At 63.1% G+C, this 129,543-nt stretch overlaps 11 protein-coding genes across 12 annotated transcripts; all 11 read right to left on the reverse strand.

The window, feature by feature from the left end:
• Positions 1-4,384: 4,384 nt before the first annotated feature.
• On the reverse strand, positions 4,385-13,820 carry LOC138066803 (T-cell activation Rho GTPase-activating protein-like). Its single transcript, XM_068939189.1, has 12 exons — positions 13,679-13,820; positions 9,824-10,000; positions 9,393-9,434; positions 8,864-8,948; positions 8,713-8,760; positions 8,374-8,440; positions 8,089-8,261; positions 7,572-7,733; positions 6,962-7,071; positions 6,328-6,523; positions 6,027-6,144; positions 4,385-5,609 (listed from the first exon to the last, which is right to left on the reverse strand). The coding sequence occupies exons 3-12, from the start codon at positions 9,398-9,400 to the stop codon at positions 4,981-4,983; spliced, it is 1,596 nt and encodes a 531-aa protein (XP_068795290.1). The 5' UTR covers positions 9,401-9,434; positions 9,824-10,000; positions 13,679-13,820; the 3' UTR covers positions 4,385-4,980.
• Positions 13,821-14,248: 428 nt separating this feature from the next.
• On the reverse strand, positions 14,249-19,292 carry LOC138066802 (T-cell activation Rho GTPase-activating protein-like). Its single transcript, XM_068939188.1, has 10 exons — positions 19,257-19,292; positions 18,728-18,812; positions 18,577-18,624; positions 18,238-18,304; positions 17,953-18,125; positions 17,436-17,597; positions 16,826-16,935; positions 16,192-16,387; positions 15,891-16,008; positions 14,249-15,473 (listed from the first exon to the last, which is right to left on the reverse strand). The coding sequence occupies exons 1-10, from the start codon at positions 19,262-19,264 to the stop codon at positions 14,845-14,847; spliced, it is 1,596 nt and encodes a 531-aa protein (XP_068795289.1). The 5' UTR covers positions 19,265-19,292; the 3' UTR covers positions 14,249-14,844.
• Positions 19,293-23,490: 4,198 nt separating this feature from the next.
• LOC138066804 (T-cell activation Rho GTPase-activating protein-like) lies at positions 23,491-26,818 on the reverse strand. The gene is made up of 4 exons (XM_068939190.1): positions 26,708-26,818; positions 26,074-26,269; positions 25,773-25,890; positions 23,491-25,355 (listed from the first exon to the last, which is right to left on the reverse strand). The coding sequence occupies exons 1-4, from the start codon at positions 26,758-26,760 to the stop codon at positions 24,709-24,711; spliced, it is 1,014 nt and encodes a 337-aa protein (XP_068795291.1). The 5' UTR covers positions 26,761-26,818; the 3' UTR covers positions 23,491-24,708.
• A 7,293-nt stretch (positions 26,819-34,111) lies between these two features.
• LOC138066805 (T-cell activation Rho GTPase-activating protein-like) lies at positions 34,112-42,119 on the reverse strand. Its single transcript, XM_068939191.1, has 11 exons — positions 40,821-42,119; positions 39,449-39,625; positions 39,021-39,062; positions 38,492-38,576; positions 38,341-38,388; positions 38,002-38,068; positions 37,717-37,889; positions 37,200-37,361; positions 36,590-36,699; positions 35,956-36,151; positions 34,112-35,237 (listed from the first exon to the last, which is right to left on the reverse strand). Exons 1-11 carry the CDS (start codon positions 40,829-40,831, stop codon positions 34,842-34,844), a joined length of 1,467 nt encoding a protein of 488 aa, XP_068795292.1. The 5' UTR covers positions 40,832-42,119; the 3' UTR covers positions 34,112-34,841.
• Positions 42,120-44,370: 2,251 nt separating this feature from the next.
• Positions 44,371-52,349, reverse strand: LOC138066806 (T-cell activation Rho GTPase-activating protein-like). 2 transcript variants are annotated; one of them, XM_068939193.1, is made up of 12 exons: positions 50,667-52,349; positions 49,295-49,471; positions 48,864-48,905; positions 48,335-48,419; positions 48,184-48,231; positions 47,845-47,911; positions 47,560-47,732; positions 47,043-47,204; positions 46,433-46,542; positions 45,799-45,994; positions 45,498-45,615; positions 44,371-45,080 (listed from the first exon to the last, which is right to left on the reverse strand). In XM_068939193.1, exons 1-12 carry the CDS (start codon positions 50,675-50,677, stop codon positions 44,470-44,472), a joined length of 1,800 nt encoding a protein of 599 aa, XP_068795294.1. In that variant the 5' UTR covers positions 50,678-52,349; the 3' UTR covers positions 44,371-44,469. The 2 variants fall into 2 exon arrangements, with proteins under 2 accessions (XP_068795294.1, XP_068795295.1); XM_068939194.1 differs by lacking the exon at positions 45,498-45,615 and having other exon boundaries at positions 44,518-45,080; positions 50,667-51,173.
• An 11,727-nt stretch (positions 52,350-64,076) lies between these two features.
• Positions 64,077-73,022, reverse strand: LOC138066807 (T-cell activation Rho GTPase-activating protein-like). Its single transcript, XM_068939195.1, has 12 exons — positions 72,881-73,022; positions 69,026-69,202; positions 68,595-68,636; positions 68,066-68,150; positions 67,915-67,962; positions 67,576-67,642; positions 67,291-67,463; positions 66,774-66,935; positions 66,164-66,273; positions 65,530-65,725; positions 65,229-65,346; positions 64,077-64,811 (listed from the first exon to the last, which is right to left on the reverse strand). The coding sequence occupies exons 3-12, from the start codon at positions 68,600-68,602 to the stop codon at positions 64,189-64,191; spliced, it is 1,590 nt and encodes a 529-aa protein (XP_068795296.1). The 5' UTR covers positions 68,603-68,636; positions 69,026-69,202; positions 72,881-73,022; the 3' UTR covers positions 64,077-64,188.
• Positions 73,023-83,776: 10,754 nt separating this feature from the next.
• LOC138066808 (rho GTPase-activating protein 35-like) lies at positions 83,777-86,032 on the reverse strand. Its single transcript, XM_068939196.1, has 3 exons — positions 85,922-86,032; positions 85,288-85,483; positions 83,777-84,569 (listed from the first exon to the last, which is right to left on the reverse strand). The coding sequence occupies exons 1-3, from the start codon at positions 85,972-85,974 to the stop codon at positions 84,174-84,176; spliced, it is 645 nt and encodes a 214-aa protein (XP_068795297.1). The 5' UTR covers positions 85,975-86,032; the 3' UTR covers positions 83,777-84,173.
• Positions 86,033-93,550: 7,518 nt separating this feature from the next.
• Positions 93,551-95,914, reverse strand: LOC138066809 (rho GTPase-activating protein 35-like). Its single transcript, XM_068939197.1, has 3 exons — positions 95,804-95,914; positions 95,170-95,365; positions 93,551-94,451 (listed from the first exon to the last, which is right to left on the reverse strand). The coding sequence occupies exons 1-3, from the start codon at positions 95,854-95,856 to the stop codon at positions 94,056-94,058; spliced, it is 645 nt and encodes a 214-aa protein (XP_068795298.1). The 5' UTR covers positions 95,857-95,914; the 3' UTR covers positions 93,551-94,055.
• Positions 95,915-103,485: 7,571 nt separating this feature from the next.
• LOC138066810 (T-cell activation Rho GTPase-activating protein-like) lies at positions 103,486-112,672 on the reverse strand. Its single transcript, XM_068939198.1, has 11 exons — positions 109,932-112,672; positions 108,560-108,736; positions 108,129-108,170; positions 107,600-107,684; positions 107,449-107,496; positions 107,110-107,176; positions 106,825-106,997; positions 106,308-106,469; positions 105,698-105,807; positions 105,064-105,259; positions 103,486-104,345 (listed from the first exon to the last, which is right to left on the reverse strand). The coding sequence occupies exons 1-11, from the start codon at positions 109,940-109,942 to the stop codon at positions 103,950-103,952; spliced, it is 1,467 nt and encodes a 488-aa protein (XP_068795299.1). The 5' UTR covers positions 109,943-112,672; the 3' UTR covers positions 103,486-103,949.
• A 2,250-nt stretch (positions 112,673-114,922) lies between these two features.
• On the reverse strand, positions 114,923-115,706 carry LOC138066811 (T-cell activation Rho GTPase-activating protein-like). Its single transcript, XM_068939199.1, has 2 exons — positions 115,596-115,706; positions 114,923-115,157 (listed from the first exon to the last, which is right to left on the reverse strand). Exons 1-2 carry the CDS (start codon positions 115,646-115,648, stop codon positions 114,953-114,955), a joined length of 258 nt encoding a protein of 85 aa, XP_068795300.1. The 5' UTR covers positions 115,649-115,706; the 3' UTR covers positions 114,923-114,952.
• Positions 115,707-122,884: 7,178 nt separating this feature from the next.
• Positions 122,885-125,624, reverse strand: LOC138066812 (rho GTPase-activating protein 35-like). Its single transcript, XM_068939200.1, has 3 exons — positions 125,514-125,624; positions 124,880-125,075; positions 122,885-124,161 (listed from the first exon to the last, which is right to left on the reverse strand). Exons 1-3 carry the CDS (start codon positions 125,564-125,566, stop codon positions 123,766-123,768), a joined length of 645 nt encoding a protein of 214 aa, XP_068795301.1. The 5' UTR covers positions 125,567-125,624; the 3' UTR covers positions 122,885-123,765.
• Between the last annotated feature and the right edge of the window lie 3,919 nt (positions 125,625-129,543).

Raw genomic sequence — 129,543 nt, forward strand, 5'->3', positions numbered from 1 at the left:
GAGGGCATTGGTGCACTTCAGGCCATGCCCGTCCTCTTCCTCCTCTTCGTGCCCGCCCGCCGCCTCGTCCTTCCCGCACAGCAGCCAGAGCTGGCCGAGAGGCACGCGGTGCTTGAGCAGGAAGGTGGAGCCGCACCTGCGGAGGGAGAGCAGGGAGCGGCGTGGAGGTTGTGTGGTGGGGCAGCGGCAGCAGTGGCCAGCAGAGCAGAGGCAGTGCCCGGGGGCAGAGGGTGGGGGCGGGGGAAGGACGGCTGGGGCTGCTCTCCTTACTTGAAGGTGGCGATGGCCAGGGTGTCGGGGAAGAGGAGGAGGTGCCTGTCCCTGGTGCGCCGGTGCCGGGTCACCTGGACACGGTCGCTGAGGAGGAGCTGGGGGCTCCTGCGCGACACGAAGGCGCCGAGCGGCGCCGGGGGCCGGGAGGCTCCCCTGGCCTCGAGCCCGGGGCCGGCGCCAGGAGCCGCGCGGCCAGGGGCCTCGGGCCGTGCCTGCGTGCCGGCAGCGGGGCCGGCAGCGCCCCGGGCACCGCAGCAGTTCGCCTGTCCCATGGCGCCGTGGCCGGGTCAGCAGCTGCGGTGCGTCCGTGCCCCGCGCCGGGCAGCGCCAGGCGCCGGTCAGGCCTGCGCAAAGCACGGAGCGGTGTCCGCGTGCCGAGTAGTGCCGCTGGGCTGGGAGCCTGCGTCTCCCTGCTGCCCCGCACCGGCACAGCACCGCACTGGGGCCGGGCGGGCGCCGGTGGCCGTGGCCACCCGGGTGCCACCGCGGCACATTGTGATGCACGACGGCACATTGTGATGCGCCGGCCGGGCCGTGGGGCAGGGCCGGGGCGTGGGCCGGGGGCTGCAGGTCTCCCTGGCGGAGGAGACGGGCTCGGTGCTGGAGCAGCTCCCGGCTTCAGCAGCCGGCTCTGTGTCCGTGAAAAGCCCCCATGCACAGGCGGCTTGCCCACCCGGCTGCAGCATGCCCTGTTGTTGCTGGGACAGGAGGACTCCCGCTTTGGAGGGGCCAAGCAAGGGGGCCTGTGCCCGCTAGAGAAGCAGGGCCCAGGCGGTGCCCCAAATCCCAACTTTCACACTTCCTCGGCCCTCTGTCAGTGGGGTGGTCCGCCCGAGACTGGAGACCCCCAGGCCAGGTGCCAAAATGTGGCATCACCATGACAAGTGGGAATGTTGGCTCCAAGCACAGCCAGAGAAGACTTGAGGGCAGGATTCAGTTGCCCAGACACCAGGACCAGCATCTGTTTGAGATGCCTTGGGAAATCCCTTGCGGCGGGTGCCCTGGCATACCCAGAAGCCTGTAGGCCCGGGCTTTCAGGCACCTGAATCCCCCCTCACCTCGTGTGCATCGCACCAGTCTGCCGAGAGTCTCAACAGCACTCCACAGGACATTAGGCAGGCTCATGGAAATGCTTGCATACGGATCACAGCATCACAGAATGGCCAAGGCTGGAAGGGACCTCTGGAGATCATCTAGTGCAACCGCCCTGCTCAAGCAGGGTCCTCTAGAGCACATTGCCCAGGATCGCGTCCAGACGGGTTTTGACTCTCTCCGGGGCAGGAGACTCCGCCACCTCTCTGGGCAACCTGTTCCAGCGCTCAGTCACCCTCACAGGAAAGAAGGAGGACATTTTCCTCATGTTCAGGCGGAACTGCCTGTGGCTCAGTTTGTGCCCGTTGCCTCTTGTTCTGTTGCTGGGCACCACCGAGAAGAGCCTGGCCCCATCCTCTCGACACCCTCCCTTCACATACTTGTACGCACTGATGAGATCGCCTCTCGGTCTTCTCTTCTCCAGGCTAAACAGGCCCAGCTCTCCCCGCCTTTCTTCATAGCAGAGGTGCTCCAGAGTCTGAAACGGAAGTCGCCATGCGTGCAGGCTGCACCGGAGCGCCAGTCCAAAAGCCTGTGGGCATGCCTGCAGGGGTGGTCTTTCTCTCAGCCGTCACTGATGCTTGGCTCCAGAGGGGAGGCGCCTCCAAAGTGCTTTTGCTGCACGGGGCTCTCCTCAACCAAGCGGCTGAGACGGGTGTGGCACACCAAGAGGTTGCACCTCGCTGGTGCGCAAGGGTGCAGGAGGAAGCGTCGCATGGGATAGGGCGCGAGAGGGAAGAGGGCTGCAGGAAAGCTGATTGATAGGCAAGGATCACCTCCTCCACGCTCCACGCGTGCCCAACCTGGGAGCCTTCCACGAGGGAAGGGCTGGCTGGACAGAGGAGGGGAGAGCAGTGGATGTTGTCTGCCTTGAGGTCAGTAAGGCTTTCCACGCTGCCTGCCCTCACATGCCCTCCGAGGCAAGCTGAGGAAGTAGGGGCGAGATGAGCAGGCAGTGAGGCGGACTGAGAAGTGGCTGAACGGCAGAGCTGCGAGGGTTGTGATGAGTGGTGCAAAGCCTAGGTGGAGGCCAGTAACACAAGGTGCAGGCCAAGGGTCAGTGCGGGCTCTGGTCCCGTTCCTCTTCTTCCTCAGTGGCCCGGGTGATGGGGCAGAAAGCACCCTCAGCAAGCTGGCTGCTAAACCAGGGGGGATGGAAAACAGGGAGGAGTGGCTGACGCACCAGAGGGCTGTGCTGCCATTGAGAGGGCCTTTGACGGACTGGAGAGACGGGCTAAGAGGAACCTCCTGAAGCTCAACAAGGGGAAAGGCCAAGTGCTGCACCTAGGCAGAAAGAAGTCCATGCACCAGTACAGGCTAGAGGCCAACGTGCTGGAAAGCAGCTCTTGGGGGAAAGCCCTGGGCGTCCTGGTGCACAAGTTGCCCGTGAGCCTGCACTGCACCCTTGTGGCCAAGGCGGCCAGCGGCCTGCTGGGCTGTGGTTAGGAGGAGCCTTGGCAGCAGGTGGAGGGAGGCGGTCCTGCACAGCTGGAGTGCTGTGGCTGGTGCTGGGCTGCCCCGGCCAAGGGAGATGTGGAGCTCCTGGAGTGAGTCCAGCGATGGGCTACGAAGATGCTGAAGGGCCTGCAGCATCTCTCCCAGGAGGACAGGCTGCGAGCTGAGGCTGTCTCTTGGCGGCCATGCGGGCCGCAAGGACAAAACGCTTGTGGTTTTGGCAAAAGAGAGCTGGAAGCCAGGTGACGGCAGAGCTGCAGATTGCCAAGAGCGGCCAATGCCTTTTGCAACTGGCAGCGGGACCTTCTCCTTCAGCTTGCTTGGGAGGAGAGTGCCCCTGCTCACAGGGGCCGACGGAGGGGGCCTCTTCTCTAGTTGCAGCCTGCTGCCGGGATGCTGCTTCTGCCAGTCGCGGCTCCGGTCAGGCCACGTCACCTCCTGCCCCTTTCCCCCGTGTCCTGGGAAGAGCTGCACCCGGGAAACATCCCGCCTGCCATGCCTGCGTGCTGCCTTGCTCGGAAGCCCCTGCTGGAGCAGCATCGGCTCCCTGCGGCTTCTCTCTGCCCCTGACTGCAAACTGCTGCCCTCTGGCGGTGTCCCTTGACTCCCGGACAGAGAGGCACTTCCCCCCAAAATCTCGCCTGCCGTCTCCGACAACGGCACTAGCAGGGCTACCGCTGCTCAGTCACTTGCCCTCCTGCTGCGTCCGTATGCCAGGGCATTCAAAGAGCCCTGCCGGACCCAGAGACGCGGGCACAAGTCCGTGGGCTATGTGCAGCGGCCGAGCGCTTGAAAGAGAGACAAGGAGCAGACTCAAGAGAGTCCTGCGCAAAAGTGCTTTGTTGCAGTGAAGGTGCACGGGCGTCAGTCAGAAGCCCCCCGGCTCCTGCCCCACGGCTCCCCTGGGCCCCCAGCGGGGAGTTAAGCGCTCCCCAAAGACAAGTTCCAACAGGCCAAAGCACACTGCACGTGCCGCCGGGGTTGCCGCTCTTACCGTGTGGCAGGGGTGCTGCCAAGGGGGTTTTTCCCTTTCCTTTTTCTTCTTTCCTTGAGTTCCTTCCCGTTTTTGTCTTTCCTTTTTTTAACCTCGTCTTTTCTTCCCCACACTTTTCTCTCTGCTTCCTCATCTGCTCCGGTCTAATCTACCCCATCTTAACGCTCCCTCTCTGATCTCCCTGTTTCTTTGCACCCCGGTTTTCTCCTCTGCTTTTCTCCCCATTCCTTTCTCCCCGTTTTGCTCCTCTTTTCTCCCCTTTTCTTTCTCCCTCCCTTTTTTCTCCCCCTTTCCTTCTCCCTGCGGCTTCTCCTCCCCATTTGTTCTCCGCCTTTTTCTCTTCCCTCTTTTTCCTCCCATTTTTCACCCCTTCCATTCTCTCCCTTCTTCCTCCCCGCCTTTTCTTCCCTCTTTCCTTTCCTCCCCCTTCCCCCCTTTTTCCTCCCCCATTCTTCTCCCTTCTTTTCCCTCCCCCTTTCCCTATCCCGCTTTTCCCCTGTTCTTCTCCCCCTTTATCTCCCTTTTTCCCCCTTCGACTTTTTCCCCCCATTTTCCCTCACCTTTCTGCTCCCTCTTTTTCCCCCCTTTTTGCTTCCCCCATTTTCTCTCCCCCTTTTTCTCTCCCCTTCTTTTCGCCTGCTTTCTTTTCTCCCTGCTTTTCCCTTCCCCTTTTACTCCTCCTTTCTTCTCCCATGTCTCTCCCGCTTTTTTTCTCCCTTCTTCTCCCTTCCCCTTTTCTCTTCCCTCTTTTCTTATCTCCCCTTTTCCAAACCCCTTTGCTCCCCCCTTTCTTCTCCCCCTTTTTGCTCTCCCCCTTCCTTTCTCCCACTTTCCTACCTCCCCCCTTTCTTCTCCCTCTTTTTGCTTCCCCTGCCTTCCCCTTCTTTCCTCCCCCTTTATGCTCCCTTCTTTCACCCTGTACCCCTCTTCTTCTCCCCTTTTTTCTCTTTCCCCTTCTTCTCTCCCTCCTTTTTCTTCCCTCTTTACTTCTCTCCCCGTTTTCTCCCTCTTTTTGCTTACACCCCTTTTTCTCCACCTTTTTTTCTCCTCACTCTTTTCTCCACCAGGCTTTCTCCCCCTTCTTTCTCTTTATTTCCTCTTCACCTCTTTTCTTACACCTTTTTCTTCCCCCTTTATTTTCTCTTCAGCTCTTTTCTCTCCATTTCTTATCCTTCTCTTTCTCTTTCTCTTTCTCTTTCTCTTTCTCTTTCTCTTTCTCTTTCTCTTTCTCTTTCTTTCTCTCTCCTTCTTCTCCTTCTCCTTCTCCTTCTTCTTGACCTTCTTCTTGACCTTCTCCTTCTCCTTCTCCTTCTCCTTCTCCTTCTCCTTCTCCTGCTCTTTCTCGTGGTCCTTGTGGCCCGCCAGCAGGAAGTGGGAATGGCAGCAGGTCCCAGCAGTGTTATGGAAAGGCCCTGGGGAGCAGGACAGCAGCTCTCCGGGGAGCACCTGCCGGGCACTGCGGGTGCAGAGGCAGCTGAGACCGGGGCAGGCAAGGGGGCAGGCGGTTGCTCCAGGGCCTCCTTCGCCAAGCTCGGCTCTTGCTGCTCAACCGCAACATTGTCCGCAGTGCTGGCGTGTTCCTGGTGCCTTCTGCCTCCCGAGCGGTCGGGGGAGGACAGGGCTGGCTCCGAGCGCCTCCTGGGCATTGTGCTGAGCTGCTTTTCCAGAGGAGGCAGTGGAGGGGCAGAGGCACACGTGCCATCTCTGGGGCTTCTCCCTCGGGGCTGCTGCAGCTCAGCGGCTGGGGGGCCGCAGGCAGCTTCTGCAGCGTCCTGCTGAGCGGCCCCTGGGTGCGCTGTGGGGAGAAAGAGCTTGTTAGCTAGTTTTCCTGGCTTCTGAAGGGGAGCAAGGAGACTTTCCCGGTGGGAGCACGCAGCCCAGGCGCATGGCAAGCTGCAGCCTGAGCACCTCTAGAAGTGAGGAGCAGGTCAGGAGACGCAAGCACCCCTGGGGGCCATGACCTGCACGGGGAGAGCGCAGGTCCAGTGCATAGTGAGCAGTGCTGTGAAGAGCAGAGGTTTAACAACTGGGACACCTTTTGTGGAGTGAGGATTGTCCTGAAGTGGCAGGAAGTGCTGCAGGAGCAGAGCCCTGCCATAGGGTCTTGCACCCTCTGCACCTCTCTGCATTGCCACAGACATCTTCCGATCTCCAGCTAAAGCACTGGGACCAGCAGCCCTGGGTGGTGCCAATCCTCCGTGCCTCGTCCTACCTGCGGAGCTGCCCGTGTGCTCGGGTGCCTCCGCAGCCGAGGGGCTGCAAGGCAAGGCCACGTCGTCCCCAAAGATAGCTGTGCAGTTCTCGATGAGAAACTCCACCAGCACCATCACCTGCACAGTGAAAAGCAGGGATGTCAGGGCAAGGGGCTGAGAACCTGCTCAGCAGTCTTTCCTGCTCCTCAGTGCCGTTTCTGCGCCAAAAGCTGTAGCTCTGGGGCTGCGGCTCCATTAAGAGATGTGCCTGTCGCGTGGCGCAGAGCCCAGCTGAGGGGCTGGCTGGTGAGTTCAGCATACCCTGTCGTAGATCTCTCTCTGCACTTCCAGCGGGAGTGTGCTGTCCGTGCCCGGGCTCAGCATGCTGGGCCCCACCCAGATGGCCAGGTTGCTGGCGCCCATCCTGCTGGTGCCTGCGTTCTGGCTGATGCGGTGGAGCACCGCGAGCAAGGGCTTGAGCAGCAGCACATTTGCCCTGGGCAGTTGGTCAGCCACCCTGAGCAAACACAAAGAAAAGGCGCCGTGAATTCAGGGGGCAGCGGCTGCTGCCGCTTCTGGGAGCAAGGCTCAAGGCAACTGCCACAAGTGGCGCCTCCTCCCACGAGAGGAACGCCGGTGCTCTCTCTCGCCTTTCCACGTGTGCTGTCGAGAAAGGCCCGACAGCACGTGCTTAAGTACGAGACCTTGAATGAGAACATCTGGACTGGGAGGTGGGCGCTTCATCAGTAGATGGACAGTGGGAATAAAGGCGAGGTGGTCGGGAGACGTCGTGGGAGGCTTTGCAAAGGCCCGTGAAAGCCTGTGGCTGTGTTGTGTGGTATCGGCACGAGCAAGCGGATAGAAGTGTCGGGCTCTGCCACAGACTGCCCGTTTCCAGAGAAGGCCCCAGCCTCTGCCACCCGCTCCAGAACGGTGGGACTGGCTACACACTTACTCCCTCAGGCCTTCAATCTTCTCCTCCCTGCTTGGCTTCTCCAGAGCCAGCATCCAGCTGTCGTAGAGGGCCGCCGAGAGGAGCGTGCAGGGGATATTTCGCAGGAAGTCCTGCAAGGCCGAGATACGGAGATGAGGCTTGGACACCACGCCTGAGGCCAGACGGAGCGTCCACGGGCACTTGGGCTCCCCAGGAGGCAGGCTGCTTGGAGCTACCCGCTCTCAAAGGAGCTCCTGGCCGCTGACAGAGCGAGCAGTGGGCTGCGCGAGGACCGCCCCGCTTGGGCACGCTCGTGGGAGTGCAAGAAGAGGCCCTAGTGCCTATGAGCCTCTAGTGCACCCAGAAACCTCAGTCTTCCTCCCTCAGGAGGCTGCTGGGGAGCAGGAGGAGGACGAGGAGGAGGAGGTGACTTTTCCCAGGGCAGGCACAAGCAGGAGAACGGGCAAGCAGGTGGCAAACACAGAGGCCAAGCTTTCCTCCGCCTGAAAGCCCGTCGTTTGGCTTCCCCGGGGTTTCAGCCTGGAGTGCCCCCTGGGCCCAGCTAGGCGCTCGAGTGGGCCCCTGCAGGTGGGCAACGTACTCTCCGTGCTGCCAGTCGGCAGAAATTCACCTTCAAGATTCCTGCCAAGAGGTGCACGGGTTGGCTTGCCAAGTCAACGGCCCCTCCTTTGTTCAGCTCCTCCCTCAAGTCCCTGCGGGCCTTCTCACTGGCACCTTTCCGGAATATGCCCTCCGTGGCAGGCCCTTCCCTGTACAATATGGCCAGCAGCTCCTGCAGGAGAAAGCAGACGGGGCTGGCAGAAGAGCTCATCGGGTGCAGAAAGGCCGTTTAGCAGGGAAGCACTTGCTCAGGGAGAGAAGCGAGTTTGTGCCTGGGCGGCGCATGCTGCTTTGCCTTGGTTCGGATCTAGTTCTCGCTGCAGGTACATGGCGCTGGGCGTAGCCGGGCTGTGCCCCAAGCCAGCCTCTCGAGCACGCTTCTGTAGTCGGGGGACTACAGAAACCCCTGGCTGTTCCTGCTGCTGCAAGCTTCCCTCCTTTGCAGGCCTTCTGCAGCCCAGGAGCTGGGGGTGCCGCCTGGCGGGACAAGCCGGCAGGCGGATCGCTGCGTGGCCAGGCTGCCTTACCTGGACTGGCTGGGGCAGGGTCCCCTGCTCTCCACAAAGGGTAGCCAGAGGCTGGCCAAAGAGAGGCGTCCCGAGGCCAGAGTCCGGCTGCCCGGGGCCGTCCCCGTTGGCCGAGGCTCGTCTCCGAGCAAACGGCCATGGCAGGAACCTCTTCCTTGTCTTAGTCCCCTCTGCTGCAAGCAAGAGGAAAGCAGAAGTGGAGAGGGAGCGGAGGGGCTGCAGCTTTTCAGCTGCTGTCGAGCGCTGGGTGAGGAGGCAGCTCCTCAGCTTCCCTTTGCAACTCACCAGTGGAGTGGCCAAGTCCCTCTTCAGCAGCCGATGGGGCCAAGACGGGGCTCTGCTTGGTGCCAGCCTGCAAGAAAGAAAGGCAGGCGTTCAGGTTACGGAGGCGCCCGGCAGCAGCCAGGGCCGCCAGCCAGGTGCTTCAGCCCCGCAGAAAAGCGCGAGCGGCTGCAGGGAAAACCCGAGGTCGTGGGACGCCGGCGGAGGAGATGCTTGCGTGCGGGAACGGCCTGGCCTCTCTGCCCGACGTGGGTGCTTGGGGCCGGCCGCCTTCCCTCCCGAAACTCGCATGCCTCCCGGCAGCCCGCAGCCGGGGCCGCGGGACAGGGAGCCCCTGCTCACCTCCGCCGAAACCAAGGCCTCGACGGTCCGGGCGGTCAGCGACCCCGACTAGGCAAGAGAGCAAAGAGGCAGCGTGAGCAGGCGGTGGCGCGGGCTCTTGCCCGCAGCCCCGTGGCGCTCGGGGCGCAGCGCAGCCCCCCGGGACACTTACGGCGCCCTGGAAGCTGACGGCCGTGACGAGGAGCCAAAGGGAGGCGAGTCGGGTGACGCGGGTCTCCGGGGCTCCTGGGCTCGGCCTGGGCACAGGGCAGGGGCAAAGGCCGAGCTCCGTCACAGCCAGCCCCTCTGCTGGCTGCCCGGGCCCCGGCCCCGCGCGCCCACGCCACCCTGGCGCAGGAGCCCTTCCCGCGGCGCTGGCTGGCAGCACCGCTCGGCAGCGGCCGCGGCCCCGGCCCTGCGGCCTCCGCGCCTCTTGCGTGGGCAAACGGGCAGCGGCAGCTCGCGGTGCCCCTGCCCGCCGGCAAGGAGCCGCCGGGCCAGCTGCAGGCCGCTGCTCTTGCTTTGCGGGCACAAGGCGAAGGCCCTGCTGCTGCCGCTCTGCCCGGCAGCTGCCCCGCGCAGGGGGGTCCCTTTCCCCCACCTCCCCGGCTGCTTTGCTGGGGGCAGCTGCCCCGGCACCTCTGCACCGCCCGCAGCCTTGCCGCCGCCGCAGGCGGGCTGAATTGCCCGCCAGGGCTCACCTGAGCATCGTGCTCAGCCACAGCTCCTTGGCCTCCCGCGACCTGCAGCCAAAAGGAGAAACAGCCTCAGAGCCCGCTCCTCCTCCTCCTCCTCCTGCTCCTCCTGCTCCTCCTGCTCCTCCTCGGGAGAGGCCCAGGTGCCCGGACAGCTCTCGCCCGCTTGGCACTGCTGCACAGCGCCATGCACCCAAGCCCCCGGTCGGTGTCCCCCCGCAGTGTCCCTGGGGGGAGCAGAGGTGCAGGGGGGAGGTGGGGGCGGGGGCGAGGCTTGTGCACGCCTGGAGGTGCCTGTGACTGCGTCAGAAACCCCCGCAGGACCCCTACTGTCTCTCGCCCCAGCCGGAGCTGAGCCCCAGCAAGGCCAGAGAGGACTGCAGGCGAGCACGGTGCCCTGCACCCCCCACAGCCCTGCACGTGCCGCCAAGACTCACCGGAAAGTGACCACGCAGCCGTCGTTGGGCCAGACGAGGACGAGGGCATTGGTGCATTTCAGGCCATGCCCGTCCTCTTCCTCCTCTTCGCGCCCGCCCGCCGCCTCGTCCTTCCCGCACAGCAGCCAGAGCTGGCCGAGAGGCACGCGGTGCTTGAGCAGGAAGGTGGAGCCGCACCTGCGGAGGGAGAGCAGGGAGCGGCGTGGAGGTTGTGTGGTGGGGCAGCGGCAGCAGTGGCCAGCAGGGCAGAGGCAGTGCCCGGGGGCAGAGGGTGGGGGCGGGGGAAGGACGGCTGGGGCTGCTCTCCTTACTTGAAGGTGGCGATGGCCAGGGTGTCGGGGAAGAGGAGGAGGTGCCTGTCCCTGGTGCGCCGGTGCCGGGTCACCTGGACACGGTCGCTGAGGAGGAGCTGGGGGCTCCTGCGCGACACGAAGGCGCCGAGCGGCGCCGGGGGCCGGGAGGCTCCCCTGGCCTCGAGCCCGGGGCCGGCGCCAGGAGCCGCGCGGCCAGGGGCCTCGGGCCGTGCCTGCGTGCCGGCAGCGGGGCCGGCAGCGCCCCGGGCACCGCAGCAGTTCGCCTGTCCCATGGCGCCGTGGCCGGGTCAGCAGCTGCGGTGCGTCCGTGCCCCGCGCCGGGCAGCGCCAGGCGCCGGTCAGGCCTGCGCAAAGCACGGAGCGGTGTCCGCGTGCCGAGTAGTGCCGCTGGGCTGGGAGCCTGCGTCTCCCTGCTGCCCCGCACCGGCACAGCACCGCACTGGGGCCGGGCGGGCGCCGGTGGCCGTGGCCACCCGGGTGCCACCGCGGCACATTGTGATGCACGACGGCACATTGTGATGCGCCGGCCGGGCCGTGGGGCAGGGCCGGGGCGTGGGCCGGGGGCTGCAGGTCTCCCTGGCGGAGGAGACGGGCTCGGTGCTGGAGCAGCTCCCGGCTTCAGCAGCCGGCTCTGTGTCCGTGAAAAGCCCCCACGCACAGGCGGCTTGCCCACCCGGCTGCAGCATGCCCTGTTGTTGCTGGGACAGGAGGACTCCCGCTTTGGAGGGGCCAAGCAAGGGGGCCTGTGCCCGCTAGAGAAGCAGGGCCCAGGCGGTGCCCCAAATCCCAACTTTCACACTTCCTCGGCCCTCTGTCAGTGGGGTGGTCCGCCCGAGACTGGAGACCCCCAGGCCAGGTGCCAAAATGTGGCATCACCATGACAAGTGGGAATGTTGGCTCCAAGCACAGCCAGAGAAGACTTGAGGGCAGGATTCAGTTGCCCAGACACCAGGACCAGCATCTGTTTGAGATGCCTTGGGAAATCCCTTGCGGCGGGTGCCCTGGCATACCCAGAAGCCTGTAGGCCCGGGCTTTCAGGCACCTGAATCCCCCCTCACCTCGTGTGCATCGCACCAGTCTGCCGAGAGTCTCAACAGCACTCCACAGGACATTAGGCAGGCTCATGGAAATGCTTGCATACGGATCACAGCATCACAGAATGGCCAAGGCTGGAAGGGACCTCTGGAGATCATCTAGTGCAACCGCCCTGCTCAAGCAGGGTCCTCTAGAGCATATTGCCCAGGATCGCGTCCAGACGGGTTTTGACTCTCTCCGGGGCAGGAGACTCCGCCACCTCTCTGGGCAACCTGTTCCAGCGCTCAGTCACCCTCACAGGAAAGAAGGAGGACATTTTCCTCATGTTCAGGCGGAACTGCCTGTGGCTCAGTTTGTGCCCGTTGCCTCTTGTCCTGTTGCTGGGCACCACCGAGAAGAGCCTGGCCCCATCCTCTCGACACCCTCCCTTCACATACTTGTACGCACTGATGAGATCGCCTCTCGGTCTTCTCTTCTCCAGGCTAAACAGGCCCAGCTCTCCCCGCCTTTCTTCATAGCAGAGGTGCTCCAGAGTCTGAAACGGAAGTCGCCATGCGTGCAGGCTGCACCGGAGCGCCAGTCCAAAGGCCTGTGGGCATGCCTGCAGGGGTGGTCTTTCTCTCAGCCGTCACTGATGCTTGGCTCCAGAGGGGAGGCGCCTCCAAAGTGCTTTTGCTGCACGGGGCTCTCCTCAACCAAGCGGCTGAGACGGGTGTGGCACACCAAGAGGTTGCACCTCGCTGGTGCGCAAGGGTGCAGGAGGAAGCGTCGCATGGGATAGGGCGCGAGAGGGAAGAGGGCTGCAGGAAAGCTGATTGATAGGCAAGGATCACCTCCTCCACGCTCCACGCGTGCCCAACCTGGGAGCCTTCCACGAGGGAAGGGCTGGCTGGACAGAGGAGGGGAGAGCAGTGGATGTTGTCTGCCTTGAGGTCAGTAAGGCTTTCCACGCTGCCTGCCCTCACATGCCCTCCGAGGCAAGCTGAGGAAGTAGGGGCGAGATGAGCAGGCAGTGAGGGGGACTGAGAAGTGGCTGAACGGCAGAGCTGCAAGGGTTGTGATGAGTGGTGCAAAGCCTAGGTGGAGGCCAGTAACACAAGGTGCAGGCCAAGGGTCAGTGCGGGCTCTGGTCCCGTTCCTCTTCTTCCTCAGTGGCCCGGGTGATGGGGCAGAAAGCACCCTCAGCAAGCTGGCTGCTAAACCAGGGGGGATGGAAAACAGGGAGGAGTGGCTGACGCACCAGAGGGCTGTGCTGCCATTGAGAGGGCCTTTGACGGACTGGAGAGACGGGCTAAGAGGAACCTCCTGAAGCTCAACAAGGGGAAAGGCCAAGTGCTGCACCTAGGCAGAAAGAAGTCCATGCACCAGTACAGGCTAGAGGCCAACGTGCTGGAAAGCAGCTCTTGGGGGAAAGCCCTGGGCGTCCTGGTGCACAAGTTGCCCGTGAGCCTGCACTGCACCCTTGTGGCCAAGGCGGCCAGCGGCCTGCTGGGCTGTGGTTAGGAGGAGCCTTGGCAGCAGGTGGAGGGAGGCGGTCCTGCACAGCTGGAGTGCTGTGGCTGGTGCTGGGCTGCCCCGGCCAAGGGAGATGTGGAGCTCCTGGAGTGAGTCCAGCGATGGGCTACGAAGATGCTGAAGGGCCTGCAGCATCTCTCCCAGGAGGACAGGCTGCGAGCTGAGGCTGTCTCTTGGCGGCCATGCGGGCCGCAAGGACAAAACGCTTGTGGTTTTGGCAAAAGAGAGCTGGAAGCCAGGTGACGGCAGAGCTGCAGATTGCCAAGAGCGGCCAATGCCTTTTGCAACTGGCAGCGGGACCTTCTCCTTCAGCTTGCTTGGGAGGAGAGTGCCCCTGCTCACAGGGGCCGACGGAGGGGGCCTCTTCTCTAGTTGCAGCCTGCTGCCGGGATGCTGCTTCTGCCAGTCGCGGCTCCGGTCAGGCCACGTCACCTCCTGCCCCTTTCCCCCGTGTCCTGGGAAGAGCTGCACCCGGGAAACATCCCGCCTGCCATGCCTGCGTGCTGCCTTGCTCGGAAGCCCCTGCTGGAGCAGCATCGGCTCCCTGCGGCTTCTCTCTGCCCCTGACTGCAAACTGCTGCCCTCTGGCGGTGTCCCTTGACTCCCGGACAGAGAGGCACTTCCCCCCAAAATCTCGCCTGCCGTCTCCGACAACGGCACTAGCAGGGCTACCGCTGCTCAGTCACTTGCCCTCCTGCTGCGTCCGTATGCCAGGGCATTCAAAGAGCCCTGCCGGACCCAGAGACGCGGGCACAAGTCCGTGGGCTATGTGCAGCGGCCGAGCGCTTGAAAGAGAGACAAGGAGCAGACTCAAGAGAGTCCTGCGCAAAAGTGCTTTGTTGCAGTGAAGGTGCACGGGCGTCAGTCAGAAGCCCCCCGGCTCCTGCCCCACGGCTCCCCTGGGCCCCCAGCGGGGAGTTAAGCGCTCCCCAAAGACAAGTTCCAACAGGCCAAAGCACACTGCACGTGCCGCCGGGGTTGCCGCTCTTACCGTGTGGCAGGGGTGCTGCCAAGGGGGTTTTTCCCTTTCCTTTTTCTTCTTTCCTTGAGTTCCTTCCCGTTTTTGTCTTTCCTTTTTTTAACCTCGTCTTTTCTTCCCCACACTTTTCTCTCTGCTTCCTCATCTGCTCCGGTCTAATCTACCCCATCTTAACGCTCCCTCTCTGATCTCCCTGTTTCTTTGCACCCCGGTTTTCTCCTCTGCTTTTCTCCCCATTCCTTTCTCCCCGTTTTGCTCCTCTTTTCTCCCCTTTTCTTTCTCCCTCCCTTTTTTCTCCCCCTTTCCTTCTCCCTGCGGCTTCTCCTCCCCATTTGTTCTCCGCCTTTTTCTCTTCCCTCTTTTTCCTCCCATTTTTCACCCCTTCCATTCTCTCCCTTCTTCCTCCCCGCCTTTTCTTCCCTCTTTCCTTTCCTCCCCCTTCCCCCCTTTTTCCTCCCCCATTCTTCTCCCTTCTTTTCCCTCCCCCTTTCCCTATCCCGCTTTTCCCCTGTTCTTCTCCCCCTTTATCTCCCTTTTTCCCCCTTCGACTTTTTCCCCCCATTTTCCCTCACCTTTCTGCTCCCTCTTTTTCCCCCCTTTTTGCTTCCCCCATTTTCTCTCCCCCTTTTTCTCTCCCCTTCTTTTCGCCTGCTTTCTTTTCTCCCTGCTTTTCCCTTCCCCTTTTACTCCTCCTTTCTTCTCCCATGTCTCTCCCGCTTTTTTTCTCCCTTCTTCTCCCTTCCCCTTTTCTCTTCCCTCTTTTCTTATCTCCCCTTTTCCAAACCCCTTTGCTCCCCCCTTTCTTCTCCCCCTTTTTGCTCTCCCCCTTCCTTTCTCCCACTTTCCTACCTCCCCCCTTTCTTCTCCCTCTTTTTGCTTCCCCTGCCTTCCCCTTCTTTCCTCCCCCTTTATGCTCCCTTCTTTCACCCTGTACCCCTCTTCTTCTCCCCTTTTTTCTCTTTCCCCTTCTTCTCTCCCTCCTTTTTCTTCCCTCTTTACTTCTCTCCCCGTTTTCTCCCTCTTTTTGCTTACACCCCTTTTTCTCCACCTTTTTTTCTCCTCACTCTTTTCTCCACCAGGCTTTCTCCCCCTTCTTTCTCTTTATTTCCTCTTCACCTCTTTTCTTACACCTTTTTCTTCCCCCTTTATTTTCTCTTCAGCTCTTTTCTCTCCATTTCTTATCCTTCTCTTTCTCTTTCTCTTTCTCTTTCTCTTTCTCTTTCTCTTTCTCTTTCTCTTTCTCTTTCTTTCTCTCTCCTTCTTCTCCTTCTCCTTCTCCTTCTTCTTGACCTTCTTCTTGACCTTCTCCTTCTCCTTCTCCTTCTCCTTCTCCTTCTCCTTCTCCTGCTCTTTCTCGTGGTCCTTGTGGCCCGCCAGCAGGAAGTGGGAATGGCAGCAGGTCCCAGCAGTGTTATGGAAAGGCCCTGGGGAGCAGGACAGCAGCTCTCCGGGGAGCACCTGCCGGGCACTGCGGGTGCAGAGGCAGCTGAGACCGGGGCAGGCAAGGGGGCAGGCGGTTGCTCCAGGGCCTCCTTCGCCAAGCTCGGCTCTTGCTGCTCAACCGCAACATTGTCCGCAGTGCTGGCGTGTTCCTGGTGCCTTCTGCCTCCCGAGCGGTCGGGGGAGGACAGGGCTGGCTCCGAGCGCCTCCTGGGCATTGTGCTGAGCTGCTTTTCCAGAGGAGGCAGTGGAGGGGCAGAGGCACACGTGCCATCTCTGGGGCTTCTCCCTCGGGGCTGCTGCAGCTCAGCGGCTGGGGGGCCGCAGGCAGCTTCTGCAGCGTCCTGCTGAGCGGCCCCTGGGTGCGCTGTGGGGAGAAAGAGCTTGTTAGCTAGTTTTCCTGGCTTCTGAAGGGGAGCAAGGAGACTTTCCCGGTGGGAGCACGCAGCCCAGGCGCATGGCAAGCTGCAGCCTGAGCACCTCTAGAAGTGAGGAGCAGGTCAGGAGACGCAAGCACCCCTGGGGGCCATGACCTGCACGGGGAGAGCGCAGGTCCAGTGCATAGTGAGCAGTGCTGTGAAGAGCAGAGGTTTAACAACTGGGACACCTTTTGTGGAGTGAGGATTGTCCTGAAGTGGCAGGAAGTGCTGCAGGAGCAGAGCCCTGCCATAGGGTCTTGCACCCTCTGCACCTCTCTGCATTGCCACAGACATCTTCCGATCTCCAGCTAAAGCACTGGGACCAGCAGCCCTGGGTGGTGCCAATCCTCCGTGCCTCGTCCTACCTGCGGAGCTGCCCGTGTGCTCGGGTGCCTCCGCAGCCGAGGGGCTGCAAGGCAAGGCCACGTCGTCCCCAAAGATAGCTGTGCAGTTCTCGATGAGAAACTCCACCAGCACCATCACCTGCACAGTGAAAAGCAGGGATGTCAGGGCAAGGGGCTGAGAACCTGCTCAGCAGTCTTTCCTGCTCCTCAGTGCCGTTTCTGCGCCAAAAGCTGTAGCTCTGGGGCTGCGGCTCCATTAAGAGATGTGCCTGTCGCGTGGCGCAGAGCCCAGCTGAGGGGCTGGCTGGTGAGTTCAGCATACCCTGTCGTAGATCTCTCTCTGCACTTCCAGCGGGAGTGTGCTGTCCGTGCCCGGGCTCAGCATGCTGGGCCCCACCCAGATGGCCAGGTTGCTGGCGCCCATCCTGCTGGTGCCTGCGTTCTGGCTGATGCGGTGGAGCACCGCGAGCAAGGGCTTGAGCAGCAGCACATTTGCCCTGGGCAGTTGGTCAGCCACCCTGAGCAAACACAAAGAAAAGGCGCCGTGAATTCAGGGGGCAGCGGCTGCTGCCGCTTCTGGGAGCAAGGCTCAAGGCAACTGCCACAAGTGGCGCCTCCTCCCACGAGAGGAACGCCGGTGCTCTCTCTCGCCTTTCCACGTGTGCTGTCGAGAAAGGCCCGACAGCACGTGCTTAAGTACGAGACCTTGAATGAGAACATCTGGACTGGGAGGTGGGCGCTTCATCAGTAGATGGACAGTGGGAATAAAGGCGAGGTGGTCGGGAGACGTCGTGGGAGGCTTTGCAAAGGCCCGTGAAAGCCTGTGGCTGTGTTGTGTGGTATCGGCACGAGCAAGCGGATAGAAGTGTCGGGCTCTGCCACAGACTGCCCGTTTCCAGAGAAGGCCCCAGCCTCTGCCACCCGCTCCAGAACGGTGGGACTGGCTACACACTTACTCCCTCAGGCCTTCAATCTTCTCCTCCCTGCTTGGCTTCTCCAGAGCCAGCATCCAGCTGTCGTAGAGGGCCGCCGAGAGGAGCGTGCAGGGGATATTTCGCAGGAAGTCCTGCAAGGCCGAGATACGGAGATGAGGCTTGGACACCACGCCTGAGGCCAGACGGAGCGTCCACGGGCACTTGGGCTCCCCAGGAGGCAGGCTGCTTGGAGCTACCCGCTCTCAAAGGAGCTCCTGGCCGCTGACAGAGCGAGCAGTGGGCTGCGCGAGGACCGCCCCGCTTGGGCACGCTCGTGGGAGTGCAAGAAGAGGCCCTAGTGCCTATGAGCCTCTAGTGCACCCAGAAACCTCAGTCTTCCTCCCTCAGGAGGCTGCTGGGGAGCAGGAGGAGGACGAGGAGGAGGAGGTGACTTTTCCCAGGGCAGGCACAAGCAGGAGAACGGGCAAGCAGGTGGCAAACACAGAGGCCAAGCTTTCCTCCGCCTGAAAGCCCGTCGTTTGGCTTCCCCGGGGTTTCAGCCTGGAGTGCCCCCTGGGCCCAGCTAGGCGCTCGAGTGGGCCCCTGCAGGTGGGCAACGTACTCTCCGTGCTGCCAGTCGGCAGAAATTCACCTTCAAGATTCCTGCCAAGAGGTGCACGGGTTGGCTTGCCAAGTCAACGGCCCCTCCTTTGTTCAGCTCCTCCCTCAAGTCCCTGCGGGCCTTCTCACTGGCACCTTTCCGGAATATGCCCTCCGTGGCAGGCCCTTCCCTGTACAATATGGCCAGCAGCTCCTGCAGGAGAAAGCAGACGGGGCTGGCAGAAGAGCTCATCGGGTGCAGAAAGGCCGTTTAGCAGGGAAGCACTTGCTCAGGGAGAGAAGCGAGTTTGTGCCTGGGCGGCGCATGCTGCTTTGCCTTGGTTCGGATCTAGTTCTCGCTGCAGGTACATGGCGCTGGGCGTAGCCGGGCTGTGCCCCAAGCCAGCCTCTCGAGCACGCTTCTGTAGTCGGGGGACTACAGAAACCCCTGGCTGTTCCTGCTGCTGCAAGCTTCCCTCCTTTGCAGGCCTTCTGCAGCCCAGGAGCTGGGGGTGCCGCCTGGCGGGACAAGCCGGCAGGCGGATCGCTGCGTGGCCAGGCTGCCTTACCTGGACTGGCTGGGGCAGGGTCCCCTGCTCTCCACAAAGGGTAGCCAGAGGCTGGCCAAAGAGAGGCGTCCCGAGGCCAGAGTCCGGCTGCCCGGGGCCGTCCCCGTTGGCCGAGGCTCGTCTCCGAGCAAACGGCCATGGCAGGAACCTCTTCCTTGTCTTAGTCCCCTCTGCTGCAAGCAAGAGGAAAGCAGAAGTGGAGAGGGAGCGGAGGGGCTGCAGCTTTTCAGCTGCTGTCGAGCGCTGGGTGAGGAGGCAGCTCCTCAGCTTCCCTTTGCAACTCACCAGTGGAGTGGCCAAGTCCCTCTTCAGCAGCCGATGGGGCCAAGACGGGGCTCTGCTTGGTGCCAGCCTGCAAGAAAGAAAGGCAGGCGTTCAGGTTACGGAGGCGCCCGGCAGCAGCCAGGGCCGCCAGCCAGGTGCTTCAGCCCCGCAGAAAAGCGCGAGCGGCTGCAGGGAAAACCCGAGGTCGTGGGACGCCGGCGGAGGAGATGCTTGCGTGCGGGAACGGCCTGGCCTCTCTGCCCGACGTGGGTGCTTGGGGCCGGCCGCCTTCCCTCCCGAAACTCGCATGCCTCCCGGCAGCCCGCAGCCGGGGCCGCGGGACAGGGAGCCCCTGCTCACCTCCGCCGAAACCAAGGCCTCGACGGTCCGGGCGGTCAGCGACCCCGACTAGGCAAGAGAGCAAAGAGGCAGCGTGAGCAGGCGGTGGCGCGGGCTCTTGCCCGCAGCCCCGTGGCGCTCGGGGCGCAGCGCAGCCCCCCGGGACACTTACGGCGCCCTGGAAGCTGACGGCCGTGACGAGGAGCCAAAGGGAGGCGAGTCGGGTGACGCGGGTCTCCGGGGCTCCTGGGCTCGGCCTGGGCACAGGGCAGGGGCAAAGGCCGAGCTCCGTCACAGCCAGCCCCTCTGCTGGCTGCCCGGGCCCCGGCCCCGCGCGCCCGCGCCACCCTGGCGCAGGAGCCCTTCCCGCGGCGCTGGCTGGCAGCACCGCTCGGCAGCGGCCGCGGCCCCGGCCCTGCGGCCTCCGCGCCTCTTGCGTGGGCAAACGGGCAGCGGCAGCTCGCGGTGCCCCTGCCCGCCGGCAAGGAGCCGCCGGGCCAGCTGCAGGCCGCTGCTCTTGCTTTGCGGGCACAAGGCGAAGGCCCTGCTGCTGCCGCTCTGCCCGGCAGCTGCCCCGCGCAGGGGGGTCCCTTTCCCCCACCTCCCCGGCTGCTTTGCTGGGGGCAGCTGCCCCGGCACCTCTGCACCGCCCGCAGCCTTGCCGCCGCCGCAGGCGGGCTGAATTGCCCGCCAGGGCTCACCTGAGCATCGTGCTCAGCCACAGCTCCTTGGCCTCCCGCGACCTGCAGCCAAAAGGAGAAACAGCCTCAGAGCCCGCTCCTCCTCCTCCTCCTCCTGCTCCTCCTGCTCCTCCTGCTCCTCCTCGGGAGAGGCCCAGGTGCCCGGACAGCTCTCGCCCGCTTGGCACTGCTGCACAGCGCCATGCACCCAAGCCCCCGGTCGGTGTCCCCCCGCAGTGTCCCTGGGGGGAGCAGAGGTGCAGGGGGGAGGTGGGGGCGGGGGCGAGGCTTGTGCACGCCTGGAGGTGCCTGTGACTGCGTCAGAAACCCCCGCAGGACCCCTACTGTCTCTCGCCCCAGCCGGAGCTGAGCCCCAGCAAGGCCAGAGAGGACTGCAGGCGAGCACGGTGCCCTGCACCCCCCACAGCCCTGCACGTGCCGCCAAGACTCACCGGAAAGTGACCACGCAGCCGTCGTTGGGCCAGACGAGGACGAGGGCATTGGTGCACTTCAGGCCATGCCCGTCCTCTTCCTCCTCTTCGCGCCCGCCCGCCGCCTCGTCCTTCCCGCACAGCAGCCAGAGCTGGCCGAGAGGCACGCGGTGCTTGAGCAGGAAGGTGGAGCCGCACCTGCGGAGGGAGAGCAGGGAGCGGCGTGGAGGTTGTGTGGTGGGGCAGCGGCAGCAGTGGCCAGCAGGGCAGAGGCAGTGCCCGGGGGCAGAGGGTGGGGGCGGGGGAAGGACGGCTGGGGCTGCTCTCCTTACTTGAAGGTGGCGATGGCCAGGGTGTCGGGGAAGAGGAGGAGGTGCCTGTCCCTGGTGCGCCGGTGCCGGGTCACCTGGACACGGTCGCTGAGGAGGAGCTGGGGGCTCCTGCGCGACACGAAGGCGCCGAGCGGCGCCGGGGGCCGGGAGGCTCCCCTGGCCTCGAGCCCGGGGCCGGCGCCAGGAGCCGCGCGGCCAGGGGCCTCGGGCCGTGCCTGCGTGCCGGCAGCGGGGCCGGCAGCGCCCCGGGCACCGCAGCAGTTCGCCTGTCCCATGGCGCCGTGGCCGGGTCAGCAGCTGCGGTGCGTCCGTGCCCCGCGCCGGGCAGCGCCAGGCGCCGGTCAGGCCTGCGCAAAGCACGGAGCGGTGTCGGCGTGCCGAGTAGTGCCGCTGGGCTGGGAGCCTGCGTCTCCCTGCTGCCCCGCACCGGCACAGCACCGCACTGGGGCCGGGCGGGCGCCGGTGGCCGTGGCCACCCGGGTGCCACCGCGGCACATTGTGATGCACGACGGCACATTGTGATGCGCCGGCCGGGCCGTGGGGCAGGGCCGGGGCGTGGGCCGGGGGCTGCAGGTCTCCCTGGCGGAGGAGACGGGCTCGGTGCTGGAGCAGCTCCCGGCTTCAGCAGCCGGCTCTGTGTCCGTGAAAAGCCCCCACGCACAGGCGGCTTGCCCACCCGGCTGCAGCATGCCCTGTTGTTGCTGGGACAGGAGGACTCCCGCTTTGGAGGGGCCAAGCAAGGGGGCCTGTGCCCGCTAGAGAAGCAGGGCCCAGGCGGTGCCCCAAATCCCAACTTTCACACTTCCTCGGCCCTCTGTCAGTGGGGTGGTCCGCCCGAGACTGGAGACCCCCAGGCCAGGTGCCAAAATGTGGCATCACCATGACAAGTGGGAATGTTGGCTCCAAGCACAGCCAGAGAAGACTTGAGGGCAGGATTCAGTTGCCCAGACACCAGGACCAGCATCTGTTTGAGATGCCTTGGGAAATCCCTTGCGGCGGGTGCCCTGGCATACCCAGAAGCCTGTAGGCCCGGGCTTTCAGGCACCTGAATCCCCCCTCACCTCGTGTGCATCGCACCAGTCTGCCGAGAGTCTCAACAGCACTCCACAGGACATTAGGCAGGCTCATGGAAATGCTTGCATACGGATCACAGCATCACAGAATGGCCAAGGCTGGAAGGGACCTCTGGAGATCATCTAGTGCAACCGCCCTGCTCAAGCAGGGTCCTCTAGAGCATATTGCCCAGGATCGCGTCCAGACGGGTTTTGACTCTCTCCGGGGCAGGAGACTCCGCCACCTCTCTGGGCAACCTGTTCCAGCGCTCAGTCACCCTCACAGGAAAGAAGGAGGACATTTTCCTCATGTTCAGGCGGAACTGCCTGTGGCTCAGTTTGTGCCCGTTGCCTCTTGTCCTGTTGCTGGGCACCACCGAGAAGAGCCTGGCCCCATCCTCTCGACACCCTCCCTTCACATACTTGTACGCACTGATGAGATCGCCTCTCGGTCTTCTCTTCTCCAGGCTAAACAGGCCCAGCTCTCCCCGCCTTTCTTCATAGCAGAGGTGCTCCAGAGTCTGAAACGGAAGTCGCCATGCGTGCAGGCTGCACCGGAGCGCCAGTCCAAAGGCCTGTGGGCATGCCTGCAGGGGTGGTCTTTCTCTCAGCCGTCACTGATGCTTGGCTCCAGAGGGGAGGCGCCTCCAAAGTGCTTTTGCTGCACGGGGCTCTCCTCAACCAAGCGGCTGAGACGGGTGTGGCACACCAAGAGGTTGCACCTCGCTGGTGCGCAAGGGTGCAGGAGGAAGCGTCGCATGGGATAGGGCGCGAGAGGGAAGAGGGCTGCAGGAAAGCTGATTGATAGGCAAGGATCACCTCCTCCACGCTCCACGCGTGCCCAACCTGGGAGCCTTCCACGAGGGAAGGGCTGGCTGGACAGAGGAGGGGAGAGCAGTGGATGTTGTCTGCCTTGAGGTCAGTAAGGCTTTCCACGCTGCCTGCCCTCACATGCCCTCCAAGGCAAGCTGAGGAAGTAGGGGCGAGATGAGCAGGCAGTGAGGCGGACTGAGAAGTGGCTGAACGGCAGAGCTGCGAGGGTTGTGATGAGTGGTGCAAAGCCTAGGTGGAGGCCAGTAACACAAGGTGCAGGCCAAGGGTCAGTGCGGGCTCTGGTCCCGTTCCTCTTCTTCCTCAGTGGCCCGGGTGATGGGGCAGAAAGCACCCTCAGCAAGCTGGCTGCTAAACCAGGGGGGATGGAAAACAGGGAGGAGTGGCTGACGCACCAGAGGGCTGTGCTGCCATTGAGAGGGCCTTTGACGGACTGGAGAGACGGGCTAAGAGGAACCTCCTGAAGCTCAACAAGGGGAAAGGCCAAGTGCTGCACCTAGGCAGAAAGAAGTCCATGCACCAGTACAGGCTAGAGGCCAACGTGCTGGAAAGCAGCTCTTGGGGGAAAGCCCTGGGCGTCCTGGTGCACAAGTTGCCCGTGAGCCTGCACTGCACCCTTGTGGCCAAGGCGGCCAGCGGCCTGCTGGGCTGTGGTTAGGAGGAGCCTTGGCAGCAGGTGGAGGGAGGCGGTCCTGCACAGCTGGAGTGCTGTGGCTGGTGCTGGGCTGCCCCGGCCAAGGGAGATGTGGAGCTCCTGGAGTGAGTCCAGCGATGGGCTACGAAGATGCTGAAGGGCCTGCAGCATCTCTCCCAGGAGGACAGGCTGCGAGCTGAGGCTGTCTCTTGGCGGCCATGCGGGCCGCAAGGACAAAACGCTTGTGGTTTTGGCAAAAGAGAGCTGGAAGCCAGGTGACGGCAGAGCTGCAGATTGCCAAGAGCGGCCAATGCCTTTTGCAACTGGCAGCGGGACCTTCTCCTTCAGCTTGCTTGGGAGGAGAGTGCCCCTGCTCACAGGGGCCGACGGAGGGGGCCTCTTCTCTAGTTGCAGCCTGCTGCCGGGATGCTGCTTCTGCCAGTCGCGGCTCCGGTCAGGCCACGTCACCTCCTGCCCCTTTCCCCCGTGTCCTGGGAAGAGCTGCACCCGGGAAACATCCCGCCTGCCATGCCTGCGTGCTGCCTTGCTCGGAAGCCCCTGCTGGAGCAGCATCGGCTCCCTGCGGCTTCTCTCTGCCCCTGACTGCAAACTGCTGCCCTCTGGCGGTGTCCCTTGACTCCCGGACAGAGAGGCACTTCCCCCCATAATCTCGCCTGCCGTCTCCGACAACGGCACTAGCAGGGCTACCGCTGCTCAGTCACTTGCCCTCCTGCTGCGTCCGTATGCCAGGGCATTCAAAGAGCCCTGCCGGACCCAGAGACGCGGGCACAAGTCCGTGGGCTATGTGCAGCGGCCGAGCGCTTGAAAGAGAGACAAGGAGCAGACTCAAGAGAGTCCTGCGCAAAAGTGCTTTGTTGCAGTGAAGGTGCACGGGCGTCAGTCAGAAGCCCCCCGGCTCCTGCCCCACGGCTCCCCTGGGCCCCCAGCGGGGAGTTAAGCGCTCCCCAAAGACAAGTTCCGACAGGCCAAAGCACACTGCACGTGCCGCCGGGGTTGCCGCTCTTACCGTGTGGCAGGGGTGCTGCCAAGGGGGTTTTTCCCTTTCCTTTTTCTTCTTTCCTTGAGTTCCTTCCCGTTTTTGTCTTTCCTTTTTTTAACCTCGTCTTTTCTTCCCCACACTTTTCTCTCTGCTTCCTCATCTGCTCCGGTCTAATCTACCCCATCTTAACGCTCCCTCTCTGATCTCCCTGTTTCTTTGCACCCCGGTTTTCTCCTCTGCTTTTCTCCCCATTCCTTTCTCCCCGTTTTGCTCCTCTTTTCTCCCCTTTTCTTTCTCCCTCCCTTTTTTCTCCCCCTTTCCTTCTCCCTGCGGCTTCTCCTCCCCATTTGTTCTCCGCCTTTTTCTCTTCCCTCTTTTTCCTCCCATTTTTCACCCCTTCCATTCTCTCCCTTCTTCCTCCCCGCCTTTTCTTCCCTCTTTCCTTTCCTCCCCCTTCCCCCCTTTTTCCTCCCCCATTCTTCTCCCTTCTTTTCCCTCCCCCTTTCCCTATCCCGCTTTTCCCCTGTTCTTCTCCCCCTTTATCTCCCTTTTTCCCCCTTCGACTTTTTCCCCCCATTTTCCCTCACCTTTCTGCTCCCTCTTTTTCCCCCCTTTTTGCTTCCCCCATTTTCTCTCCCCCTTTTTCTCTCCCCTTCTTTTCGCCTGCTTTCTTTTCTCCCTGCTTTTCCCTTCCCCTTTTACTCCTCCTTTCTTCTCCCATGTCTCTCCCGCTTTTTTTCTCCCTTCTTCTCCCTTCCCCTTTTCTCTTCCCTCTTTTCTTATCTCCCCTTTTCCAAACCCCTTTGCTCCCCCCTTTCTTCTCCCCCTTTTTGCTCTCCCCCTTCCTTTCTCCCACTTTCCTACCTCCCCCCTTTCTTCTCCCTCTTTTTGCTTCCCCTGCCTTCCCCTTCTTTCCTCCCCCTTTATGCTCCCTTCTTTCACCCTGTACCCCTCTTCTTCTCCCCTTTTTTCTCTTTCCCCTTCTTCTCTCCCTCCTTTTTCTTCCCTCTTTACTTCTCTCCCCGTTTTCTCCCTCTTTTTGCTTACACCCCTTTTTCTCCACCTTTTTTTCTCCTCACTCTTTTCTCCACCAGGCTTTCTCCCCCTTCTTTCTCTTTATTTCCTCTTCACCTCTTTTCTTACACCTTTTTCTTCCCCCTTTATTTTCTCTTCAGCTCTTTTCTCTCCATTTCTTATCCTTCTCTTTCTCTTTCTCTTTCTCTTTCTCTTTCTCTTTCTCTTTCTCTTTCTCTTTCTCTTTCTCTTTCTCTTTCTCTTTCTCTTTCTTTCTCTCTCCTTCTTCTCCTTCTCCTTCTCCTTCTTCTTGACCTTCTTCTTGACCTTCTCCTTCTCCTTCTCCTTCTCCTTCTCCTTCTCCTGCTCTTTCTCGTGGTCCTTGTGGCCCGCCAGCAGGAAGTGGGAATGGCAGCAGGTCCCAGCAGTGTTATGGAAAGGCCCTGGGGAGCAGGACAGCAGCTCTCCGGGGAGCACCTGCCGGGCACTGCGGGTGCAGAGGCAGCTGAGACCGGGGCAGGCAAGGGGGCAGGCGGTTGCTCCAGGGCCTCCTTCGCCAAGCTCGGCTCTTGCTGCTCAACCGCAACATTGTCCGCAGTGCTGGCGTGTTCCTGGTGCCTTCTGCCTCCCGAGCGGTCGGGGGAGGACAGGGCTGGCTCCGAGCGCCTCCTGGGCATTGTGCTGAGCTGCTTTTCCAGAGGAGGCAGTGGAGGGGCAGAGGCACACGTGCCATCTCTGGGGCTTCTCCCTCGGGGCTGCTGCAGCTCAGCGGCTGGGGGGCCGCAGGCAGCTTCTGCAGCGTCCTGCTGAGCGGCCCCTAGGTGCGCTGTGGGGAGAAAGAGCTTGTTAGCTAGTTTTCCTGGCTTCTGAAGGGGAGCAAGGAGACTTTCCCGGTGGGAGCACGCAGCCCAGGCGCATGGCAAGCTGCAGCCTGAGCACCTCTAGAAGTGAGGAGCAGGTCAGGAGACGCAAGCACCCCTGGGGGCCATGACCTGCACGGGGAGAGCGCAGGTCCAGTGCATAGTGAGCAGTGCTGTGAAGAGCAGAGGTTTAACAACTGGGACACCTTTTGTGGAGTGAGGATTGTCCTGAAGTGGCAGGAAGTGCTGCAGGAGCAGAGCCCTGCCATAGGGTCTTGCACCCTCTGCACCTCTCTGCATTGCCACAGACATCTTCCGATCTCCAGCTAAAGCACTGGGACCAGCAGCCCTGGGTGGTGCCAATCCTCCGTGCCTCGTCCTACCTGCGGAGCTGCCCGTGTGCTCGGGTGCCTCCGCAGCCGAGGGGCTGCAAGGCAAGGCCACGTCGTCCCCAAAGATAGCTGTGCAGTTCTCGATGAGAAACTCCACCAGCACCATCACCTGCACAGTGAAAAGCAGGGATGTCAGGGCAAGGGGCTGAGAACCTGCTCAGCAGTCTTTCCTGCTCCTCAGTGCCGTTTCTGCGCCAAAAGCTGTAGCTCTGGGGCTGCGGCTCCATTAAGAGATGTGCCTGTCGCGTGGCGCAGAGCCCAGCTGAGGGGCTGGCTGGTGAGTTCAGCATACCCTGTCGTAGATCTCTCTCTGCACTTCCAGCGGGAGTGTGCTGTCCGTGCCCGGGCTCAGCATGCTGGGCCCCACCCAGATGGCCAGGTTGCTGGCGCCCATCCTGCTGGTGCCTGCGTTCTGGCTGATGCGGTGGAGCACCGCGAGCAAGGGCTTGAGCAGCAGCACATTTGCCCTGGGCAGTTGGTCAGCCACCCTGAGCAAACACAAAGAAAAGGCGCCGTGAATTCAGGGGGCAGCGGCTGCTGCCGCTTCTGGGAGCAAGGCTCAAGGCAACTGCCACAAGTGGCGCCTCCTCCCACGAGAGGAACGCCGGTGCTCTCTCTCGCCTTTCCACGTGTGCTGTCGAGAAAGGCCCGACAGCACGTGCTTAAGTACGAGACCTTGAATGAGAACATCTGGACTGGGAGGTGGGCGCTTCATCAGTAGATGGACAGTGGGAATAAAGGCGAGGTGGTCGGGAGACGTCGTGGGAGGCTTTGCAAAGGCCCGTGAAAGCCTGTGGCTGTGTTGTGTGGTATCGGCACGAGCAAGCGGATAGAAGTGTCGGGCTCTGCCACAGACTGCCCGTTTCCAGAGAAGGCCCCAGCCTCTGCCACCCGCTCCAGAACGGTGGGACTGGCTACACACTTACTCCCTCAGGCCTTCAATCTTCTCCTCCCTGCTTGGCTTCTCCAGAGCCAGCATCCAGCTGTCGTAGAGGGCCGCCGAGAGGAGCGTGCAGGGGATATTTCGCAGGAAGTCCTGCAAGGCCGAGATACGGAGATGAGGCTTGGACACCACGCCTGAGGCCAGACGGAGCGTCCACGGGCACTTGGGCTCCCCAGGAGGCAGGCTGCTTGGAGCTACCCGCTCTCAAAGGAGCTCCTGGCCGCTGACAGAGCGAGCAGTGGGCTGCGCGAGGACCGCCCCGCTTGGGCACGCTCGTGGGAGTGCAAGAAGAGGCCCTAGTGCCTATGAGCCTCTAGTGCACCCAGAAACCTCAGTCTTCCTCCCTCAGGAGGCTGCTGGGGAGCAGGAGGAGGACGAGGAGGAGGAGGTGACTTTTCCCAGGGCAGGCACAAGCAGGAGAACGGGCAAGCAGGTGGCAAACACAGAGGCCAAGCTTTCCTCCGCCTGAAAGCCCGTCGTTTGGCTTCCCCGGGGTTTCAGCCTGGAGTGCCCCCTGGGCCCAGCTAGGCGCTCGAGTGGGCCCCTGCAGGTGGGCAACGTACTCTCCGTGCTGCCAGTCGGCAGAAATTCACCTTCAAGATTCCTGCCAAGAGGTGCACGGGTTGGCTTGCCAAGTCAACGGCCCCTCCTTTGTTCAGCTCCTCCCTCAAGTCCCTGCGGGCCTTCTCACTGGCACCTTTCCGGAATATGCCCTCCGTGGCAGGCCCTTCCCTGTACAATATGGCCAGCAGCTCCTGCAGGAGAAAGCAGACGGGGCTGGCAGAAGAGCTCATCGGGTGCAGAAAGGCCGTTTAGCAGGGAAGCACTTGCTCAGGGAGAGAAGCGAGTTTGTGCCTGGGCGGCGCATGCTGCTTTGCCTTGGTTCGGATCTAGTTCTCGCTGCAGGTACATGGCGCTGGGCGTAGCCGGGCTGTGCCCCAAGCCAGCCTCTCGAGCACGCTTCTGTAGTCGGGGGACTACAGAAACCCCTGGCTGTTCCTGCTGCTGCAAGCTTCCCTCCTTTGCAGGCCTTCTGCAGCCCAGGAGCTGGGGGTGCCGCCTGGCGGGACAAGCCGGCAGGCGGATCGCTGCGTGGCCAGGCTGCCTTACCTGGACTGGCTGGGGCAGGGTCCCCTGCTCTCCACAAAGGGTAGCCAGAGGCTGGCCAAAGAGAGGCGTCCCGAGGCCAGAGTCCGGCTGCCCGGGGCCGTCCCCGTTGGCCGAGGCTCGTCTCCGAGCAAACGGCCATGGCAGGAACCTCTTCCTTGTCTTAGTCCCCTCTGCTGCAAGCAAGAGGAAAGCAGAAGTGGAGAGGGAGCGGAGGGGCTGCAGCTTTTCAGCTGCTGTCGAGCGCTGGGTGAGGAGGCAGCTCCTCAGCTTCCCTTTGCAACTCACCAGTGGAGTGGCCAAGTCCCTCTTCAGCAGCCGATGGGGCCAAGACGGGGCTCTGCTTGGTGCCAGCCTGCAAGAAAGAAAGGCAGGCGTTCAGGTTACGGAGGCACCCGGCAGCAGCCAGGGCCGCCAGCCAGGTGCTTCAGCCCCGCAGAAAAGCGCGAGCGGCTGCAGGGAAAACCCGAGGTCGTGGGACGCCGGCGGAGGAGATGCTTGCGTGCGGGAACGGCCTGGCCTCTCTGCCCGACGTGGGTGCTTGGGGCCGGCCGCCTTCCCTCCCGAAACTCGCATGCCTCCCGGCAGCCCGCAGCCGGGGCCGCGGGACAGGGAGCCCCTGCTCACCTCCGCCGAAACCAAGGCCTCGACGGTCCGGGCGGTCAGCGACCCCGACTAGGCAAGAGAGCAAAGAGGCAGCGTGAGCAGGCGGTGGCGCGGGCTCTTGCCCGCAGCCCCGTGGCGCTCGGGGCGCAGCGCAGCCCCCCGGGACACTTACGGCGCCCTGGAAGCTGACGGCCGTGACGAGGAGCCAAAGGGAGGCGAGTCGGGTGACGCGGGTCTCCGGGGCTCCTGGGCTCGGCCTGGGCACAGGGCAGGGGCAAAGGCCGAGCTCCGTCACAGCCAGCCCCTCTGCTGGCTGCCCGGGCCCCGGCCCCGCGCGCCCGCGCCACCCTGGCGCAGGAGCCCTTCCCGCGGCGCTGGCTGGCAGCACCGCTCGGCAGCGGCCGCGGCCCCGGCCCTGCGGCCTCCGCGCCTCTTGCGTGGGCAAACGGGCAGCGGCAGCTCGCGGTGCCCCTGCCCGCCGGCAAGGAGCCGCCGGGCCAGCTGCAGGCCGCTGCTCTTGCTTTGCGGGCACAAGGCGAAGGCCCTGCTGCTGCCGCTCTGCCCGGCAGCTGCCCCGCGCAGGGGGGTCCCTTTCCCCCACCTCCCCGGCTGCTTTGCTGGGGGCAGCTGCCCCGGCACCTCTGCACCGCCCGCAGCCTTGCCGCCGCCGCAGGCGGGCTGAATTGCCCGCCAGGGCTCACCTGAGCATCGTGCTCAGCCACAGCTCCTTGGCCTCCCGCGACCTGCAGCCAAAAGGAGAAACAGCCTCAGAGCCCGCTCCTCCTCCTCCTCCTCCTGCTCCTCCTGCTCCTCCTGCTCCTCCTCGGGAGAGGCCCAGGTGCCCGGACAGCTCTCGCCCGCTTGGCACTGCTGCACAGCGCCATGCACCCAAGCCCCCGGTCGGTGTCCCCCCGCAGTGTCCCTGGGGGGAGCAGAGGTGCAGGGGGGAGGTGGGGGCGGGGGCGAGGCTTGTGCACGCCTGGAGGTGCCTGTGACTGCGTCAGAAACCCCCGCAGGACCCCTACTGTCTCTCGCCCCAGCCGGAGCTGAGCCCCAGCAAGGCCAGAGAGGACTGCAGGCGAGCACGGTGCCCTGCACCCCCCACAGCCCTGCACGTGCCGCCAAGACTCACCGGAAAGTGACCACGCAGCCGTCGTTGGGCCAGACGAGGACGAGGGCATTGGTGCACTTCAGGCCATGCCCGTCCTCTTCCTCCTCTTCGCGCCCGCCCGCCGCCTCGTCCTTCCCGCACAGCAGCCAGAGCTGGCCGAGAGGCACGCGGTGCTTGAGCAGGAAGGTGGAGCCGCACCTGCGGAGGGAGAGCAGGGAGCGGCGTGGAGGTTGTGTGGTGGGGCAGCGGCAGCAGTGGCCAGCAGGGCAGAGGCAGTGCCCGGGGGCAGAGGGTGGGGGCGGGGGAAGGACGGCTGGGGCTGCTCTCCTTACTTGAAGGTGGCGATGGCCAGGGTGTCGGGGAAGAGGAGGAGGTGCCTGTCCCTGGTGCGCCGGTGCCGGGTCACCTGGACACGGTCGCTGAGGAGGAGCTGGGGGCTCCTGCGCGACACGAAGGCGCCGAGCGGCGCCGGGGGCCGGGAGGCTCCCCTGGCCTCGAGCCCGGGGCCGGCGCCAGGAGCCGCGCGGCCAGGGGCCTCGGGCCGTGCCTGCGTGCCGGCAGCGGGGCCGGCAGCGCCCCGGGCACCGCAGCAGTTCGCCTGTCCCATGGCGCCGTGGCCGGGTCAGCAGCTGCGGTGCGTCCGTGCCCCGCGCCGGGCAGCGCCAGGCGCCGGTCAGGCCTGCGCAAAGCACGGAGCGGTGTCGGCGTGCCGAGTAGTGCCGCTGGGCTGGGAGCCTGCGTCTCCCTGCTGCCCCGCACCGGCACAGCACCGCACTGGGGCCGGGCGGGCGCCGGTGGCCGTGGCCACCCGGGTGCCACCGCGGCACATTGTGATGCACGACGGCACATTGTGATGCGCCGGCCGGGCCGTGGGGCAGGGCCGGGGCGTGGGCCGGGGGCTGCAGGTCTCCCTGGCGGAGGAGACGGGCTCGGTGCTGGAGCAGCTCCCGGCTTCAGCAGCCGGCTCTGTGTCCGTGAAAAGCCCCCACGCACAGGCGGCTTGCCCACCCGGCTGCAGCATGCCCTGTTGTTGCTGGGACAGGAGGACTCCCGCTTTGGAGGGGCCAAGCAAGGGGGCCTGTGCCCGCTAGAGAAGCAGGGCCCAGGCGGTGCCCCAAATCCCAACTTTCACACTTCCTCGGCCCTCTGTCAGTGGGGTGGTCCGCCCGAGACTGGAGACCCCCAGGCCAGGTGCCAAAATGTGGCATCACCATGACAAGTGGGAATGTTGGCTCCAAGCACAGCCAGAGAAGACTTGAGGGCAGGATTCAGTTGCCCAGACACCAGGACCAGCATCTGTTTGAGATGCCTTGGGAAATCCCTTGCGGCGGGTGCCCTGGCATACCCAGAAGCCTGTAGGCCCGGGCTTTCAGGCACCTGAATCCCCCCTCACCTCGTGTGCATCGCACCAGTCTGCCGAGAGTCTCAACAGCACTCCACAGGACATTAGGCAGGCTCATGGAAATGCTTGCATACGGATCACAGCATCACAGAATGGCCAAGGCTGGAAGGGACCTCTGGAGATCATCTAGTGCAACCGCCCTGCTCAAGCAGGGTCCTCTAGAGCATATTGCCCAGGATCGCGTCCAGACGGGTTTTGACTCTCTCCGGGGCAGGAGACTCCGCCACCTCTCTGGGCAACCTGTTCCAGCGCTCAGTCACCCTCACAGGAAAGAAGGAGGACATTTTCCTCATGTTCAGGCGGAACTGCCTGTGGCTCAGTTTGTGCCCGTTGCCTCTTGTCCTGTTGCTGGGCACCACCGAGAAGAGCCTGGCCCCATCCTCTCGACACCCTCCCTTCACATACTTGTACGCACTGATGAGATCGCCTCTCGGTCTTCTCTTCTCCAGGCTAAACAGGCCCAGCTCTCCCCGCCTTTCTTCATAGCAGAGGTGCTCCAGAGTCTGAAACGGAAGTCGCCATGCGTGCAGGCTGCACCGGAGCGCCAGTCCAAAGGCCTGTGGGCATGCCTGCAGGGGTGGTCTTTCTCTCAGCCGTCACTGATGCTTGGCTCCAGAGGGGAGGCGCCTCCAAAGTGCTTTTGCTGCACGGGGCTCTCCTCAACCAAGCGGCTGAGACGGGTGTGGCACACCAAGAGGTTGCACCTCGCTGGTGCGCAAGGGTGCAGGAGGAAGCGTCGCATGGGATAGGGCGCGAGAGGGAAGAGGGCTGCAGGAAAGCTGATTGATAGGCAAGGATCACCTCCTCCACGCTCCACGCGTGCCCAACCTGGGAGCCTTCCACGAGGGAAGGGCTGGCTGGACAGAGGAGGGGAGAGCAGTGGATGTTGTCTGCCTTGAGGTCAGTAAGGCTTTCCACGCTGCCTGCCCTCACATGCCCTCCGAGGCAAGCTGAGGAAGTAGGGGCGAGATGAGCAGGCAGTGAGGCGGACTGAGAAGTGGCTGAACGGCAGAGCTGCGAGGGTTGTGATGAGTGGTGCAAAGCCTAGGTGGAGGCCAGTAACACAAGGTGCAGGCCAAGGGTCAGTGCGGGCTCTGGTCCCGTTCCTCTTCTTCCTCAGTGGCCCGGGTGATGGGGCAGAAAGCACCCTCAGCAAGCTGGCTGCTAAACCAGGGGGGATGGAAAACAGGGAGGAGTGGCTGACGCACCAGAGGGCTGTGCTGCCATTGAGAGGGCCTTTGACGGACTGGAGAGACGGGCTAAGAGGAACCTCCTGAAGCTCAACAAGGGGAAAGGCCAAGTGCTGCACCTAGGCAGAAAGAAGTCCATGCACCAGTACAGGCTAGAGGCCAACGTGCTGGAAAGCAGCTCTTGGGGGAAAGCCCTGGGCGTCCTGGTGCACAAGTTGCCCGTGAGCCTGCACTGCACCCTTGTGGCCAAGGCGGCCAGCGGCCTGCTGGGCTGTGGTTAGGAGGAGCCTTGGCAGCAGGTGGAGGGAGGCGGTCCTGCACAGCTGGAGTGCTGTGGCTGGTGCTGGGCTGCCCCGGCCAAGGGAGATGTGGAGCTCCTGGAGTGAGTCCAGCGATGGGCTACGAAGATGCTGAAGGGCCTGCAGCATCTCTCCCAGGAGGACAGGCTGCGAGCTGAGGCTGTCTCTTGGCGGCCATGCGGGCCGCAAGGACAAAACGCTTGTGGTTTTGGCAAAAGAGAGCTGGAAGCCAGGTGACGGCAGAGCTGCAGATTGCCAAGAGCGGCCAATGCCTTTTGCAACTGGCAGCGGGACCTTCTCCTTCAGCTTGCTTGGGAGGAGAGTGCCCCTGCTCACAGGGGCCGACGGAGGGGGCCTCTTCTCTAGTTGCAGCCTGCTGCCGGGATGCTGCTTCTGCCAGTCGCGGCTCCGGTCAGGCCACGTCACCTCCTGCCCCTTTCCCCCGTGTCCTGGGAAGAGCTGCACCCGGGAAACATCCCGCCTGCCATGCCTGCGTGCTGCCTTGCTCGGAAGCCCCTGCTGGAGCAGCATCGGCTCCCTGCGGCTTCTCTCTGCCCCTGACTGCAAACTGCTGCCCTCTGGCGGTGTCCCTTGACTCCCGGACAGAGAGGCACTTCCCCCCAAAATCTCGCCTGCCGTCTCCGACAACGGCACTAGCAGGGCTACCGCTGCTCAGTCACTTGCCCTCCTGCTGCGTCCGTATGCCAGGGCATTCAAAGAGCCCTGCCGGACCCAGAGACGCGGGCACAAGTCCGTGGGCTATGTGCAGCGGCTGAGCGCTTGAAAGAGAGACAAGGAGCAGACTCAAGAGAGTCCTGCGCAAAAGTGCTTTGTTGCAGTGAAGGTGCACGGGCGTCAGTCAGAAGCCCCCCGGCTCCTGCCCCACGGCTCCCCTGGGCCCCCAGCGGGGAGTTAAGCGCTCCCCAAAGACAAGTTCCGACAGGCCAAAGCACACTGCACGTGCCGCCGGGGTTGCCGCTCTTACCGTGTGGCAGGGGTGCTGCCAAGGGGGTTTTTCCCTTTCCTTTTTCTTCTTTCCTTGAGTTCCTTCCCGTTTTTGTCTTTCCTTTTTTTAACCTCGTCTTTTCTTCCCCACACTTTTCTCTCTGCTTCCTCATCTGCTCCGGTCTAATCTACCCCATCTTAACGCTCCCTCTCTGATCTCCCTGTTTCTTTGCACCCCGGTTTTCTCCTCTGCTTTTCTCCCCATTCCTTTCTACCCGTTTTGCTCCTCTTTTCTCCCCTTTTCTTTCTCCCTCCCTTTTTTCTCCCCCTTTCCTTCTCCCTGCGGCTTCTCCTCCCCATTTGTTCTCCGCCTTTTTCTCTTCCCTCTTTTTCCTCCCATTTTTCACCCCTTCCATTCTCTCCCTTCTTCCTCCCCGCCTTTTCTTCCCTCTTTCCTTTCCTCCCCCTTCCCCCCTTTTTCCTCCCCCATTCTTCTCCCTTCTTTTCCCTCCCCCTTTCCCTATCCCGCTTTTCCCCTGTTCTTCTCCCCCTTTATCTCCCTTTTTCCCCCTTCGACTTTTTCCCCCCATTTTCCCTCACCTTTCTGCTCCCTCTTTTTCCCCCCTTTTTGCTTCCCCCATTTTCTCTCCCCCTTTTTCTCTCCCCTTCTTTTCGCCTGCTTTCTTTTCTCCCTGCTTTTCCCTTCCCCTTTTACTCCTCCTTTCTTCTCCCATGTCTCTCCCGCTTTTTTTCTCCCTTCTTCTCCCTTCCCCTTTTCTCTTCCCTCTTTTCTTATCTCCCCTTTTCCAAACCCCTTTGCTCCCCCCTTTCTTCTCCCCCTTTTTGCTCTCCCCCTTCCTTTCTCCCACTTTCCTACCTCCCCCCTTTCTTCTCCCTCTTTTTGCTTCCCCTGCCTTCCCCTTCTTTCCTCCCCCTTTATGCTCCCTTCTTTCACCCTGTACCCCTCTTCTTCTCCCCTTTTTTCTCTTTCCCCTTCTTCTCTCCCTCCTTTTTCTTCCCTCTTTACTTCTCTCCCCGTTTTCTCCCTCTTTTTGCTTACACCCCTTTTTCTCCACCTTTTTTTCTCCTCACTCTTTTCTCCACCAGGCTTTCTCCCCCTTCTTTCTCTTTATTTCCTCTTCACCTCTTTTCTTACACCTTTTTCTTCCCCCTTTATTTTCTCTTCAGCTCTTTTCTCTCCATTTCTTATCCTTCTCTTTCTCTTTCTCTTTCTCTTTCTCTTTCTCTTTCTCTTTCTCTTTCTCTTTCTCTTTCTCTTTCTCTTTCTTTCTCTCTCCTTCTTCTCCTTCTCCTTCTCCTTCTTCTTGACCTTCTTCTTGACCTTCTCCTTCTCCTTCTCCTTCTCCTTCTCCTTCTCCTTCTCCTTCTCCTGCTCTTTCTCGTGGTCCTTGTGGCCCGCCAGCAGGAAGTGGGAATGGCAGCAGGTCCCAGCAGTGTTATGGAAAGGCCCTGGGGAGCAGGACAGCAGCTCTCCGGGGAGCACCTGCCGGGCACTGCGGGTGCAGAGGCAGCTGAGACCGGGGCAGGCAAGGGGGCAGGCGGTTGCTCCAGGGCCTCCTTCGCCAAGCTCGGCTCTTGCTGCTCAACCGCAACATTGTCCGCAGTGCTGGCGTGTTCCTGGTGCCTTCTGCCTCCCGAGCGGTCGGGGGAGGACAGGGCTGGCTCCGAGCGCCTCCTGGGCATTGTGCTGAGCTGCTTTTCCAGAGGAGGCAGTGGAGGGGCAGAGGCACACGTGCCATCTCTGGGGCTTCTCCCTCGGGGCTGCTGCAGCTCAGCGGCTGGGGGGCCGCAGGCAGCTTCTGCAGCGTCCTGCTGAGCGGCCCCTGGGTGCGCTGTGGGGAGAAAGAGCTTGTTAGCTAGTTTTCCTGGCTTCTGAAGGGGAGCAAGGAGACTTTCCCGGTGGGAGCACGCAGCCCAGGCGCATGGCAAGCTGCAGCCTGAGCACCTCTAGAAGTGAGGAGCAGGTCAGGAGACGCAAGCACCCCTGGGGGCCATGACCTGCACGGGGAGAGCGCAGGTCCAGTGCATAGTGAGCAGTGCTGTGAAGAGCAGAGGTTTAACAACTGGGACACCTTTTGTGGAGTGAGGATTGTCCTGAAGTGGCAGGAAGTGCTGCAGGAGCAGAGCCCTGCCATAGGGTCTTGCACCCTCTGCACCTCTCTGCATTGCCACAGACATCTTCCGATCTCCAGCTAAAGCACTGGGACCAGCAGCCCTGGGTGGTGCCAATCCTCCGTGCCTCGTCCTACCTGCAGAGCTGCCCGTGTGCTCGGGTGCCTCCGCAGCCGAGGGGCTGCAAGGCAAGGCCACGTCGTCCCCAAAGATAGCTGTGCAGTTCTCGATGAGAAACTCCACCAGCACCATCACCTGCACAGTGAAAAGCAGGGATGTCAGGGCAAGGGGCTGAGAACCTGCTCAGCAGTCTTTCCTGCTCCTCAGTGCCGTTTCTGCGCCAAAAGCTGTAGCTCTGGGGCTGCGGCTCCATTAAGAGATGTGCCTGTCGCGTGGCGCAGAGCCCAGCTGAGGGGCTGGCTGGTGAGTTCAGCATACCCTGTCGTAGATCTCTCTCTGCACTTCCAGCGGGAGTGTGCTGTCCGTGCCCGGGCTCAGCATGCTGGGCCCCACCCAGATGGCCAGGTTGCTGGCGCCCATCCTGCTGGTGCCTGCGTTCTGGCTGATGCGGTGGAGCACCGCGAGCAAGGGCTTGAGCAGCAGCACATTTGCCCTGGGCAGTTGGTCAGCCACCCTGAGCAAACACAAAGAAAAGGCGCCGTGAATTCAGGGGGCAGCGGCTGCTGCCGCTTCTGGGAGCAAGGCTCAAGGCAACTGCCACAAGTGGCGCCTCCTCCCACGAGAGGAACGCCGGTGCTCTCTCTCGCCTTTCCACGTGTGCTGTCGAGAAAGGCCCAACAGCACGTGCTTAAGTACGAGACCTTGAATGAGAACATCTGGACTGGGAGGTGGGCGCTTCATCAGTAGATGGACAGTGGGAATAAAGGCGAGGTGGTCGGGAGACGTCGTGGGAGGCTTTGCAAAGGCCCGTGAAAGCCTGTGGCTGTGTTGTGTGGTATCGGCACGAGCAAGCGGATAGAAGTGTCGGGCTCTGCCACAGACTGCCCGTTTCCAGAGAAGGCCCCAGCCTCTGCCACCCGCTCCAGAACGGTGGGACTGGCTACACACTTACTCCCTCAGGCCTTCAATCTTCTCCTCCCTGCTTGGCTTCTCCAGAGCCAGCATCCAGCTGTCGTAGAGGGCCGCCGAGAGGAGCGTGCAGGGGATATTTCGCAGGAAGTCCTGCAAGGCCGAGATACGGAGATGAGGCTTGGACACCACGCCTGAGGCCAGACGGAGCGTCCACGGGCACTTGGGCTCCCCAGGAGGCAGGCTGCTTGGAGCTACCCGCTCTCAAAGGAGCTCCTGGCCGCTGACAGAGCGAGCAGTGGGCTGCGCGAGGACCGCCCCGCTTGGGCACGCTCGTGGGAGTGCAAGAAGAGGCCCTAGTGCCTATGAGCCTCTAGTGCACCCAGAAACCTCAGTCTTCCTCCCTCAGGAGGCTGCTGGGGAGCAGGAGGAGGACGAGGAGGAGGAGGTGACTTTTCCCAGGGCAGGCACAAGCAGGAGAACGGGCAAGCAGGTGGCAAACACAGAGGCCAAGCTTTCCTCCGCCTGAAAGCCCGTCGTTTGGCTTCCCCGGGGTTTCAGCCTGGAGTGCCCCCTGGGCCCAGCTAGGCGCTCGAGTGGGCCCCTGCAGGTGGGCAACGTACTCTCCGTGCTGCCAGTCGGCAGAAATTCACCTTCAAGATTCCTGCCAAGAGGTGCACGGGTTGGCTTGCCAAGTCAACGGCCCCTCCTTTGTTCAGCTCCTCCCTCAAGTCCCTGCGGGCCTTCTCACTGGCACCTTTCCGGAATATGCCCTCCGTGGCAGGCCCTTCCCTGTACAATATGGCCAGCAGCTCCTGCAGGAGAAAGCAGACGGGGCTGGCAGAAGAGCTCATCGGGTGCAGAAAGGCCGTTTAGCAGGGAAGCACTTGCTCAGGGAGAGAAGCGAGTTTGTGCCTGGGCGGCGCATGCTGCTTTGCCTTGGTTCGGATCTAGTTCTCGCTGCAGGTACATGGCGCTGGGCGTAGCCGGGCTGTGCCCCAAGCCAGCCTCTCGAGCACGCTTCTGTAGTCGGGGGACTACAGAAACCCCTGGCTGTTCCTGCTGCTGCAAGCTTCCCTCCTTTGCAGGCCTTCTGCAGCCCAGGAGCTGGGGGTGCCGCCTGGCGGGACAAGCCGGCAGGCGGATCGCTGCGTGGCCAGGCTGCCTTACCTGGACTGGCTGGGGCAGGGTCCCCTGCTCTCCACAAAGGGTAGCCAGAGGCTGGCCAAAGAGAGGCGTCCCGAGGCCAGAGTCCGGCTGCCCGGGGCCGTCCCCGTTGGCCGAGGCTCGTCTCCGAGCAAACGGCCATGGCAGGAACCTCTTCCTTGTCTTAGTCCCCTCTGCTGCAAGCAAGAGGAAAGCAGAAGTGGAGAGGGAGCGGAGGGGCTGCAGCTTTTCAGCTGCTGTCGAGCGCTGGGTGAGGAGGCAGCTCCTCAGCTTCCCTTTGCAACTCACCAGTGGAGTGGCCAAGTCCCTCTTCAGCAGCCGATGGGGCCAAGACGGGGCTCTGCTTGGTGCCAGCCTGCAAGAAAGAAAGGCAGGCGTTCAGGTTACGGAGGCACCCGGCAGCAGCCAGGGCCGCCAGCCAGGTGCTTCAGCCCCGCAGAAAAGCGCGAGCGGCTGCAGGGAAAACCCGAGGTCGTGGGACGCCGGCGGAGGAGATGCTTGCGTGCGGGAACGGCCTGGCCTCTCTGCCCGACGTGGGTGCTTGGGGCCGGCCGCCTTCCCTCCCGAAACTCGCATGCCTCCCGGCAGCCCGCAGCCGGGGCCGCGGGACAGGGAGCCCCTGCTCACCTCCGCCGAAACCAAGGCCTCGACGGTCCGGGCGGTCAGCGACCCCGACTAGGCAAGAGAGCAAAGAGGCAGCGTGAGCAGGCGGTGGCGCGGGCTCTTGCCCGCAGCCCCGTGGCGCTCGGGGCGCAGCGCAGCCCCCCGGGACACTTACGGCGCCCTGGAAGCTGACGGCCGTGACGAGGAGCCAAAGGGAGGCGAGTCGGGTGACGCGGGTCTCCGGGGCTCCTGGGCTCGGCCTGGGCACAGGGCAGGGGCAAAGGCCGAGCTCCGTCACAGCCAGCCCCTCTGCTGGCTGCCCGGGCCCCGGCCCCGCGCGCCCGCGCCACCCTGGCGCAGGAGCCCTTCCCGCGGCGCTGGCTGGCAGCACCGCTCGGCAGCGGCCGCGGCCCCGGCCCTGCGGCCTCCGCGCCTCTTGCGTGGGCAAACGGGCAGCGGCAGCTCGCGGTGCCCCTGCCCGCCGGCAAGGAGCCGCCGGGCCAGCTGCAGGCCGCTGCTCTTGCTTTGCGGGCACAAGGCGAAGGCCCTGCTGCTGCCGCTCTGCCCGGCAGCTGCCCCGCGCAGGGGGGTCCCTTTCCCCCACCTCCCCGGCTGCTTTGCTGGGGGCAGCTGCCCCGGCACCTCTGCACCGCCCGCAGCCTTGCCGCCGCCGCAGGCGGGCTGAATTGCCCGCCAGGGCTCACCTGAGCATCGTGCTCAGCCACAGCTCCTTGGCCTCCCGCGACCTGCAGCCAAAAGGAGAAACAGCCTCAGAGCCCGCTCCTCCTCCTCCTCCTCCTGCTCCTCCTCCTCCTGCTCCTCCTCGGGAGAGGCCCAGGTGCCCGGACAGCTCTCGCCCGCTTGGCACTGCTGCACAGCGCCATGCACCCAAGCCCCCGGTCGGTGTCCCCCCGCAGTGTCCCTGGGGGGAGCAGAGGTGCAGGGGGGAGGTGGGGGCGGGGGCGAGGCTTGTGCACGCCTGGAGGTGCCTGTGACTGCGTCAGAAACCCCCGCAGGACCCCTACTGTCTCTCGCCCCAGCCGGAGCTGAGCCCCAGCAAGGCCAGAGAGGACTGCAGGCGAGCACGGTGCCCTGCACCCCCCACAGCCCTGCACGTGCCGCCAAGACTCACCGGAAAGTGACCACGCAGCCGTCGTTGGGCCAGACGAGGACGAGGGCATTGGTGCACTTCAGGCCATGCCCGTCCTCTTCCTCCTCTTCGCGCCCGCCCGCCGCCTCGTCCTTCCCGCACAGCAGCCAGAGCTGGCCGAGAGGCACGCGGTGCTTGAGCAGGAAGGTGGAGCCGCACCTGCGGAGGGAGAGCAGGGAGCGGCGTGGAGGTTGTGTGGTGGGGCAGCGGCAGCAGTGGCCAGCAGGGCAGAGGCAGTGCCCGGGGGCAGAGGGTGGGGGCGGGGGAAGGACGGCTGGGGCTGCTCTCCTTACTTGAAGGTGGCGATGGCCAGGGTGTCGGGGAAGAGGAGGAGGTGCCTGTCCCTGGTGCGCCGGTGCCGGGTCACCTGGACACGGTCGCTGAGGAGGAGCTGGGGGCTCCTGCGCGACACGAAGGCGCCGAGCGGCGCCGGGGGCCGGGAGGCTCCCCTGGCCTCGAGCCCGGGGCCGGCGCCAGGAGCCGCGCGGCCAGGGGCCTCGGGCCGTGCCTGTGTGCCGGCAGCGGGGCCGGCAGCGCCCCGGGCACCGCAGCAGTTCGCCTGTCCCATGGCGCCGTGGCCGGGTCAGCAGCTGCGGTGCGTCCGTGCCCCGCGCCGGGCAGCGCCAGGCGCCGGTCAGGCCTGCGCAAAGCACGGAGCGGTGTCCGCGTGCCGAGTAGTGCCGCTGGGCTGGGAGCCTGCGTCTCCCTGCTGCCCCGCACCGGCACAGCACCGCACTGGGGCCGGGCGGGCGCCGGTGGCCGTGGCCACCCGGGTGCCACCGCGGCACATTGTGATGCACGACGGCACATTGTGATGCGCCGGCCGGGCCGTGGGGCAGGGCCGGGGCGTGGGCCGGGGGCTGCAGGTCTCCCTGGCGGAGGAGACGGGCTCGGTGCTGGAGCAGCTCCCGGCTTCAGCAGCCGGCTCTGTGTCCGTGAAAAGCCCCCATGCACAGGCGGCTTGCCCACCCGGCTGCAGCATGCCCTGTTGTTGCTGGGACAGGAGGACTCCCGCTTTGGAGGGGCCAAGCAAGGGGGCCTGTGCCCGCTAGAGAAGCAGGGCCCAGGCGGTGCCCCAAATCCCAACTTTCACACTTCCTCGGCCCTCTGTCAGTGGGGTGGTCCGCCCGAGACTGGAGACCCCCAGGCCAGGTGCCAAAATGTGGCATCACCATGACAAGTGGGAATGTTGGCTCCAAGCACAGCCAGAGAAGACTTGAGGGCAGGATTCAGTTGCCCAGACACCAGGACCAGCATCTGTTTGAGATGCCTTGGGAAATCCCTTGCGGCGGATGCCCTGGCATACCCAGAAGCCTGTAGGCCCGGGCTTTCAGGCACCTGAATCCCCCCTCACCTCGTGTGCATCGCACCAGTCTGCCGAGAGTCTCAACAGCACTCCACAGGACATTAGGCAGGCTCATGGAAATGCTTGCATACGGATCACAGCATCACAGAATGGCCAAGGCTGGAAGGGACCTCTGGAGATCATCTAGTGCAACCTCCCTGCTCAAGCAGGGTCCTCTAGAGCATATTGCCCAGGATCGCGTCCAGACGGGTTTTGACTCTCTCCGGGGCAGGAGACTCCGCCACCTCTCTGGGCAACCTGTTCCAGCGCTCAGTCACCCTCACAGGAAAGAAGGAGGACATTTTCCTCATGTTCAGGCGGAACTGCCTGTGGCTCAGTTTGTGCCCGTTGCCTCTTGTCCTGTTGCTGGGCACCACCGAGAAGAGCCTGGCCCCATCCTCTCGACACCCTCCCTTCACATACTTGTACGCACTGATGAGATCGCCTCTCGGTCTTCTCTTCTCCAGGCTAAACAGGCCCAGCTCTCCCCGCCTTTCTTCATAGCAGAGGTGCTCCAGAGTCTGAAACGGAAGTCGCCATGCGTGCAGGCTGCACCGGAGCGCCAGTCCAAAGGCCTGTGGGCATGCCTGCAGGGGTGGTCTTTCTCTCAGCCGTCACTGATGCTTGGCTCCAGAGGGGAGGCGCCTCCAAAGTGCTTTTGCTGCACGGGGCTCTCCTCAACCAAGCGGCTGAGACGGGTGTGGCACACCAAGAGGTTGCACCTCGCTGGTGCGCAAGGGTGCAGGAGGAAGCGTCGCATGGGATAGGGCGCGAGAGGGAAGAGGGCTGCAGGAAAGCTGATTGATAGGCAAGGATCACCTCCTCCACGCTCCACGCGTGCCCAACCTGGGAGCCTTCCACGAGGGAAGGGCTGGCTGGACAGAGGAGGGGAGAGCAGTGGATGTTGTCTGCCTTGAGGTCAGTAAGGCTTTCCACGCTGCCTGCCCTCACATGCCCTCCGAGGCAAGCTGAGGAAGTAGGGGCGAGATGAGCAGGCAGTGAGGGGGACTGAGAAGTGGCTGAACGGCAGAGCTGCGAGGGTTGTGATGAGTGGTGCAAAGCCTAGGTGGAGGCCAGTAACACAAGGTGCAGGCCAAGGGTCAGTGCGGGCTCTGGTCCCGTTCCTCTTCTTCCTCAGTGGCCCGGGTGATGGGGCAGAAAGCACCCTCAGCAAGCTGGCTGCTAAACCAGGGGGGATGGAAAACAGGGAGGAGTGGCTGACGCACCAGAGGGCTGTGCTGCCATTGAGAGGGCCTTTGACGGACTGGAGAGACGGGCTAAGAGGAACCTCCTGAAGCTCAACAAGGGGAAAGGCCAAGTGCTGCACCTAGGCAGAAAGAAGTCCATGCACCAGTACAGGCTAGAGGCCAACGTGCTGGAAAGCAGCTCTTGGGGGAAAGCCCTGGGCGTCCTGGTGCACAAGTTGCCCGTGAGCCTGCACTGCACCCTTGTGGCCAAGGCGGCCAGCGGCCTGCTGGGCTGTGGTTAGGAGAAGCCTTGGCAGCAGGTGGAGGGAGGCGGTCCTGCACAGCTGGAGTGCTGTGGCTGGTGCTGGGCTGCCCCGGCCAAGGGAGATGTGGAGCTCCTGGAGTGAGTCCAGCGATGGGCTACGAAGATGCTGAAGGGCCTGCAGCATCTCTCCCAGGAGGACAGGCTGCGAGCTGAGGCTGTCTCTTGGCGGCCATGCGGGCCGCAAGGACAAAACGCTTGTGGTTTTGGCAAAAGAGAGCTGGAAGCCAGGTGACGGCAGAGCTGCAGATTGCCAAGAGCGGCCAATGCCTTTTGCAACTGGCAGCGGGACCTTCTCCTTCAGCTTGCTTGGGAGGAGAGTGCCCCTGCTCACAGGGGCCGACGGAGGGGGCCTCTTCTCTAGTTGCAGCCTGCTGCCGGGATGCTGCTTCTGCCAGTCGCGGCTCCGGTCAGGCCACGTCACCTCCTGCCCCTTTCCCCCGTGTCCTGGGAAGAGCTGCACCCGGGAAACATCCCGCCTGCCATGCCTGCGTGCTGCCTTGCTCGGAAGCCCCTGCTGGAGCAGCATCGGCTCCCTGCGGCTTCTCTCTGCCCCTGACTGCAAACTGCTGCCCTCTGGCGGTGTCCCTTGACTCCCGGACAGAGAGGCACTTCCCCCCAAAATCTCGCCTGCCGTCTCCGACAACGGCACTAGCAGGGCTACCGCTGCTCAGTCACTTGCCCTCCTGCTGCGTCCGTATGCCAGGGCATTCAAAGAGCCCTGCCGGACCCAGAGACGCGGGCACAAGTCCGTGGGCTATGTGCAGCGGCCGAGCGCTTGAAAGAGAGACAAGGAGCAGACTCAAGAGAGTCCTGCGCAAAAGTGCTTTGTTGCAGTGAAGGTGCACGGGCGTCAGTCAGAAGCCCCCCGGCTCCTGCCCCACGGCTCCCCTGGGCCCCCAGCGGGGAGTTAAGCGCTCCCCAAAGACAAGTTCCGACAGGCCAAAGCACACTGCACGTGCCGCCGGGGTTGCCGCTCTTACCGTGTGGCAGGGGTGCTGCCAAGGGGGTTTTTCCCTTTCCTTTTTCTTCTTTCCTTGAGTTCCTTCCCGTTTTTGTCTTTCCTTTTTTTAACCTCGTCTTTTCTTCCCCACACTTTTCTCTCTGCTTCCTCATCTGCTCCGGTCTAATCTACCCCATCTTAACGCTCCCTCTCTGATCTCCCTGTTTCTTTGCACCCCGGTTTTCTCCTCTGCTTTTCTCCCCATTCCTTTCTACCCGTTTTGCTCCTCTTTTCTCCCCTTTTCTTTCTCCCTCCCTTTTTTCTCCCCCTTTCCTTCTCCCTGCGGCTTCTCCTCCCCATTTGTTCTCCGCCTTTTTCTCTTCCCTCTTTTTCCTCCCATTTTTCACCCCTTCCATTCTCTCCCTTCTTCCTCCCCGCCTTTTCTTCCCTCTTTCCTTTCCTCCCCCTTCCCCCCTTTTTCCTCCCCCATTCTTCTCCCTTCTTTTCCCTCCCCCTTTCCCTATCCCGCTTTTCCCCTGTTCTTCTCCCCCTTTATCTCCCTTTTTCCCCCTTCGACTTTTTCCCCCCATTTTCCCTCACCTTTCTGCTCCCTCTTTTTCCCCCCTTTTTGCTTCCCCCATTTTCTCTCCCCCTTTTTCTCTCCCCTTCTTTTCGCCTGCTTTCTTTTCTCCCTGCTTTTCCCTTCCCCTTTTACTCCTCCTTTCTTCTCCCATGTCTCTCCCGCTTTTTTTCTCCCTTCTTCTCCCTTCCCCTTTTCTCTTCCCTCTTTTCTTATCTCCCCTTTTCCAAACCCCTTTGCTCCCCCCTTTCTTCTCCCCCTTTTTGCTCTCCCCCTTCCTTTCTCCCACTTTCCTACCTCCCCCCTTTCTTCTCCCTCTTTTTGCTTCCCCTGCCTTCCCCTTCTTTCCTCCCCCTTTATGCTCCCTTCTTTCACCCTGTACCCCTCTTCTTCTCCCCTTTTTTCTCTTTCCCCTTCTTCTCTCCCTCCTTTTTCTTCCCTCTTTACTTCTCTCCCCGTTTTCTCCCTCTTTTTGCTTACACCCCTTTTTCTCCACCTTTTTTTCTCCTCACTCTTTTCTCCACCAGGCTTTCTCCCCCTTCTTTCTCTTTATTTCCTCTTCACCTCTTTTCTTACACCTTTTTCTTCCCCCTTTATTTTCTCTTCAGCTCTTTTCTCTCCATTTCTTATCCTTCTCTTTCTCTTTCTCTTTCTCTTTCTCTTTCTCTTTCTTTCTCTCTCCTTCTTCTCCTTCTCCTTCTCCTTCTTCTTGACCTTCTTCTTGACCTTCTCCTTCTCCTTCTCCTTCTCCTTCTCCTTCTCCTTCTCCTTCTCCTGCTCTTTCTCGTGGTCCTTGTGGCCCGCCAGCAGGAAGTGGGAATGGCAGCAGGTCCCAGCAGTGTTATGGAAAGGCCCTGGGGAGCAGGACAGCAGCTCTCCGGGGAGCACCTGCCGGGCACTGCGGGTGCAGAGGCAGCTGAGACCGGGGCAGGCAAGGGGGCAGGCGGTTGCTCCAGGGCCTCCTTCGCCAAGCTCGGCTCTTGCTGCTCAACCGCAACATTGTCCGCAGTGCTGGCGTGTTCCTGGTGCCTTCTGCCTCCCGAGCGGTCGGGGGAGGACAGGGCTGGCTCCGAGCGCCTCCTGGGCATTGTGCTGAGCTGCTTTTCCAGAGGAGGCAGTGGAGGGGCAGAGGCACACGTGCCATCTCTGGGGCTTCTCCCTCGGGGCTGCTGCAGCTCAGCGGCTGGGGGGCCGCAGGCAGCTTCTGCAGCGTCCTGCTGAGCGGCCCCTGGGTGCGCTGTGGGGAGAAAGAGCTTGTTAGCTAGTTTTCCTGGCTTCTGAAGGGGAGCAAGGAGACTTTCCCGGTGGGAGCACGCAGCCCAGGCGCATGGCAAGCTGCAGCCTGAGCACCTCTAGAAGTGAGGAGCAGGTCAGGAGACGCAAGCACCCCTGGGGGCCATGACCTGCACGGGGAGAGTGCAGGTCCAGTGCATAGTGAGCAGTGCTGTGAAGAGCAGAGGTTTAACAACTGGGACACCTTTTGTGGAGTGAGGATTGTCCTGAAGTGGCAGGAAGTGCTGCAGGAGCAGAGCCCTGCCATAGGGTCTTGCACCCTCTGCACCTCTCTGCATTGCCACAGACATCTTCCGATCTCCAGCTAAAGCACTGGGACCAGCAGCCCTGGGTGGTGCCAATCCTCCGTGCCTCGTCCTACCTGCGGAGCTGCCCGTGTGCTCGGGTGCCTCCGCAGCCGAGGGGCTGCAAGGCAAGGCCACGTCGTCCCCAAAGATAGCTGTGCAGTTCTCGATGAGAAACTCCACCAGCACCATCACCTGCACAGTGAAAAGCAGGGATGTCAGGGCAAGGGGCTGAGAACCTGCTCAGCAGTCTTTCCTGCTCCTCAGTGCCGTTTCTGCGCCAAAAGCTGTAGCTCTGGGGCTGCGGCTCCATTAAGAGATGTGCCTGTCGCGTGGCGCAGAGCCCAGCTGAGGGGCTGGCTGGTGAGTTCAGCATACCCTGTCGTAGATCTCTCTCTGCACTTCCAGCGGGAGTGTGCTGTCCGTGCCCGGGCTCAGCATGCTGGGCCCCACCCAGATGGCCAGGTTGCTGGCGCCCATCCTGCTGGTGCCTGCGTTCTGGCTGATGCGGTGGAGCACCGCGAGCAAGGGCTTGAGCAGCAGCACATTTGCCCTGGGCAGTTGGTCAGCCACCCTGAGCAAACACAAAGAAAAGGCGCCGTGAATTCAGGGGGCAGCGGCTGCTGCCGCTTCTGGGAGCAAGGCTCAAGGCAACTGCCACAAGTGGCGCCTCCTCCCACGAGAGGAACGCCGGTGCTCTCTCTCGCCTTTCCACGTGTGCTGTCGAGAAAGGCCCGACAGCACGTGCTTAAGTACGAGACCTTGAATGAGAACATCTGGACTGGGAGGTGGGCGCTTCATCAGTAGATGGACAGTGGGAATAAAGGCGAGGTGGTCGGGAGACGTCGTGGGAGGCTTTGCAAAGGCCCGTGAAAGCCTGTGGCTGTGTTGTGTGGTATCGGCACGAGCAAGCGGATAGAAGTGTCGGGCTCTTCCACAGACTGCCCGTTTCCAGAGAAGGCCCCAGCCTCTGCCACCCGCTCCAGAACGGTGGGACTGGCTACACACTTACTCCCTCAGGCCTTCAATCTTCTCCTCCCTGCTTGGCTTCTCCAGAGCCAGCATCCAGCTGTCGTAGAGGGCCGCCGAGAGGAGCGTGCAGGGGATATTTCGCAGGAAGTCCTGCAAGGCCGAGATACGGAGATGAGGCTTGGACACCACGCCTGAGGCCAGACGGAGCGTCCACGGGCACTTGGGCTCCCCAGGAGGCAGGCTGCTTGGAGCTACCCGCTCTCAAAGGAGCTCCTGGCCGCTGACAGAGCGAGCAGTGGGCTGCGCGAGGACCGCCCCGCTTGGGCACGCTCGTGGGAGTGCAAGAAGAGGCCCTAGTGCCTATGAGCCTCTAGTGCACCCAGAAACCTCAGTCTTCCTCCCTCAGGAGGCTGCTGGGGAGCAGGAGGAGGACGAGGAGGAGGAGGTGACTTTTCCCAGGGCAGGCACAAGCAGGAGAACGGGCAAGCAGGTGGCAAACACAGAGGCCAAGCTTTCCTCCGCCTGAAAGCCCATCGTTTGGCTTCCCCGGGGTTTCAGCCTGGAGTGCCCCCTGGGCCCAGCTAGGCGCTCGAGTGGGCCCCTGCAGGTGGGCAACGTACTCTCCGTGCTGCCAGTCGGCAGAAATTCACCTTCAAGATTCCTGCCAAGAGGTGCACGGGTTGGCTTGCCAAGTCAACGGCCCCTCCTTTGTTCAGCTCCTCCCTCAAGTCCCTGCGGGCCTTCTCACTGGCACCTTTCCGGAATATGCCCTCCGTGGCAGGCCCTTCCCTGTACAATATGGCCAGCAGCTCCTGCAGGAGAAAGCAGACGGGGCTGGCAGAAGAGCTCATCGGGTGCAGAAAGGCCGTTTAGCAGGGAAGCACTTGCTCAGGGAGAGAAGCGAGTTTGTGCCTGGGCGGCGCATGCTGCTTTGCCTTGGTTCGGATCTAGTTCTCGCTGCAGGTACATGGCGCTGGGCGTAGCCGGGCTGTGCCCCAAGCCAGCCTCTCGAGCACGCTTCTGTAGTCGGGGGACTACAGAAACCCCTGGCTGTTCCTGCTGCTGCAAGCTTCCCTCCTTTGCAGGCCTTCTGCAGCCCAGGAGCTGGGGGTGCCGCCTGGCGGGACAAGCCGGCAGGCGGATCGCTGCGTGGCCAGGCTGCCTTACCTGGACTGGCTGGGGCAGGGTCCCCTGCTCTCCACAAAGGGTAGCCAGAGGCTGGCCAAAGAGAGGCGTCCCGAGGCCAGAGTCCGGCTGCCCGGGGCCGTCCCCGTTGGCCGAGGCTCGTCTCCGAGCAAACGGCCATGGCAGGAACCTCTTCCTTGTCTTAGTCCCCTCTGCTGCAAGCAAGAGGAAAGCAGAAGTGGAGAGGGAGCGGAGGGGCTGCAGCTTTTCAGCTGCTGTCGAGCGCTGGGTGAGGAGGCAGCTCCTCAGCTTCCCTTTGCAACTCACCAGTGGAGTGGCCAAGTCCCTCTTCAGCAGCCGATGGGGCCAAGACGGGGCTCTGCTTGGTGCCAGCCTGCAAGAAAGAAAGGCAGGCGTTCAGGTTACGGAGGCGCCCGGCAGCAGCCAGGGCCGCCAGCCAGGTGCTTCAGCCCCGCAGAAAAGCGCGAGCGGCTGCAGGGAAAACCCGAGGTCGTGGGATGCCGGCGGAGGAGATGCTTGCGTGCGGGAACGGCCTGGCCTCTCTGCCCGACGTGGGTGCTTGGGGCCGGCCGCCTTCCCTCCCGAAACTCGCATGCCTCCCGGCAGCCCGCAGCTGGGGCCGCGGGACAGGGAGCCCCTGCTCACCTCCGCCGAAACCAAGGCCTCGACGGTCCGGGCGGTCAGCGACCCCGACTAGGCAAGAGAGCAAAGAGGCAGCGTGAGCAGGCGGTGGCGCGGGCTCTTGCCCGCAGCCCCGTGGCGCTCGGGGCGCAGCGCAGCCCCCCGGGACACTTACGGCGCCCTGGAAGCTGACGGCCGTGACGAGGAGCCAAAGGGAGGCGAGTCGGGTGACGCGGGTCTCCGGGGCTCCTGGGCTCGGCCTGGGCACAGGGCAGGGGCAAAGGCCGAGCTCCGTCACAGCCAGCCCCTCTGCTGGCTGCCCGGGCCCCGGCCCCGCGCGCCCACGCCACCCTGGCGCAGGAGCCCTTCCCGCGGCGCTGGCTGGCAGCACCGCTCGGCAGCGGCCGCGGCCCCGGCCCTGCGGCCTCCGCGCCTCTTGCGTGGGCAAACGGGCAGCGGCAGCTCGCGGTGCCCCTGCCCGCCGGCAAGGAGCCGCCGGGCCAGCTGCAGGCCGCTGCTCTTGCTTTGCGGGCACAAGGCGAAGGCCCTGCTGCTGCCGCTCTGCCCGGCAGCTGCCCCGCGCAGGGGGGTCCCTTTCCCCCACCTCCCCGGCTGCTTTGCTGGGGGCAGCTGCCCCGGCACCTCTGCACCGCCCGCAGCCTTGCCGCCGCCGCAGGCGGGCTGAATTGCCCGCCAGGGCTCACCTGAGCATCGTGCTCAGCCACAGCTCCTTGGCCTCCCGCGACCTGCAGCCAAAAGGAGAAACAGCCTCAGAGCCCGCTCCTCCTCCTCCTCCTCCTGCTCCTCCTGCTCCTCCTGCTCCTCCTCGGGAGAGGCCCAGGTGCCCGGACAGCTCTCGCCCGCTTGGCACTGCTGCACAGCGCCATGCACCCAAGCCCCCGGTCGGTGTCCCCCCGCAGTGTCCCTGGGGGGAGCAGAGGTGCAGGGGGGAGGTGGGGGCGGGGGCGAGGCTTGTGCACGCCTGGAGGTGCCTGTGACTGCGTCAGAAACCCCCGCAGGACCCCTACTGTCTCTCGCCCCAGCCGGAGCTGAGCCCCAGCAAGGCCAGAGAGGACTGCAGGCGAGCACGGTGCCCTGCACCCCCCACAGCCCTGCACGTGCCGCCAAGACTCACCGGAAAGTGACCACGCAGCCGTCGTTGGGCCAGACGAGGACGAGGGCATTGGTGCACTTCAGGCCATGCCCGTCCTCTTCCTCCTCTTCGCGCCCGCCCGCCGCCTCGTCCTTCCCGCACAGCAGCCAGAGCTGGCCGAGAGGCACGCGGTGCTTGAGCAGGAAGGTGGAGCCGCACCTGCGGAGGGAGAGCAGGGAGCGGCGTGGAGGTTGTGTGGTGGGGCAGCGGCAGCAGTGGCCAGCAGGGCAGAGGCAGTGCCCGGGGGCAGAGGGTGGGGGCGGGGGAAGGACGGCTGGGGCTGCTCTCCTTACTTGAAGGTGGCGATGGCCAGGGTGTCGGGGAAGAGGAGGAGGTGCCTGTCCCTGGTGCGCCGGTGCCGGGTCACCTGGACACGGTCGCTGAGGAGGAGCTGGGGGCTCCTGCGCGACACGAAGGCGCCGAGCGGCGCCGGGGGCCGGGAGGCTCCCCTGGCCTCGAGCCCGGGGCCGGCGCCAGGAGCCGCGCGGCCAGGGGCCTCGGGCCGTGCCTGCGTGCCGGCAGCGGGGCCGGCAGCGCCCCGGGCACCGCAGCAGTTCGCCTGTCCCATGGCGCCGTGGCCGGGTCAGCAGCTGCGGTGCGTCCGTGCCCCGCGCCGGGCAGCGCCAGGCGCCGGTCAGGCCTGCGCAAAGCACGGAGCGGTGTCGGCGTGCCGAGTAGTGCCGCTGGGCTGGGAGCCTGCGTCTCCCTGCTGCCCCGCACCGGCACAGCACCGCACTGGGGCCGGGCGGGCGCCGGTGGCCGTGGCCACCCGGGTGCCACCGCGGCACATTGTGATGCACGACGGCACATTGTGATGCGCCGGCCGGGCCGTGGGGCAGGGCCGGGGCGTGGGCCGGGGGCTGCAGGTCTCCCTGGCGGAGGAGACGGGCTCGGTGCTGGAGCAGCTCCCGGCTTCAGCAGCCGGCTCTGTGTCCGTGAAAAGCCCCCACGCACAGGCGGCTTGCCCACCCGGCTGCAGCATGCCCTGTTGTTGCTGGGACAGGAGGACTCCCGCTTTGGAGGGGCCAAGCAAGGGGGCCTGTGCCCGCTAGAGAAGCAGGGCCCAGGCGGTGCCCCAAATCCCAACTTTCACACTTCCTCGGCCCTCTGTCAGTGGGGTGGTCCGCCCGAGACTGGAGACCCCCAGGCCAGGTGCCAAAATGTGGCATCACCATGACAAGTGGGAATGTTGGCTCCAAGCACAGCCAGAGAAGACTTGAGGGCAGGATTCAGTTGCCCAGACACCAGGACCAGCATCTGTTTGAGATGCCTTGGGAAATCCCTTGCGGCGGGTGCCCTGGCATACCCAGAAGCCTGTAGGCCCGGGCTTTCAGGCACCTGAATCCCCCCTCACCTCGTGTGCATCGCACCAGTCTGCCGAGAGTCTCAACAGCACTCCACAGGACATTAGGCAGGCTCATGGAAATGCTTGCATACGGATCACAGCATCACAGAATGGCCAAGGCTGGAAGGGACCTCTGGAGATCATCTAGTGCAACCTCCCTGCTCAAGCAGGGTCCTCTAGAGCATATTGCCCAGGATCGCGTCCAGACGGGTTTTGACTCTCTCCGGGGCAGGAGACTCCGCCACCTCTCTGGGCAACCTGTTCCAGCGCTCAGTCACCCTCACAGGAAAGAAGGAGGACATTTTCCTCATGTTCAGGCGGAACTGCCTGTGGCTCAGTTTGTGCCCGTTGCCTCTTGTCCTGTTGCTGGGCACCACCGAGAAGAGCCTGGCCCCATCCTCTCGACACCCTCCCTTCACATACTTGTACGCACTGATGAGATCGCCTCTCGGTCTTCTCTTCTCCAGGCTAAACAGGCCCAGCTCTCCCCGCCTTTCTTCATAGCAGAGGTGCTCCAGAGTCTGAAACGGAAGTCGCCATGCGTGCAGGCTGCACCGGAGCGCCAGTCCAAAGGCCTGTGGGCATGCCTGCAGGGGTGGTCTTTCTCTCAGCCGTCACTGATGCTTGGCTCCAGAGGGGAGGCGCCTCCAAAGTGCTTTTGCTGCACGGGGCTCTCCTCAACCAAGCGGCTGAGACGGGTGTGGCACACCAAGAGGTTGCACCTCGCTGGTGCGCAAGGGTGCAGGAGGAAGCGTCGCATGGGATAGGGCGCGAGAGGGAAGAGGGCTGCAGGAAAGCTGATTGATAGGCAAGGATCACCTCCTCCACGCTCCACGCGTGCCCAACCTGGGAGCCTTCCACGAGGGAAGGGCTGGCTGGACAGAGGAGGGGAGAGCAGTGGATGTTGTCTGCCTTGAGGTCAGTAAGGCTTTCCACGCTGCCTGCCCTCACATGCCCTCCGAGGCAAGCTGAGGAAGTAGGGGCGAGATGAGCAGGCAGTGAGGCGGACTGAGAAGTGGCTGAACGGCAGAGCTGCGAGGGTTGTGATGAGTGGTGCAAAGCCTAGGTGGAGGCCAGTAACACAAGGTGCAGGCCAAGGGTCAGTGCGGGCTCTGGTCCCGTTCCTCTTCTTCCTCAGTGGCCCGGGTGATGGGGCAGAAAGCACCCTCAGCAAGCTGGCTGCTAAACCAGGGGGGATGGAAAACAGGGAGGAGTGGCTGACGCACCAGAGGGCTGTGCTGCCATTGAGAGGGCCTTTGACGGACTGGAGAGACGGGCTAAGAGGAACCTCCTGAAGCTCAACAAGGGGAAAGGCCAAGTGCTGCACCTAGGCAGAAAGAAGTCCATGCACCAGTACAGGCTAGAGGCCAACGTGCTGGAAAGCAGCTCTTGGGGGAAAGCCCTGGGCGTCCTGGTGCACAAGTTGCCCGTGAGCCTGCACTGCACCCTTGTGGCCAAGGCGGCCAGCGGCCTGCTGGGCTGTGGTTAGGAGGAGCCTTGGCAGCAGGTGGAGGGAGGCGGTCCTGCACAGCTGGAGTGCTGTGGCTGGTGCTGGGCTGCCCCGGCCAAGGGAGATGTGGAGCTCCTGGAGTGAGTCCAGCGATGGGCTACGAAGATGCTGAAGGGCCTGCAGCATCTCTCCCAGGAGGACAGGCTGCGAGCTGAGGCTGTCTCTTGGCGGCCATGCGGGCCGCAAGGACAAAACGCTTGTGGTTTTGGCAAAAGAGAGCTGGAAGCCAGGTGACGGCAGAGCTGCAGATTGCCAAGAGCGGCCAATGCCTTTTGCAACTGGCAGCGGGACCTTCTCCTTCAGCTTGCTTGGGAGGAGAGTGCCCCTGCTCACAGGGGCCGACGGAGGGGGCCTCTTCTCTAGTTGCAGCCTGCTGCCGGGATGCTGCTTCTGCCAGTCGCGGCTCCGGTCAGGCCACGTCACCTCCTGCCCCTTTCCCCCGTGTCCTGGGAAGAGCTGCACCCGGGAAACATCCCGCCTGCCATGCCTGCGTGCTGCCTTGCTCGGAAGCCCCTGCTGGAGCAGCATCGGCTCCCTGCGGCTTCTCTCTGCCCCTGACTGCAAACTGCTGCCCTCTGGCGGTGTCCCTTGACTCCCGGACAGAGAGGCACTTCCCCCCAAAATCTCGCCTGCCGTCTCCGACAACGGCACTAGCAGGGCTACCGCTGCTCAGTCACTTGCCCTCCTGCTGCGTCCGTATGCCAGGGCATTCAAAGAGCCCTGCCGGACCCAGAGACGCGGGCACAAGTCCGTGGGCTATGTGCAGCGGCCGAGCGCTTGAAAGAGAGACAAGGAGCAGACTCAAGAGAGTCCTGCGCAAAAGTGCTTTGTTGCAGTGAAGGTGCACGGGCGTCAGTCAGAAGCCCCCCGGCTCCTGCCCCACGGCTCCCCTGGGCCCCCAGCGGGGAGTTAAGCGCTCCCCAAAGACAAGTTCCGACAGGCCAAAGCACACTGCACGTGCCGCCGGGGTTGCCGCTCTTACCGTGTGGCAGGGGTGCTGCCAAGGGGGTTTTTCCCTTTCCTTTTTCTTCTTTCCTTGAGTTCCTTCCCGTTTTTGTCTTTCCTTTTTTTAACCTCGTCTTTTCTTCCCCACACTTTTCTCTCTGCTTCCTCATCTGCTCCGGTCTGATCTACCCCATCTTAACGCTCCCTCTCTGATCTCCCTGTTTCTTTGCACCCCGGTTTTCTCCTCTGTTTTCCTCCCCATTCCTTTCTCCCCGTTTTGCTCCTCTTTTCTCCCCTTTTCTTTCTCCCTCCCTTTTTTCTCCCCCTTTCCTTCTCCCTGCGGCTTCTCCTCCCCATTTGTTCTCCGCCTTTTTCTCTTCCCTCTTTTTCCTCCCATTTTTCACCCCTTCCATTCTCTCCCTTCTTCCTCCCCGCCTTTTCTTCCCTCTTTCCTTTCCTCCCCCTTCCCCCCTTTTTCCTCCCCCATTCTTCTCCCTTCTTTTCCCTCCCCCTTTCCCTATCCCACTTTTCCCCTGTTCTTCTCCCCCTTTATCTCCCTTTTTCCCCCTTCGACTTTTTCCCCCCATTTTCCCTCACCTTTCTGCTCCCTCTTTTTCCCCCCTTTTTGCTTCCCCCATTTTCTCTCCCCCTTTTTCTCTCCCCTTCTTTTCGCCTGCTTTCTTTTCTCCCTGCTTTTCCCTTCCCCTTTTACTCCTCCTTTCTTCTCCCATGTCTCTCCCGCTTTTTTTCTCCCTTCTTCTCCCTTCCCCTTTTCTCTTCCCTCTTTTCTTATCTCCCCTTTTCCAAACCCCTTTGCTCCCCCCTTTCTTCTCCCCCTTTTTGCTCTCCCCCTTCCTTTCTCCCACTTTCCTACCTCCCCCCTTTCTTCTCCCTCTTTTTGCTTCCCCTGCCTTCCCCTTCTTTCCTCCCCCTTTATGCTCCCTTCTTTCACCCTGTACCCCTCTTCTTCTCCCCTTTTTTCTCTTTCCCCTTCTTCTCTCCCTCCTTTTTCTTCCCTCTTTACTTCTCTCCCCGTTTTCTCCCTCTTTTTGCTTACACCCCTTTTTCTCCACCTTTTTTTCTCCTCACTCTTTTCTCCACCAGGCTTTCTCCCCCTTCTTTCTCTTTATTTCCTCTTCACCTCTTTTCTTACACCTTTTTCTTCCCCCTTTATTTTCTCTTCAGCTCTTTTCTCTCCATTTCTTATCCTTCTCTTTCTCTTTCTCTTTCTCTTTCTCTTTCTCTTTCTCTTTCTCTTTCTCTTTCTCTTTCTTTCTCTCTCCTTCTTCTCCTTCTCCTTCTCCTTCTTCTTGACCTTCTTCTTGACCTTCTCCTTCTCCTTCTCCTTCTCCTTCTCCTTCTCCTTCTCCTTCTCCTTCTCCTGCTCTTTCTCGTGGTCCTTGTGGCCCGCCAGCAGGAAGCGGGAATGGCAGCAGGTCCCAGCAGCGTTATGGAGAGGCCCTGGGGAGCAGGACAGCAGCTCTCCGGGGAGCACCTGCCGGGCACTGCGGGTGCAGAGGCAGCTGAGACCGGGGCAGGCAAGGGGGCAGGTGGTTGCTCCAGGGCCTCCTTCGCCAAGCTCGGCTCTTGCTGCTCAACCGCAACATTGTCCGCAGTGCTGGCGTGTTCCTGGTGCCTTCTGCCTCCCGAGCGGTCGGGGGAGGACAGGGCTGGCTCCGAGCGCCTCCTGGGCATTGTGCTGAGCTGCTTTTCCAGAGGAGGCAGTGGAGGGGCAGAGGCACACGTGCCATCTCTGGGGCTTCTCCCTCGGGGCTGCTGCAGCTCAGCGGCTGGGGGGCCGCAGGCAGCTTCTGCAGCGTCCTGCTGAGCGGCCCCTGGGTGCGCTGTGGGGAGAAAGAGCTTGTTAGCTAGTTTTCCTGGCTTCTGAAGGGGAGCAAGGAGACTTTCCCGGTGGGAGCACGCAGCCCAGGCGCATGGCAAGCTGCAGCCTGAGCACCTCTAGAAGTGAGGAGCAGGTCAGGAGACACAAGCACCCCTGGGGGCCATGACCTGCACGGGGAGAGCGCAGGTCCAGTGCATAGTGAGCAGTGCTGTGAAGAGCAGAGGTTTAACAACTGGGACACCTTTTGTGGAGTGAGGATTGTCCTGAAGTGGCAGGAAGTGCTGCAGGAGCAGAGCCCTGCCATAGGGTCTTGCACCCTCTGCACCTCTCTGCATTGCCACAGACATCTTCCGATCTCCAGCTAAAGCACTGGGACCAGCAGCCCTGGGTGGTGCCAATCCTCCGTGCCTCGTCCTACCTGCGGAGCTGCCCGTGTGCTCGGGTGCCTCCGCAGCCGAGGGGCTGCAAGGCAAGGCCACGTCGTCCCCAAAGATAGCTGTGCAGTTCTCGATGAGAAACTCCACCAGCACCATCACCTGCACAGTGAAAAGCAGGGATGTCAGGGCAAGGGGCTGAGAACCTGCTCAGCAGTCTTTCCTGCTCCTCAGTGCCGTTTCTGCGCCAAAAGCTGTAGCTCTGGGGCTGCGGCTCCATTAAGAGATGTGCCTGTCGCGTGGCGCAGAGCCCAGCTGAGGGGCTGGCTGGTGAGTTCAGCATACCCTGTCGTAGATCTCTCTCTGCACTTCCAGCGGGAGTGTGCTGTCCGTGCCCGGGCTCAGCATGCTGGGCCCCACCCAGATGGCCAGGTTGCTGGCGCCCATCCTGCTGGTGCCTGCGTTCTGGCTGATGCGGTGGAGCACCGCGAGCAAGGGCTTGAGCAGCAGCACATTTGCCCTGGGCAGTTGGTCAGCCACCCTGAGCAAACACAAAGAAAAGGCGCCGTGAATTCAGGGGGCAGCGGCTGCTGCCGCTTCTGGGAGCAAGGCTCAAGGCAACTGCCACAAGTGGCGCCTCCTCCCACGAGAGGAACGCCGGTGCTCTCTCTCGCCTTTCCACGTGTGCTGTCGAGAAAGGCCCGACAGCACGTGCTTAAGTACGAGACCTTGAATGAGAACATCTGGACTGGGAGGTGGGCGCTTCATCAGTAGATGGACAGTGGGAATAAAGGCGAGGTGGTCGGGAGACGTCGTGGGAGGCTTTGCAAAGGCCCGTGAAAGCCTGTGGCTGTGTTGTGTGGTATCGGCACGAGCAAGCGGATAGAAGTGTCGGGCTCTGCCACAGACTGCCCGTTTCCAGAGAAGGCCCCAGCCTCTGCCACCCGCTCCAGAACGGTGGGACTGGCTACACACTTACTCCCTCAGGCCTTCAATCTTCTCCTCCCTGCTTGGCTTCTCCAGAGCCAGCATCCAGCTGTCGTAGAGGGCCGCCGAGAGGAGCGTGCAGGGGATATTTCGCAGGAAGTCCTGCAAGGCCGAGATACGGAGATGAGGCTTGGACACCACGCCTGAGGCCAGACGGAGCGTCCACGGGCACTTGGGCTCCCCAGGAGGCAGGCTGCTTGGAGCTACCCGCTCTCAAAGGAGCTCCTGGCCGCTGACAGAGCGAGCAGTGGGCTGCGCGAGGACCGCCCCGCTTGGGCACGCTCGTGGGAGTGCAAGAAGAGGCCCTAGTGCCTATGAGCCTCTAGTGCACCCAGAAACCTCAGTCTTCCTCCCTCAGGAGGCTGCTGGGGAGCAGGAGGAGGACGAGGAGGAGGAGGTGACTTTTCCCAGGGCAGGCACAAGCAGGAGAACGGGCAAGCAGGTGGCAAACACAGAGGCCAAGCTTTCCTCCGCCTGAAAGCCCGTCGTTTGGCTTCCCCGGGGTTTCAGCCTGGAGTGCCCCCTGGGCCCAGCTAGGCGCTCGAGTGGGCCCCTGCAGGTGGGCAACGTACTCTCCGTGCTGCCAGTCGGCAGAAATTCACCTTCAAGATTCCTGCCAAGAGGTGCACGGGTTGGCTTGCCAAGTCAACGGCCCCTCCTTTGTTCAGCTCCTCCCTCAAGTCCCTGCGGGCCTTCTCACTGGCACCTTTCCGGAATATGCCCTCCGTGGCAGGCCCTTCCCTGTACAATATGGCCAGCAGCTCCTGCAGGAGAAAGCAGACGGGGCTGGCAGAAGAGCTCATCGGGTGCAGAAAGGCCGTTTAGCAGGGAAGCACTTGCTCAGGGAGAGAAGCGAGTTTGTGCCTGGGCGGCGCATGCTGCTTTGCCTTGGTTCGGATCTAGTTCTCGCTGCAGGTACATGGCGCTGGGCGTAGCCGGGCTGTGCCCCAAGCCAGCCTCTCGAGCACGCTTCTGTAGTCGGGGGACTACAGAAACCCCTGGCTGTTCCTGCTGCTGCAAGCTTCCCTCCTTTGCAGGCCTTCTGCAGCCCAGGAGCTGGGGGTGCCGCCTGGCGGGACAAGCCGGCAGGCGGATCGCTGCGTGGCCAGGCTGCCTTACCTGGACTGGCTGGGGCAGGGTCCCCTGCTCTCCACAAAGGGTAGCCAGAGGCTGGCCAAAGAGAGGCGTCCCGAGGCCAGAGTCCGGCTGCCCGGGGCCGTCCCCGTTGGCCGAGGCTCGTCTCCAAGCAAACGGCCATGGCAGGAACCTCTTCCTTGTCTTAGTCCCCTCTGCTGCAAGCAAGAGGAAAGCAGAAGTGGAGAGGGAGCGGAGGGGCTGCAGCTTTTCAGCTGCTGTCGAGCGCTGGGTGAGGAGGCAGCTCCTCAGCTTCCCTTTGCAACTCACCAGTGGAGTGGCCAAGTCCCTCTTCAGCAGCCGATGGGGCCAAGACGGGGCTCTGCTTGGTGCCAGCCTGCAAGAAAGAAAGGCAGGCGTTCAGGTTACGGAGGCGCCCGGCAGCAGCCAGGGCCGCCAGCCAGGTGCTTCAGCCCCGCAGAAAAGCGCGAGCGGCTGCAGGGAAAACCCGAGGTCGTGGGATGCCGGCGGAGGAGATGCTTGCGTGCGGGAACGGCCTGGCCTCTCTGCCCGACGTGGGTGCTTGGGGCCGGCCGCCTTCCCTCCCAAAACTCGCATGCCTCCCGGCAGCCCGCAGCCGGGGCCGCGGGACAGGGAGCCCCTGCTCACCTCCGCCGAAACCAAGGCCTCGACGGTCCGGGCGGTCAGCGACCCCGACTAGGCAAGAGAGCAAAGAGGCAGCGTGAGCAGGCGGTGGCGCGGGCTCTTGCCCGCAGCCCCGTGGCGCTCGGGGCGCAGCGCAGCCCCCCGGGACACTTACGGCGCCCTGGAAGCTGACGGCCGTGACGAGGAGCCAAAGGGAGGCGAGTCGGGTGACGCGGGTCTCCGGGGCTCCTGGGCTCGGCCTGGGCACAGGGCAGGGGCAAAGGCCGAGCTCCGTCACAGCCAGCCCCTCTGCTGGCTGCCCGGGCCCCGGCCCCGCGCGCCCGCGCCACCCTGGCGCAGGAGCCCTTCCCACGGCGCTGGCTGGCAGCACCGCTCGGCAGCGGCCGCGGCCCCGGCCCTGCGGCCTCCGCGCCTCTTGCGTGGGCAAACGGGCAGCGGCAGCTCGCGGTGCCCCTGCCCGCCGGCAAGGAGCCGCCGGGCCAGCTGCAGGCCGCTGCTCTTGCTTTGCGGGCACAAGGCGAAGGCCCTGCTGCTGCCGCTCTGCCCGGCAGCTGCCCCGCGCAGGGGGGTCCCTTTCCCCCACCTCCCCGGCTGCTTTGCTGGGGGCAGCTGCCCCGGCACCTCTGCACCGCCCGCAGCCTTGCCGCCGCCGCAGGCGGGCTGAATTGCCCGCCAGGGCTCACCTGAGCATCGTGCTCAGCCACAGCTCCTTGGCCTCCCGCGACCTGCAGCCAAAAGGAGAAACAGCCTCAGAGCCCGCTCCTCCTGCTCCTCCTCCTGCTCCTCCTCCTCCTGCTCCTCCTCGGGAGAGGCCCAGGTGCCCGGACAGCTCTCGCCCGCTTGGCACTGCTGCACAGCGCCATGCACCCAAGCCCCCGGTCGGTGTCCCCCCGCAGTGTCCCTGGGGGGAGCAGAGGTGCAGGGGGGAGGTGGGGGCGGGGGCGAGGCTTGTGCACGCCTGGAGGTGCCTGTGACTGCGTCAGAAACCCCCGCAGGACCCCTACTGTCTCTCGCCCCAGCCGGAGCTGAGCCCCAGCAAGGCCAGAGAGGACTGCAGGCGAGCACGGTGCCCTGCACCCCCCACAGCCCTGCACGTGCCGCCAAGACTCACCGGAAAGTGACCACGCAGCCGTCGTTGGGCCAGACGAGGACGAGGGCATTGGTGCATTTCAGGCCATGCCCGTCCTCTTCCTCCTCTTCGCGCCCGCCCGCCGCCTCGTCCTTCCCGCACAGCAGCCAGAGCTGGCCGAGAGGCACGCGGTGCTTGAGCAGGAAGGTGGAGCCGCACCTGCGGAGGGAGAGCAGGGAGCGGCGTGGAGGTTGTGTGGTGGGGCAGCGGCAGCAGTGGCCAGCAGGGCAGAGGCAGTGCCCGGGGGCAGAGGGTGGGGGCGGGGGAAGGACGGCTGGGGCTGCTCTCCTTACTTGAAGGTGGCGATGGCCAGGGTGTCGGGGAAGAGGAGGAGGTGCCTGTCCCTGGTGCGCCGGTGCCGGGTCACCTGGACACGGTCGCTGAGGAGGAGCTGGGGGCTCCTGCGCGACACGAAGGCGCCGAGCGGCGCCGGGGGCCGGGAGGCTCCCCTGGCCTCGAGCCTGGGGCCGGCGCCAGGAGCCGCGCGGCCAGGGGCCTCGGGCCGTGCCTGCGTGCCGGCAGCGGGGCCGGCAGCGCCCCGGGCACCGCAGCAGTTCGCCTGTCCCATGGCGCCGTGGCCGGGTCAGCAGCTGCGGTGCGTCCGTGCCCCGCGCCGGGCAGCGCCAGGCGCCGGTCAGGCCTGCGCAAAGCACGGAGCGGTGTCGGCGTGCCGAGTAGTGCCGCTGGGCTGGGAGCCTGCGTCTCCCTGCTGCCCCGCACCGGCACAGCACCGCACTGGGGCCGGGCGGGCGCCGGTGGCCGTGGCCACCCGGGTGCCACCGCGGCACATTGTGATGCACGACGGCACATTGTGATGCGCCGGCCGGGCCGTGGGGCAGGGCCGGGGCGTGGGCCGGGGGCTGCAGGTCTCCCTGGCGGAGGAGACGGGCTCGGTGCTGGAGCAGCTCCCGGCTTCAGCAGCCGGCTCTGTGTCCGTGAAAAGCCCCCATGCACAGGCGGCTTGCCCACCCGGCTGCAGCATGCCCTGTTGTTGCTGGGACAGGAGGACTCCCGCTTTGGAGGGGCCAAGCAAGGGGGCCTGTGCCCGCTAGAGAAGCAGGGCCCAGGCGGTGCCCCAAATCCCAACTTTCACACTTCCTCGGCCCTCTGTCAGTGGGGTGGTCCGCCCGAGACTGGAGACCCCCAGGCCAGGTGCCAAAATGTGGCATCACCATGACAAGTGGGAATGTTGGCTCCAAGCACAGCCAGAGAAGACTTGAGGGCAGGATTCAGTTGCCCAGACACCAGGACCAGCATCTGTTTGAGATGCCTTGGGAAATCCCTTGCGGCGGGTGCCCTGGCATACCCAGAAGCCTGTAGGCCCGGGCTTTCAGGCACCTGAATCCCCCCTCACCTCGTGTGCATCGCACCAGTCTGCCGAGAGTCTCAACAGCACTCCACAGGACATTAGGCAGGCTCATGGAAATGCTTGCATACGGATCACAGCATCACAGAATGGCCAAGGCTGGAAGGGACCTCTGGAGATCATCTAGTGCAACCTCCCTGCTCAAGCAGGGTCCTCTAGAGCATATTGCCCAGGATCGCGTCCAGACGGGTTTTGACTCTCTCCGGGGCAGGAGACTCCGCCACCTCTCTGGGCAACCTGTTCCAGCGCTCAGTCACCCTCACAGGAAAGAAGGAGGACATTTTCCTCATGTTCAGGCGGAACTGCCTGTGGCTCAGTTTGTGCCCGTTGCCTCTTGTCCTGTTGCTGGGCACCACCGAGAAGAGCCTGGCCCCATCCTCTCGACACCCTCCCTTCACATACTTGTACGCACTGATGAGATCGCCTCTCGGTCTTCTCTTCTCCAGGCTAAACAGGCCCAGCTCTCCCCGCCTTTCTTCATAGCAGAGGTGCTCCAGAGTCTGAAACGGAAGTCGCCATGCGTGCAGGCTGCACCGGAGCGCCAGTCCAAAGGCCTGTGGGCATGCCTGCAGGGGTGGTCTTTCTCTCAGCCGTCACTGATGCTTGGCTCCAGAGGGGAGGCGCCTCCAAAGTGCTTTTGCTGCACGGGGCTCTCCTCAACCAAGCGGCTGAGACGGGTGTGGCACACCAAGAGGTTGCACCTCGCTGGTGCGCAAGGGTGCAGGAGGAAGCGTCGCATGGGATAGGGCGCGAGAGGGAAGAGGGCTGCAGGAAAGCTGATTGATAGGCAAGGATCACCTCCTCCACGCTCCACGCGTGCCCAACCTGGGAGCCTTCCACGAGGGAAGGGCTGGCTGGACAGAGGAGGGGAGAGCAGTGGATGTTGTCTGCCTTGAGGTCAGTAAGGCTTTCCACGCTGCCTGCCCTCACATGCCCTCCGAGGCAAGCTGAGGAAGTAGGGGCGAGATGAGCAGGCAGTGAGGCGGACTGAGAAGTGGCTGAACGGCAGAGCTGCGAGGGTTGTGATGAGTGGTGCAAAGCCTAGGTGGAGGCCAGTAACACAAGGTGCAGGCCAAGGGTCAGTGCGGGCTCTGGTCCCGTTCCTCTTCTTCCTCAGTGGCCCGGGTGATGGGGCAGAAAGCACCCTCAGCAAGCTGGCTGCTAAACCAGGGGGGATGGAAAACAGGGAGGAGTGGCTGACGCACCAGAGGGCTGTGCTGCCATTGAGAGGGCCTTTGACGGACTGGAGAGACGGGCTAAGAGGAACCTCCTGAAGCTCAACAAGGGGAAAGGCCAAGTGCTGCACCTAGGCAGAAAGAAGTCCATGCACCAGTACAGGCTAGAGGCCAACGTGCTGGAAAGCAGCTCTTGGGGGAAAGCCCTGGGCGTCCTGGTGCACAAGTTGCCCGTGAGCCTGCACTGCACCCTTGTGGCCAAGGCGGCCAGCGGCCTGCTGGGCTGTGGTTAGGAGGAGCCTTGGCAGCAGGTGGAGGGAGGCGGTCCTGCACAGCTGGAGTGCTGTGGCTGGTGCTGGGCTGCCCCGGCCAAGGGAGATGTGGAGCTCCTGGAGTGAGTCCAGCGATGGGCTACGAAGATGCTGAAGGGCCTGCAGCATCTCTCCCAGGAGGACAGGCTGCGAGCTGAGGCTGTCTCTTGGCGGCCATGCGGGCCGCAAGGACAAAACGCTTGTGGTTTTGGCAAAAGAGAGCTGGAAGCCAGGTGACGGCAGAGCTGCAGATTGCCAAGAGCGGCCAATGCCTTTTGCAACTGGCAGCGGGACCTTCTCCTTCAGCTTGCTTGGGAGGAGAGTGCCCCTGCTCACAGGGGCCGACGGAGGGGGCCTCTTCTCTAGTTGCAGCCTGCTGCCGGGATGCTGCTTCTGCCAGTCGCGGCTCCGGTCAGGCCACGTCACCTCCTGCCCCTTTCCCCCGTGTCCTGGGAAGAGCTGCACCCGGGAAACATCCCGCCTGCCATGCCTGCGTGCTGCCTTGCTCGGAAGCCCCTGCTGGAGCAGCATCGGCTCCCTGCGGCTTCTCTCTGCCCCTGACTGCAAACTGCTGCCCTCTGGCGGTGTCCCTTGACTCCCGGACAGAGAGGCACTTCCCCCCAAAATCTCGCCTGCCGTCTCCGACAACGGCACTAGCAGGGCTACCGCTGCTCAGTCACTTGCCCTCCTGCTGCGTCCGTATGCCAGGGCATTCAAAGAGCCCTGCCGGACCCAGAGACGCGGGCACAAGTCCGTGGGCTATGTGCAGCGGCCGAGCGCTTGAAAGAGAGACAAGGAGCAGACTCAAGAGAGTCCTGCGCAAAAGTGCTTTGTTGCAGTGAAGGTGCACGGGCGTCAGTCAGAAGCCCCCCGGCTCCTGCCCCACGGCTCCCCTGGGCCCCCAGCGGGGAGTTAAGCGCTCCCCAAAGACAAGTTCCGACAGGCCAAAGCACACTGCACGTGCCGCCGGGGTTGCCGCTCTTACCGTGTGGCAGGGGTGCTGCCAAGGGGGTTTTTCCCTTTCCTTTTTCTTCTTTCCTTGAGTTCCTTCCCGTTTTTGTCTTTCCTTTTTTTAACCTCGTCTTTTCTTCCCCACACTTTTCTCTCTGCTTCCTCATCTGCTCCGGTCTAATCTACCCCATCTTAACGCTCCCTCTCTGATCTCCCTGTTTCTTTGCACCCCGGTTTTCTCCTCTGCTTTTCTCCCCATTCCTTTCTCCCCGTTTTGCTCCTCTTTTCTCCCCTTTTCTTTCTCCCTCCCTTTTTTCTCCCCCTTTCCTTCTCCCTGCGGCTTCTCCTCCCCATTTGTTCTCCGCCTTTTTCTCTTCCCTCTTTTTCCTCCCATTTTTCACCCCTTCCATTCTCTCCCTTCTTCCTCCCCGCCTTTTCTTCCCTCTTTCCTTTCCTCCCCCTTCCCCCCTTTTTCCTCCCCCATTCTTCTCCCTTCTTTTCCCTCCCCCTTTCCCTATCCTGCTTTTCCCCTGTTCTTCTCCCCCTTTATCTCCCTTTTTCCCCCTTCGACTTTTTCCCCCCATTTTCCCTCACCTTTCTGCTCCCTCTTTTTCCCCCCTTTTTGCTTCCCCCATTTTCTCTCCCCCTTTTTCTCTCCCCTTCTTTTCGCCTGCTTTCTTTTCTCCCTGCTTTTCCCTTCCCCTTTTACTCCTCCTTTCTTCTCCCATGTCTCTCCCGCTTTTTTTCTCCCTTCTTCTCCCTTCCCCTTTTCTCTTCCCTCTTTTCTTATCTCCCCTTTTCCAAACCCCTTTGCTCCCCCCTTTCTTCTCCCCCTTTTTGCTCTCCCCCTTCCTTTCTCCCACTTTCCTACCTCCCCCCTTTCTTCTCCCTCTTTTTGCTTCCCCTGCCTTCCCCTTCTTTCCTCCCCCTTTATGCTCCCTTCTTTCACCCTGTACCCCTCTTCTTCTCCCCTTTTTTCTCTTTCCCCTTCTTCTCTCCCTCCTTTTTCTTCCCTCTTTACTTCTCTCCCCGTTTTCTCCCTCTTTTTGCTTACACCCCTTTTTCTCCACCTTTTTTTCTCCTCACTCTTTTCTCCACCAGGCTTTCTCCCCCTTCTTTCTCTTTATTTCCTCTTCACCTCTTTTCTTACACCTTTTTCTTCCCCCTTTATTTTCTCTTCAGCTCTTTTCTCTCCATTTCTTATCCTTCTCTTTCTCTTTCTCTTTCTCTTTCTCTTTCTCTTTCTCTTTCTCTTTCTCTTTCTTTCTCTCTCCTTCTTCTCCTTCTCCTTCTCCTTCTTCTTGACCTTCTTCTTGACCTTCTCCTTCTCCTTCTCCTTCTCCTTCTCCTTCTCCTTCTCCTGCTCTTTCTCGTGGTCCTTGTGGCCCGCCAGCAGGAAGTGGGAATGGCAGCAGGTCCCAGCAGTGTTATGGAAAGGCCCTGGGGAGCAGGACAGCAGCTCTCCGGGGAGCACCTGCCGGGCACTGCGGGTGCAGAGGCAGCTGAGACCGGGGCAGGCAAGGGGGCAGGCGGTTGCTCCAGGGCCTCCTTCGCCAAGCTCGGCTCTTGCTGCTCAACCGCAACATTGTCCGCAGTGCTGGCGTGTTCCTGGTGCCTTCTGCCTCCCGAGCGGTCGGGGGAGGACAGGGCTGGCTCCGAGCGCCTCCTGGGCATTGTGCTGAGCTGCTTTTCCAGAGGAGGCAGTGGAGGGGCAGAGGCACACGTGCCATCTCTGGGGCTTCTCCCTCGGGGCTGCTGCAGCTCAGCGGCTGGGGGGCCGCAGGCAGCTTCTGCAGCGTCCTGCTGAGCGGCCCCTGGGTGCGCTGTGGGGAGAAAGAGCTTGTTAGCTAGTTTTCCTGGCTTCTGAAGGGGAGCAAGGAGACTTTCCCGGTGGGAGCACGCAGCCCAGGCGCATGGCAAGCTGCAGCCTGAGCACCTCTAGAAGTGAGGAGCAGGTCAGGAGACGCAAGCACCCCTGGGGGCCATGACCTGCACGGGGAGAGCGCAGGTCCAGTGCATAGTGAGCAGTGCTGTGAAGAGCAGAGGTTTAACAACTGGGACACCTTTTGTGGAGTGAGGATTGTCCTGAAGTGGCAGGAAGTGCTGCAGGAGCAGAGCCCTGCCATAGGGTCTTGCACCCTCTGCACCTCTCTGCATTGCCACAGACATCTTCCGATCTCCAGCTAAAGCACTGGGACCAGCAGCCCTGGGTGGTGCCAATCCTCCGTGCCTCGTCCTACCTGCGGAGCTGCCCGTGTGCTCGGGTGCCTCCGCAGCCGAGGGGCTGCAAGGCAAGGCCACGTCGTCCCCAAAGATAGCTGTGCAGTTCTCGATGAGAAACTCCACCAGCACCATCACCTGCACAGTGAAAAGCAGGGATGTCAGGGCAAGGGGCTGAGAACCTGCTCAGCAGTCTTTCCTGCTCCTCAGTGCCGTTTCTGCGCCAAAAGCTGTAGCTCTGGGGCTGCGGCTCCATTAAGAGATGTGCCTGTCGCGTGGCGCAGAGCCCAGCTGAGGGGCTGGCTGGTGAGTTCAGCATACCCTGTCGTAGATCTCTCTCTGCACTTCCAGCGGGAGTGTGCTGTCCGTGCCCGGGCTCAGCATGCTGGGCCCCACCCAGATGGCCAGGTTGCTGGCGCCCATCCTGCTGGTGCCTGCGTTCTGGCTGATGCGGTGGAGCACCGCGAGCAAGGGCTTGAGCAGCAGCACATTTGCCCTGGGCAGTTGGTCAGCCACCCTGAGCAAACACAAAGAAAAGGCGCCGTGAATTCAGGGGGCAGCGGCTGCTGCCGCTTCTGGGAGCAAGGCTCAAGGCAACTGCCACAAGTGGCGCCTCCTCCCACGAGAGGAACGCCGGTGCTCTCTCTCGCCTTTCCACGTGTGCTGTCGAGAAAGGCCCGACAGCACGTGCTTAAGTACGAGACCTTGAATGAGAACATCTGGACTGGGAGGTGGGCGCTTCATCAGTAGATGGACAGTGGGAATAAAGGCGAGGTGGTCGGGAGACGTCGTGGGAGGCTTTGCAAAGGCCCGTGAAAGCCTGTGGCTGTGTTGTGTGGTATCGGCACGAGCAAGCGGATAGAAGTGTCGGGCTCTGCCACAGACTGCCCGTTTCCAGAGAAGGCCCCAGCCTCTGCCACCCGCTCCAGAACGGTGGGACTGGCTACACACTTACTCCCTCAGGCCTTCAATCTTCTCCTCCCTGCTTGGCTTCTCCAGAGCCAGCATCCAGCTGTCGTAGAGGGCCGCCGAGAGGAGCGTGCAGGGGATATTTCGCAGGAAGTCCTGCAAGGCCGAGATACGGAGATGAGGCTTGGACACCACGCCTGAGGCCAGACGGAGCGTCCACGGGCACTTGGGCTCCCCAGGAGGCAGGCTGCTTGGAGCTACCCGCTCTCAAAGGAGCTCCTGGCCGCTGACAGAGCGAGCAGTGGGCTGCGCGAGGACCGCCCCGCTTGGGCACGCTCGTGGGAGTGCAAGAAGAGGCCCTAGTGCCTATGAGCCTCTAGTGCACCCAGAAACCTCAGTCTTCCTCCCTCAGGAGGCTGCTGGGGAGCAGGAGGAGGACGAGGAGGAGGAGGTGACTTTTCCCAGGGCAGGCACAAGCAGGAGAACGGGCAAGCAGGTGGCAAACACAGAGGCCAAGCTTTCCTCCGCCTGAAAGCCCGTCGTTTGGCTTCCCCGGGGTTTCAGCCTGGAGTGCCCCCTGGGCCCAGCTAGGCGCTCGAGTGGGCCCCTGCAGGTGGGCAACGTACTCTCCGTGCTGCCAGTCGGCAGAAATTCACCTTCAAGATTCCTGCCAAGAGGTGCACGGGTTGGCTTGCCAAGTCAACGGCCCCTCCTTTGTTCAGCTCCTCCCTCAAGTCCCTGCGGGCCTTCTCACTGGCACCTTTCCGGAATATGCCCTCCGTGGCAGGCCCTTCCCTGTACAATATGGCCAGCAGCTCCTGCAGGAGAAAGCAGACGGGGCTGGCAGAAGAGCTCATCGGGTGCAGAAAGGCCGTTTAGCAGGGAAGCACTTGCTCAGGGAGAGAAGCGAGTTTGTGCCTGGGCGGCGCATGCTGCTTTGCCTTGGTTCGGATCTAGTTCTCGCTGCAGGTACATGGCGCTGGGCGTAGCCGGGCTGTGCCCCAAGCCAGCCTCTCGAGCACGCTTCTGTAGTCGGGGGACTACAGAAACCCCTGGCTGTTCCTGCTGCTGCAAGCTTCCCTCCTTTGCAGGCCTTCTGCAGCCCAGGAGCTGGGGGTGCCGCCTGGCGGGACAAGCCGGCAGGCGGATCGCTGCGTGGCCAGGCTGCCTTACCTGGACTGGCTGGGGCAGGGTCCCCTGCTCTCCACAAAGGGTAGCCAGAGGCTGGCCAAAGAGAGGCGTCCCGAGGCCAGAGTCCGGCTGCCCGGGGCCGTCCCCGTTGGCCGAGGCTCGTCTCCGAGCAAACGGCCATGGCAGGAACCTCTTCCTTGTCTTAGTCCCCTCTGCTGCAAGCAAGAGGAAAGCAGAAGTGGAGAGGGAGCGGAGGGGCTGCAGCTTTTCAGCTGCTGTCGAGCGCTGGGTGAGGAGGCAGCTCCTCAGCTTCCCTTTGCAACTCACCAGTGGAGTGGCCAAGTCCCTCTTCAGCAGCCGATGGGGCCAAGACGGGGCTCTGCTTGGTGCCAGCCTGCAAGAAAGAAAGGCAGGCGTTCAGGTTACGGAGGCGCCCGGCAGCAGCCAGGGCCGCCAGCCAGGTGCTTCAGCCCCGCAGAAAAGCGCGAGCGGCTGCAGGGAAAACCCGAGGTCGTGGGACGCCGGCGGAGGAGATGCTTGCGTGCGGGAACGGCCTGGCCTCTCTGCCCGACGTGGGTGCTTGGGGCCGGCCGCCTTCCCTCCCGAAACTCGCATGCCTCCCGGCAGCCCGCAGCCGGGGCCGCGGGACAGGGAGCCCCTGCTCACCTCCGCCGAAACCAAGGCCTCGACGGTCCGGGCGGTCAGCGACCCCGACTAGGCAAGAGAGCAAAGAGGCAGCGTGAGCAGGCGGTGGCGCGGGCTCTTGCCCGCAGCCCCGTGGCGCTCGGGGCGCAGCGCAGCCCCCCGGGACACTTACGGCGCCCTGGAAGCTGACGGCCGTGACGAGGAGCCAAAGGGAGGCGAGTCGGGTGACGCGGGTCTCCGGGGCTCCTGGGCTCGGCCTGGGCACAGGGCAGGGGCAAAGGCCGAGCTCCGTCACAGCCAGCCCCTCTGCTGGCTGCCCGGGCCCCGGCCCCGCGCGCCCACGCCACCCTGGCGCAGGAGCCCTTCCCGCGGCGCTGGCTGGCAGCACCGCTCGGCAGCGGCCGCGGCCCCGGCCCTGCGGCCTCCGCGCCTCTTGCGTGGGCAAACGGGCAGCGGCAGCTCGCGGTGCCCCTGCCCGCCGGCAAGGAGCCGCCGGGCCAGCTGCAGGCCGCTGCTCTTGCTTTGCGGGCACAAGGCGAAGGCCCTGCTGCTGCCGCTCTGCCCGGCAGCTGCCCCGCGCAGGGGGGTCCCTTTCCCCCACCTCCCCGGCTGCTTTGCTGGGGGCAGCTGCCCCGGCACCTCTGCACCGCCCGCAGCCTTGCCGCCGCCGCAGGCGGGCTGAATTGCCCGCCAGGGCTCACCTGAGCATCGTGCTCAGCCACAGCTCCTTGGCCTCCCGCGACCTGCAGCCAAAAGGAGAAACAGCCTCAGAGCCCGCTCCTCCTCCTCCTCCTCCTGCTCCTCCTGCTCCTCCTGCTCCTCCTCGGGAGAGGCCCAGGTGCCCGGACAGCTCTCGCCCGCTTGGCACTGCTGCACAGCGCCATGCACCCAAGCCCCCGGTCGGTGTCCCCCCGCAGTGTCCCTGGGGGGAGCAGAGGTGCAGGGGGGAGGTGGGGGCGGGGGCGAGGCTTGTGCACGCCTGGAGGTGCCTGTGACTGCGTCAGAAACCCCCGCAGGACCCCTACTGTCTCTCGCCCCAGCCGGAGCTGAGCCCCAGCAAGGCCAGAGAGGACTGCAGGCGAGCACGGTGCCCTGCACCCCCCACAGCCCTGCACGTGCCGCCAAGACTCACCGGAAAGTGACCACGCAGCCGTCGTTGGGCCAGACGAGGACGAGGGCATTGGTGCATTTCAGGCCATGCCCGTCCTCTTCCTCCTCTTCGCGCCCGCCCGCCGCCTCGTCCTTCCCGCACAGCAGCCAGAGCTGGCCGAGAGGCACGCGGTGCTTGAGCAGGAAGGTGGAGCCGCACCTGCGGAGGGAGAGCAGGGAGCGGCGTGGAGGTTGTGTGGTGGGGCAGCGGCAGCAGTGGCCAGCAGGGCAGAGGCAGTGCCCGGGGGCAGAGGGTGGGGGCGGGGGAAGGACGGCTGGGGCTGCTCTCCTTACTTGAAGGTGGCGATGGCCAGGGTGTCGGGGAAGAGGAGGAGGTGCCTGTCCCTGGTGCGCCGGTGCCGGGTCACCTGGACACGGTCGCTGAGGAGGAGCTGGGGGCTCCTGCGCGACACGAAGGCGCCGAGCGGCGCCGGGGGCCGGGAGGCTCCCCTGGCCTCGAGCCCGGGGCCGGCGCCAGGAGCCGCGCGGCCAGGGGCCTCGGGCCGTGCCTGCGTGCCGGCAGCGGGGCCGGCAGCGCCCCGGGCACCGCAGCAGTTCGCCTGTCCCATGGCGCCGTGGCCGGGTCAGCAGCTGCGGTGCGTCCGTGCCCCGCGCCGGGCAGCGCCAGGCGCCGGTCAGGCCTGCGCAAAGCACGGAGCGGTGTCGGCGTGCCGAGTAGTGCCGCTGGGCTGGGAGCCTGCGTCTCCCTGCTGCCCCGCACCGGCACAGCACCGCACTGGGGCCGGGCGGGCGCCGGTGGCCGTGGCCACCCGGGTGCCACCGCGGCACATTGTGATGCACGACGGCACATTGTGATGCGCCGGCCGGGCCGTGGGGCAGGGCCGGGGCGTGGGCCGGGGGCTGCAGGTCTCCCTGGCGGAGGAGACGGGCTCGGTGCTGGAGCAGCTCCCGGCTTCAGCAGCCGGCTCTGTGTCCGTGAAAAGCCCCCACGCACAGGCGGCTTGCCCACCCGGCTGCAGCATGCCCTGTTGTTGCTGGGACAGGAGGACTCCCGCTTTGGAGGGGCCAAGCAAGGGGGCCTGTGCCCGCTAGAGAAGCAGGGCCCAGGCGGTGCCCCAAATCCCAACTTTCACACTTCCTCGGCCCTCTGTCAGTGGGGTGGTCCGCCCGAGACTGGAGACCCCCAGGCCAGGTGCCAAAATGTGGCATCACCATGACAAGTGGGAATGTTGGCTCCAAGCACAGCCAGAGAAGACTTGAGGGCAGGATTCAGTTGCCCAGACACCAGGACCAGCATCTGTTTGAGATGCCTTGGGAAATCCCTTGCGGCGGATGCCCTGGCATACCCAGAAGCCTGTAGGCCCGGGCTTTCAGGCACCTGAATCCCCCCTCACCTCGTGTGCATTGCACCAGTCTGCCGAGAGTCTCAACAGCACTCCACAGGACATTAGGCAGGCTCATGGAAATGCTTGCATACGGATCACAGCATCACAGAATGGCCAAGGCTGGAAGGGACCTCTGGAGATCATCTAGTGCAACCTCCCTGCTCAAGCAGGGTCCTCTAGAGCATATTGCCCAGGATCGCGTCCAGACGGGTTTTGACTCTCTCCGGGGCAGGAGACTCCGCCACCTCTCTGGGCAACCTGTTCCAGCGCTCAGTCACCCTCACAGGAAAGAAGGAGGACATTTTCCTCATGTTCAGGCGGAACTGCCTGTGGCTCAGTTTGTGCCCGTTGCCTCTTGTCCTGTTGCTGGGCACCACCGAGAAGAGCCTGGCCCCATCCTCTCGACACCCTCCCTTCACATACTTGTACGCACTGATGAGATCGCCTCTCGGTCTTCTCTTCTCCAGGCTAAACAGGCCCAGCTCTCCCCGCCTTTCTTCATAGCAGAGGTGCTCCAGAGTCTGAAACGGAAGTCGCCATGCGTGCAGGCTGCACCGGAGCGCCAGTCCAAAGGCCTGTGGGCATGCCTGCAGGGGTGGTCTTTCTCTCAGCCGTCACTGATGCTTGGCTCCAGAGGGGAGGCGCCTCCAAAGTGCTTTTGCTGCACGGGGCTCTCCTCAACCAAGCGGCTGAGACGGGTGTGGCACACCAAGAGGTTGCACCTCGCTGGTGCGCAAGGGTGCAGGAGGAAGCGTCGCATGGGATAGGGCGCGAGAGGGAAGAGGGCTGCAGGAAAGCTGATTGATAGGCAAGGATCACCTCCTCCACGCTCCACGCGTGCCCAACCTGGGAGCCTTCCACGAGGGAAGGGCTGGCTGGACAGAGGAGGGGAGAGCAGTGGATGTTGTCTGCCTTGAGGTCAGTAAGGCTTTCCACGCTGCCTGCCCTCACATGCCCTCCGAGGCAAGCTGAGGAAGTAGGGGCGAGATGAGCAGGCAGTGAGGGGGACTGAGAAGTGGCTGAACGGCAGAGCTGCGAGGGTTGTGATGAGTGGTGCAAAGCCTAGGTGGAGGCCAGTAACACAAGGTGCAGGCCAAGGGTCAGTGCGGGCTCTGGTCCCGTTCCTCTTCTTCCTCAGTGGCCCGGGTGATGGGGCAGAAAGCACCCTCAGCAAGCTGGCTGCTAAACCAGGGGGGATGGAAAACAGGGAGGAGTGGCTGACGCACCAGAGGGCTGTGCTGCCATTGAGAGGGCCTTTGACGGACTGGAGAGACGGGCTAAGAGGAACCTCCTGAAGCTCAACAAGGGGAAAGGCCAAGTGCTGCACCTAGGCAGAAAGAAGTCCATGCACCAGTACAGGCTAGAGGCCAACGTGCTGGAAAGCAGCTCTTGGGGGAAAGCCCTGGGCGTCCTGGTGCACAAGTTGCCCGTGAGCCTGCACTGCACCCTTGTGGCCAAGGCGGCCAGCGGCCTGCTGGGCTGTGGTTAGGAGGAGCCTTGGCAGCAGGTGGAGGGAGGCGGTCCTGCACAGCTGGAGTGCTGTGGCTGGTGCTGGGCTGCCCCGGCCAAGGGAGATGTGGAGCTCCTGGAGTGAGTCCAGCGATGGGCTACGAAGATGCTGAAGGGCCTGCAGCATCTCTCCCAGGAGGACAGGCTGCGAGCTGAGGCTGTCTCTTGGCGGCCATGCGGGCCGCAAGGACAAAACGCTTGTGGTTTTGGCAAAAGAGAGCTGGAAGCCAGGTGACGGCAGAGCTGCAGATTGCCAAGAGCGGCCAATGCCTTTTGCAACTGGCAGCGGGACCTTCTCCTTCAGCTTGCTTGGGAGGAGAGTGCCCCTGCTCACAGGGGCCGACGGAGGGGGCCTCTTCTCTAGTTGCAGCCTGCTGCCGGGATGCTGCTTCTGCCAGTCGCGGCTCCGGTCAGGCCACGTCACCTCCTGCCCCTTTCCCCCGTGTCCTGGGAAGAGCTGCACCCGGGAAACATCCCGCCTGCCATGCCTGCGTGCTGCCTTGCTCGGAAGCCCCTGCTGGAGCAGCATCGGCTCCCTGCGGCTTCTCTCTGCCCCTGACTGCAAACTGCTGCCCTCTGGCGGTGTCCCTTGACTCCCGGACAGAGAGGCACTTCCCCCCAAAATCTCGCCTGCCGTCTCCGACAACGGCACTAGCAGGGCTACCGCTGCTCAGTCACTTGCCCTCCTGCTGCGTCCGTATGCCAGGGCATTCAAAGAGCCCTGCCGGACCCAGAGACGCGGGCACAAGTCCGTGGGCTATGTGCAGCGGCCGAGCGCTTGAAAGAGAGACAAGGAGCAGACTCAAGAGAGTCCTGCGCAAAAGTGCTTTGTTGCAGTGAAGGTGCACGGGCGTCAGTCAGAAGCCCCCCGGCTCCTGCCCCACGGCTCCCCTGGGCCCCCAGCGGGGAGTTAAGCGCTCCCCAAAGACAAGTTCCGACAGGCCAAAGCACACTGCACGTGCCGCCGGGGTTGCCGCTCTTACCGTGTGGCAGGGGTGCTGCCAAGGGGGTTTTTCCCTTTCCTTTTTCTTCTTTCCTTGAGTTCCTTCCCGTTTTTGTCTTTCCTTTTTTTAACCTCGTCTTTTCTTCCCCACACTTTTCTCTCTGCTTCCTCATCTGCTCCGGTCTAATCTACCCCATCTTAACGCTCCCTCTCTGATCTCCCTGTTTCTTTGCACCCCGGTTTTCTCCTCTGCTTTTCTCCCCATTCCTTTCTCCCCGTTTTGCTCCTCTTTTCTCCCCTTTTCTTTCTCCCTCCCTTTTTTCTCCCCCTTTCCTTCTCCCTGCGGCTTCTCCTCCCCATTTGTTCTCCGCCTTTTTCTCTTCCCTCTTTTTCCTCCCATTTTTCACCCCTTCCATTCTCTCCCTTCTTCCTCCCCGCCTTTTCTTCCCTCTTTCCTTTCCTCCCCCTTCCCCCCTTTTTCCTCCCCCATTCTTCTCCCTTCTTTTCCCTCCCCCTTTCCCTATCCCACTTTTCCCCTGTTCTTCTCCCCCTTTATCTCCCTTTTTCCCCCTTCGACTTTTTCCCCCCATTTTCCCTCACCTTTCTGCTCCCTCTTTTTCCCCCCTTTTTGCTTCCCCCATTTTCTCTCCCCCTTTTTCTCTCCCCTTCTTTTCGCCTGCTTTCTTTTCTCCCTGCTTTTCCCTTCCCCTTTTACTCCTCCTTTCTTCTCCCATGTCTCTCCCGCTTTTTTTCTCCCTTCTTCTCCCTTCCCCTTTTCTCTTCCCTCTTTTCTTATCTCCCCTTTTCCAAACCCCTTTGCTCCCCCCTTTCTTCTCCCCCTTTTTGCTCTCCCCCTTCCTTTCTCCCACTTTCCTACCTCCCCCCTTTCTTCTCCCTCTTTTTGCTTCCCCTGCCTTCCCCTTCTTTCCTCCCCCTTTATGCTCCCTTCTTTCACCCTGTACCCCTCTTCTTCTCCCCTTTTTTCTCTTTCCCCTTCTTCTCTCCCTCCTTTTTCTTCCCTCTTTACTTCTCTCCCCGTTTTCTCCCTCTTTTTGCTTACACCCCTTTTTCTCCACCTTTTTTTCTCCTCACTCTTTTCTCCACCAGGCTTTCTCCCCCTTCTTTCTCTTTATTTCCTCTTCACCTCTTTTCTTACACCTTTTTCTTCCCCCTTTATTTTCTCTTCAGCTCTTTTCTCTCCATTTCTTATCCTTCTCTTTCTCTTTCTCTTTCTCTTTCTCTTTCTCTTTCTCTTTCTCTTTCTCTTTCTCTTTCTTTCTCTCTCCTTCTTCTCCTTCTCCTTCTCCTTCTTCTTGACCTTCTTCTTGACCTTCTCCTTCTCCTTCTCCTTCTCCTTCTCCTTCTCCTTCTCCTTCTCCTTCTCCTTCTCCTGCTCTTTCTCGTGGTCCTTGTGGCCCGCCAGCAGGAAGTGGGAATGGCAGCAGGTCCCAGCAGTGTTATGGAAAGGCCCTGGGGAGCAGGACAGCAGCTCTCTGGGGAGCACCTGCCGGGCACTGCGGGTGCAGAGGCAGCTGAGACCGGGGCAGGCAAGGGGGCAGGCGGTTGCTCCAGGGCCTCCTTCGCCAAGCTCGGCTCTTGCTGCTCAACCGCAACATTGTCCGCAGTGCTGGCGTGTTCCTGGTGCCTTCTGCCTCCCGAGCGGTCGGGGGAGGACAGGGCTGGCTCCGAGCGCCTCCTGGGCATTGTGCTGAGCTGCTTTTCCAGAGGAGGCAGTGGAGGGGCAGAGGCACACGTGCCATCTCTGGGGCTTCTCCCTCGGGGCTGCTGCAGCTCAGCGGCTGGGGGGCCGCAGGCAGCTTCTGCAGCGTCCTGCTGAGCGGCCCCTGGGTGCGCTGTGGGGAGAAAGAGCTTGTTAGCTAGTTTTCCTGGCTTCTGAAGGGGAGCAAGGAGACTTTCCCGGTGGGAGCACGCAGCCCAGGCGCATGGCAAGCTGCAGCCTGAGCACCTCTAGAAGTGAGGAGCAGGTCAGGAGACGCAAGCACCCCTGGGGGCCATGACCTGCACGGGGAGAGCGCAGGTCCAGTGCATAGTGAGCAGTGCTGTGAAGAGCAGAGGTTTAACAACTGGGACACCTTTTGTGGAGTGAGGATTGTCCTGAAGTGGCAGGAAGTGCTGCAGGAGCAGAGCCCTGCCATAGGGTCTTGCACCCTCTGCACCTCTCTGCATTGCCACAGACATCTTCCGATCTCCAGCTAAAGCACTGGGACCAGCAGCCCTGGGTGGTGCCAATCCTCCGTGCCTCGTCCTACCTGCGGAGCTGCCCGTGTGCTCGGGTGCCTCCGCAGCCGAGGGGCTGCAAGGCAAGGCCACGTCGTCCCCAAAGATAGCTGTGCAGTTCTCGATGAGAAACTCCACCAGCACCATCACCTGCACAGTGAAAAGCAGGGATGTCAGGGCAAGGGGCTGAGAACCTGCTCAGCAGTCTTTCCTGCTCCTCAGTGCCGTTTCTGCGCCAAAAGCTGTAGCTCTGGGGCTGCGGCTCCATTAAGAGATGTGCCTGTCGCGTGGCGCAGAGCCCAGCTGAGGGGCTGGCTGGTGAGTTCAGCATACCCTGTCGTAGATCTCTCTCTGCACTTCCAGCGGGAGTGTGCTGTCCGTGCCCGGGCTCAGCATGCTGGGCCCCACCCAGATGGCCAGGTTGCTGGCGCCCATCCTGCTGGTGCCTGCGTTCTGGCTGATGCGGTGGAGCACCGCGAGCAAGGGCTTGAGCAGCAGCACATTTGCCCTGGGCAGTTGGTCAGCCACCCTGAGCAAACACAAAGAAAAGGCGCCGTGAATTCAGGGGGCAGCGGCTGCTGCCGCTTCTGGGAGCAAGGCTCAAGGCAACTGCCACAAGTGGCGCCTCCTCCCACGAGAGGAACGCCGGTGCTCTCTCTCGCCTTTCCACGTGTGCTGTCGAGAAAGGCCCGACAGCACGTGCTTAAGTACGAGACCTTGAATGAGAACATCTGGACTGGGAGGTGGGCGCTTCATCAGTAGATGGACAGTGGGAATAAAGGCGAGGTGGTCGGGAGACGTCGTGGGAGGCTTTGCAAAGGCCCGTGAAAGCCTGTGGCTGTGTTGTGTGGTATCGGCACGAGCAAGCGGATAGAAGTGTCGGGCTCTGCCACAGACTGCCCGTTTCCAGAGAAGGCCCCAGCCTCTGCCACCCGCTCCAGAACGGTGGGACTGGCTACACACTTACTCCCTCAGGCCTTCAATCTTCTCCTCCCTGCTTGGCTTCTCCAGAGCCAGCATCCAGCTGTCGTAGAGGGCCGCCGAGAGGAGCGTGCAGGGGATATTTCGCAGGAAGTCCTGCAAGGCCGAGATACGGAGATGAGGCTTGGACACCACGCCTGAGGCCAGACGGAGCATCCACGGGCACTTGGGCTCCCCAGGAGGCAGGCTGCTTGGAGCTACCCGCTCTCAAAGGAGCTCCTGGCCGCTGACAGAGCGAGCAGTGGGCTGCGCGAGGACTGCCCCGCTTGGGCACGCTCGTGGGAGTGCAAGAAGAGGCCCTAGTGCCTATGAGCCTCTAGTGCACCCAGAAACCTCAGTCTTCCTCCCTCAGGAGGCTGCTGGGGAGCAGGAGGAGGACGAGGAGGAGGAGGTGACTTTTCCCAGGGCAGGCACAAGCAGGAGAACGGGCAAGCAGGTGGCAAACACAGAGGCCAAGCTTTCCTCCGCCTGAAAGCCCGTCGTTTGGCTTCCCCGGGGTTTCAGCCTGGAGTGCCCCCTGGGCCCAGCTAGGCGCTCGAGTGGGCCCCTGCAGGTGGGCAACGTACTCTCCGTGCTGCCAGTCGGCAGAAATTCACCTTCAAGATTCCTGCCAAGAGGTGCACGGGTTGGCTTGCCAAGTCAACGGCCCCTCCTTTGTTCAGCTCCTCCCTCAAGTCCCTGCGGGCCTTCTCACTGGCACCTTTCCGGAATATGCCCTCCGTGGCAGGCCCTTCCCTGTACAATATGGCCAGCAGCTCCTGCAGGAGAAAGCAGACGGGGCTGGCAGAAGAGCTCATCGGGTGCAGAAAGGCCGTTTAGCAGGGAAGCACTTGCTCAGGGAGAGAAGCGAGTTTGTGCCTGGGCGGCGCATGCTGCTTTGCCTTGGTTCGGATCTAGTTCTCGCTGCAGGTACATGGCGCTGGGCGTAGCCGGGCTGTGCCCCAAGCCAGCCTCTCGAGCACGCTTCTGTAGTCGGGGGACTACAGAAACCCCTGGCTGTTCCTGCTGCTGCAAGCTTCCCTCCTTTGCAGGCCTTCTGCAGCCCAGGAGCTGGGGGTGCCGCCTGGCGGGACAAGCCGGCAGGCGGATCGCTGCGTGGCCAGGCTGCCTTACCTGGACTGGCTGGGGCAGGGTCCCCTGCTCTCCACAAAGGGTAGCCAGAGGCTGGCCAAAGAGAGGCGTCCCGAGGCCAGAGTCCGGCTGCCCGGGGCCGTCCCCGTTGGCCGAGGCTCGTCTCCGAGCAAACGGCCATGGCAGGAACCTCTTCCTTGTCTTAGTCCCCTCTGCTGCAAGCAAGAGGAAAGCAGAAGTGGAGAGGGAGCGGAGGGGCTGCAGCTTTTCAGCTGCTGTCGAGCGCTGGGTGAGGAGGCAGCTCCTCAGCTTCCCTTTGCAACTCACCAGTGGAGTGGCCAAGTCCCTCTTCAGCAGCCGATGGGGCCAAGACGGGGCTCTGCTTGGTGCCAGCCTGCAAGAAAGAAAGGCAGGCGTTCAGGTTACGGAGGCGCCCGGCAGCAGCCAGGGCCGCCAGCCAGGTGCTTCAGCCCCGCAGAAAAGCGCGAGCGGCTGCAGGGAAAACCCGAGGTCGTGGGATGCCGGCGGAGGAGATGCTTGCGTGCGGGAACGGCCTGGCCTCTCTGCCCGACGTGGGTGCTTGGGGCCGGCCGCCTTCCCTCCCAAAACTCGCATGCCTCCCGGCAGCCCGCAGCCGGGGCCGCGGGACAGGGAGCCCCTGCTCACCTCCGCCGAAACCAAGGCCTCGACGGTCCGGGCGGTCAGCGACCCCGACTAGGCAAGAGAGCAAAGAGGCAGCGTGAGCAGGCGGTGGCGCGGGCTCTTGCCCGCAGCCCCGTGGCGCTCGGGGCGCAGCGCAGCCCCCCGGGACACTTACGGCGCCCTGGAAGCTGACGGCCGTGACGAGGAGCCAAAGGGAGGCGAGTCGGGTGACGCGGGTCTCCGGGGCTCCTGGGCTCGGCCTGGGCACAGGGCAGGGGCAAAGGCCGAGCTCCGTCACAGCCAGCCCCTCTGCTGGCTGCCCGGGCCCCGGCCCCGCGCGCCCGCGCCACCCTGGCGCAGGAGCCCTTCCCGCGGCGCTGGCTGGCAGCACCGCTCGGCAGCGGCCGCGGCCCCGGCCCTGCGGCCTCCGCGCCTCTTGCGTGGGCAAACGGGCAGCGGCAGCTCGCGGTGCCCCTGCCCGCCGGCAAGGAGCCGCCGGGCCAGCTGCAGGCCGCTGCTCTTGCTTTGCGGGCACAAGGCGAAGGCCCTGCTGCTGCCGCTCTGCCCGGCAGCTGCCCCGCGCAGGGGGGTCCCTTTCCCCCACCTCCCCGGCTGCTTTGCTGGGGGCAGCTGCCCCGGCACCTCTGCACCGCCCGCAGCCTTGCCGCCGCCACAGGCGGGCTGAATTGCCCGCCAGGGCTCACCTGAGCATCGTGCTCAGCCACAGCTCCTTGGCCTCCCGCGACCTGCAGCCAAAAGGAGAAACAGCCTCAGAGCCCGCTCCTCCTCCTCCTCCTCCTGCTCCTCCTCCTCCTCCTGCTCCTCCTCGGGAGAGGCCCAGGTGCCCGGACAGCTCTCGCCCGCTTGGCACTGCTGCACAGCGCCATGCACCCAAGCCCCCGGTCGGTGTCCCCCCGCAGTGTCCCTGGGGGGAGCAGAGGTGCAGGGGGGAGGTGGGGGCGGGGGCGAGGCTTGTGCCCGCCTGGAGGTGCCTGTGACTGCGTCAGAAACCCCCGCAGGACCCCTACTGTCTCTCGCCCCAGCCGGAGCTGAGCCCCAGCAAGGCCAGAGAGGACTGCAGGCGAGCACGGTGCCCTGCACCCCCCACAGCCCTGCACGTGCCGCCAAGACTCACCGGAAAGTGACCACGCAGCCGTCGTTGGGCCAGACGAGGACGAGGGCATTGGTGCATTTCAGGCCATGCCCGTCCTCTTCCTCCTCTTCGCGCCCGCCCGCCGCCTCGTCCTTCCCGCACAGCAGCCAGAGCTGGCCAAGAGGCACGCGGTGCTTGAGCAGGAAGGTGGAGCCGCACCTGCGGAGGGAGAGCAGGGAGCGGCGTGGAGGTTGTGTGGTGGGGCAGCGGCAGCAGTGGCCAGCAGGGCAGAGGCAGTGCCCGGGGGCAGAGGGTGGGGGCGGGGGAAGGACGGCTGGGGCTGCTCTCCTTACTTGAAGGTGGCGATGGCCAGGGTGTCGGGGAAGAGGAGGAGGTGCCTGTCCCTGGTGCGCCGGTGCCGGGTCACCTGGACACGGTCGCTGAGGAGGAGCTGGGGGCTCCTGCGCGACACGAAGGCGCCGAGCGGCGCCGGGGGCCGGGAGGCTCCCCTGGCCTCGAGCCCGGGGCCGGCGCCAGGAGCCGCGCGGCCAGGGGCCTCGGGCCGTGCCTGCGTGCCGGCAGCGGGGCCGGCAGCGCCCCGGGCACCGCAGCAGTTCGCCTGTCCCATGGCGCCGTGGCCGGGTCAGCAGCTGCGGTGCGTCCGTGCCCCGCGCCGGGCAGCGCCAGGCGCCGGTCAGGCCTGCGCAAAGCACGGAGCGGTGTCGGCGTGCCGAGTAGTGCCGCTGGGCTGGGAGCCTGCGTCTCCCTGCTGCCCCGCACCGGCACAGCACCGCACTGGGGCCGGGCGGGCGCCGGTGGCCGTGGCCACCCGGGTGCCACCGCGGCACATTGTGATGCACGACGGCACATTGTGATGCGCCGGCCGGGCCGTGGGGCAGGGCCGGGGCGTGGGCCGGGGGCTGCAGGTCTCCCTGGCGGAGGAGACGGGCTCGGTGCTGGAGCAGCTCCCGGCTTCAGCAGCCGGCTCTGTGTCCGTGAAAAGCCCCCACGCACAGGCGGCTTGCCCACCCGGCTGCAGCATGCCCTGTTGTTGCTGGGACAGGAGGACTCCCGCTTTGGAGGGGCCAAGCAAGGGGGCCTGTGCCCGCTAGAGAAGCAGGGCCCAGGCGGTGCCCCAAATCCCAACTTTCACACTTCCTCGGCCCTCTGTCAGTGGGGTGGTCCGCCCGAGACTGGAGACCCCCAGGCCAGGTGCCAAAATGTGGCATCACCATGACAAGTGGGAATGTTGGCTCCAAGCACAGCCAGAGAAGACTTGAGGGCAGGATTCAGTTGCCCAGACACCAGGACCAGCATCTGTTTGAGATGCCTTGGGAAATCCCTTGCGGCGGGTGCCCTGGCATACCCAGAAGCCTGTAGGCCCGGGCTTTCAGGCACCTGAATCCCCCCTCACCTCGTGTGCATCGCACCAGTCTGCCGAGAGTCTCAACAGCACTCCACAGGACATTAGGCAGGCTCATGGAAATGCTTGCATACGGATCACAGCATCACAGAATGGCCAAGGCTGGAAGGGACCTCTGGAGATCATCTAGTGCAACCGCCCTGCTCAAGCAGGGTCCTCTAGAGCACATTGCCCAGGATCGCGTCCAGGCGGGTTTTGACTCTCTCCGGGGCAGGAGACTCCGCCACCTCTCTGGGCAACCTGTTCCAGCGCTCAGTCACCCTCACAGGAAAGAAGGAGGACATTTTCCTCATGTTCAGGCGGAACTGCCTGTGGCTCAGTTTGTGCCCGTTGCCTCTTGTCCTGTTGCTGGGCACCACCGAGAAGAGCCTGGCCCCATCCTCTCGACACCCTCCCTTCACATACTTGTACGCACTGATGAGATCGCCTCTCGGTCTTCTCTTCTCCAGGCTAAACAGGCCCAGCTCTCCCCGCCTTTCTTCATAGCAGAGGTGCTCCAGAGTCTGAAACGGAAGTCGCCATGCGTGCAGGCTGCACCGGAGCGCCAGTCCAAAGGCCTGTGGGCATGCCTGCAGGGGTGGTCTTTCTCTCAGCCGTCACTGATGCTTGGCTCCAGAGGGGAGGCGCCTCCAAAGTGCTTTTGCTGCACGGGGCTCTCCTCAACCAAGCGGCTGAGACGGGTGTGGCACACCAAGAGGTTGCACCTCGCTGGTGCGCGAGGGTGCAGGAGGAAGCGTCGCATGGGATAGGGCGCGAGAGGGAAGAGGGCTGCAGGAAAGCTGATTGATAGGCAAGGATCACCTCCTCCACGCTCCACGCGTGCCCAACCTGGGAGCCTTCCACGAGGGAAGGGCTGGCTGGACAGAGGAGGGGAGAGCAGTGGATGTTGTCTGCCTTGAGGTCAGTAAGGCTTTCCACGCTGCCTGCCCTCACATGCCCTCCGAGGCAAGCTGAGGAAGTAGGGGCGAGATGAGCAGGCAGTGAGGGGGACTGAGAAGTGGCTGAACGGCAGAGCTGCGAGGGTTGTGATGAGTGGTGCAAAGCCTAGGTGGAGGCCAGTAACACAAGGTGCAGGCCAAGGGTCAGTGCGGGCTCTGGTCCCGTTCCTCTTCTTCCTCAGTGGCCCGGGTGATGGGGCAGAAAGCACCCTCAGCAAGCTGGCTGCTAAACCAGGGGGGATGGAAAACAGGGAGGAGTGGCTGACGCACCAGAGGGCTGTGCTGCCATTGAGAGGGCCTTTGACGGACTGGAGAGACGGGCTAAGAGGAACCTCCTGAAGCTCAACAAGGGGAAAGGCCAAGTGCTGCACCTAGGCAGAAAGAAGTCCATGCACCAGTACAGGCTAGAGGCCAACGTGCTGGAAAGCAGCTCTTGGGGGAAAGCCCTGGGCGTCCTGGTGCACAAGTTGCCCGTGAGCCTGCACTGCACCCTTGTGGCCAAGGCGGCCAGCGGCCTGCTGGGCTGTGGTTAGGAGGAGCCTTGGCAGCAGGTGGAGGGAGGCGGTCCTGCACAGCTGGAGTGCTGTGGCTGGTGCTGGGCTGCCCCGGCCAAGGGAGATGTGGAGCTCCTGGAGTGAGTCCAGCGATGGGCTACGAAGATGCTGAAGGGCCTGCAGCATCTCTCCCAGGAGGACAGGCTGCGAGCTGAGGCTGTCTCTTGGCGGCCATGCGGGCCGCAAGGACAAAACGCTTGTGGTTTTGGCAAAAGAGAGCTGGAAGCCAGGTGACGGCAGAGCTGCAGATTGCCAAGAGCGGCCAATGCCTTTTGCAACTGGCAGCGGGACCTTCTCCTTCAGCTTGCTTGGGAGGAGAGTGCCCCTGCTCACAGGGGCCGACGGAGGGGGCCTCTTCTCTAGTTGCAGCCTGCTGCCGGGATGCTGCTTCTGCCAGTCGCGGCTCCGGTCAGGCCACGTCACCTCCTGCCCCTTTCCCCCGTGTCCTGGGAAGAGCTGCACCCGGGAAACATCCCGCCTGCCATGCCTGCGTGCTGCCTTGCTCGGAAGCCCCTGCTGGAGCAGCATCGGCTCCCTGCGGCTTCTCTCTGCCCCTGACTGCAAACTGCTGCCCTCTGGCGGTGTCCCTTGACTCCCGGACAGAGAGGCACTTCCCCCCAAAATCTCGCCTGCCGTCTCCGACAACGGCACTAGCAGGGCTACCGCTGCTCAGTCACTTGCCCTCCTGCTGCGTCCGTATGCCAGGGCATTCAAAGAGCCCTGCCGGACCCAGAGACGCGGGCACAAGTCCGTGGGCTATGTGCAGCGGCCGAGCGCTTGAAAGAGAGACAAGGAGCAGACTCAAGAGAGTCCTGCGCAAAAGTGCTTTGTTGCAGTGAAGGTGCACGGGCGTCAGTCAGAAGCCCCCCGGCTCCTGCCCCACGGCTCCCCTGGGCCCCCAGCGGGGAGTTAAGCGCTCCCCAAAGACAAGTTCCGACAGGCCAAAGCACACTGCACGTGCCGCCGGGGTTGCCGCTCTTACCGTGTGGCAGGGGTGCTGCCAAGGGGGTTTTTCCCTTTCCTTTTTCTTCTTTCCTTGAGTTCCTTCCCGTTTTTGTCTTTCCTTTTTTTAACCTCGTCTTTTCTTCCCCACACTTTTCTCTCTGCTTCCTCATCTGCTCCGGTCTAATCTACCCCATCTTAACGCTCCCTCTCTGATCTCCCTGTTTCTTTGCACCCCGGTTTTCTCCTCTGCTTTTCTCCCCATTCCTTTCTCCCCGTTTTGCTCCTCTTTTCTCCCCTTTTCTTTCTCCCTCCCTTTTTTCTCCCCCTTTCCTTCTCCCTGCGGCTTCTCCTCCCCATTTGTTCTCCGCCTTTTTCTCTTCCCTCTTTTTCCTCCCATTTTTCACCCCTTCCATTCTCTCCCTTCTTCCTCCCCGCCTTTTCTTCCCTCTTTCCTTTCCTCCCCCTTCCCCCCTTTTTCCTCCCCCATTCTTCTCCCTTCTTTTCCCTCCCCCTTTCCCTATCCCACTTTTCCCCTGTTCTTCTCCCCCTTTATCTCCCTTTTTCCCCCTTCGACTTTTTCCCCCCATTTTCCCTCACCTTTCTGCTCCCTCTTTTTCCCCCCTTTTTGCTTCCCCCATTTTCTCTCCCCCTTTTTCTCTCCCCTTCTTTTCGCCTGCTTTCTTTTCTCCCTGCTTTTCCCTTCCCCTTTTACTCCTCCTTTCTTCTCCCATGTCTCTCCCGCTTTTTTTCTCCCTTCTTCTCCCTTCCCCTTTTCTCTTCCCTCTTTTCTTATCTCCCCTTTTCCAAACCCCTTTGCTCCCCCCTTTCTTCTCCCCCTTTTTGCTCTCCCCCTTCCTTTCTCCCACTTTCCTACCTCCCCCCTTTCTTCTCCCTCTTTTTGCTTCCCCTGCCTTCCCCTTCTTTCCTCCCCCTTTATGCTCCCTTCTTTCACCCTGTACCCCTCTTCTTCTCCCCTTTTTTCTCTTTCCCCTTCTTCTCTCCCTCCTTTTTCTTCCCTCTTTACTTCTCTCCCCGTTTTCTCCCTCTTTTTGCTTACACCCCTTTTTCTCCACCTTTTTTTCTCCTCACTCTTTTCTCCACCAGGCTTTCTCCCCCTTCTTTCTCTTTATTTCCTCTTCACCTCTTTTCTTACACCTTTTTCTTCCCCCTTTATTTTCTCTTCAGCTCTTTTCTCTCCATTTCTTATCCTTCTCTTTCTCTTTCTCTTTCTCTTTCTCTTTCTCTTTCTCTTTCTCTTTCTCTTTCTCTTTCTTTCTCTCTCCTTCTTCTCCTTCTCCTTCTCCTTCTTCTTGACCTTCTTCTTGACCTTCTCCTTCTCCTTCTCCTTCTCCTTCTCCTTCTCCTTCTCCTTCTCCTTCTCCTGCTCTTTCTCGTGGTCCTTGTGGCCCGCCAGCAGGAAGTGGGAATGGCAGCAGGTCCCAGCAGTGTTATGGAAAGGCCCTGGGGAGCAGGACAGCAGCTCTCTGGGGAGCACCTGCCGGGCACTGCGGGTGCAGAGGCAGCTGAGACCGGGGCAGGCAAGGGGGCAGGCGGTTGCTCCAGGGCCTCCTTCGCCAAGCTCGGCTCTTGCTGCTCAACCGCAACATTGTCCGCAGTGCTGGCGTGTTCCTGGTGCCTTCTGCCTCCCGAGCGGTCGGGGGAGGACAGGGCTGGCTCCGAGCGCCTCCTGGGCATTGTGCTGAGCTGCTTTTCCAGAGGAGGCAGTGGAGGGGCAGAGGCACACGTGCCATCTCTGGGGCTTCTCCCTCGGGGCTGCTGCAGCTCAGCGGCTGGGGGGCCGCAGGCAGCTTCTGCAGCGTCCTGCTGAGCGGCCCCTGGGTGCGCTGTGGGGAGAAAGAGCTTGTTAGCTAGTTTTCCTGGCTTCTGAAGGGGAGCAAGGAGACTTTCCCGGTGGGAGCACGCAGCCCAGGCGCATGGCAAGCTGCAGCCTGAGCACCTCTAGAAGTGAGGAGCAGGTCAGGAGACGCAAGCACCCCTGGGGGCCATGACCTGCACGGGGAGAGCGCAGGTCCAGTGCATAGTGAGCAGTGCTGTGAAGAGCAGAGGTTTAACAACTGGGACACCTTTTGTGGAGTGAGGATTGTCCTGAAGTGGCAGGAAGTGCTGCAGGAGCAGAGCCCTGCCATAGGGTCTTGCACCCTCTGCACCTCTCTGCATTGCCACAGACATCTTCCGATCTCCAGCTAAAGCACTGGGACCAGCAGCCCTGGGTGGTGCCAATCCTCCGTGCCTCGTCCTACCTGCGGAGCTGCCCGTGTGCTCGGGTGCCTCCGCAGCCGAGGGGCTGCAAGGCAAGGCCACGTCGTCCCCAAAGATAGCTGTGCAGTTCTCGATGAGAAACTCCACCAGCACCATCACCTGCACAGTGAAAAGCAGGGATGTCAGGGCAAGGGGCTGAGAACCTGCTCAGCAGTCTTTCCTGCTCCTCAGTGCCGTTTCTGCGCCAAAAGCTGTAGCTCTGGGGCTGCGGCTCCATTAAGAGATGTGCCTGTCGCGTGGCGCAGAGCCCAGCTGAGGGGCTGGCTGGTGAGTTCAGCATACCCTGTCGTAGATCTCTCTCTGCACTTCCAGCGGGAGTGTGCTGTCCGTGCCCGGGCTCAGCATGCTGGGCCCCACCCAGATGGCCAGGTTGCTGGCGCCCATCCTGCTGGTGCCTGCGTTCTGGCTGATGCGGTGGAGCACCGCGAGCAAGGGCTTGAGCAGCAGCACATTTGCCCTGGGCAGTTGGTCAGCCACCCTGAGCAAACACAAAGAAAAGGCGCCGTGAATTCAGGGGGCAGCGGCTGCTGCCGCTTCTGGGAGCAAGGCTCAAGGCAACTGCCACAAGTGGCGCCTCCTCCCACGAGAGGAACGCCGGTGCTCTCTCTCGCCTTTCCACGTGTGCTGTCGAGAAAGGCCCGACAGCACGTGCTTAAGTACGAGACCTTGAATGAGAACATCTGGACTGGGAGGTGGGCGCTTCATCAGTAGATGGACAGTGGGAATAAAGGCGAGGTGGTCGGGAGACGTCGTGGGAGGCTTTGCAAAGGCCCGTGAAAGCCTGTGGCTGTGTTGTGTGGTATCGGCACGAGCAAGCGGATAGAAGTGTCGGGCTCTGCCACAGACTGCCCGTTTCCAGAGAAGGCCCCAGCCTCTGCCACCCGCTCCAGAACGGTGGGACTGGCTACACACTTACTCCCTCAGGCCTTCAATCTTCTCCTCCCTGCTTGGCTTCTCCAGAGCCAGCATCCAGCTGTCGTAGAGGGCCGCCGAGAGGAGCGTGCAGGGGATATTTCGCAGGAAGTCCTGCAAGGCCGAGATACGGAGATGAGGCTTGGACACCACGCCTGAGGCCAGACGGAGCATCCACGGGCACTTGGGCTCCCCAGGAGGCAGGCTGCTTGGAGCTACCCGCTCTCAAAGGAGCTCCTGGCCGCTGACAGAGCGAGCAGTGGGCTGCGCGAGGACTGCCCCGCTTGGGCACGCTCGTGGGAGTGCAAGAAGAGGCCCTAGTGCCTATGAGCCTCTAGTGCACCCAGAAACCTCAGTCTTCCTCCCTCAGGAGGCTGCTGGGGAGCAGGAGGAGGACGAGGAGGAGGAGGTGACTTTTCCCAGGGCAGGCACAAGCAGGAGAACGGGCAAGCAGGTGGCAAACACAGAGGCCAAGCTTTCCTCCGCCTGAAAGCCCGTCGTTTGGCTTCCCCGGGGTTTCAGCCTGGAGTGCCCCCTGGGCCCAGCTAGGCGCTCGAGTGGGCCCCTGCAGGTGGGCAACGTACTCTCCGTGCTGCCAGTCGGCAGAAATTCACCTTCAAGATTCCTGCCAAGAGGTGCACGGGTTGGCTTGCCAAGTCAACGGCCCCTCCTTTGTTCAGCTCCTCCCTCAAGTCCCTGCGGGCCTTCTCACTGGCACCTTTCCGGAATATGCCCTCCGTGGCAGGCCCTTCCCTGTACAATATGGCCAGCAGCTCCTGCAGGAGAAAGCAGACGGGGCTGGCAGAAGAGCTCATCGGGTGCAGAAAGGCCGTTTAGCAGGGAAGCACTTGCTCAGGGAGAGAAGCGAGTTTGTGCCTGGGCGGCGCATGCTGCTTTGCCTTGGTTCGGATCTAGTTCTCGCTGCAGGTACATGGCGCTGGGCGTAGCCGGGCTGTGCCCCAAGCCAGCCTCTCGAGCACGCTTCTGTAGTCGGGGGACTACAGAAACCCCTGGCTGTTCCTGCTGCTGCAAGCTTCCCTCCTTTGCAGGCCTTCTGCAGCCCAGGAGCTGGGGGTGCCGCCTGGCGGGACAAGCCGGCAGGCGGATCGCTGCGTGGCCAGGCTGCCTTACCTGGACTGGCTGGGGCAGGGTCCCCTGCTCTCCACAAAGGGTAGCCAGAGGCTGGCCAAAGAGAGGCGTCCCGAGGCCAGAGTCCGGCTGCCCGGGGCCGTCCCCGTTGGCCGAGGCTCGTCTCCGAGCAAACGGCCATGGCAGGAACCTCTTCCTTGTCTTAGTCCCCTCTGCTGCAAGCAAGAGGAAAGCAGAAGTGGAGAGGGAGCGGAGGGGCTGCAGCTTTTCAGCTGCTGTCGAGCGCTGGGTGAGGAGGCAGCTCCTCAGCTTCCCTTTGCAACTCACCAGTGGAGTGGCCAAGTCCCTCTTCAGCAGCCGATGGGGCCAAGACGGGGCTCTGCTTGGTGCCAGCCTGCAAGAAAGAAAGGCAGGCGTTCAGGTTACGGAGGCGCCCGGCAGCAGCCAGGGCCGCCAGCCAGGTGCTTCAGCCCCGCAGAAAAGCGCGAGCGGCTGCAGGGAAAACCCGAGGTCGTGGGATGCCGGCGGAGGAGATGCTTGCGTGCGGGAACGGCCTGGCCTCTCTGCCCGACGTGGGTGCTTGGGGCCGGCCGCCTTCCCTCCCAAAACTCGCATGCCTCCCGGCAGCCCGCAGCCGGGGCCGCGGGACAGGGAGCCCCTGCTCACCTCCGCCGAAACCAAGGCCTCGACGGTCCGGGCGGTCAGCGACCCCGACTAGGCAAGAGAGCAAAGAGGCAGCGTGAGCAGGCGGTGGCGCGGGCTCTTGCCCGCAGCCCCGTGGCGCTCGGGGCGCAGCGCAGCCCCCCGGGACACTTACGGCGCCCTGGAAGCTGACGGCCGTGACGAGGAGCCAAAGGGAGGCGAGTCGGGTGACGCGGGTCTCCGGGGCTCCTGGGCTCGGCCTGGGCACAGGGCAGGGGCAAAGGCCGAGCTCCGTCACAGCCAGCCCCTCTGCTGGCTGCCCGGGCCCCGGCCCCGCGCGCCCGCGCCACCCTGGCGCAGGAGCCCTTCCCGCGGCGCTGGCTGGCAGCACCGCTCGGCAGCGGCCGCGGCCCCGGCCCTGCGGCCTCCGCGCCTCTTGCGTGGGCAAACGGGCAGCGGCAGCTCGCGGTGCCCCTGCCCGCCGGCAAGGAGCCGCCGGGCCAGCTGCAGGCCGCTGCTCTTGCTTTGCGGGCACAAGGCGAAGGCCCTGCTGCTGCCGCTCTGCCCGGCAGCTGCCCCGCGCAGGGGGGTCCCTTTCCCCCACCTCCCCGGCTGCTTTGCTGGGGGCAGCTGCCCCGGCACCTCTGCACCGCCCGCAGCCTTGCCGCCGCCACAGGCGGGCTGAATTGCCCGCCAGGGCTCACCTGAGCATCGTGCTCAGCCACAGCTCCTTGGCCTCCCGCGACCTGCAGCCAAAAGGAGAAACAGCCTCAGAGCCCGCTCCTCCTCCTCCTCCTCCTGCTCCTCCTGCTCCTCCTGCTCCTCCTCGGGAGAGGCCCAGGTGCCCGGACAGCTCTCGCCCGCTTGGCACTGCTGCACAGCGCCATGCACCCAAGCCCCCGGTCGGTGTCCCCCCGCAGTGTCCCTGGGGGGAGCAGAGGTGCAGGGGGGAGGTGGGGGCGGGGGCGAGGCTTGTGCACGCCTGGAGGTGCCTGTGACTGCGTCAGAAACCCCCGCAGGACCCCTACTGTCTCTCGCCCCAGCCGGAGCTGAGCCCCAGCAAGGCCAGAGAGGACTGCAGGCGAGCACGGTGCCCTGCACCCCCCACAGCCCTGCACGTGCCGCCAAGACTCACCGGAAAGTGACCACGCAGCCGTCGTTGGGCCAGACGAGGACGAGGGCATTGGTGCATTTCAGGCCATGCCCGTCCTCTTCCTCCTCTTCGCGCCCGCCCGCCGCCTCGTCCTTCCCGCACAGCAGCCAGAGCTGGCCAAGAGGCACGCGGTGCTTGAGCAGGAAGGTGGAGCCGCACCTGCGGAGGGAGAGCAGGGAGCGGCGTGGAGGTTGTGTGGTGGGGCAGCGGCAGCAGTGGCCAGCAGGGCAGAGGCAGTGCCCGGGGGCAGAGGGTGGGGGCGGGGGAAGGACGGCTGGGGCTGCTCTCCTTACTTGAAGGTGGCGATGGCCAGGGTGTCGGGGAAGAGGAGGAGGTGCCTGTCCCTGGTGCGCCGGTGCCGGGTCACCTGGACACGGTCGCTGAGGAGGAGCTGGGGGCTCCTGCGCGACACGAAGGCGCCGAGCGGCGCCGGGGGCCGGGAGGCTCCCCTGGCCTCGAGCCCGGGGCCGGCGCCAGGAGCCGCGCGGCCAGGGGCCTCGGGCCGTGCCTGCGTGCCGGCAGCGGGGCCGGCAGCGCCCCGGGCACCGCAGCAGTTCGCCTGTCCCATGGCGCCGTGGCCGGGTCAGCAGCTGCGGTGCGTCCGTGCCCCGCGCCGGGCAGCGCCAGGCGCCGGTCAGGCCTGCGCAAAGCACGGAGCGGTGTCGGCGTGCCGAGTAGTGCCGCTGGGCTGGGAGCCTGCGTCTCCCTGCTGCCCCGCACCGGCACAGCACCGCACTGGGGCCGGGCGGGCGCCGGTGGCCGTGGCCACCCGGGTGCCACCGCGGCACATTGTGATGCACGACGGCACATTGTGATGCGCCGGCCGGGCCGTGGGGCAGGGCCGGGGCGTGGGCCGGGGGCTGCAGGTCTCCCTGGCGGAGGAGACGGGCTCGGTGCTGGAGCAGCTCCCGGCTTCAGCAGCCGGCTCTGTGTCCGTGAAAAGCCCCCACGCACAGGCGGCTTGCCCACCCGGCTGCAGCATGCCCTGTTGTTGCTGGGACAGGAGGACTCCCGCTTTGGAGGGGCCAAGCAAGGGGGCCTGTGCCCGCTAGAGAAGCAGGGCCCAGGCGGTGCCCCAAATCCCAACTTTCACACTTCCTCGGCCCTCTGTCAGTGGGGTGGTCCGCCCGAGACTGGAGACCCCCAGGCCAGGTGCCAAAATGTGGCATCACCATGACAAGTGGGAATGTTGGCTCCAAGCACAGCCAGAGAAGACTTGAGGGCAGGATTCAGTTGCCCAGACACCAGGACCAGCATCTGTTTGAGATGCCTTGGGAAATCCCTTGCGGCGGGTGCCCTGGCATACCCAGAAGCCTGTAGGCCCGGGCTTTCAGGCACCTGAATCCCCCCTCACCTCGTGTGCATCGCACCAGTCTGCCGAGAGTCTCAACAGCACTCCACAGGACATTAGGCAGGCTCATGGAAATGCTTGCATACGGATCACAGCATCACAGAATGGCCAAGGCTGGAAGGGACCTCTGGAGATCATCTAGTGCAACCTCCCTGCTCAAGCAGGGTCCTCTAGAGCACATTGCCCAGGATCGCGTCCAGGCGGGTTTTGACTCTCTCCGGGGCAGGAGACTCCGCCACCTCTCTGGGCAACCTGTTCCAGCGCTCAGTCACCCTCACAGGAAAGAAGGAGGACATTTTCCTCATGTTCAGGCGGAACTGCCTGTGGCTCAGTTTGTGCCCGTTGCCTCTTGTCCTGTTGCTGGGCACCACCGAGAAGAGCCTGGCCCCATCCTCTCGACACCCTCCCTTCACATACTTGTACGCACTGATGAGATCGCCTCTCGGTCTTCTCTTCTCCAGGCTAAACAGGCCCAGCTCTCCCCGCCTTTCTTCATAGCAGAGGTGCTCCAGAGTCTGAAACGGAAGTCGCCATGCGTGCAGGCTGCACCGGAGCGCCAGTCCAAAGGCCTGTGGGCATGCCTGCAGGGGTGGTCTTTCTCTCAGCCGTCACTGATGCTTGGCTCCAGAGGGGAGGCGCCTCCAAAGTGCTTTTGCTGCACGGGGCTCTCCTCAACCAAGCGGCTGAGACGGGTGTGGCACACCAAGAGGTTGCACCTCGCTGGTGCGCGAGGGTGCAGGAGGAAGCGTCGCATGGGATAGGGCGCGAGAGGGAAGAGGGCTGCAGGAAAGCTGATTGATAGACAAGGATCACCTCCTCCAAGCTCCACGCGTGCCCAACCTGGGAGCCTTCCACGAGGGAAGGGCTGGCTGGACAGAGGAGGGGAGAGCAGTGGATGTTGTCTGCCTTGAGGTCAGTAAGGCTTTCCACGCTGCCTGCCCTCACATGCCCTCCGAGGCAAGCTGAGGAAGTAGGGGCGAGATGAGCAGGCAGTGAGGGGGACTGAGAAGTGGCTGAACGGCAGAGCTGCAAGGGTTGTGATGAGTGGTGCAAAGCCTAGGTGGAGGCCAGTAACACAAGGTGCAGGCCAAGGGTCAGTGCGGGCTCTGGTCCCGTTCCTCTTCTTCCTCAGTGGCCCGGGTGATGGGGCAGAAAGCACCCTCAGCAAGCTGGCTGCTAAACCAGGGGGGATGGAAAACAGGGAGGAGTGGCTGACGCACCAGAGGGCTGTGCTGCCATTGAGAGGGCCTTTGACGGACTGGAGAGACGGGCTAAGAGGAACCTCCTGAAGCTCAACAAGGGGAAAGGCCAAGTGCTGCACCTAGGCAGAAAGAAGTCCATGCACCAGTACAGGCTAGAGGCCAACGTGCTGGAAAGCAGCTCTTGGGGGAAAGCCCTGGGCGTCCTGGTGCACAAGTTGCCCGTGAGCCTGCACTGCACCCTTGTGGCCAAGGCGGCCAGCGGCCTGCTGGGCTGTGGTTAGGAGGAGCCTTGGCAGCAGGTGGAGGGAGGCGGTCCTGCACAGCTGGAGTGCTGTGGCTGGTGCTGGGCTGCCCCGGCCAAGGGAGATGTGGAGCTCCTGGAGTGAGTCCAGCGATGGGCTACGAAGATGCTGAAGGGCCTGCAGCATCTCTCCCAGGAGGACAGGCTGCGAGCTGAGGCTGTCTCTTGGCGGCCGTGCGGGCCGCAAGGACAAAACGCTTGTGGTTTTGGCAAAAGAGAGCTGGAAGCCAGGTGACGGCAGAGCTGCAGATTGCCAAGAGCGGCCAATGCCTTTTGCAACTGGCAGCGGGACCTTCTCCTTCAGCTTGCTTGGGAGGAGAGTGCCCCTGCTCACAGGGGCCGACGGAGGGGGCCTCTTCTCTAGTTGCAGCCTGCTGCCGGGATGCTGCTTCTGCCAGTCGCGGCTCTGGTCAGGCCACGTCACCTCCTGCCCCTTTCCCCCGTGTCCTGGGAAGAGCTGCACCCGGGAAACATCCCGCCTGCCATGCCTGCGTGCTGCCTTGCTCGGAAGCCCCTGCTGGAGCAGCATCGGCTCCCTGCGGCTTCTCTCTGCCCCTGACTGCAAACTGCTGCCCTCTGGCGGTGTCCCTTGACTCCCGGACAGAGAGGCACTTCCCCCCAAAATCTCGCCTGCCGTCTCCGACAACGGCACTAGCAGGGCTACCGCTGCTCAGTCACTTGCCCTCCTGCTGCGTCCGTATACCAGGGCATTCAAAGAGCCCTGCCGGACCCAGAGACGCGGGCACAAGTCCGTGGGCTATGTGCAGCGGCCGAGCGCTTGAAAGAGAGACAAGGAGCAGACTCAAGAGAGTCCTGCGCAAAAGTGCTTTGTTGCAGTGAAGGTGCACGGGCGTCAGTCAGAAGCCCCCCGGCTCCTGCCCCACGGCTCCCCTGGGCCCCCAGCAGGGAGTTAAGCGCTCCCCAAAGACAAGTTCCGACAGGCCAAAGCACACTGCACGTGCCGCCGGGGTTGCCGCTCTTACCGTGTGGCAGGGGTGCTGCCAAGGGGGTTTTTCCCTTTCCTTTTTCTTCTTTCCTTGAGTTCCTTCCCGTTTTTGTCTTTCCTTTTTTTAACCTCGTCTTTTCTTCCCCACACTTTTCTCTCTGCTTCCTCATCTGCTCCGGTCTAATCTACCCCATCTTAACGCTCCCTCTCTGATCTCCCTGTTTCTTTGCACCCCGGTTTTCTCCTCTGCTTTTCTCCCCATTCCTTTCTCCCCGTTTTGCTCCTCTTTTCTCCCCTTTTCTTTCTCCCTCCCTTTTTTCTCCCCCTTTCCTTCTCCCTGCGGCTTCTCCTCCCCATTTGTTCTCCGCCTTTTTCTCTTCCCTCTTTTTCCTCCCATTTTTCACCCCTTCCATTCTCTCCCTTCTTCCTCCCCGCCTTTTCTTCCCTCTTTCCTTTCCTCCCCCTTCCCCCCTTTTTCCTCCCCCATTCTTCTCCCTTCTTTTCCCTCCCCCTTTCCCTATCCCGCTTTTCCCCTGTTCTTCTCCCCCTTTATCTCCCTTTTTCCCCCTTCGACTTTTTCCCCCCATTTTCCCTCACCTTTCTGCTCCCTCTTTTTCCCCCCTTTTTGCTTCCCCCATTTTCTCTCCCCCTTTTTCTCTCCCCTTCTTTTCGCCTGCTTTCTTTTCTCCCTGCTTTTCCCTTCCCCTTTTACTCCTCCTTTCTTCTCCCATGTCTCTCCCGCTTTTTTTCTCCCTTCTTCTCCCTTCCCCTTTTCTCTTCCCTCTTTTCTTATCTCCCCTTTTCCAAACCCCTTTGCTCCCCCCTTTCTTCTCCCCCTTTTTGCTCTCCCCCTTCCTTTCTCCCACTTTCCTACCTCCCCCCTTTCTTCTCCCTCTTTTTGCTTCCCCTGCCTTCCCCTTCTTTCCTCCCCCTTTATGCTCCCTTCTTTCACCCTGTACCCCTCTTCTTCTCCCCTTTTTTCTCTTTCCCCTTCTTCTCTCCCTCCTTTTTCTTCCCTCTTTACTTCTCTCCCCGTTTTCTCCCTCTTTTTGCTTACACCCCTTTTTCTCCACCTTTTTTTCTCCTCACTCTTTTCTCCACCAGGCTTTCTCCCCCTTCTTTCTCTTTATTTCCTCTTCACCTCTTTTCTTACACCTTTTTCTTCCCCCTTTATTTTCTCTTCAGCTCTTTTCTCTCCATTTCTTATCCTTCTCTTTCTCTTTCTCTTTCTCTTTCTCTTTCTCTTTCTCTTTCTCTTTCTCTTTCTCTTTCTCTTTCTTTCTCTCTCCTTCTTCTCCTTCTCCTTCTCCTTCTTCTTGACCTTCTTCTTGACCTTCTCCTTCTCCTTCTCCTTCTCCTTCTCCTTCTCCTTCTCCTTCTCCTTCTCCTGCTCTTTCTCGTGGTCCTTGTGGCCCGCCAGCAGGAAGTGGGAATGGCAGCAGGTCCCAGCAGTGTTATGGAAAGGCCCTGGGGAGCAGGACAGCAGCTCTCTGGGGAGCACCTGCCGGGCACTGCGGGTGCAGAGGCAGCTGAGACCGGGGCAGGCAAGGGGGCAGGCGGTTGCTCCAGGGCCTCCTTCGCCAAGCTCGGCTCTTGCTGCTCAACCGCAACATTGTCCGCAGTGCTGGCGTGTTCCTGGTGCCTTCTGCCTCCCGAGCGGTCGGGGGAGGACAGGGCTGGCTCCGAGCGCCTCCTGGGCATTGTGCTGAGCTGCTTTTCCAGAGGAGGCAGTGGAGGGGCAGAGGCACACGTGCCATCTCTGGGGCTTCTCCCTCGGGGCTGCTGCAGCTCAGCGGCTGGGGGGCCGCAGGCAGCTTCTGCAGCGTCCTGCTGAGCGGCCCCTGGGTGCGCTGTGGGGAGAAAGAGCTTGTTAGCTAGTTTTCCTGGCTTCTGAAGGGGAGCAAGGAGACTTTCCCGGTGGGAGCACGCAGCCCAGGCGCATGGCAAGCTGCAGCCTGAGCACCTCTAGAAGTGAGGAGCAGGTCAGGAGACGCAAGCACCCCTGGGGGCCATGACCTGCACGGGGAGAGCGCAGGTCCAGTGCATAGTGAGCAGTGCTGTGAAGAGCAGAGGTTTAACAACTGGGACACCTTTTGTGGAGTGAGGATTGTCCTGAAGTGGCAGGAAGTGCTGCAGGAGCAGAGCCCTGCCATAGGGTCTTGCACCCTCTGCACCTCTCTGCATTGCCACAGACATCTTCCGATCTCCAGCTAAAGCACTGGGACCAGCAGCCCTGGGTGGTGCCAATCCTCCGTGCCTCGTCCTACCTGCGGAGCTGCCCGTGTGCTCGGGTGCCTCCGCAGCCGAGGGGCTGCAAGGCAAGGCCACGTCGTCCCCAAAGATAGCTGTGCAGTTCTCGATGAGAAACTCCACCAGCACCATCACCTGCACAGTGAAAAGCAGGGATGTCAGGGCAAGGGGCTGAGAACCTGCTCAGCAGTCTTTCCTGCTCCTCAGTGCCGTTTCTGCGCCAAAAGCTGTAGCTCTGGGGCTGCGGCTCCATTAAGAGATGTGCCTGTCGCGTGGCGCAGAGCCCAGCTGAGGGGCTGGCTGGTGAGTTCAGCATACCCTGTCGTAGATCTCTCTCTGCACTTCCAGCGGGAGTGTGCTGTCCGTGCCCGGGCTCAGCATGCTGGGCCCCACCCAGATGGCCAGGTTGCTGGCGCCCATCCTGCTGGTGCCTGCGTTCTGGCTGATGCGGTGGAGCACCGCGAGCAAGGGCTTGAGCAGCAGCACATTTGCCCTGGGCAGTTGGTCAGCCACCCTGAGCAAACACAAAGAAAAGGCGCCGTGAATTCAGGGGGCAGCGGCTGCTGCCGCTTCTGGGAGCAAGGCTCAAGGCAACTGCCACAAGTGGCGCTTCCTCCCACGAGAGGAACGCCGGTGCTCTCTCTCGCCTTTCCACGTGTGCTGTCGAGAAAGGCCCGACAGCACGTGCTTAAGTACGAGACCTTGAATGAGAACATCTGGACTGGGAGGTGGGCGCTTCATCAGTAGATGGACAGTGGGAATAAAGGCGAGGTGGTCGGGAGACGTCGTGGGAGGCTTTGCAAAGGCCCGTGAAAGCCTGTGGCTGTGTTGTGTGGTATCGGCACGAGCAAGCGGATAGAAGTGTCGGGCTCTGCCACAGACTGCCCGTTTCCAGAGAAGGCCCCAGCCTCTGCCACCCGCTCCAGAACGGTGGGACTGGCTACACACTTACTCCCTCAGGCCTTCAATCTTCTCCTCCCTGCTTGGCTTCTCCAGAGCCAGCATCCAGCTGTCGTAGAGGGCCGCCGAGAGGAGCGTGCAGGGGATATTTCGCAGGAAGTCCTGCAAGGCCGAGATACGGAGATGAGGCTTGGACACCACGCCTGAGGCCAGACGGAGCGTCCACGGGCACTTGGGCTCCCCAGGAGGCAGGCTGCTTGGAGCTACCCGCTCTCAAAGGAGCTCCTGGCCGCTGACAGAGCGAGCAGTGGGCTGCGCGAGGACCGCCCCGCTTGGGCACGCTCGTGGGAGTGCAAGAAGAGGCCCTAGTGCCTATGAGCCTCTAGTGCACCCAGAAACCTCAGTCTTCCTCCCTCAGGAGGCTGCTGGGGAGCAGGAGGAGGACGAGGAGGAGGAGGTGACTTTTCCCAGGGCAGGCACAAGCAGGAGAACGGGCAAGCAGGTGGCAAACACAGAGGCCAAGCTTTCCTCCGCCTGAAAGCCCGTCGTTTGGCTTCCCCGGGGTTTCAGCCTGGAGTGCCCCCTGGGCCCAGCTAGGCGCTCGAGTGGGCCCCTGCAGGTGGGCAACGTACTCTCCGTGCTGCCAGTCGGCAGAAATTCACCTTCAAGATTCCTGCCAAGAGGTGCACGGGTTGGCTTGCCAAGTCAACGGCCCCTCCTTTGTTCAGCTCCTCCCTCAAGTCCCTGCGGGCCTTCTCACTGGCACCTTTCCGGAATATGCCCTCCGTGGCAGGCCCTTCCCTGTACAATATGGCCAGCAGCTCCTGCAGGAGAAAGCAGACGGGGCTGGCAGAAGAGCTCATCGGGTGCAGAAAGGCCGTTTAGCAGGGAAGCACTTGCTCAGGGAGAGAAGCGAGTTTGTGCCTGGGCGGCGCATGCTGCTTTGCCTTGGTTCGGATCTAGTTCTCGCTGCAGGTACATGGCGCTGGGCGTAGCCGGGCTGTGCCCCAAGCCAGCCTCTCGAGCACGCTTCTGTAGTCGGGGGACTACAGAAACCCCTGGCTGTTCCTGCTGCTGCAAGCTTCCCTCCTTTGCAGGCCTTCTGCAGCCCAGGAGCTGGGGGTGCCGCCTGGCGGGACAAGCCGGCAGGCGGATCGCTGCGTGGCCAGGCTGCCTTACCTGGACTGGCTGGGGCAGGGTCCCCTGCTCTCCACAAAGGGTAGCCAGAGGCTGGCCAAAGAGAGGCGTCCCGAGGCCAGAGTCCGGCTGCCCGGGGCCGTCCCCGTTGGCCGAGGCTCGTCTCCGAGCAAACGGCCATGGCAGGAACCTCTTCCTTGTCTTAGTCCCCTCTGCTGCAAGCAAGAGGAAAGCAGAAGTGGAGAGGGAGCGGAGGGGCTGCAGCTTTTCAGCTGCTGTCGAGCGCTGGGTGAGGAGGCAGCTCCTCAGCTTCCCTTTGCAACTCACCAGTGGAGTGGCCAAGTCCCTCTTCAGCAGCCGATGGGGCCAAGACGGGGCTCTGCTTGGTGCCAGCCTGCAAGAAAGAAAGGCAGGCGTTCAGGTTACGGAGGCGCCCGGCAGCAGCCAGGGCCGCCAGCCAGGTGCTTCAGCCCCGCAGAAAAGCGCGAGCGGCTGCAGGGAAAACCCGAGGTCGTGGGATGCCGGCGGAGGAGATGCTTGCGTGCGGGAACGGCCTGGCCTCTCTGCCCGACGTGGGTGCTTGGGGCCGGCCGCCTTCCCTCCCGAAACTCGCATGCCTCCCGGCAGCCCGCAGCCGGGGCCGCGGGACAGGGAGCCCCTGCTCACCTCCGCCGAAACCAAGGCCTCGACGGTCCGGGCGGTCAGCGACCCCGACTAGGCAAGAGAGCAAAGAGGCAGCGTGAGCAGGCGGTGGCGCGGGCTCTTGCCCGCAGCCCCGTGGCGCTCGGGGCGCAGCGCAGCCCCCCGGGACACTTACGGCGCCCTGGAAGCTGACGGCCGTGACGAGGAGCCGAAGGGAGGCGAGTCGGGTGACGCGGGTCTCCGGGGCTCCTGGGCTCGGCCTGGGCACAGGGCAGGGGCAAAGGCCGAGCTCCGTCACAGCCAGCCCCTCTGCTGGCTGCCCGGGCCCCGGCCCCGCGCGCCCACGCCACCCTGGCGCAGGAGCCCTTCCCGCGGCGCTGGCTGGCAGCACCGCTCGGCAGCGGCCGCGGCCCCGGCCCTGCGGCCTCCGCGCCTCTTGCGTGGGCAAACGGGCAGCGGCAGCTCGCGGTGCCCCTGCCCGCCGGCAAGGAGCCGCCGGGCCAGCTGCAGGCCGCTGCTCTTGCTTTGCGGGCACAAGGCGAAGGCCCTGCTGCTGCCGCTCTGCCCGGCAGCTGCCCCGCGCAGGGGGGTCCCTTTCCCCCACCTCCCCGGCTGCTTTGCTGGGGGCAGCTGCCCCGGCACCTCTGCACCGCCCGCAGCCTTGCCGCCGCCGCAGGCGGGCTGAATTGCCCGCCAGGGCTCACCTGAGCATCGTGCTCAGCCACAGCTCCTTGGCCTCCCGCGACCTGCAGCCAAAAGGAGAAACAGCCTCAGAGCCCGCTCCTCCTCCTCCTCCTCCTGCTCCTCCTGCTCCTCCTGCTCCTCCTCGGGAGAGGCCCAGGTGCCCGGACAGCTCTCGCCCGCTTGGCACTGCTGCACAGCGCCATGCACCCAAGCCCCCGGTCGGTGTCCCCCCGCAGTGTCCCTGGGGGGAGCAGAGGTGCAGGGGGGAGGTGGGGGCGGGGGCGAGGCTTGTGCACGCCTGGAGGTGCCTGTGACTGCGTCAGAAACCCCCGCAGGACCCCTACTGTCTCTCGCCCCAGCCGGAGCTGAGCCCCAGCAAGGCCAGAGAGGACTGCAGGCGAGCACGGTGCCCTGCACCCCCCACAGCCCTGCACGTGCCGCCAAGACTCACCGGAAAGTGACCACGCAGCCGTCGTTGGGCCAGACGAGGACGAGGGCATTGGTGCACTTCAGGCCATGCCCGTCCTCTTCCTCCTCTTCGCGCCCGCCCGCCGCCTCGTCCTTCCCGCACAGCAGCCAGAGCTGGCCGAGAGGCACGCGGTGCTTGAGCAGGAAGGTGGAGCCGCACCTGCGGAGGGAGAGCAGGGAGCGGCGTGGAGGTTGTGTGGTGGGGCAGCGGCAGCAGTGGCCAGCAGGGCAGAGGCAGTGCCCGGGGGCAGAGGGTGGGGGCGGGGGAAGGACGGCTGGGGCTGCTCTCCTTACTTGAAGGTGGCGATGGCCAGGGTGTCGGGGAAGAGGAGGAGGTGCCTGTCCCTGGTGCGCCGGTGCCGGGTCACCTGGACACGGTCGCTGAGGAGGAGCTGGGGGCTCCTGCGCGACACGAAGGCGCCGAGCGGCGCCGGGGGCCGGGAGGCTCCCCTGGCCTCGAGCCCGGGGCCGGCGCCAGGAGCCGCGCGGCCAGGGGCCTCGGGCCGTGCCTGCGTGCCGGCAGCGGGGCCGGCAGCGCCCCGGGCACCGCAGCAGTTCGCCTGTCCCATGGCGCCGTGGCCGGGTCAGCAGCTGCGGTGCGTCCGTGCCCCGCGCCGGGCAGCGCCAGGCGCCGGTCAGGCCTGCGCAAAGCACGGAGCGGTGTCGGCGTGCCGAGTAGTGCCGCTGGGCTGGGAGCCTGCGTCTCCCTGCTGCCCCGCACCGGCACAGCACCGCACTGGGGCCGGGCGGGCGCCGGTGGCCGTGGCCACCCGGGTGCCACCGCGGCACATTGTGATGCACGACGGCACATTGTGATGCGCCGGCCGGGCCGTGGGGCAGGGCCGGGGCGTGGGCCGGGGGCTGCAGGTCTCCCTGGCGGAGGAGACGGGCTCGGTGCTGGAGCAGCTCCCGGCTTCAGCAGCCGGCTCTGTGTCCGTGAAAAGCCCCCACGCACAGGCGGCTTGCCCACCCGGCTGCAGCATGCCCTGTTGTTGCTGGGACAGGAGGACTCCCGCTTTGGAGGGGCCAAGCAAGGGGGCCTGTGCCCGCTAGAGAAGCAGGGCCCAGGCGGTGCCCCAAATCCCAACTTTCACACTTCCTCGGCCCTCTGTCAGTGGGGTGGTCCGCCCGAGACTGGAGACCCCCAGGCCAGGTGCCAAAATGTGGCATCACCATGACAAGTGGGAATGTTGGCTCCAAGCACAGCCAGAGAAGACTTGAGGGCAGGATTCAGTTGCCCAGACACCAGGACCAGCATCTGTTTGAGATGCCTTGGGAAATCCCTTGCGGCGGGTGCCCTGGCATACCCAGAAGCCTGTAGGCCCGGGCTTTCAGGCACCTGAATCCCCCCTCACCTCGTGTGCATCGCACCAGTCTGCCGAGAGTCTCAACAGCACTCCACAGGACATTAGGCAGGCTCATGGAAATGCTTGCATACGGATCACAGCATCACAGAATGGCCAAGGCTGGAAGGGACCTCTGGAGATCATCTAGTGCAACCTCCCTGCTCAAGCAGGGTCCTCTAGAGCACATTGCCCAGGATCGCGTCCAGGCGGGTTTTGACTCTCTCCGGGGCAGGAGACTCCGCCACCTCTCTGGGCAACCTGTTCCAGCGCTCAGTCACCCTCACAGGAAAGAAGGAGGACATTTTCCTCATGTTCAGGCGGAACTGCCTGTGGCTCAGTTTGTGCCCGTTGCCTCTTGTCCTGTTGCTGGGCACCACCGAGAAGAGCCTGGCCCCATCCTCTCGACACCCTCCCTTCACATACTTGTACGCACTGATGAGATCGCCTCTCGGTCTTCTCTTCTCCAGGCTAAACAGGCCCAGCTCTCCCCGCCTTTCTTCATAGCAGAGGTGCTCCAGAGTCTGAAACGGAAGTCGCCATGCGTGCAGGCTGCACCGGAGCGCCAGTCCAAAGGCCTGTGGGCATGCCTGCAGGGGTGGTCTTTCTCTCAGCCGTCACTGATGCTTGGCTCCAGAGGGGAGGCGCCTCCAAAGTGCTTTTGCTGCACGGGGCTCTCCTCAACCAAGCGGCTGAGACGGGTGTGGCACACCAAGAGGTTGCACCTCGCTGGTGCGCGAGGGTGCAGGAGGAAGCGTCGCATGGGATAGGGCGCGAGAGGGAAGAGGGCTGCAGGAAAGCTGATTGATAGACAAGGATCACCTCCTCCAAGCTCCACGCGTGCCCAACCTGGGAGCCTTCCACGAGGGAAGGGCTGGCTGGACAGAGGAGGGGAGAGCAGTGGATGTTGTCTGCCTTGAGGTCAGTAAGGCTTTCCACGCTGCCTGCCCTCACATGCCCTCCGAGGCAAGCTGAGGAAGTAGGGGCGAGATGAGCAGGCAGTGAGGGGGACTGAGAAGTGGCTGAACGGCAGAGCTGCAAGGGTTGTGATGAGTGGTGCAAAGCCTAGGTGGAGGCCAGTAACACAAGGTGCAGGCCAAGGGTCAGTGCGGGCTCTGGTCCCGTTCCTCTTCTTCCTCAGTGGCCCGGGTGATGGGGCAGAAAGCACCCTCAGCAAGCTGGCTGCTAAACCAGGGGGGATGGAAAACAGGGAGGAGTGGCTGACGCACCAGAGGGCTGTGCTGCCATTGAGAGGGCCTTTGACGGACTGGAGAGACGGGCTAAGAGGAACCTCCTGAAGCTCAACAAGGGGAAAGGCCAAGTGCTGCACCTAGGCAGAAAGAAGTCCATGCACCAGTACAGGCTAGAGGCCAACGTGCTGGAAAGCAGCTCTTGGGGGAAAGCCCTGGGCGTCCTGGTGCACAAGTTGCCCGTGAGCCTGCACTGCACCCTTGTGGCCAAGGCGGCCAGCGGCCTGCTGGGCTGTGGTTAGGAGGAGCCTTGGCAGCAGGTGGAGGGAGGCGGTCCTGCACAGCTGGAGTGCTGTGGCTGGTGCTGGGCTGCCCCGGCCAAGGGAGATGTGGAGCTCCTGGAGTGAGTCCAGCGATGGGCTACGAAGATGCTGAAGGGCCTGCAGCATCTCTCCCAGGAGGACAGGCTGCGAGCTGAGGCTGTCTCTTGGCGGCCGTGCGGGCCGCAAGGACAAAACGCTTGTGGTTTTGGCAAAAGAGAGCTGGAAGCCAGGTGACGGCAGAGCTGCAGATTGCCAAGAGCGGCCAATGCCTTTTGCAACTGGCAGCGGGACCTTCTCCTTCAGCTTGCTTGGGAGGAGAGTGCCCCTGCTCACAGGGGCCGACGGAGGGGGCCTCTTCTCTAGTTGCAGCCTGCTGCCGGGATGCTGCTTCTGCCAGTCGCGGCTCTGGTCAGGCCACGTCACCTCCTGCCCCTTTCCCCCGTGTCCTGGGAAGAGCTGCACCCGGGAAACATCCCGCCTGCCATGCCTGCGTGCTGCCTTGCTCGGAAGCCCCTGCTGGAGCAGCATCGGCTCCCTGCGGCTTCTCTCTGCCCCTGACTGCAAACTGCTGCCCTCTGGCGGTGTCCCTTGACTCCCGGACAGAGAGGCACTTCCCCCCAAAATCTCGCCTGCCGTCTCCGACAACGGCACTAGCAGGGCTACCGCTGCTCAGTCACTTGCCCTCCTGCTGCGTCCGTATACCAGGGCATTCAAAGAGCCCTGCCGGACCCAGAGACGCGGGCACAAGTCCGTGGGCTATGTGCAGCGGCCGAGCGCTTGAAAGAGAGACAAGGAGCAGACTCAAGAGAGTCCTGCGCAAAAGTGCTTTGTTGCAGTGAAGGTGCACGGGCGTCAGTCAGAAGCCCCCCGGCTCCTGCCCCACGGCTCCCCTGGGCCCCCAGCAGGGAGTTAAGCGCTCCCCAAAGACAAGTTCCGACAGGCCAAAGCACACTGCACGTGCCGCCGGGGTTGCCGCTCTTACCGTGTGGCAGGGGTGCTGCCAAGGGGGTTTTTCCCTTTCCTTTTTCTTCTTTCCTTGAGTTCCTTCCCGTTTTTGTCTTTCCTTTTTTTAACCTCGTCTTTTCTTCCCCACACTTTTCTCTCTGCTTCCTCATCTGCTCCGGTCTAATCTACCCCATCTTAACGCTCCCTCTCTGATCTCCCTGTTTCTTTGCACCCCGGTTTTCTCCTCTGCTTTTCTCCCCATTCCTTTCTCCCCGTTTTGCTCCTCTTTTCTCCCCTTTTCTTTCTCCCTCCCTTTTTTCTCCCCCTTTCCTTCTCCCTGCGGCTTCTCCTCCCCATTTGTTCTCCGCCTTTTTCTCTTCCCTCTTTTTCCTCCCATTTTTCACCCCTTCCATTCTCTCCCTTCTTCCTCCCCGCCTTTTCTTCCCTCTTTCCTTTCCTCCCCCTTCCCCCCTTTTTCCTCCCCCATTCTTCTCCCTTCTTTTCCCTCCCCCTTTCCCTATCCCGCTTTTCCCCTGTTCTTCTCCCCCTTTATCTCCCTTTTTCCCCCTTCGACTTTTTCCCCCCATTTTCCCTCACCTTTCTGCTCCCTCTTTTTCCCCCCTTTTTGCTTCCCCCATTTTCTCTCCCCCTTTTTCTCTCCCCTTCTTTTCGCCTGCTTTCTTTTCTCCCTGCTTTTCCCTTCCCCTTTTACTCCTCCTTTCTTCTCCCATGTCTCTCCCGCTTTTTTTCTCCCTTCTTCTCCCTTCCCCTTTTCTCTTCCCTCTTTTCTTATCTCCCCTTTTCCAAACCCCTTTGCTCCCCCCTTTCTTCTCCCCCTTTTTGCTCTCCCCCTTCCTTTCTCCCACTTTCCTACCTCCCCCCTTTCTTCTCCCTCTTTTTGCTTCCCCTGCCTTCCCCTTCTTTCCTCCCCCTTTATGCTCCCTTCTTTCACCCTGTACCCCTCTTCTTCTCCCCTTTTTTCTCTTTCCCCTTCTTCTCTCCCTCCTTTTTCTTCCCTCTTTACTTCTCTCCCCGTTTTCTCCCTCTTTTTGCTTACACCCCTTTTTCTCCACCTTTTTTTCTCCTCACTCTTTTCTCCACCAGGCTTTCTCCCCCTTCTTTCTCTTTATTTCCTCTTCACCTCTTTTCTTACACCTTTTTCTTCCCCCTTTATTTTCTCTTCAGCTCTTTTCTCTCCATTTCTTATCCTTCTCTTTCTCTTTCTCTTTCTCTTTCTCTTTCTCTTTCTCTTTCTCTTTCTCTTTCTCTTTCTCTTTCTCTTTCTCTTTCTTTCTCTCTCCTTCTTCTCCTTCTCCTTCTCCTTCTTCTTGACCTTCTTCTTGACCTTCTCCTTCTCCTTCTCCTTCTCCTTCTCCTTCTCCTTCTCCTTCTCCTTCTCCTGCTCTTTCTCGTGGTCCTTGTGGCCCGCCAGCAGGAAGTGGGAATGGCAGCAGGTCCCAGCAGTGTTATGGAAAGGCCCTGGGGAGCAGGACAGCAGCTCTCTGGGGAGCACCTGCCGGGCACTGCGGGTGCAGAGGCAGCTGAGACCGGGGCAGGCAAGGGGGCAGGCGGTTGCTCCAGGGCCTCCTTCGCCAAGCTCGGCTCTTGCTGCTCAACCGCAACATTGTCCGCAGTGCTGGCGTGTTCCTGGTGCCTTCTGCCTCCCGAGCGGTCGGGGGAGGACAGGGCTGGCTCCGAGCGCCTCCTGGGCATTGTGCTGAGCTGCTTTTCCAGAGGAGGCAGTGGAGGGGCAGAGGCACACGTGCCATCTCTGGGGCTTCTCCCTCGGGGCTGCTGCAGCTCAGCGGCTGGGGGGCCGCAGGCAGCTTCTGCAGCGTCCTGCTGAGCGGCCCCTGGGTGCGCTGTGGGGAGAAAGAGCTTGTTAGCTAGTTTTCCTGGCTTCTGAAGGGGAGCAAGGAGACTTTCCCGGTGGGAGCACGCAGCCCAGGCGCATGGCAAGCTGCAGCCTGAGCACCTCTAGAAGTGAGGAGCAGGTCAGGAGACGCAAGCACCCCTGGGGGCCATGACCTGCACGGGGAGAGCGCAGGTCCAGTGCATAGTGAGCAGTGCTGTGAAGAGCAGAGGTTTAACAACTGGGACACCTTTTGTGGAGTGAGGATTGTCCTGAAGTGGCAGGAAGTGCTGCAGGAGCAGAGCCCTGCCATAGGGTCTTGCACCCTCTGCACCTCTCTGCATTGCCACAGACATCTTCCGATCTCCAGCTAAAGCACTGGGACCAGCAGCCCTGGGTGGTGCCAATCCTCCGTGCCTCGTCCTACCTGCGGAGCTGCCCGTGTGCTCGGGTGCCTCCGCAGCCGAGGGGCTGCAAGGCAAGGCCACGTCGTCCCCAAAGATAGCTGTGCAGTTCTCGATGAGAAACTCCACCAGCACCATCACCTGCACAGTGAAAAGCAGGGATGTCAGGGCAAGGGGCTGAGAACCTGCTCAGCAGTCTTTCCTGCTCCTCAGTGCCGTTTCTGCGCCAAAAGCTGTAGCTCTGGGGCTGCGGCTCCATTAAGAGATGTGCCTGTCGCGTGGCGCAGAGCCCAGCTGAGGGGCTGGCTGGTGAGTTCAGCATACCCTGTCGTAGATCTCTCTCTGCACTTCCAGCGGGAGTGTGCTGTCCGTGCCCGGGCTCAGCATGCTGGGCCCCACCCAGATGGCCAGGTTGCTGGCGCCCATCCTGCTGGTGCCTGCGTTCTGGCTGATGCGGTGGAGCACCGCGAGCAAGGGCTTGAGCAGCAGCACATTTGCCCTGGGCAGTTGGTCAGCCACCCTGAGCAAACACAAAGAAAAGGCGCCGTGAATTCAGGGGGCAGCGGCTGCTGCCGCTTCTGGGAGCAAGGCTCAAGGCAACTGCCACAAGTGGCGCTTCCTCCCACGAGAGGAACGCCGGTGCTCTCTCTCGCCTTTCCACGTGTGCTGTCGAGAAAGGCCCGACAGCACGTGCTTAAGTACGAGACCTTGAATGAGAACATCTGGACTGGGAGGTGGGCGCTTCATCAGTAGATGGACAGTGGGAATAAAGGCGAGGTGGTCGGGAGACGTCGTGGGAGGCTTTGCAAAGGCCCGTGAAAGCCTGTGGCTGTGTTGTGTGGTATCGGCACGAGCAAGCGGATAGAAGTGTCGGGCTCTGCCACAGACTGCCCGTTTCCAGAGAAGGCCCCAGCCTCTGCCACCCGCTCCAGAACGGTGGGACTGGCTACACACTTACTCCCTCAGGCCTTCAATCTTCTCCTCCCTGCTTGGCTTCTCCAGAGCCAGCATCCAGCTGTCGTAGAGGGCCGCCGAGAGGAGCGTGCAGGGGATATTTCGCAGGAAGTCCTGCAAGGCCGAGATACGGAGATGAGGCTTGGACACCACGCCTGAGGCCAGACGGAGCGTCCACGGGCACTTGGGCTCCCCAGGAGGCAGGCTGCTTGGAGCTACCCGCTCTCAAAGGAGCTCCTGGCCGCTGACAGAGCGAGCAGTGGGCTGCGCGAGGACCGCCCCGCTTGGGCACGCTCGTGGGAGTGCAAGAAGAGGCCCTAGTGCCTATGAGCCTCTAGTGCACCCAGAAACCTCAGTCTTCCTCCCTCAGGAGGCTGCTGGGGAGCAGGAGGAGGACGAGGAGGAGGAGGTGACTTTTCCCAGGGCAGGCACAAGCAGGAGAACGGGCAAGCAGGTGGCAAACACAGAGGCCAAGCTTTCCTCCGCCTGAAAGCCCGTCGTTTGGCTTCCCCGGGGTTTCAGCCTGGAGTGCCCCCTGGGCCCAGCTAGGCGCTCGAGTGGGCCCCTGCAGGTGGGCAACGTACTCTCCGTGCTGCCAGTCGGCAGAAATTCACCTTCAAGATTCCTGCCAAGAGGTGCACGGGTTGGCTTGCCAAGTCAACGGCCCCTCCTTTGTTCAGCTCCTCCCTCAAGTCCCTGCGGGCCTTCTCACTGGCACCTTTCCGGAATATGCCCTCCGTGGCAGGCCCTTCCCTGTACAATATGGCCAGCAGCTCCTGCAGGAGAAAGCAGACGGGGCTGGCAGAAGAGCTCATCGGGTGCAGAAAGGCCGTTTAGCAGGGAAGCACTTGCTCAGGGAGAGAAGCGAGTTTGTGCCTGGGCGGCGCATGCTGCTTTGCCTTGGTTCGGATCTAGTTCTCGCTGCAGGTACATGGCGCTGGGCGTAGCCGGGCTGTGCCCCAAGCCAGCCTCTCGAGCACGCTTCTGTAGTCGGGGGACTACAGAAACCCCTGGCTGTTCCTGCTGCTGCAAGCTTCCCTCCTTTGCAGGCCTTCTGCAGCCCAGGAGCTGGGGGTGCCGCCTGGCGGGACAAGCCGGCAGGCGGATCGCTGCGTGGCCAGGCTGCCTTACCTGGACTGGCTGGGGCAGGGTCCCCTGCTCTCCACAAAGGGTAGCCAGAGGCTGGCCAAAGAGAGGCGTCCCGAGGCCAGAGTCCGGCTGCCCGGGGCCGTCCCCGTTGGCCGAGGCTCGTCTCCGAGCAAACGGCCATGGCAGGAACCTCTTCCTTGTCTTAGTCCCCTCTGCTGCAAGCAAGAGGAAAGCAGAAGTGGAGAGGGAGCGGAGGGGCTGCAGCTTTTCAGCTGCTGTCGAGCGCTGGGTGAGGAGGCAGCTCCTCAGCTTCCCTTTGCAACTCACCAGTGGAGTGGCCAAGTCCCTCTTCAGCAGCCGATGGGGCCAAGACGGGGCTCTGCTTGGTGCCAGCCTGCAAGAAAGAAAGGCAGGCGTTCAGGTTACGGAGGCGCCCGGCAGCAGCCAGGGCCGCCAGCCAGGTGCTTCAGCCCCGCAGAAAAGCGCGAGCGGCTGCAGGGAAAACCCGAGGTCGTGGGATGCCGGCGGAGGAGATGCTTGCGTGCGGGAACGGCCTGGCCTCTCTGCCCGACGTGGGTGCTTGGGGCCGGCCGCCTTCCCTCCCGAAACTCGCATGCCTCCCGGCAGCCCGCAGCCGGGGCCGCGGGACAGGGAGCCCCTGCTCACCTCCGCCGAAACCAAGGCCTCGACGGTCCGGGCGGTCAGCGACCCCGACTAGGCAAGAGAGCAAAGAGGCAGCGTGAGCAGGCGGTGGCGCGGGCTCTTGCCCGCAGCCCCGTGGCGCTCGGGGCGCAGCGCAGCCCCCCGGGACACTTACGGCGCCCTGGAAGCTGACGGCCGTGACGAGGAGCCAAAGGGAGGCGAGTCGGGTGACGCGGGTCTCCGGGGCTCCTGGGCTCGGCCTGGGCACAGGGCAGGGGCAAAGGCCGAGCTCCGTCACAGCCAGCCCCTCTGCTGGCTGCCCGGGCCCCGGCCCCGCGCGCCCACGCCACCCTGGCGCAGGAGCCCTTCCCGCGGCGCTGGCTGGCAGCACCGCTCGGCAGCGGCCGCGGCCCCGGCCCTGCGGCCTCCGCGCCTCTTGCGTGGGCAAACGGGCAGCGGCAGCTCGCGGTGCCCCTGCCCGCCGGCAAGGAGCCGCCGGGCCAGCTGCAGGCCGCTGCTCTTGCTTTGCGGGCACAAGGCGAAGGCCCTGCTGCTGCCGCTCTGCCCGGCAGCTGCCCCGCGCAGGGGGGTCCCTTTCCCCCACCTCCCCGGCTGCTTTGCTGGGGGCAGCTGCCCCGGCACCTCTGCACCGCCCGCAGCCTTGCCGCCGCCGCAGGCGGGCTGAATTGCCCGCCAGGGCTCACCTGAGCATCGTGCTCAGCCACAGCTCCTTGGCCTCCCGCGACCTGCAGCCAAAAGGAGAAACAGCCTCAGAGCCCGCTCCTCCTCCTCCTCCTCCTGCTCCTCCTGCTCCTCCTGCTCCTCCTCGGGAGAGGCCCAGGTGCCCGGACAGCTCTCGCCCGCTTGGCACTGCTGCACAGCGCCATGCACCCAAGCCCCCGGTCGGTGTCCCCCCGCAGTGTCCCTGGGGGGAGCAGAGGTGCAGGGGGGAGGTGGGGGCGGGGGCGAGGCTTGTGCACGCCTGGAGGTGCCTGTGACTGCGTCAGAAACCCCCGCAGGACCCCTACTGTCTCTCGCCCCAGCCGGAGCTGAGCCCCAGCAAGGCCAGAGAGGACTGCAGGCGAGCACGGTGCCCTGCACCCCCCACAGCCCTGCACGTGCCGCCAAGACTCACCGGAAAGTGACCACGCAGCCGTCGTTGGGCCAGACGAGGACGAGGGCATTGGTGCACTTCAGGCCATGCCCGTCCTCTTCCTCCTCTTCGCGCCCGCCCGCCGCCTCGTCCTTCCCGCACAGCAGCCAGAGCTGGCCGAGAGGCACGCGGTGCTTGAGCAGGAAGGTGGAGCCGCACCTGCGGAGGGAGAGCAGGGAGCGGCGTGGAGGTTGTGTGGTGGGGCAGCGGCAGCAGTGGCCAGCAGGGCAGAGGCAGTGCCCGGGGGCAGAGGGTGGGGGCGGGGGAAGGACGGCTGGGGCTGCTCTCCTTACTTGAAGGTGGCGATGGCCAGGGTGTCGGGGAAGAGGAGGAGGTGCCTGTCCCTGGTGCGCCGGTGCCGGGTCACCTGGACACGGTCGCTGAGGAGGAGCTGGGGGCTCCTGCGCGACACGAAGGCGCCGAGCGGCGCCGGGGGCCGGGAGGCTCCCCTGGCCTCGAGCCCGGGGCCGGCGCCAGGAGCCGCGCGGCCAGGGGCCTCGGGCCGTGCCTGCGTGCCGGCAGCGGGGCCGGCAGCGCCCCGGGCACCGCAGCAGTTCGCCTGTCCCATGGCGCCGTGGCCGGGTCAGCAGCTGCGGTGCGTCCGTGCCCCGCGCCGGGCAGCGCCAGGCGCCGGTCAGGCCTGCGCAAAGCACGGAGCGGTGTCGGCGTGCCGAGTAGTGCCGCTGGGCTGGGAGCCTGCGTCTCCCTGCTGCCCCGCACCGGCACAGCACCGCACTGGGGCCGGGCGGGCGCCGGTGGCCGTGGCCACCCGGGTGCCACCGCGGCACATTGTGATGCACGACGGCACATTGTGATGCGCCGGCCGGGCCGTGGGGCAGGGCCGGGGCGTGGGCCGGGGGCTGCAGGTCTCCCTGGCGGAGGAGACGGGCTCGGTGCTGGAGCAGCTCCCGGCTTCAGCAGCCGGCTCTGTGTCCGTGAAAAGCCCCCACGCACAGGCGGCTTGCCCACCCGGCTGCAGCATGCCCTGTTGTTGCTGGGACAGGAGGACTCCCGCTTTGGAGGGGCCAAGCAAGGGGGCCTGTGCCTGCTAGAGAAGCAGGGCCCAGGCGGTGCCCCAAATCCCATCTTTCACACTTCCTCAGCCCTCTGTCAGTGGGGTGGTCCGCCCGAGACTGGAGACCCCCAGGCCAGGTGCCAAAATGTGGCATCACCATGACAAGTGGGAATGTTGGCTCCAAGCACAGCCAGAGAAGACTTGAGGGCAGGATTCAGTTGCCCAGACACCAGGACCAGCATCTGTTTGAGATGCCTTGGGAAATCCCTTGCGGCGGGTGCCCTGGCATACCCAGAAGCCTGTAGGCCCGGGCTTTCAGGCACCTGAATCCCCCCTCACCTCGTGTGCATCGCACCAGTCTGCCGAGAGTCTCAACAGCACTCCACAGGACATTAGGCAGGCTCATGGAAATGCTTGCATACGGATCACAGCATCACAGAATGGCCAAGGCTGGAAGGGACCTCTGGAGATCATCTAGTGCAACCTCCCTGCTCAAGCAGGGTCCTCTAGAGCATATTGCCCAGGATCGCGTCCAGACGGGTTTTGACTCTCTCCGGGGCAGGAGACTCCGCCACCTCTCTGGGCAACCTGTTCCAGCGCTCAGTCACCCTCACAGGAAAGAAGGAGGACATTTTCCTCATGTTCAGGCGGAACTGCCTGTGGCTCAGTTTGTGCCCGTTGCCTCTTGTCCTGTTGCTGGGCACCACCGAGAAGAGCCTGGCCCCATCCTCTCGACACCCTCCCTTCACATACTTGTACGCACTGATGAGATCGCCTCTCGGTCTTCTCTTCTCCAGGCTAAACAGGCCCAGCTCTCCCCGCCTTTCTTCATAGCAGAGGTGCTCCAGAGTCTGAAACGGAAGTCGCCATGCGTGCAGGCTGCACCGGAGCGCCAGTCCAAAGGCCTGTGGGCATGCCTGCAGGGGTGGTCTTTCTCTCAGCCGTCACTGATGCTTGGCTCCAGAGGGGAGGCGCCTCCAAAGTGCTTTTGCTGCACGGGGCTCTCCTCAACCAAGCGGCTGAGACGGGTGTGGCACACCAAGAGGTTGCACCTCGCTGGTGCGCGAGGGTGCAGGAGGAAGCGTCGCATGGGATAGGGCGCGAGAGGGAAGAGGGCTGCAGGAAAGCTGATTGATAGACAAGGATCACCTCCTCCAAGCTCCACGCGTGCCCAACCTGGGAGCCTTCCACGAGGGAAGGGCTGGCTGGACAGAGGAGGGGAGAGCAGTGGATGTTGTCTGCCTTGAGGTCAGTAAGGCTTTCCACGCTGCCTGCCCTCACATGCCCTCCGAGGCAAGCTGAGGAAGTAGGGGTGAGATGAGCAGGCAGTGAGGGGGACTGAGAAGTGGCTGAACGGCAGAGCTGCGAGGGTTGTGATGAGTGGTGCAAAGCCTAGGTGGAGGCCAGTAACACAAGGTGCAGGCCAAGGGTCAGTGCGGGCTCTGGTCCCGTTCCTCTTCTTCCTCAGTGGCCCGGGTGATGGGGCAGAAAGCACCCTCAGCAAGCTGGCTGCTAAACCAGGGGGGATGGAAAACAGGGAGGAGTGGCTGACGCACCAGAGGGCTGTGCTGCCATTGAGAGGGCCTTTGACGGACTGGAGAGACGGGCTAAGAGGAACCTCCTGAAGCTCAACAAGGGGAAAGGCCAAGTGCTGCACCTAGGCAGAAAGAAGTCCATGCACCAGTACAGGCTAGAGGCCAACGTGCTGGAAAGCAGCTCTTGGGGGAAAGCCCTGGGCGTCCTGGTGCACAAGTTGCCCGTGAGCCTGCACTGCACCCTTGTGGCCAAGGCGGCCAGCGGCCTGCTGGGCTGTGGTTAGGAGGAGCCTTGGCAGCAGGTGGAGGGAGGCGGTCCTGCACAGCTGGAGTGCTGTGGCTGGTGCTGGGCTGCCCCGGCCAAGGGAGATGTGGAGCTCCTGGAGTGAGTCCAGCGATGGGCTACGAAGATGCTGAAGGGCCTGCAGCATCTCTCCCAGGAGGACAGGCTGCGAGCTGAGGCTGTCTCTTGGCGGCCGTGCGGGCCGCAAGGACAAAACGCTTGTGGTTTTGGCAAAAGAGAGCTGGAAGCCAGGTGACGGCAGAGCTGCAGATTGCCAAGAGCGGCCAATGCCTTTTGCAACTGGCAGCGGGACCTTCTCCTTCAGCTTGCTTGGGAGGAGAGTGCCCCTGCTCACAGGGGCCGACGGAGGGGGCCTCTTCTCTAGTTGCAGCCTGCTGCCGGGATGCTGCTTCTGCCAGTCGCGGCTCTGGTCAGGCCACGTCACCTCCTGCCCCTTTCCCCCGTGTCCTGGGAAGAGCTGCACCCGGGAAACATCCCGCCTGCCATGCCTGCGTGCTGCCTTGCTCGGAAGCCCCTGCTGGAGCAGCATCGGCTCCCTGCGGCTTCTCTCTGCCCCTGACTGCAAACTGCTGCCCTCTGGCGGTGTCCCTTGACTCCCGGACAGAGAGGCACTTCCCCCCAAAATCTCGCCTGCCGTCTCCGACAACGGCACTAGCAGGGCTACCGCTGCTCAGTCACTTGCCCTCCTGCTGCGTCCGTATACCAGGGCATTCAAAGAGCCCTGCCGGACCCAGAGACGCGGGCACAAGTCCGTGGGCTATGTGTAGCGGCCGAGCGCTTGAAAGAGAGACAAGGAGCAGACTCAAGAGAGTCCTGCGCAAAAGTGCTTTGTTGCAGTGAAGGTGCACGGGCGTCAGTCAGAAGCCCCCCGGCTCCTGCCCCACGGCTCCCCTGGGCCCCCAGCAGGGAGTTAAGCGCTCCCCAAAGACAAGTTCCGACAGGCCAAAGCACACTGCACGTGCCGCCGGGGTTGCCGCTCTTACCGTGTGGCAGGGGTGCTGCCAAGGGGGTTTTTCCCTTTCCTTTTTCTTCTTTCCTTGAGTTCCTTCCCGTTTTTGTCTTTCCTTTTTTTAACCTCGTCTTTTCTTCCCCACACTTTTCTCTCTGCTTCCTCATCTGCTCCGGTCTAATCTACCCCATCTTAACGCTCCCTCTCTGATCTCCCTGTTTCTTTGCACCCCGGTTTTCTCCTCTGCTTTTCTCCCCATTCCTTTCTCCCCGTTTTGCTCCTCTTTTCTCCCCTTTTCTTTCTCCCTCCCTTTTTTCTCCCCCTTTCCTTCTCCCTGCGGCTTCTCCTCCCCATTTGTTCTCCGCCTTTTTCTCTTCCCTCTTTTTCCTCCCATTTTTCACCCCTTCCATTCTCTCCCTTCTTCCTCCCCGCCTTTTCTTCCCTCTTTCCTTTCCTCCCCCTTCCCCCCTTTTTCCTCCCCCATTCTTCTCCCTTCTTTTCCCTCCCCCTTTCCCTATCCCGCTTTTCCCCTGTTCTTCTCCCCCTTTATCTCCCTTTTTCCCCCTTCGACTTTTTCCCCCCATTTTCCCTCACCTTTCTGCTCCCTCTTTTTCCCCCCTTTTTGCTTCCCCCATTTTCTCTCCCCCTTTTTCTCTCCCCTTCTTTTCGCCTGCTTTCTTTTCTCCCTGCTTTTCCCTTCCCCTTTTACTCCTCCTTTCTTCTCCCATGTCTCTCCCGCTTTTTTTCTCCCTTCTTCTCCCTTCCCCTTTTCTCTTCCCTCTTTTCTTATCTCCCCTTTTCCAAACCCCTTTGCTCCCCCCTTTCTTCTCCCCCTTTTTGCTCTCCCCCTTCCTTTCTCCCACTTTCCTACCTCCCCCCTTTCTTCTCCCTCTTTTTGCTTCCCCTGCCTTCCCCTTCTTTCCTCCCCCTTTATGCTCCCTTCTTTCACCCTGTACCCCTCTTCTTCTCCCCTTTTTTCTCTTTCCCCTTCTTCTCTCCCTCCTTTTTCTTCCCTCTTTACTTCTCTCCCCGTTTTCTCCCTCTTTTTGCTTACACCCCTTTTTCTCCACCTTTTTTTCTCCTCACTCTTTTCTCCACCAGGCTTTCTCCCCCTTCTTTCTCTTTATTTCCTCTTCACCTCTTTTCTTACACCTTTTTCTTCCCCCTTTATTTTCTCTTCAGCTCTTTTCTCTCCATTTCTTATCCTTCTCTTTCTCTTTCTTTCTCTTTCTCTTTCTCTTTCTCTTTCTCTTTCTCTTTCTCTTTCTCTTTCTCTTTCTCTTTCTCTTTCTTTCTCTCTCCTTCTTCTCCTTCTCCTTCTCCTTCTTCTTGACCTTCTTCTTGACCTTCTCCTTCTCCTTCTCCTTCTCCTTCTCCTTCTCCTTCTCCTTCTCCTTCTCCTGCTCTTTCTCGTGGTCCTTGTGGCCCGCCAGCAGGAAGTGGGAATGGCAGCAGGTCCCAGCAGTGTTATGGAAAGGCCCTGGGGAGCAGGACAGCAGCTCTCTGGGGAGCACCTGCCGGGCACTGCGGGTGCAGAGGCAGCTGAGACCGGGGCAGGCAAGGGGGCAGGCGGTTGCTCCAGGGCCTCCTTCGCCAAGCTCGGCTCTTGCTGCTCAACCGCAACATTGTCCGCAGTGCTGGCGTGTTCCTGGTGCCTTCTGCCTCCCGAGCGGTCGGGGGAGGACAGGGCTGGCTCCGAGCGCCTCCTGGGCATTGTGCTGAGCTGCTTTTCCAGAGGAGGCAGTGGAGGGGCAGAGGCACACGTGCCATCTCTGGGGCTTCTCCCTCGGGGCTGCTGCAGCTCAGCGGCTGGGGGGCCGCAGGCAGCTTCTGCAGCGTCCTGCTGAGCGGCCCCTGGGTGCGCTGTGGGGAGAAAGAGCTTGTTAGCTAGTTTTCCTGGCTTCTGAAGGGGAGCAAGGAGACTTTCCCGGTGGGAGCACGCAGCCCAGGCGCATGGCAAGCTGCAGCCTGAGCACCTCTAGAAGTGAGGAGCAGGTCAGGAGACGCAAGCACCCCTGGGGGCCATGACCTGCACGGGGAGAGCGCAGGTCCAGTGCATAGTGAGCAGTGCTGTGAAGAGCAGAGGTTTAACAACTGGGACACCTTTTGTGGAGTGAGGATTGTCCTGAAGTGGCAGGAAGTGCTGCAGGAGCAGAGCCCTGCCATAGGGTCTTGCACCCTCTGCACCTCTCTGCATTGCCACAGACATCTTCCGATCTCCAGCTAAAGCACTGGGACCAGCAGCCCTGGGTGGTGCCAATCCTCCGTGCCTCGTCCTACCTGCGGAGCTGCCCGTGTGCTCGGGTGCCTCCGCAGCCGAGGGGCTGCAAGGCAAGGCCACGTCGTCCCCAAAGATAGCTGTGCAGTTCTCGATGAGAAACTCCACCAGCACCATCACCTGCACAGTGAAAAGCAGGGATGTCAGGGCAAGGGGCTGAGAACCTGCTCAGCAGTCTTTCCTGCTCCTCAGTGCCGTTTCTGCGCCAAAAGCTGTAGCTCTGGGGCTGCGGCTCCATTAAGAGATGTGCCTGTCGCGTGGCGCAGAGCCCAGCTGAGGGGCTGGCTGGTGAGTTCAGCATACCCTGTCGTAGATCTCTCTCTGCACTTCCAGCGGGAGTGTGCTGTCCGTGCCCGGGCTCAGCATGCTGGGCCCCACCCAGATGGCCAGGTTGCTGGCGCCCATCCTGCTGGTGCCTGCGTTCTGGCTGATGCGGTGGAGCACCGCGAGCAAGGGCTTGAGCAGCAGCACATTTGCCCTGGGCAGTTGGTCAGCCACCCTGAGCAAACACAAAGAAAAGGCGCCGTGAATTCAGGGGGCAGCGGCTGCTGCCGCTTCTGGGAGCAAGGCTCAAGGCAACTGCCACAAGTGGCGCTTCCTCCCACGAGAGGAACGCCGGTGCTCTCTCTCGCCTTTCCACGTGTGCTGTCGAGAAAGGCCCGACAGCACGTGCTTAAGTACGAGACCTTGAATGAGAACATCTGGACTGGGAGGTGGGCGCTTCATCAGTAGATGGACAGTGGGAATAAAGGCGAGGTGGTCGGGAGACGTCGTGGGAGGCTTTGCAAAGGCCCGTGAAAGCCTGTGGCTGTGTTGTGTGGTATCGGCACGAGCAAGCGGATAGAAGTGTCGGGCTCTGCCACAGACTGCCCGTTTCCAGAGAAGGCCCCAGCCTCTGCCACCCGCTCCAGAACGGTGGGACTGGCTACACACTTACTCCCTCAGGCCTTCAATCTTCTCCTCCCTGCTTGGCTTCTCCAGAGCCAGCATCCAGCTGTCGTAGAGGGCCGCCGAGAGGAGCGTGCAGGGGATATTTCGCAGGAAGTCCTGCAAGGCCGAGATACGGAGATGAGGCTTGGACACCACGCCTGAGGCCAGACGGAGCGTCCACGGGCACTTGGGCTCCCCAGGAGGCAGGCTGCTTGGAGCTACCCGCTCTCAAAGGAGCTCCTGGCCGCTGACAGAGCGAGCAGTGGGCTGCGCGAGGACCGCCCCGCTTGGGCACGCTCGTGGGAGTGCAAGAAGAGGCCCTAGTGCCTATGAGCCTCTAGTGCACCCAGAAACCTCAGTCTTCCTCCCTCAGGAGGCTGCTGGGGAGCAGGAGGAGGACGAGGAGGAGGAGGTGACTTTTCCCAGGGCAGGCACAAGCAGGAGAACGGGCAAGCAGGTGGCAAACACAGAGGCCAAGCTTTCCTCCGCCTGAAAGCCCGTCGTTTGGCTTCCCCGGGGTTTCAGCCTGGAGTGCCCCCTGGGCCCAGCTAGGCGCTCGAGTGGGCCCCTGCAGGTGGGCAACGTACTCTCCGTGCTGCCAGTCGGCAGAAATTCACCTTCAAGATTCCTGCCAAGAGGTGCACGGGTTGGCTTGCCAAGTCAACGGCCCCTCCTTTGTTCAGCTCCTCCCTCAAGTCCCTGCGGGCCTTCTCACTGGCACCTTTCCGGAATATGCCCTCCGTGGCAGGCCCTTCCCTGTACAATATGGCCAGCAGCTCCTGCAGGAGAAAGCAGACGGGGCTGGCAGAAGAGCTCATCGGGTGCAGAAAGGCCGTTTAGCAGGGAAGCACTTGCTCAGGGAGAGAAGCGAGTTTGTGCCTGGGCGGCGCATGCTGCTTTGCCTTGGTTCGGATCTAGTTCTCGCTGCAGGTACATGGCGCTGGGCGTAGCCGGGCTGTGCCCCAAGCCAGCCTCTCGAGCACGCTTCTGTAGTCGGGGGACTACAGAAACCCCTGGCTGTTCCTGCTGCTGCAAGCTTCCCTCCTTTGCAGGCCTTCTGCAGCCCAGGAGCTGGGGGTGCCGCCTGGCGGGACAAGCCGGCAGGCGGATCGCTGCGTGGCCAGGCTGCCTTACCTGGACTGGCTGGGGCAGGGTCCCCTGCTCTCCACAAAGGGTAGCCAGAGGCTGGCCAAAGAGAGGCGTCCCGAGGCCAGAGTCCGGCTGCCCGGGGCCGTCCCCGTTGGCCGAGGCTCGTCTCCGAGCAAACGGCCATGGCAGGAACCTCTTCCTTGTCTTAGTCCCCTCTGCTGCAAGCAAGAGGAAAGCAGAAGTGGAGAGGGAGCGGAGGGGCTGCAGCTTTTCAGCTGCTGTCGAGCGCTGGGTGAGGAGGCAGCTCCTCAGCTTCCCTTTGCAACTCACCAGTGGAGTGGCCAAGTCCCTCTTCAGCAGCCGATGGGGCCAAGACGGGGCTCTGCTTGGTGCCAGCCTGCAAGAAAGAAAGGCAGGCGTTCAGGTTACGGAGGCGCCCGGCAGCAGCCAGGGCCGCCAGCCAGGTGCTTCAGCCCCGCAGAAAAGCGCGAGCGGCTGCAGGGAAAACCCGAGGTCGTGGGATGCCGGCGGAGGAGATGCTTGCGTGCGGGAACGGCCTGGCCTCTCTGCCCGACGTGGGTGCTTGGGGCCGGCCGCCTTCCCTCCCGAAACTCGCATGCCTCCCGGCAGCCCGCAGCCGGGGCCGCGGGACAGGGAGCCCCTGCTCACCTCCGCCGAAACCAAGGCCTCGACGGTCCGGGCGGTCAGCGACCCCGACTAGGCAAGAGAGCAAAGAGGCAGCGTGAGCAGGCGGTGGCGCGGGCTCTTGCCCGCAGCCCCGTGGCGCTCGGGGCGCAGCGCAGCCCCCCGGGACACTTACGGCGCCCTGGAAGCTGACGGCCGTGACGAGGAGCCAAAGGGAGGCGAGTCGGGTGACGCGGGTCTCCGGGGCTCCTGGGCTCGGCCTGGGCACAGGGCAGGGGCAAAGGCCGAGCTCCGTCACAGCCAGCCCCTCTGCTGGCTGCCCGGGCCCCGGCCCCGCGCGCCCACGCCACCCTGGCGCAGGAGCCCTTCCCGCGGCGCTGGCTGGCAGCACCGCTCGGCAGCGGCCGCGGCCCCGGCCCTGCGGCCTCCGCGCCTCTTGCGTGGGCAAACGGGCAGCGGCAGCTCGCGGTGCCCCTGCCCGCCGGCAAGGAGCCGCCGGGCCAGCTGCAGGCCGCTGCTCTTGCTTTGCGGGCACAAGGCGAAGGCCCTGCTGCTGCCGCTCTGCCCGGCAGCTGCCCCGCGCAGGGGGGTCCCTTTCCCCCACCTCCCCGGCTGCTTTGCTGGGGGCAGCTGCCCCGGCACCTCTGCACCGCCCGCAGCCTTGCCGCCGCCGCAGGCGGGCTGAATTGCCCGCCAGGGCTCACCTGAGCATCGTGCTCAGCCACAGCTCCTTGGCCTCCCGCGACCTGCAGCCAAAAGGAGAAACAGCCTCAGAGCCCGCTCCTCCTCCTCCTCCTCCTGCTCCTCCTGCTCCTCCTGCTCCTCCTCGGGAGAGGCCCAGGTGCCCGGACAGCTCTCGCCCGCTTGGCACTGCTGCACAGCGCCATGCACCCAAGCCCCCGGTCGGTGTCCCCCCGCAGTGTCCCTGGGGGGAGCAGAGGTGCAGGGGGGAGGTGGGGGCGGGGGCGAGGCTTGTGCACGCCTGGAGGTGCCTGTGACTGCGTCAGAAACCCCCGCAGGACCCCTACTGTCTCTCGCCCCAGCCGGAGCTGAGCCCCAGCAAGGCCAGAGAGGACTGCAGGCGAGCACGGTGCCCTGCACCCCCCACAGCCCTGCACGTGCCGCCAAGACTCACCGGAAAGTGACCACGCAGCCGTCGTTGGGCCAGACGAGGACGAGGGCATTGGTGCACTTCAGGCCATGCCCGTCCTCTTCCTCCTCTTCGCGCCCGCCCGCCGCCTCGTCCTTCCCGCACAGCAGCCAGAGCTGGCCGAGAGGCACGCGGTGCTTGAGCAGGAAGGTGGAGCCGCACCTGCGGAGGGAGAGCAGGGAGCGGCGTGGAGGTTGTGTGGTGGGGCAGCGGCAGCAGTGGCCAGCAGGGCAGAGGCAGTGCCCGGGGGCAGAGGGTGGGGGCGGGGGAAGGACGGCTGGGGCTGCTCTCCTTACTTGAAGGTGGCGATGGCCAGGGTGTCGGGGAAGAGGAGGAGGTGCCTGTCCCTGGTGCGCCGGTGCCGGGTCACCTGGACACGGTCGCTGAGGAGGAGCTGGGGGCTCCTGCGCGACACGAAGGCGCCGAGCGGCGCCGGGGGCCGGGAGGCTCCCCTGGCCTCGAGCCCGGGGCCGGCGCCAGGAGCCGCGCGGCCAGGGGCCTCGGGCCGTGCCTGCGTGCCGGCAGCGGGGCCGGCAGCGCCCCGGGCACCGCAGCAGTTCGCCTGTCCCATGGCGCCGTGGCCGGGTCAGCAGCTGCGGTGCGTCCGTGCCCCGCGCCGGGCAGCGCCAGGCGCCGGTCAGGCCTGCGCAAAGCACGGAGCGGTGTCGGCGTGCCGAGTAGTGCCGCTGGGCTGGGAGCCTGCGTCTCCCTGCTGCCCCGCACCGGCACAGCACCGCACTGGGGCCGGGCGGGCGCCGGTGGCCGTGGCCACCCGGGTGCCACCGCGGCACATTGTGATGCACGACGGCACATTGTGATGCGCCGGCCGGGCCGTGGGGCAGGGCCGGGGCGTGGGCCGGGGGCTGCAGGTCTCCCTGGCGGAGGAGACGGGCTCGGTGCTGGAGCAGCTCCCGGCTTCAGCAGCCGGCTCTGTGTCCGTGAAAAGCCCCCATGCACAGGCGGCTTGCCCACCCGGCTGCAGCATGCCCTGTTGTTGCTGGGACAGGAGGACTCCCGCTTTGGAGGGGCCAAGCAAGGGGGCCTGTGCCTGCTAGAGAAGCAGGGCCCAGGCGGTGCCCCAAATCCCATCTTTCACACTTCCTCAGCCCTCTGTCAGTGGGGTGGTCCGCCCGAGACTGGAGACCCCCAGGCCAGGTGCCAAAATGTGGCATCACCATGACAAGTGGGAATGTTGGCTCCAAGCACAGCCAGAGAAGACTTGAGGGCAGGATTCAGTTGCCCAGACACCAGGACCAGCATCTGTTTGAGATGCCTTGGGAAATCCCTTGCGGCGGGTGCCCTGGCATACCCAGAAGCCTGTAGGCCCGGGCTTTCAGGCACCTGAATCCCCCCTCACCTCGTGTGCATCGCACCAGTCTGCCGAGAGTCTCAACAGCACTCCACAGGACATTAGGCAGGCTCATGGAAATGCTTGCATACGGATCACAGCATCACAGAATGGCCAAGGCTGGAAGGGACCTCTGGAGATCATCTAGTGCAACCTCCCTGCTCAAGCAGGGTCCTCTAGAGCATATTGCCCAGGATCGCGTCCAGACGGGTTTTGACTCTCTCCGGGGCAGGAGACTCCGCCACCTCTCTGGGCAACCTGTTCCAGCGCTCAGTCACCCTCACAGGAAAGAAGGAGGACATTTTCCTCATGTTCAGGCGGAACTGCCTGTGGCTCAGTTTGTGCCCGTTGCCTCTTGTCCTGTTGCTGGGCACCACCGAGAAGAGCCTGGCCCCATCCTCTCGACACCCTCCCTTCACATACTTGTACGCACTGATGAGATCGCCTCTCGGTCTTCTCTTCTCCAGGCTAAACAGGCCCAGCTCTCCCCGCCTTTCTTCATAGCAGAGGTGCTCCAGAGTCTGAAACGGAAGTCGCCATGCGTGCAGGCTGCACCGGAGCGCCAGTCCAAAGGCCTGTGGGCATGCCTGCAGGGGTGGTCTTTCTCTCAGCCGTCACTGATGCTTGGCTCCAGAGGGGAGGCGCCTCCAAAGTGCTTTTGCTGCACGGGGCTCTCCTCAACCAAGCGGCTGAGACGGGTGTGGCACACCAAGAGGTTGCACCTCGCTGGTGCGCGAGGGTGCAGGAGGAAGCGTCGCATGGGATAGGGCGCGAGAGGGAAGAGGGCTGCAGGAAAGCTGATTGATAGACAAGGATCACCTCCTCCAAGCTCCACGCGTGCCCAACCTGGGAGCCTTCCACGAGGGAAGGGCTGGCTGGACAGAGGAGGGGAGAGCAGTGGATGTTGTCTGCCTTGAGGTCAGTAAGGCTTTCCACGCTGCCTGCCCTCACATGCCCTCCGAGGCAAGCTGAGGAAGTAGGGGTGAGATGAGCAGGCAGTGAGGGGGACTGAGAAGTGGCTGAACGGCAGAGCTGCGAGGGTTGTGATGAGTGGTGCAAAGCCTAGGTGGAGGCCAGTAACACAAGGTGCAGGCCAAGGGTCAGTGCGGGCTCTGGTCCCGTTCCTCTTCTTCCTCAGTGGCCCGGGTGATGGGGCAGAAAGCACCCTCAGCAAGCTGGCTGCTAAACCAGGGGGGATGGAAAACAGGGAGGAGTGGCTGACGCACCAGAGGGCTGTGCTGCCATTGAGAGGGCCTTTGACGGACTGGAGAGACGGGCTAAGAGGAACCTCCTGAAGCTCAACAAGGGGAAAGGCCAAGTGCTGCACCTAGGCAGAAAGAAGTCCATGCACCAGTACAGGCTAGAGGCCAACGTGCTGGAAAGCAGCTCTTGGGGGAAAGCCCTGGGCGTCCTGGTGCACAAGTTGCCCGTGAGCCTGCACTGCACCCTTGTGGCCAAGGCGGCCAGCGGCCTGCTGGGCTGTGGTTAGGAGGAGCCTTGGCAGCAGGTGGAGGGAGGCGGTCCTGCACAGCTGGAGTGCTGTGGCTGGTGCTGGGCTGCCCCGGCCAAGGGAGATGTGGAGCTCCTGGAGTGAGTCCAGCGATGGGCTACGAAGATGCTGAAGGGCCTGCAGCATCTCTCCCAGGAGGACAGGCTGCGAGCTGAGGCTGTCTCTTGGCGGCCGTGCGGGCCGCAAGGACAAAACGCTTGTGGTTTTGGCAAAAGAGAGCTGGAAGCCAGGTGACGGCAGAGCTGCAGATTGCCAAGAGCGGCCAATGCCTTTTGCAACTGGCAGCGGGACCTTCTCCTTCAGCTTGCTTGGGAGGAGAGTGCCCCTGCTCACAGGGGCCGACGGAGGGGGCCTCTTCTCTAGTTGCAGCCTGCTGCCGGGATGCTGCTTCTGCCAGTCGCGGCTCTGGTCAGGCCACGTCACCTCCTGCCCCTTTCCCCCGTGTCCTGGGAAGAGCTGCACCCGGGAAACATCCCGCCTGCCATGCCTGCGTGCTGCCTTGCTCGGAAGCCCCTGCTGGAGCAGCATCGGCTCCCTGCGGCTTCTCTCTGCCCCTGACTGCAAACTGCTGCCCTCTGGCGGTGTCCCTTGACTCCCGGACAGAGAGGCACTTCCCCCCAAAATCTCGCCTGCCGTCTCCGACAACGGCACTAGCAGGGCTACCGCTGCTCAGTCACTTGCCCTCCTGCTGCGTCCGTATACCAGGGCATTCAAAGAGCCCTGCCGGACCCAGAGACGCGGGCACAAGTCCGTGGGCTATGTGTAGCGGCCGAGCGCTTGAAAGAGAGACAAGGAGCAGACTCAAGAGAGTCCTGCGCAAAAGTGCTTTGTTGCAGTGAAGGTGCACGGGCGTCAGTCAGAAGCCCCCCGGCTCCTGCCCCACGGCTCCCCTGGGCCCCCAGCAGGGAGTTAAGCGCTCCCCAAAGACAAGTTCCGACAGGCCAAAGCACACTGCACGTGCCGCCGGGGTTGCCGCTCTTACCGTGTGGCAGGGGTGCTGCCAAGGGGGTTTTTCCCTTTCCTTTTTCTTCTTTCCTTGAGTTCCTTCCCGTTTTTGTCTTTCCTTTTTTTAACCTCGTCTTTTCTTCCCCACACTTTTCTCTCTGCTTCCTCATCTGCTCCGGTCTAATCTACCCCATCTTAACGCTCCCTCTCTGATCTCCCTGTTTCTTTGCACCCCGGTTTTCTCCTCTGCTTTTCTCCCCATTCCTTTCTCCCCGTTTTGCTCCTCTTTTCTCCCCTTTTCTTTCTCCCTCCCTTTTTTCTCCCCCTTTCCTTCTCCCTGCGGCTTCTCCTCCCCATTTGTTCTCCGCCTTTTTCTCTTCCCTCTTTTTCCTCCCATTTTTCACCCCTTCCATTCTCTCCCTTCTTCCTCCCCGCCTTTTCTTCCCTCTTTCCTTTCCTCCCCCTTCCCCCCTTTTTCCTCCCCCATTCTTCTCCCTTCTTTTCCCTCCCCCTTTCCCTATCCCGCTTTTCCCCTGTTCTTCTCCCCCTTTATCTCCCTTTTTCCCCCTTCGACTTTTTCCCCCCATTTTCCCTCACCTTTCTGCTCCCTCTTTTTCCCCCCTTTTTGCTTCCCCCATTTTCTCTCCCCCTTTTTCTCTCCCCTTCTTTTCGCCTGCTTTCTTTTCTCCCTGCTTTTCCCTTCCCCTTTTACTCCTCCTTTCTTCTCCCATGTCTCTCCCGCTTTTTTTCTCCCTTCTTCTCCCTTCCCCTTTTCTCTTCCCTCTTTTCTTATCTCCCCTTTTCCAAACCCCTTTGCTCCCCCCTTTCTTCTCCCCCTTTTTGCTCTCCCCCTTCCTTTCTCCCACTTTCCTACCTCCCCCCTTTCTTCTCCCTCTTTTTGCTTCCCCTGCCTTCCCCTTCTTTCCTCCCCCTTTATGCTCCCTTCTTTCACCCTGTACCCCTCTTCTTCTCCCCTTTTTTCTCTTTCCCCTTCTTCTCTCCCTCCTTTTTCTTCCCTCTTTACTTCTCTCCCCGTTTTCTCCCTCTTTTTGCTTACACCCCTTTTTCTCCACCTTTTTTTCTCCTCACTCTTTTCTCCACCAGGCTTTCTCCCCCTTCTTTCTCTTTATTTCCTCTTCACCTCTTTTCTTACACCTTTTTCTTCCCCCTTTATTTTCTCTTCAGCTCTTTTCTCTCCATTTCTTATCCTTCTCTTTCTCTTTCTCTTTCTCTTTCTCTTTCTCTTTCTCTTTCTCTTTCTCTTTCTCTTTCTCTTTCTCTTTCTCTTTCTCTTTCTCTTTCTCTTTCTCTTTCTTTCTCTCTCCTTCTTCTCCTTCTCCTTCTCCTTCTTCTTGACCTTCTTCTTGACCTTCTCCTTCTCCTTCTCCTTCTCCTTCTCCTTCTCCTTCTCCTTCTCCTTCTCCTGCTCTTTCTCGTGGTCCTTGTGGCCCGCCAGCAGGAAGTGGGAATGGCAGCAGGTCCCAGCAGTGTTATGGAAAGGCCCTGGGGAGCAGGACAGCAGCTCTCTGGGGAGCACCTGCCGGGCACTGCGGGTGCAGAGGCAGCTGAGACCGGGGCAGGCAAGGGGGCAGGCGGTTGCTCCAGGGCCTCCTTCGCCAAGCTCGGCTCTTGCTGCTCAACCGCAACATTGTCCGCAGTGCTGGCGTGTTCCTGGTGCCTTCTGCCTCCCGAGCGGTCGGGGGAGGACAGGGCTGGCTCCGAGCGCCTCCTGGGCATTGTGCTGAGCTGCTTTTCCAGAGGAGGCAGTGGAGGGGCAGAGGCACACGTGCCATCTCTGGGGCTTCTCCCTCGGGGCTGCTGCAGCTCAGCGGCTGGGGGGCCGCAGGCAGCTTCTGCAGCGTCCTGCTGAGCGGCCCCTGGGTGCGCTGTGGGGAGAAAGAGCTTGTTAGCTAGTTTTCCTGGCTTCTGAAGGGGAGCAAGGAGACTTTCCCGGTGGGAGCACGCAGCCCAGGCGCATGGCAAGCTGCAGCCTGAGCACCTCTAGAAGTGAGGAGCAGGTCAGGAGACGCAAGCACCCCTGGGGGCCATGACCTGCACGGGGAGAGCGCAGGTCCAGTGCATAGTGAGCAGTGCTGTGAAGAGCAGAGGTTTAACAACTGGGACACCTTTTGTGGAGTGAGGATTGTCCTGAAGTGGCAGGAAGTGCTGCAGGAGCAGAGCCCTGCCATAGGGTCTTGCACCCTCTGCACCTCTCTGCATTGCCACAGACATCTTCCGATCTCCAGCTAAAGCACTGGGACCAGCAGCCCTGGGTGGTGCCAATCCTCCGTGCCTCGTCCTACCTGCGGAGCTGCCCGTGTGCTCGGGTGCCTCCGCAGCCGAGGGGCTGCAAGGCAAGGCCACGTCGTCCCCAAAGATAGCTGTGCAGTTCTCGATGAGAAACTCCACCAGCACCATCACCTGCACAGTGAAAAGCAGGGATGTCAGGGCAAGGGGCTGAGAACCTGCTCAGCAGTCTTTCCTGCTCCTCAGTGCCGTTTCTGCGCCAAAAGCTGTAGCTCTGGGGCTGCGGCTCCATTAAGAGATGTGCCTGTCGCGTTGTGCAGAGCCCAGCTGAGGGGCTGGCTGGTGAGTTCAACATACCCTGTCGTAGATCTCTCTCTGCACTTCCAGCGGGAGTGTGCTGTCCGTGCCCGGGCTCAGCATGCTGGGCCCCACCCAGATGGCCAGGTTGCTGGCGCCCATCCTGCTGGTGCCTGCGTTCTGGCTGATGCGGTGGAGCACCGCGAGCAAGGGCTTGAGCAGCAGCACATTTGCCCTGGGCAGTTGGTCAGCCACCCTGAGCAAACACAAAGAAAAGGCGCCGTGAATTCAGGGGGCAGCGGCTGCTGCCGCTTCTGGGAGCAAGGCTCAAGGCAACTGCCACAAGTGGCGCCTCCTCCCACGAGAGGAACGCCGGTGCTCTCTCTCGCCTTTCCACGTGTGCTGTCGAGAAAGGCCCGACAGCACGTGCTTAAGTACGAGACCTTGAATGAGAACATCTGGACTGGGAGGTGGGCGCTTCATCAGTAGATGGACAGTGGGAATAAAGGCGAGGTGGTCGGGAGACGTCGTGGGAGGCTTTGCAAAGGCCCGTGAAAGCCTGTGGCTGTGTTGTGTGGTATCGGCACGAGCAAGCGGATAGAAGTGTCGGGCTCTGCCACAGACTGCCCGTTTCCAGAGAAGGCCCCAGCCTCTGCCACCCGCTCCAGAACGGTGGGACTGGCTACACACTTACTCCCTCAGGCCTTCAATCTTCTCCTCCCTGCTTGGCTTCTCCAGAGCCAGCATCCAGCTGTCGTAGAGGGCCGCCGAGAGGAGCGTGCAGGGGATATTTCGCAGGAAGTCCTGCAAGGCCGAGATACGGAGATGAGGCTTGGACACCACGCCTGAGGCCAGACGGAGCGTCCACGGGCACTTGGGCTCCCCAGGAGGCAGGCTGCTTGGAGCTACCCGCTCTCAAAGGAGCTCCTGGCCGCTGACAGAGCGAGCAGTGGGCTGCGCGAGGACCGCCCCGCTTGGGCACGCTCGTGGGAGTGCAAGAAGAGGCCCTAGTGCCTATGAGCCTCTAGTGCACCCAGAAACCTCAGTCTTCCTCCCTCAGGAGGCTGCTGGGGAGCAGGAGGAGGACGAGGAGGAGGAGGTGACTTTTCCCAGGGCAGGCACAAGCAGGAGAACGGGCAAGCAGGTGGCAAACACAGAGGCCAAGCTTTCCTCCGCCTGAAAGCCCGTCGTTTGGCTTCCCCGGGGTTTCAGCCTGGAGTGCCCCCTGGGCCCAGCTAGGCGCTCGAGTGGGCCCCTGCAGGTGGGCAACGTACTCTCCGTGCTGCCAGTCGGCAGAAATTCACCTTCAAGATTCCTGCCAAGAGGTGCACGGGTTGGCTTGCCAAGTCAACGGCCCCTCCTTTGTTCAGCTCCTCCCTCAAGTCCCTGCGGGCCTTCTCACTGGCACCTTTCCGGAATATGCCCTCCGTGGCAGGCCCTTCCCTGTACAATATGGCCAGCAGCTCCTGCAGGAGAAAGCAGACGGGGCTGGCAGAAGAGCTCATCGGGTGCAGAAAGGCCGTTTAGCAGGGAAGCACTTGCTCAGGGAGAGAAGCGAGTTTGTGCCTGGGCGGCGCATGCTGCTTTGCCTTGGTTCGGATCTAGTTCTCGCTGCAGGTACATGGCGCTGGGCGTAGCCGGGCTGTGCCCCAAGCCAGCCTCTCGAGCACGCTTCTGTAGTCGGGGGACTACAGAAACCCCTGGCTGTTCCTGCTGCTGCAAGCTTCCTTCCTTTGCAGGCCTTCTGCAGCCCAGGAGCTGGGGGTGCCGCCTGGCGAGACAAGCCGGCAGGCGGATCGCTGCGTGGCCAGGCTGCCTTACCTGGACTGGCTGGGGCAGGGTCCCCTGCTCTCCACAAAGGGTAGCCAGAGGCTGGCCAAAGAGAGGCGTCCCGAGGCCAGAGTCCGGCTGCCCGGGGCCGTCCCCGTTGGCCGAGGCTCGTCTCCGAGCAAACGGCCATGGCAGGAACCTCTTCCTTGTCTTAGTCCCCTCTGCTGCAAGCAAGAGGAAAGCAGAAGTGGAGAGGGAGCGGAGGGGCTGCAGCTTTTCAGCTGCTGTCGAGCGCTGGGTGAGGAGGCAGCTCCTCAGCTTCCCTTTGCAACTCACCAGTGGAGTGGCCAAGTCCCTCTTCAGCAGCCGATGGGGCCAAGACGGGGCTCTGCTTGGTGCCAGCCTGCAAGAAAGAAAGGCAGGCGTTCAGGTTACGGAGGCGCCCGGCAGCAGCCAGGGCCGCCAGCCAGGTGCTTCAGCCCCGCAGAAAAGCGCGAGCGGCTGCAGGGAAAACCCGAGGTCGTGGGATGCCGGCGGAGGAGATGCTTGCGTGCGGGAACGGCCTGGCCTCTCTGCCCGACGTGGGTGCTTGGGGCCGGCCGCCTTCCCTCCCGAAACTCGCATGCCTCCCGGCAGCCCGCAGCTGGGGCCGCGGGACAGGGAGCCCCTGCTCACCTCCGCCGAAACCAAGGCCTCGACGGTCCGGGCGGTCAGCGACCCCGACTAGGCAAGAGAGCAAAGAGGCAGCGTGAGCAGGCGGTGGCGCGGGCTCTTGCCCGCAGCCCCGTGGCGCTCGGGGCGCAGCGCAGCCCCCCGGGACACTTACGGCGCCCTGGAAGCTGACGGCCGTGACGAGGAGCCAAAGGGAGGCGAGTCGGGTGACGCGGGTCTCCGGGGCTCCTGGGCTCGGCCTGGGCACAGGGCAGGGGCAAAGGCCGAGCTCCGTCACAGCCAGCCCCTCTGCTGGCTGCCCGGGCCCCGGCCCCGCGCACCCGCGCCACCCTGGCGCAGGAGCCCTTCCCGCAGCGCTGGCTGGCAGCACCGCTCGGCAGCGGCAGCGGCCCCGGCCCTGCGGCCTCCGCGCCTCTTGCGTGGGCAAACGGGCAGCGGCAGCTCGCGGTGCCCCTGCCCGCCGGCAAGGAGCCGCCGGGCCAGCTGCAGGCCGCTGCTCTTGCTTTGCGGGCACAAGGCGAAGGCCCTGCTGCTGCCGCTCTGCCCGGCAGCTGCCCCGCGCAGGGGGGTCCCTTTCCCCCACCTCCCCGGCTGCTTTGCTGGGGGCAGCTGCCCCGGCACCTCTGCACCGCCCGCAGCCTTGCCGCTGCCGCAGGCGGGCTGAATTGCCCGCCAGGGCTCACCTGAGCATCGTGCTCAGCCACAGCTCCTTGGCCTCCCGCGACCTGCAGCCAAAAGGAGAAACAGCCTCAGAGCCCGCTCCTCCTCCTCCTCCTCCTGCTCCTCCTGCTCCTCCTGCTCCTCCTCGGGAGAGGCCCAGGTGCCCGGACAGCTCTCGCCCGCTTGGCACTGCTGCACAGCGCCATGCACCCAAGCCCCCGGTCGGTGTCCCCCCGCAGTGTCCCTGGGGGGAGCAGAGGTGCAGGGGGGAGGTGGGGGCGGGGGCGAGGCTTGTGCACGCCTGGAGGTGCCTGTGACTGCGTCAGAAACCCCCGCAGGACCCCTACTGTCTCTCGCCCCAGCCGGAGCTGAGCCCCAGCAAGGCCAGAGAGGACTGCAGGCGAGCACGGTGCCCTGCACCCCCCACAGCCCTGCACGTGCCGCCAAGACTCACCGGAAAGTGACCACGCAGCCGTCGTTGGGCCAGACGAGGACGAGGGCATTGGTGCATTTCAGGCCATGCCCGTCCTCTTCCTCCTCTTCGCGCCCGCCCGCCGCCTCGTCCTTCCCGCACAGCAGCCAGAGCTGGCCGAGAGGCACGCGGTGCTTGAGCAGGAAGGTGGAGCCGCACCTGCGGAGGGAGAGCAGGGAGCGGCGTGGAGGTTGTGTGGTGGGGCAGCGGCAGCAGTGGCCAGCAGGGCAGAGGCAGTGCCCGGGGGCAGAGGGTGGGGGCGGGGGAAGGACGGCTGGGGCTGCTCTCCTTACTTGAAGGTGGCGATGGCCAGGGTGTCGGGGAAGAGGAGGAGGTGCCTGTCCCTGGTGCGCCGGTGCCGGGTCACCTGGACACGGTCGCTGAGGAGGAGCTGGGGGCTCCTGCGCGACACGAAGGCGCCGAGCGGCGCCGGGGGCCGGGAGGCTCCCCTGGCCTCGAGCCCGGGGCCGGCGCCAGGAGCCGCGCGGCCAGGGGCCTCGGGCCGTGCCTGCGTGCCGGCAGCGGGGCCGGCAGCGCCCCGGGCACCGCAGCAGTTCGCCTGTCCCATGGCGCCGTGGCCGGGTCAGCAGCTGCGGTGCGTCCGTGCCCCGCGCCGGGCAGCGCCAGGCGCCGGTCAGGCCTGCGCAAAGCACGGAGCGGTGTCGGCGTGCCGAGTAGTGCCGCTGGGCTGGGAGCCTGCGTCTCCCTGCTGCCCCGCACCGGCACAGCACCGCACTGGGGCCGGGCGGGCGCCGGTGGCCGTGGCCACCCGGGTGCCACCGCGGCACATTGTGATGCACGACGGCACATTGTGATGCGCCGGCCGGGCCGTGGGGCAGGGCCGGGGCGTGGGCCGGGGGCTGCAGGTCTCCCTGGCGGAGGAGACGGGCTCGGTGCTGGAGCAGCTCCCGGCTTCAGCAGCCGGCTCTGTGTCCGTGAAAAGCCCCCATGCACAGGCGGCTTGCCCACCCGGCTGCAGCATGCCCTGTTGTTGCTGGGACAGGAGGACTCCCGCTTTGGAGGGGCCAAGCAAGGGGGCCTGTGCCTGCTAGAGAAGCAGGGCCCAGGCGGTGCCCCAAATCCCATCTTTCACACTTCCTCGGCCCTCTGTCAGTGGGGTGGTCCGCCCGAGACTGGAGACCCCCAGGCC

This window comes from Struthio camelus, chromosome 3, assembly GCF_040807025.1.
Source record: "Struthio camelus isolate bStrCam1 chromosome 3, bStrCam1.hap1, whole genome shotgun sequence".
Taxonomy (NCBI): Eukaryota; Metazoa; Chordata; class Aves; order Struthioniformes; family Struthionidae; genus Struthio; species Struthio camelus.

Coding starts and splice junctions, on each gene's coding strand:
- LOC138066808 (XM_068939196.1), bottom strand. CDS start 85,974: ATGCTGGCTCTGGAGAAGCCAAGCAGGGAGGAGAAGATTGAAGGCCTG. Junction 85,484..85,921: donor AAGATTGAAGGCCTGAGGGA/GTAAGTGTGTAG, acceptor GTGTTTGCTCAG/GGTGGCTGACCAACTGCCCA. Junction 84,570..85,287: donor AGAGAGAGATCTACGACAGG/GTATGCTGAACT, acceptor TTCTCCCCACAG/CGCACCCAGGGGCCGCTCAG.
- LOC138066803 (XM_068939189.1), bottom strand. Junction 7,734..8,088: donor CCCTGCCCCAGCCAGTCCAG/GTAAGGCAGCCT, acceptor TTTCTCCTGCAG/GAGCTGCTGGCCATATTGTA. Junction 7,072..7,571: donor TCTTGGCAGGAATCTTGAAG/GTGAATTTCTGC, acceptor TCGGCCTTGCAG/GACTTCCTGCGAAATATCCC.
- LOC138066806 (XM_068939193.1), bottom strand. Junction 46,543..47,042: donor TCTTGGCAGGAATCTTGAAG/GTGAATTTCTGC, acceptor TCGGCCTTGCAG/GACTTCCTGCGAAATATCCC. Junction 45,081..45,497: donor GCACACGGGCAGCTCCGCAG/GTAGGACGAGGC, acceptor TTCTCCCCACAG/CGCACCCAGGGGCCGCTCAG.
- LOC138066805 (XM_068939191.1), bottom strand. Junction 37,890..38,001: donor GGGACTTGGCCACTCCACTG/GTGAGTTGCAAA, acceptor TCTTGCTTGCAG/CAGAGGGGACTAAGACAAGG. Junction 36,700..37,199: donor TCTTGGCAGGAATCTTGAAG/GTGAATTTCTGC, acceptor TCGGCCTTGCAG/GACTTCCTGCGAAATATCCC.
- LOC138066810 (XM_068939198.1), bottom strand. Junction 106,470..106,824: donor CCCTGCCCCAGCCAGTCCAG/GTAAGGCAGCCT, acceptor TTTCTCCTGCAG/GAGCTGCTGGCCATATTGTA. Junction 104,346..105,063: donor AGAGAGAGATCTACGACAGG/GTATGCTGAACT, acceptor TTCTCCCCACAG/CGCACCCAGGGGCCGCTCAG.
- LOC138066802 (XM_068939188.1), bottom strand. Junction 16,936..17,435: donor TCTTGGCAGGAATCTTGAAG/GTGAATTTCTGC, acceptor TCGGCCTTGCAG/GACTTCCTGCGAAATATCCC. Junction 16,009..16,191: donor AGAGAGAGATCTACGACAGG/GTATGCTGAACT, acceptor TTCACTGTGCAG/GTGATGGTGCTGGTGGAGTT.
- LOC138066811 (XM_068939199.1), bottom strand. CDS start 115,648: ATGCTGGCTCTGGAGAAGCCAAGCAGGGAGGAGAAGATTGAAGGCCTG. Junction 115,158..115,595: donor AAGATTGAAGGCCTGAGGGA/GTAAGTGTGTAG, acceptor GTGTTTGCTCAG/GGTGGCTGACCAACTGCCCA.
- LOC138066812 (XM_068939200.1), bottom strand. CDS start 125,566: ATGCTGGCTCTGGAGAAGCCAAGCAGGGAGGAGAAGATTGAAGGCCTG. Junction 125,076..125,513: donor AAGATTGAAGGCCTGAGGGA/GTAAGTGTGTAG, acceptor GTGTTTGCTCAG/GGTGGCTGACCAACTGCCCA. Junction 124,162..124,879: donor AGAGAGAGATCTACGACAGG/GTATGTTGAACT, acceptor TTCTCCCCACAG/CGCACCCAGGGGCCGCTCAG.
- LOC138066809 (XM_068939197.1), bottom strand. CDS start 95,856: ATGCTGGCTCTGGAGAAGCCAAGCAGGGAGGAGAAGATTGAAGGCCTG. Junction 95,366..95,803: donor AAGATTGAAGGCCTGAGGGA/GTAAGTGTGTAG, acceptor GTGTTTGCTCAG/GGTGGCTGACCAACTGCCCA. Junction 94,452..95,169: donor AGAGAGAGATCTACGACAGG/GTATGCTGAACT, acceptor TTCTCCCCACAG/CGCACCCAGGGGCCGCTCAG.
- LOC138066807 (XM_068939195.1), bottom strand. Junction 67,464..67,575: donor GGGACTTGGCCACTCCACTG/GTGAGTTGCAAA, acceptor TCTTGCTTGCAG/CAGAGGGGACTAAGACAAGG. Junction 65,347..65,529: donor AGAGAGAGATCTACGACAGG/GTATGCTGAACT, acceptor TTCACTGTGCAG/GTGATGGTGCTGGTGGAGTT.
- LOC138066804 (XM_068939190.1), bottom strand. CDS start 26,760: ATGCTGGCTCTGGAGAAGCCAAGCAGGGAGGAGAAGATTGAAGGCCTG. Junction 26,270..26,707: donor AAGATTGAAGGCCTGAGGGA/GTAAGTGTGTAG, acceptor GTGTTTGCTCAG/GGTGGCTGACCAACTGCCCA. Junction 25,356..25,772: donor GCACACGGGCAGCTCCGCAG/GTAGGACGAGGC, acceptor TTCTCCCCACAG/CGCACCTAGGGGCCGCTCAG.